This window comes from Mastigoproctus giganteus, chromosome 3 (assembly GCF_048544385.1).
Source record: "Mastigoproctus giganteus isolate SK-2022 chromosome 3, ASM4854438v1, whole genome shotgun sequence".
Taxonomy (NCBI): Eukaryota; Metazoa; Arthropoda; class Arachnida; order Uropygi; family Thelyphonidae; genus Mastigoproctus; species Mastigoproctus giganteus.
Genome location: NC_143577.1, coordinates 160,207,623 through 160,351,801, shown reverse-complemented (window position 1 = coordinate 160,351,801; position 144,179 = coordinate 160,207,623). Strand labels below are relative to the sequence as shown.

General features: G+C 38.5%; 1 protein-coding gene across 1 annotated transcript; it reads left to right on the top strand.

Moving 5' to 3' along the window:
* The first annotated feature begins 33,603 nt into the window (after positions 1–33,603).
* LOC150088365 (uncharacterized) lies at positions 33,604–120,900 on the top strand. Its single transcript, XM_090370744.1, has 5 exons — positions 33,604–33,939; positions 40,778–40,925; positions 72,943–73,115; positions 95,075–95,540; positions 119,987–120,900. Exons 1-5 carry the CDS (start codon positions 33,724–33,726, stop codon positions 120,046–120,048), a joined length of 1,065 nt encoding a protein of 354 aa, XP_090226870.1. The 5' UTR covers positions 33,604–33,723; the 3' UTR covers positions 120,049–120,900.
* Positions 120,901–144,179: the final 23,279 nt, after the last annotated feature.

Here is a 144,179-nt window from a genome sequence, read left to right as displayed (position 1 = left end):
ACGATTTCAAATTTGAAATTTTTGTATCCAAGCATAGAGTTTCTGTGAGACGATCAACTGAAAAAAAAAAAAAAAAAAATGATGCCGAATTGTTCAATGCCTGCAATCTAACACGGTGGTGGTTCCATGATGTATGGGATTACTTACTTCTGTTTTTCAGGAATGGGTGACAAGGTCTGAAATGAGAGAATTTTAAGAAAAGAAGGCTATAAACATTATTGAACATAACATAATATCCTCTGGAGTTCGACTTTAGAGAGGAAATTTTATATTACAACAAGACAATGACTATTAGCTGTGTAGGGGCTTTCTAGCAACTAAACAACAGGAGGGGGACATTGCAAAATTTGGTGTGGCCACCCCAGTCGCCTGACTTAAACCCAATAGAGCTTTTATGGAACATGTAGACTGTCATATCCATGCGGTCTGCCCATCTTCACAAACTTTATGGGACACCTTCAAGATCGCTTGAAATAATGTTAGATTAAGCCACAATATATCATTAATTGCCTGAATTCCATGCCTGTGTAAGACAGTGATAAAATCTCGTGGAGGATTTAATGAAAAATGAGTATAGTTGTTAAAATTAATAATTTCAATAATTTTGCTATAAATTTACAAGTTCTTAAAAAAATATATATTAAAAAAATTGTAGTATGTCATGGTTAATTAAAAAAAAATTAAAGAAAACTGTTTTGCTTACTCTGAGATCCCAAACTTTTAGCTGAGAGTATATTAGCATTAGTTGAGGTATATGATGCAAGAAAGCAAGCTTATGCAGCATCAGCCAAAAAAAAAAAAACTTCCCATTTCGCCCATCCGGTCACTCCAAATGTTTATCTGGTTCACCCTTAGATTTATTTAAGCTATCAACTTCCACGACAACAGATGGAAGTCTGTTGTTGTGAAAGTTCCAGCAATCAACTACCCACTGGCTAAAGGTAAACTTCCGCACATTTATTCTACAACTGCCTTTCCTCAGATTCTTAGTCTGAGCAAGCGGAAGTAACCCCTCAGCATTGAGCCTGCTGAAACCATTCAAGGCCTTATACACCTCAAACAAATCACCGCGCAGGTGCCTAATGTCAAGATGCTGCAACTTGCAGAACTTAAACCTTTCTTCCTCCCACCAGTCTTGTTGCCCTTCTCTGTACTCGTTCTAGCAACTCGACATCCTTCCTAATATTAGGCCTCCAGACCTGTACCCAGTACTCAAGGTGTGGCCTGACCATTGCCTTATACAAAGGGATAATCACCTCCTTGTCTCTGCTAGCAAAATTCCTATATATCATTGAAAAAACTCTATGACCTGCTCTGGCAGCAAGTCTGCCCTGTCAGAAGACTTCATATCTGACTGCACAATTATCCCCAGGTCTCAAAATTCCTGATATACAGGAATTTTGCTAGCAGAGAAAAGGGAGGTGATTATCCCTTTGTATAAGGCAATGGTCAGGCCGCGCCGTGAGTACTGTGTACAGGTCTGGAGGACGTAGCCCAGTGGTCAGGAGCGAGAGTGCGTAGAACGCATTCCTTGATTGGACCGGGGTTCAAGCCCGTGACTACTAAATACGATAAATAATTGTATTGGCGATTTATTGTAAACTCTAATGACTTGGCTGTCGTGCCGGAGTATAAACAGAAAATTAAATTAAAAAATTAAATTAAAAAATTAAATTTTAGGAAGGATGTAGATTTGCTTGAGCGTGTACAGAGAAGGGCAACTAAGATTGGTGAGTGGAATTAAGGGATCATCTTACCAAAAGAGGCTTATGTTCTGCAAATTGCAGCGTCTGGAGACTAGGCACCTGCGAGGTGATCTGATTGAGATGTATAAGGCCTTGAATGGGTTGAGCACGCTGAATTCTGATGGGATTTTTTTGCTTGCTGAGATTACGAACCTGAGGAGGCATTAATTCAAAATGAGGAAGGCAAGGCAGTTATACAATAGATGTGCGGAAATTTTCTATTAGCCAGTGGGTGGTTAATTGCTGGAACAAACTTCCATCTGTCGTTATGGAAGTTGATAGCTTAAATAAATTCAAGGAGGAACCGGATAAACTTTTAGATGGAATGGTTGTGTGAAATTGCTTTTTTTTTTGGTTGATGCTACATAAGCTCATAAGCTTGCTATCTTGCATCACGTGCCTCTATTGCTATTATGTTGTTGCTAAAAAAAGTAAAAATTCCTTACCTAATACACAAAAATGATATATGCTTAACAAGTGATTAGAACCTTACAGCTACTTATTTGTCACAATTAAACGAGGAGCTGTGCGTTAGTTTCTCTTGGAATGAATGTTGCTTGGATTTTAATGTTTCCTGTTCTTAATCTCGTTTTTATATCGTTTTTATATTTATTTTTATTTTTGTTTTAATTTTGGCATAGTAACATTTGTCGTAGCTCATATTAATACTTACTAATTGTTTTCTACAGCAAGATGTTAGAGAGAGTAATACTCTCGATCTGGTTATCAGCAATGTTTATTCGTGCATTAAGCATTTGCAGAAAAAGGAACCACTAGGTGGTAGTGATCACATTAGTAGCAGTAATGAAACGTGTGATGCAAGAAAGCAAGCGTATGCGCTTATGAAGGATCAGCCAGTTCTTTCTTGAATTTATTTAAGCTATCAACTATGACTACGACTGATAGAAGATTCTTCGAGCGAATAACCACTCGCTGGCTAAAGGAAAATTTCCGAACATCTATTCTACAACTGTCTTTTCTCAATTTGAATTTATGCCCCCTCAGGTTCATAATTTGAGCAAACGGAAGAATCCCATCAGAATTCAGCATGATCAACCCATTCAAGGCGATGTACACCTCAATCAGACCACCTTGCAGGTGCCTATTCTCCAGACGCCACAATTTGCAGGACTTAACCTTTCTTGGTAAGACCAAACCTTCGTTCCCCTCACCAATCTTGTCGCCCTTCTCTGTACTTGCTCAAGGAACTCTACATCCTTCCTAAAATGAAGCTTCCAGATCTGTAAGAATTACTCAAGGCGTGGTCTGACCATTGCCTTATACAAAGGGATAATCAGATCTTTTTCCCTACTAGAAAAATTCCTGTATATCATCGACAATACCCCAAGACCAGCTCTGTAAGTCTATCTGCATTGCTCAGAAAACTTCATATCGAACTGCACAATTACTCGCAGGTCTTTTTCATTTTCTATCAACCGAAGTATAGTACCACACAGTTGCGACGTTCCTCTGGGATTACTTCTACCCTTATGCAGTAATTTGCATTTGTCAATGTTAAACTTTAGTTGCCATTTCTTAGCCCATCTGCCGAAATTTTCAAAATCTTGCTGCAGTAGCACACTGCCATTGCTGTCATTAACAACCCTGCCAAACTTTGTATCATCTGCAATCTTCGACAGTAAGCCTCCATCCATGTTATACCTCCATCAATATCATTGATAAATATAAAAAACAACTGTCGGCCAAACACCAAACCTGGGGGAATCCAATAACAACGTTATTCCTGGAAGAGAAGCGTCCATTGATTACCACTCTCTGTCTTCTCCCACTCAACCAGAAACTTTCTGGTTGAGTGGGAGAAGAAACTCTTTTCCAGAAACTTTTTGTAGAAACTTTCTCTTAATTCCACACTGCTCCAATTTGTACAATAGTCTTCCATGCGCAACAATGTCAAAAGATTTTCTGAAATCCAAGTATGTGATATAGAAATTATTTTTTGCATCCAATTCCTTTGTAACCACAATATAGTATACAATTAAATTTGTCAGACAAGATTTTCCGTTAACAAACTCACGTTCTTTCTGAATTATTGCCACAGTCTTGTCTTGATGATCTTGCATTTTTAACCAGCTTCCCTGGACTCAGGGGAGGTACCCATGGACTGAAGTTGTGCAAATGTGACCCCAATCCACAAAGGAGGATCAAATAGCGACACAAGTAATTATAGACCTGTTAGTTTAACTTCCGTTCCAGGGAAATTAATGGAGGCACTGGTTAAAGAAGAATTGAATGATAATCTAGACAAGACTTCAGTTATAGCTCAGAGACAGCATGTGTTTGTTAAGGGAAAGTCTTGTCTCACTAATTTGATTGGATACTATGATGTAGTATCCAATCAAAGGAACTGGATGCAAAGAATAACTTTGATATCATATATTTGGATCTTAAAAAAGCCTTTGATACTTTTGCACGTGGAAGACTGCTGCACAAATTGGAGCAGTGTGGTATTGGAGGCAAATTGCTGCTATGAATAAAGGGATGGTTGAGTGGGAGAAGACAGAGAGTGGTAATCAATGTACACTGCTCTTTGTGGACTAATGTTATTAGTGGAGTCTCTCAGAGTTCAGGGTTGGGTCCATTGTTGTTGTCTCTATTTATAAATGACATTGATGATGCTTAATGATATTAGGCTTAATGTCCAAGTTTGCAGACGATACAAAGGTTGGCAGGGTTGTTAATGACACTAATGACAGTACACTGTTGCAACAGGACAAGAAAATTTGAGCAGTTGGGCTGAGAGGTGACAAATGAAGTTTAACATTGACAAATGTAAAGTACAGTACTACATATGGGAAGCAGTAATCGCAGAGTAACGTATCAACTCTGTGGTACCACATTGACAGTGGTACAAAATTAAAAGGACCTGGGGGTAATTGTGCAGGCAGATATGAAGTTTTCTGAGAAGTGCAGACGGCCGCAAGAGTAGCTCATGGTGTCTTGTCAATGATATACAGGAATTTTTCTAGAGTGGATAAGGAGGTGATTATCCCCTTATATAAGGCAATGGTCAGGCCACACCTTGAGTACTGTATATAGGTCTGGAGGCCTCATTTTAAGAAGGATATAGGGCTTTTGGAACGAGTACAGAGAAGGGCAAAAAGATTAATGAATGGAACAAAGGGTTGCTCCTACGACGTTGTTGCTTACGTTTTGCAAATTACAGTGTCTGGAGACTAGGCACCTGCGAGGTGATCTGATTGAGGTGTATAAAGCCTTGAATGGTTTGAGCATGCTCAATGCGGATGGGATTCTTCCTTTTGCTCAGAATAATCGCCTGAAAGGGCGTAAATTCAAATTGAGGAAAGACGGTTGTAGGATTGATAGTGCGGAAGTTTTCCCTTAGCCAGCGGGTGGTTGATTGCTGGAACAAACTTCCATCTGTCGTTGTAGAAGTTTATAGCTTAAATAGATTCAAGGCAGAACTTGACAAACATTCGGATCGAGTGGATGGGTGAAATAAGGGTGTTTTTTTTTTTTTTTTTTTTTTTGTCTGATGCTGCATAAGCTTGCTTTCTTGCATCATGTGCCTTTGCTAATGCTAATTAGCAGCATAACCCTCTCTTCCTTTCTGTATATATTGTACTTCCCAAATACCAATTCTGCACTGCTTATATCTGTGGGACACCACGTTTCTGATATCCCAACAATATCTGCCTTTGATGTCTTTAATAGCACTTTATATTCATCAAATTTCTTTAATATCGTTCTAGTATTGATGTACATTCGAGCATACGTACAACTATTCTTATTCTTAGTTACCCTAACACATCCCATATACCCATCTGTTTCACGATGACTGCCATCAGTCGCTAAAACCCTCAGTACCACTCACTCCAGGCCGCTGCTTATTCTAATGGAAGGAGAGCAAGAATCACCTTCCCCTCTGCCTGCGGCTAATTTTAACCTTTCAGTCTGTGAATCACCCCAAGCTAGCAGTTTTCCGACCCACCTAACGCTGCTTCGATAGCATCAGCAACTCTTGAATGCCTTTTTATTTAAGTCTATCCCATCTTTGTAGAAACAGTCACAGTCTCTCTTATTAACAAAGTAATACGCACATACTCCCACCTGTCTATCCGTGACAACAAATGTCCGATATATTTAAAGGCGAAGAGTTTACACCAATCAAAAAATATGGTCCAACGTCTTAAACCGTACAACACCAGCGTCCTGAAGATACTCCAAATAAATGCACAACGGGCAAAAGCAGTAGCTGAACAACTAAGAATAAAAGCAGATGAAGACAACTTTGATATTCTGATCTTACAGGAACCATACTCCCATGCAAATAAGGTCAGGGGGTACCCACCTATAAAATTACTCAATTTGATGAAGAGGCCCCATGGGTTGCAATAGCAACTAGGAATCCTGACATAACTGTCGCCAAAATCCGCCATTTATGCACAGCCTGGGTGGCATGTGCCCACATCATTAGCTCCCTTGGAGATTTTTATATAGTCTCATTATACTGCATGCCGGGGGTTGATATACTTCCATACACGAGGTATCTGGAGATCGTCCTCACAACTCTCCCAAATGAGAAGATCATTATCGGTGCTGACGTCAACTGCAGGTCCCCTGTCTGGTTCAGCGCTACTGCTGACAGGCATGACTGTAGGAACAGCCAAAAACTTGAAGATCTTGTGGCAAATTCACAGCTTACTTTCTAAACAGGCCGAACAACCTTCCCACCTTTTGTAATACCCTGTGGGGATCCACAACTGATGTCACCCTGGCTACGAGAAATAAATCAAACTTCATCGTAGGTTGGGCTGTTCAGGACTCCTGGACCACCTCAGACCACAGGTCCATAGCATACAAGATAACAAGATCCTTGGAAAGAATCCCAACTCCAAGATGTACCCTTCAAAGGTATGCCATCTCCAGAGCAAAATGGGACATTTTCGCGGAGAAGCTACGCTCCTTAGCCCAGCAGCTTCAGGTTAGTAATTACCATCCCACTGATCCTGATGCCTACCAGAGAAAAGTCACAAATATAATTATAGAAGCTAGCAACTGCGCCATTCCTGGTGCTGTCCCGTGGTGGTGCCCAGAACTCCAGCGCCTCCGGCGGGAGGTTAACTTCAGAAGAAGAGCCTTCCAACGAGCGCGACGGTCCTGGCCAGCTGCAGAGATAGAGGCTCTCCGCCAGCAATACAGAGAGATCAGAAATATATACACGGCTACTATCAGGAAACGAAAGCAAACATCATGGGAACAACCTGTTTCCACAACTGGAAATACTGATCCCTGGGGTGTAGTCTATAAAATCACAACCAATAAACTCCCAAGAGGGGAGGTAATGACAGCAACAATAACCCCTCAAGGTAACATAACAACCTCATGGGACAGATCCATCAAGAACATATTAGATACAATTATCCAACCAGCAATGGATCCTTGTACAAAGTCAACAACAAAAACTCTGCCAGGACAACAGTGTATACAGTCCGGAACATCAAGAGCCGCCCTTCACTATTGAGGAGCTGCACACTGCAACTCATAGACTCCGCAATAATAAATGTCCAGGACCAGACCTACTCGAACCAGAGATTATAAGGAAGACTGTGGAGCTTTCCCCATACCTCATCCTCGACCTGTTCAATCACTGCCTGCTGACTGGAGTCTTCCCATCTGATTGGAAGATAGCTAACATATGCCTTATTCTGAAAACCCAACCAAGCCTCCAGAAATCCCATCCTCTTATACACCAATTGCTCTGTTATCTGTGCCAAGCAAGCTTTTTGAATACCTACTACACAGTAGAATCAAAGTACATTATAATGCAGCAAATTTATCTTCTACAAGCCCGTATGGTTTCAAACAAGGATGCTCAACAGTTGATGCACTCCAGAATATCCTTACAACTGCCACAAACTCCAATAGAAAATATTTCCTGATTATTGTGATAGACTTTACTGGGGCGTTCGACTCACTCTGGTGGCCGAGCGTCCTCAGACGACTAAGACGTGCCTATCTTCCTGGAAACCTTTATAACACCATAAGAAGCTACCTCACAGCCAGAGAAATAAATATCAATGCACCATATTGCAGAGTCAAACGCCAGGTTTACAGGGGCTGTCCCCAAGGCTCGGTACTGGGGCCGCTCCTTTGGAATGTTGTACTTGATGACTTCCTCAACACTAACCTTAATGACGTTATCTCTCAGGCCTATGCAGATGATTTGGTCCTGGCCGTGTCTGCAGACAGAGCGCAGAAATTCTGCGAATCAGGCTCTCTTGATATTACAAAACTGGGCAAGGGATCATAATCTTCAAATCTCTTTAATGAAGACTAATTCCACCTTACTGAAAGAGTCCCTCAGAAGACGTCCACAAATTAAGATAAACGAGACCACAATACGTTTGACTACTGAATTGAAATATCTAGGAATAATCCTGGACTCAGGACTTACATTCCTCCCACATTTGAAACACTTGCAGACAAAATTAAGGAACTACACTGCCATGGTCGCCAGAGTTACGCGACGGCATTGGGGCCTCAACCGCCGCACTCTCTCGCTGTTCTACAAAGCAATATTCCTACCGGCGATTACATACGCTGCAGGGATATGGTATCCGAGAGCAAAAATAGTAATAAACAGAAGGAAGCTTGAAACTATTCAAAGATTTATCCTCCTTACCATTACCAGCGCCTGCCGTACTGTCAGTACCCATGCCCTTCAGGTGTTGGCTGGCGCCCTTCCTTTGGACCTGGAGGTGATACGTTGCGGGCTCCTCTACCAACTATCAAAAGGCACAACGGTGACGTTCATGGACTATGGACCATGGAACCCCCACTCTCCCAAACCGAGTACACAGATATGAGACAACCTTGACCCCAGCATGCTTGAGGGGACAGTTATCCAACAATCGCTACAACTGAAAGTAGCACTGGAGAACGTTCTCAAAGAGCCAACTAACAGAGTTACAACACTTCTTAGGGCAGAAATCGTCACCCTATGGAATAAGCTAGAATCGCTGCTTATCCAGACTCACCTGGCAAGCGAAAAGGCAACTGCAAAATTGGAAGCCTACACTGACTGTGGAGTAAAACAAATGCGACAGCGCGACTCCACATATGCCCAAGCGCTGAGGAAGTCACCACCGGACTTTATTCCCGAATCTCAGGAACTGAGCTACCAGACAAACAATTCAGGTGCCAACCTACGGACTACACTGAAGAAAACGCTATCACCCAGACCTAACTTTGTGGTACTTAAACCCCTTACCAATGAAGGTCGTATGTCCAGTGAGGAGGTCAAGAAGACCATCATGGATTCCTTGACAGATGACTTAAAGAACACTAAAATCAAGTCAATTCGCAAAACGCGAAATACAGGAGTAATTATAGAAACAGCCACAAAAGAGGATGCTGAACTGATTGTTAAGAATCCTAAATTACCATCTCTGGGACTCCTGGCCGAGCCCCCTAGACAAAAGGGCCCTTGCGTACTGGTACTAGATGTGGACAAGGATCTCCTTCCAGAGGAATTGCAAAGCGAAATTTTCCACAGAAACTTGAAACAGGAACTCCCAGATGAAGAACCAACTTCTCACATAATCCCTAAATTCCAAACAAAACCCAGAGCTGGGCACACCATTAACTGGGTCTTTGAGCTATCACCCAAGGCCTGGAAGATCCTCTCCCAACAAACAAGAATTTACATCAACTGGGGCAGCCACCGCTTTAGGGAGCATGTAGCCGTCCCCAAATGTTTCAGGTGCTGCCGTTTCGGCCACACCACGCACAAGTGCAGGCAAACTCTGCCCATCTGTGGCCACTGTGCCGAAATGGGGCATGAATACGCTACATGTCCCAAAAAGTCTCAACCTCCCACATGTGCCAATTGCAAGGCCCTAAAGGTGCCAGCCAACCATTCGCTCCATGACAGCAGTTGCCCAGTTTATCTCAAAGCCAGAAGTGCTCAACAATCAAGAATAGAATATGGGGAGTAATAGACCAAACCTAAATACCCACATCGTGAAAATAGCACAACATAACGTTCAGAGAGCCAAGGCTGTTGCTGCACAACTGGTCAAAAAGGCAGATGACGAGAACTTAGATGTGCTGCTGCTTCAGGAGCCATACACTCATAACAAGGAGATAAAAGGCTACCCCTTGAGATTTAAAGTGGTCCAGGTTGATGGTGACACACCCTGGGCCGCGATCGTCGTTCGCAATCCCGAACTGACTGTCACCAAAATCACTGATCTGTGTACTAGCTGGGCTGTGTGCGCCCATGTAATTTCACCACTGGGGCAATTCTACTTAGTTTCGATATACTGTCGACCGGGGGAAGATATTCTTCCTGCAACCCGATATCTACAGACCATCCAGCTACAAATGCCAAATGCAAAACTCATTATAGGGGCTGATGTTAACTGCAGGTCCCCAGCCTGGCACAGCCGAACTCAAAATCACAGAGGAAATAGAAATGGCCAACGTCTTGAGGACTACTTGTCTAACAGCAACCTGGTCATTCTAAACAAACCTAACTGCCTGCCAACTTTCTCCAGTACCCTGTGGGAAGCTACAATAGATATCACCTTAGCCTCAAGCTCCATTGCTCAGCACCTTGCTTCCTGGACAGTCCGTGAGGACTGGACCACCTCTGACCACAGGGTACTAACCTTCCAACTACACCGTTCACTAGTCACTCAACCAACCAACCGAACTCAACAAAGAAGATATGCCCTGAATAGGGCTGACTGGAACCTTTTTAAGGAGGAATTGACCAGTGCAGCCAGCCGCTTCAATCCTAGCGGCCTCAGCCCAGACCAGCATCAATGCGCAATTACACAGCTCGTTAGTAATGCTGCAAACAAGGCTATCAAAAAGAAGAGATTCACACCTGGTGCTGTCCCCTGGTGGTCACCTGAACTCCTGGCTCTTAGACACGAAGTCATTTACCGACGAAAACGCTATCAACGTGCAAGAAGAACATGGCCTCCAGAAGAAACAGAGGCTTTACTGCAGCAATATCGAGTGACCAGGAACCAGTATACCACAACAATAAAACAGCGCAAAAGGCGCTCATGGGAAGCCCTGGTAAGCATTGAAGGGAACGCCGATCCCTGGGGGATTGTGTACAAAGTGACCACTAACAAGCTCCCCAGAAGTCAGGTCGTATCAACCACAAAATTACCGAACGGACTGTACACCACATCGTGGCAAGATACTATCAATAATATTCTAGACGCTACATTCCAGCAGCCTGCTGACCCACACACACCGGAACAGCTACAGCTCTGCACAGAAAATGAAACATATCACACAACTGCAATTGAAGAACCCTTCACCACAACCGAGCTCAACTTAGCTGCATCTAGAATCAGAAACAAGAAGGCTCCGGGCAGAGACATGCTCGATCCAGAAATCGTCCAGAAGGCCATTGTCTTATTCCCACTACAATACTCAACCTTTTAAACCACTGTCTCCACCAAGGATTCTTCCCCACACAATGGAGGACTGCAATCCTTAGACTTATATTGAAGAATGCAACCAAACCACATGATCTGCCACAATCTTACCGGCCCATTGCACTGCTGCCAGTCTTCAGCAAACTTCTCGAACGGATGATCTCCCATAGAATAGAAGCCCACTACAATGACGCTGGTCTCTCCTCACCTAAGCAGTACGGTTTCCGGAAAGGACGCTCCACGATTGATGCACTGGAAACAATCATTGAAGCTGCTACCAACTGCAACTCTAAATACTTTCTACTAATCTCCTTTGACTTTGCTGGTGCCTTCGATTCCCTCTGGTGGCCCAGCGTCCTGGGCAGGCTCCGAAGAGCGCATGTCCCAGAAAACTTATATAGATGCATCAAGCCCTACCTCCAGGACCGGCGAGTTGAGTTGTCGTGTCTGCTCCCCACTGCAGTGTCTCCAGACCAGTCTTCAGGGGATGCCCTCAGGGATCTGTCCTGGGGCCTCTCCTCTGGAATCTTGTGCTGGATGATTTCCTGAACACCAAACTCAACAATGTACAAACCCAGGCCTATGCAGATGACCTGGTCATGCTCTTTTCTGCCAATAACAGAACCCAACTAGAAGCAACTGCCAACCAGGCCATCTCCACCCTTCAAGCTTGGGCAGAGCATAACAACCTAAAGATCTCCCCAGAGAAAACCAATTCGATCCTACTAAAAGGCACCCTTGATTTGAGAAGACCACCCCAAATCAATGTCAATGGTGTTACAGTAAAACTAAAAACAGAGCTTAAATATCTAGGTTTGATCTTAGACAAAAACCTTTCCTTCACTCCTCATCTAGACCAACTCAAGATTAAGATCAGGAAGTATGCTGCCCAAGTCTCAAGAGTTGCCTGGAAGGACTGGGGCTTAAAGAAGAGAACGCTGTCACTCTTCTATAAGGCAGTTTTCATCCCGGTTATCACCTATGCTTCTGGAGTCTGGTACAAGAAGGCCAATACCGTAGTAAACAGATCGCGCCTAGGAACTGTCCAGCGCTCTCTTCTCCTTCTGTCCTCGCGTGCCTGTCGCACTGTCAGCACCCATGCGCTCCAGGTCCTCACTGGACCTGGAGATTGTTCGTCATGGGTTACTCTACCAAATAGCCAAAGGAAGAGCAGTTACTTGTGCAGGTTTCACCACTGACCCAGCAAATAATAGAAACGCTGAAAAGAAGAGACTTAATGAACATCTAACAGACACCTGGCAAGAAAGATGGCAGACATCAACTAAAGGCGCTGTCACCAAAAGATTCCTCCCTGATGTCAGGGCCTCCTACCCCTCACACCTGTCTGGTTTTCACCAGGACTCTATGCTACCTACCTCCTCACTGGACATGGCTCCTTCCAGAAAAAACTACATGACTTCAGAATTTCAGACTCACCCCGCTGCCACTGTGGAAAGGATCAGACGTGGGAGCACCTTGCCCACAGCTGTGAAATCTACGAGGACTTCAGGAGGATCCTAATAACAAAACTACGCTTCAACTACCAAAATCAAGAACACCTCACCCTACAGAATGAAGAAACTTACTGAGCTCTGACTCAATTTACAATGGACTTATTTACCAGGCAGAAAGCGCTACCACCACCACCACCTTAGTATCCGAATCAATAGGTCATAACAACCATGACTGCCAATTGTTGCTACGCATCATTGAGCCATGGATGCTAACGCCTTGGAGCAACTTGCACAAGACTTGACTAGCAGTGCAATCAAAGAAAGGGTCCACACATACCTTGACAAATTCCTCATCATTGATTCCTGGACAAACTTTTCTCGACCAGAATGTGACACATCTCATCAAGAAGAGGCCTAGCATCGATCCCTGGACTTGACCATCAACCTTGGACTCCCGGTTTTGACCACCCCCACTGTTCGTTCTGATGGACTACTGGACCAGCCTTCAGTCCCAATGACGGCACCTGAACTAGACCTTACTGAACATGACCCATCCACCATAGCAGCACTCACACTGCTGGACTTCCAGCAAGTTGTCGGCTCCAACTGACTGGCCGTGCTAGCTGTACCTACCCTGAACTTGCGGGGTATATCTCTCTCTCATTTTTTTTTTTTTTTTTTTCGGCTTCTTTCTTCTGTTTCCTGCCATCCGTTCTTTTACTCCCCCCCCCTATTTTTCTCTTACAGAATGATTTTTTTATTTATTATTTTTATTTTTTTTATTTTTATTATTTTTTTTTTTGTGGGGTGGTGGTTTTCGTCCACCCGCCACCCCACTCCTCTCTCTGGTGAGGCACTGGGCATACCACACTGTCATCAGGGGCCATCTTCCCTATTGGCCCCTTTCTTCTGTTTCCTACCCTCCAGTCTTCTGCCTTCCTCCCTTACTTTTCTCTTTCACTACTTTTTTTTTTTTTTTTTTATTTAGTTTATATATATATATATATATATATATATATATGTGTGTGCGTGTGTGTGTGTATGTATATATATTTATATATAGGTAAATGAATTAGGTGGTAGTATAATAATATAATATAAATAATATATTGGCTTGTCAGTTAAACCAATAACCAAGATAGGTACCTAACGTGACCAGGAAAAAATACATGCTATGCATTAAGCAATATATTACAAAATATATAAAAATCGATACATTAGAAAGTTAATTATGGCAATAGGTTACATTGAAGAGGACTTTTTCTAGGGCTAACCCTTTCAATGTAACTACCGTAATTAACGAGCTATCCGTTTCTGTAGTCATCGTCCAGCTAGGCAAAGTCCAAAAAGCAAAAAGTAAATTAGGCCAAAACAGATAAATAACTAAATTTCTAAATTTAGTAGCAAGCTAGTGCGATGACTGTTAGCCCGACGGATAGCCAAAATTAAATTTACATAAGCAAAAAAGAGCATATAAAATATTTTTAGGCATCAGTGTGTAGTAAAAAGATAGAGCAGCAGCCAGTGCTAACAAAAGGCGAACGGAAAAGTTAGAAGGATAGTTATAGTATCTCACTCCCCCTCGAATACTCTAATAGATCATGAGATATGAAAATTAGGAATAAGAAAGAGAAAGGTAAACAGAAAAGAAAAAGTAAAATCAATGACTAGGATGCAACCTTATAGAAAGGTATCCCATTTTGTGGCAGGCAATGTAAAGAAAACATTACGCTTAAAATTTTAACATTTTAACAAGCTTACCAACGCGAATCTAAGGCAGGAAAAAAAGACTCGGGAAATAGCACGTGCTGAATATATACTACTGTGCGCAGCCCCCCCTGGTAGGTGTAGTAGATAAGTAAAGCGATAAATTAGGCATATTTACAAGTAGCGCCCTCTGCATTGTCAATATGCCAAAGAACATAACTAAATAATAATGCCGTCAAATAATTATATCTTGAAATTAAATTAGAAGTTAACAGAATATGTTCCTGCCCATAGAGCAAATATAGGTACGACGTTTTCAATGCGTGTAAGCTATATGTGACTTACTTCATGAGCAGTACCTACTATATACATATATACATGCCCAAAATTTTTTATACCATCATGAGTTTCTACACAAATAAGAATAATTTGATACTACGTCGGTCGCGTAGGATAAACTGTACCGCGGAAATCACTGGGGCTCAGGGTGTTCCGACAAGTTATTCTACTAGCCATTCAGCATCCAATGCTGTTGTCCAACAAAATTTATGCAGGGCTAATATTGAGGCTCCCACTAATATGGACTGTGAGATAGCTACCAATAATAATTTTGACATTTCTAAAATAACCCGGGATGCTTCTACAGTTGAAACGACTTCTGCTGTTACTACTCCTGTTACTACTGATTTTTCTTGCAATAAACATAATGGCAGATATCTTAAATTTAATAGTTGTAGCAATACACTTTGTCAGACCTGTCCATACATGAGCAAGCATCATAGTACCAATAACATCGAAGCTCCAGTTTTTTGCCACGCTAGTGGGGTTGTATACCTCATACATTGCAACCTGTGTGAAGCAAAATATATTGGGCAAACAGGAGGGGAGTTGCATATTAGGATTAATGTGCATAGATCGCACATTAAAAATTTCGTTAATATAAAAGACATCGAACTACAGCACTTTCAAGTACACAGCTTTAGTAATACTACTATTTCTATATTAGACATTAAAAGTAACCCCTATGACAGGTTAGAATCCGAAAATATCAATATATTAAAATATAAAACTCTGTATCCTTATGGACTTAATAATAAGTTTAATGGGCATTGCTACACCAGCAGTACTATAGATGATACATGTATATATAAGCTGTTTCAATTAGTAAAAAGTCCCAAAAATAATAGAATGGCATATACTAGCCATAGTAAAAAAGCACACACACCAAATAGAACTGACAATTTCTATGACATGTTAATGGATTGGGACAATACCATTATACATGTCAAACAGATTCACGATTTTATATTCGGGTTGAAGCATAGTAAAATCCGAGCTCTGGCCACCATTAACTCTACATATAGGCATAACAACCTACACCTTAAACACCTGATTATAGACATAATTAAATTTATGTTTAGTAATAAAAAAACTAAGGTCACAAAAGAATATATAAACATTAAATTCAGCCATGTAGTGTTTGATAATATCTGCTTAGATAAATTTATTAACATATATAAAAATGATTTGCCTATTACCAATACACAGATATGCACCAGATTCAGTTATAACAAACCGTTTGGACTTTCTGTCTGCAATTATAAAAAAGCAGCCACTAACCTCATCAATAACGATATTGAGGCGGAATGTTTTTGCCATTTACCGCAATATCAGGCTTTTGTGGACGCACACCATAAACACATTATCACAGGAGATTTAAGCATTATAGACAGTCCTGAGCTACGTGAGTTTCTCTCATTTGGTTTCAAATTTCGACCATATACCGATATTAACACCAACGCTATTATTAAACAGCTTCACTCAGATATTATGAAGTTCTGCCTTAAATTATCGTACAAACATAATGTATCCTTGGAAGCCTTCCAAAAGTGGATTACACTCACATTTCTGGCTATCAAGAAGCAGATACGGTCTAAATGCAAGACAATAATACCTACTAAGGTTTTTAATATGGACACAATTAAACAGAAGCTTAAACTTATACAAAATAAGTTTGTTATAACAACTATTGATAAAGCCTCCAATAATTACAGTATTATTTGTAAAAAATTTTACACTACTACTTTGCTAAATGAGCTTGACAATAGCATCACTTACCATAAAGTAACGGACAAGCTAAACACTATTACTAAGAAAATACGTGCTTGGCATAAAAAATTAAAGCTTACTAACCATAGTACAATATACCCATACATATACTGTATACCTAAATTTCATAAAAAACCTACTGGTTTTAGATTCATAACTTCGTGTAGGGATAGCTACGCCAAGATTCCACATCGCAAACTGGTTAATCTACTTCAAATTATTTTTGATAACATAGGCCATTCTAAGATCATTCTTAATAATAGACCGGTATTAAGTTATATAAAAAACAACACAGTCAGTAATACTATAGAACAGATTAATACTTTCGATTTTAATAACCTGTTTACCAGCATCCCTCATAACAGCCTAAAAACGGTGTTCTGCGACTATTATGATAAATACAAAAATATCTTACCTTGTGACAAAAGCCACTGGGATGACCTGTTTAATCTTTGTATATTCAATAACTATATATTTAATGGCAGCAATCTTTATAGACAATACACAGGCATACCTATGGGTGCTTGTAGTTCTTGTTTAGTGGCTAATTTATATCTACACCACTTCGAGTATAACTTTAAAAGCAATATGGTTGTATACAGATATATTGACGATTTGATAGTTTTCAATATGCCAGACTTCCTTACAGAAGCTATTAAATATTATCCGCCTGAATTAACTTTAGAAAGCACAAATGCTAATTCCAATTCTGCTACTTTCTTGGACTTGGATATAAGAATAGATGATAATAATACCGTACACACCAAGTTGTATGATAAACGCAAAGATTATAATTTTAATGCTATCGACCTCACAAACTGGAACTCAAATATATCAAAAAGAATTCATCGCAATATAATTATCGCACAAAGTTTAAGAAGATTAAGTATATGTAATCAGATGGATTATATGATAGATACACTGATTGATTTCAGAACTAAGTTATTAAATAATGGCTTCCCACACCACATAATAGCACGATTTATTTATAAAGCCTTAATTATAGCATGTAGCAAAGAAAATTATAACCTTAGCGCACAGAGGATTATAGAATTAGTAATGTACAGGCACTAATATAACATACTTGGTTTAAAAAATTGTTGTGGGAGTTTCGTTGGCTAATATGAATGACGTTGGGCATGTATATATGTATATAGTAGGTACTGCTCATGAAGTAAGTCACATATAGCTTACACGCATTGAAAACGTCGTACCTATATTTGCTCTATGGGCAGGAACATATTCTGTTAACTTCTAATTTAATTTCAAGATATAATTATTTGACGGCATTATTATTTAGTTATGTTCTTTGGCATATTGACAATGCAGAGGGCGCTACTTGTAAATATGCCTAATTTATCGCTTTACTTATCTACTACACCTACCAGGGGGGGCTGCGCACAGTAGTATATATTCAGCACGTGCTATTTCCCGAGTCTTTTTTTTTTCCTGCCTTGGATTCGCGTTGGTAAGCTTGTTAAAATGTTAAAATTTTAAGCGTAATGTTTTCTTTACATTGCCTGCCACAAAATGGGATACCTTTCTATAAGGTTGCATCCTAGTCATTGATTTTACTTTTTCTTTTCTGTTTACCTTTCTCTTTCTTATTCCTAATTTTCATATCTCATGATCTATTAGAGTATTCGAGGGGGAGTGAGATACTATAACTATCCTTCTAACTTTTCCGTTCGCCTTTTGTTAGCACTGGCTGCTGCTCTATCTTTTTACTACACACTGATGCCTAAAAATATTTTATATGCTCTTTTTTGCTTATGTAAATTTAATTTTGGCTATCCGTCGGGCTAACAGTCATCGCACTGGCTTGCTACTAAATTTAGAAATTTAGTTATTTATCTGTTTTGGCCTAATTTACTTTTTGCTTTTTGGACTTTGCCTAGCTGGACGATGACTACAGAAACGGATAGCTCGTTAATTACGGTAGTTACATTGAAAGGGTTAGCCCTAGAAAAAGTCCTCTTCAATGTAACCTATTGCCATAATTAACTTTCTAATGTATCGATTTTTATATATTTTGTAATATATTGCTTAATGCATAGCATGTATTTTTTCCTGGTCACGTTAGGTACCTATCTTGGTTATTGGTTTAACTGACAAGCCAATATATTATTTATATTATATTATTATACTACCACCTAATTCATTTACCTATATATACAGACCGATGTAATGTTTAATCGTCTTAGATGGCATTAATTGGTTATGGGAATAAAACAAAATAAAACAAAATAATTTAATTTTACAATTTATATTTATTATAATATTTATATTTCACTTTCACATACTAGGATATATTTATATATATATATATATATTTATATATATACATACACATATGTATATATTTATATATACATACACACACACGCATGCCCCACAGGTCTAAATCTAAAAACATCAAAATTACTGCCCGACATATTTGGCCCTAGAACAAGTTATCAGCGAACAACCCTACGCTCTGTTAAAATTACAACCGTTGCTCAAGAAACAGCGATCATCTCATTCTCAAATCTGGTCGTAGCCACTGAAATCCCAGGAAAGTAGGTGGCAGGACCCGCCAGAGTACTCTAGCTACAGTGGTACACCCGGTCAGCCTCCCCGTGGCATGGTGTGGTAAAGTCGGGTCCCACTAGGGGCTCGGCGGCTAATAGACCAGAGGAACAAAGGGCACAAACAATATACAGCACATGACCCCCACACACTTCAAATCTCTGGCCCCGATACAATGTACACCCGCGGAGATGGGAGAAATCCCAGGAGCCGTTAGACACTAACATACCTTATACCTTATACCTCATATATATATATACCCTTGATCCCACTAACAACTTGAATGCTGAAAAGAAGCGCCTTAGCCTCCATTTACAACAGACATGGCAAGATATGATTGCCATGTCTGTTATTTGGTTTTTAGGAGCATTAGCAACTAAGGCCATATTGCTCCGGGATATGTGGTGGTTATTCCCTGACCTTTCCGCATCCTCCATATTTGGTGGTGACGGGCTCGAACCCCGGTCTAATCAAGAAACGTGTGCTACGCACTACTGCTCCTTCCCACCTGACTACGGAGGCGCCATGGCAAGATAGATGGGCTAATTCTACTAAAGGAGATATCACTAGAAATTTATTCCACATATCAACAAGGTATATCCCAAGTCTCCTTCATGGTTCTCCCCCGGCCTGTACGCAACTTTCTTGCTAACAGATCACGGATCCATCAGAGCCAAACTCTCAAGTCTTGGAATTATTGATAATCCCCTCTGCCACTGTGGAGAGCTGGAGAGTTGGACTCACCTAATGTATGACTGCCCTTTGTATGAGGACCTTCGCTGCATTCTGATTACCAGAATTAACTTCAATCCAAAATTCCAGGAGCATTACTTGTTGGACAGCGACAAAGAGTACAAGGCCTTCTCGCAATACTGCCAGGAGCTCTTCACAAGAAGAAGATCCCTACCGCTGGTATGAATATACACCTGATCAACTCGTCTTGTCTGCGTGGGTAGCACAGTGGTATCGTCACCATCCTCCCCACACCGGGTGGAAAAGGAACTTTAGTGGGCTTTTTTCACTCCGTGGCTGAGTTAGTCGGTCTCAGGCGTAGATAGCAAGGTTTTTTTCCCTCAGAAACTGAGGTTTTTACGTCCAGCAAAACAGGCATATCGACCAGAGAACACACGCAATTTACAGATACGAATACGGGTTAATGTAATCATTTACGGGTAACCCTAATATAGTAATTTGATCAACTCGTCTTGCCCAAATTCAAGCTAAACTGTCAACGACTACCATCGCTAATGGGATGGGACCTCTGTCCCATGGATGACAACACTGCTTTGGATCTTCTTGACTTAGACTCTTCACAAACTATGATATTATGCAGTCAGCAAATGGACAGAAGCCCTGATGCTGCTGCCCTTAAGCTTTCCTTGCCACACTCCCTTGCGTGGTTCTTTTCCTCCACCACCCTGGTAGGGGGGAGGTTACCCGGTCGCCTGCCACCTCGCCACCCCTCTTTTCCTCTGGTGGGACATGGGCCTGCTCCACTGTTTCTGGGGGTTATCTTCCCTATGGACCCCTTTTCTCTGTCTTTCCCCCAATCTTCAGTCTCTCTCCCCCTTCTCTAACTTATAACCAGCGTCTGAATCATCTCTAAATTGCCTGAGCCGTACACCCAAAAAACTTAAAAACATCAATTGCATAATTCTTTTGGCTGACCCCTATTTGTAACAGTTTTTTTTTTTTTTAGATCCTAGCCACTGAAACCTCAGGAAATTAGGTGGCAGGACCTGCCAGATTAAATAACTACAACACTAGTGTACCTGGTCTGCCTCCACGAGGCAGAGTGTGGACAACGTTGGAACCCTTTAGGGGCCCAGTGGCTAAATGACCAGAGGAACAACGGTACACGACACTACACATATACAAAATCCATACACTTTAAACCTCTGGTTTTGACAGTGTTCTGTTTCACACTCACAATGTACACTACGCAGAGATGGGGGAAACCCCTGGTGCCGTTTGACACTAAACACACTCTACACTCCCTATCGTGTCTGGGCAGAATTGCAGACACGTTCAAATTTAACCCTAAACCCCTTTTTTTTTCAACATTGACTTGAAATCGTTAAGTAAATCTACAGATCTCCTACTTTTAATAAAATTTTGTGCCAACGTGTACAACAATATCACCCTTTGTGCCCTTAAAAGATAATATCTGTTCTTCAGCATCATCATCAACTTTTGCCCCTGGTATACATACGCTGGTCCTATTCCACATATCTGTTTTACACAGTATGTTACCCGTCACACTGACAATAAAATCATCGACAATAACACATTGACAATAAAATCATCGACAATAACACATTGACAATAAAATCATCGACAATGACTAATCCCTGTGGACCAGCACCTCTTGGCTTTCGAGATTGCCGCTGTGTTGCCTGATGCACAAGAGTGTGCTCTGGCGTTGAGTCGTGTAGCTGAAAGCTTAATGCGTCCCGCATTTTAATACATTCAAGGGCAACTACCCGACTCATAATTGCCGATCAGTAAGCTGAATTGGCTCCTGATTTCTTGAAACTCACTGCCTTGCACATACACAAAAAGACATCCTCTTTCGAGGATGTCTTTGTGTGTCTCTCCGCTCTCGAATCTTCACCCTCGGTTCTCTCCCCGGTCACAGCACTTCTCCCACTTTTTGTCCGATGCTTTACTGGTTTACTGTGGGGCATCATCTGGAGCATACCACATCAGTATACTTAAAGGGATGTATACGTAAAGATGTAACTACCATCAAGGGTAAAGGGAAGGGTTTTTGCTTTTGTAAAGAAGACTACAGTGGTCTCAGACAGCTTTTAAGTGCTAAATAGGAGGACCAACTGATAATGTTACTAACAGCAAATTCTACCTCCTTCAATGACATTCTTCAATGGGAATGGCATTGAAGAAGGTAATCGTGGAGCTACTAGCTTCTCATACCAATAAAGAAATATTGTTCAAAGTTTAGGTCTAAATGGCTATAAGATGAACTATTGAGACTCCTGGTAGAGAAGTAAAATGCATGGGATGCATATAAATTTTAAGGCGACACAGACGCGTTTGATAGATATCAGATAGTCTGTAATCAGGTTACAAAGAAAGTTAGGCAAGCGAAGGCAGGTTACGAGAAAACTTTGGCAAAGAATGCTAAGAAAAACAGCAAGGATTTCTTTACTTATATAAATACTGGAAGGAGGGGGATGAATCAGTTTGGACCACTTGATATCGAGGGTTCGACTTTTGGTGATCCTGCTCAAATAGTTGATAACCTGAATGAGTATTTTTCATCTACATACACACATGAGGAGTTATTAAGGGAAGAGAATGCAAACAGTTTGTCAAACTGTAACAGGGTGCTTAACGCTTTTTTTTAATAACTGACAGAAAATTGGAGAAGAAATTGTTGAAATTAAACATAGAAAGTCAGCGGGCATGGATGGGATCTATACAGATATATTAAATGAGGCGGCAAAGGAAGTAAGCAAATCATTGGCCATAACTATGAGAGCAACCTTGGATTCCGGGGAGCAGCCAACGGACTGAATGTGCAAATCTATCCCTAATTCACCCAATGTCACTAACGGTGACACGAATAATTAGAGACCAGTTAGTTTAACTTCTGTTGGTGGAAAATAAAGAGGTCACTGGTTCAAGATGCATAGCAGGATCATTTAGACAAGACTGCAGTAATAATTCAGAAAGAGCATGGGCTTGTTAAGGGAAAGTCTTGTCTGACAAATTTGATTGTATACTATGATGTGGTTACAGAGGAACTGGATGCAAAAAATAATTTCGCTATCATATACTTGGATTTCAGAAAGCTTTTGACATTGTTTCGCACGGAAGACTACTGTATATATTGGAGCAGTACAGTTTTAAGAGCAAGTTGCGACTAATGGGTGGTTGAATGGTAGAAGATAGAGGGTGGTAATCAATGGACGATGCTCTACCTGGATTAATTATTAGTGGAGTGCCCAGAGTTCGGTGTTGGGCCGACTGTCGTTTTTTATATTTATCAATGATATTGATGAAGGTATATCAGGCTTAATGTCGAAGTTTGCAGTTGATATAAAGGTTGGTAGGGTTGTTAAAGACAGTAATGGCAGCGTGCTACTGAAACAAGATCTAGAAAATTTGTGAGTTTAACATTGACAAATACAAAGTCCTGCATATGGGTAGAATGGGCAGAAATAATAATAAGTGTAGTACTACACTTAGGGTGGGAGAAAATGAAAAAGACCTGGGAGTAATTGTGCAGTCAATATGAAATAATCAGTGCAGTTCAGATAGGCTGCCAGAGCAGGTCATGGGGTATTGTCAATGATATAACGGAATTTTGCTAGTAGGAAAAAGGAGATGATTAACCCTTTGTATAAGGTAATGTCCAAGCCATGCCTTGATTATTGTGTAGAGGTCCGGAGGCCTCATTTTAGGAAGGATGTACAGTTGTGTGAACGTGTACAGAAAAGGGCAACAAAATTGGTGAGGGGAATGAGGCAGTTCTCTTACCAAGAAAGTCTTAAGTTCTGCAAATTTCAGCGGCTGGAGACTACCCACGTGCGAGGTATCTGATCGATGTGTATAAAGCTTTTTCTGGGTTGAGCACGCTCAATTCTGAAAGGATTCTCCCACTTGCTGAGATTACCGATCTGAAGGGGCATAAATTGAAATTGAGATCAGACTGTTGTAGAATAGATCTGCGGAAATTTGCCCTTTGCCAGCGGGTGGTTAATTGCTGGAACAAACTTCCACGTGCAGTTGTGGAAGTTGATAGATTAAATAAATTCATAGAGGAACTGGACAGTCGTTTAGAGGAAATGGCTGTGTGAAATGTTTTTTTTTCATTGGCTGATGCTACCTAAGCTTGCTTTCTTGCAACATATGCCTCTGCTACTAATGCTACTACTAGTACTCTTTGGGCGTGCTTCATCTAGTGGAGTTTTCTTCATTATTTTGTTTCTGTTACGGTTTTGTGTTATACGTTATTGCTTTCATTTTATGATATTTGGTCAAAAGTGATTTTTTTTTTTTTTTTAATAATGAGAAAAGGGATCTGCCCGAACCACATTGCTCTCAAAAAGTCTGGATGGAATATAAGAACTACTGTATATGGAAAAAATAGGAATGCATATGGCACTAGCTTCAATCAAATGCTAGGCCATACTATTATTATTATTATTATTATTAGTTATATGGTGCAAGGAAGCCTGAGGCTTATTTGCACTAGCCAAAAAAATATTTCTGAGATACCCAGAGAGAGAGAAAACAAGACTCAGAAGTAGAGGAGAATCATAAAGAAAGAGAAGAATGATGATATCCAGCTCAGGACCCTGGATATCCAAAGTCTATACTCACCTGACGACTTCGTGGGTTGCACAGTTTGTACAATCTCTGTATTCCCTACACACACTGGAAGAGATCGGATTTCGAATCCCGTCTATAACAATAGGAATTTTTTAAGGTTTTTCTTTCGCAACGCGGTTGAGTTAGTTAGCCCCGTACGAGGTTACCATGGTTTTTTTCTCCAGGAAACCTTCGCGTTTCATTCAAAAACAAGAAGTATACCTCAGAACATGTAGTTCACAGATATATTATTAAAGGTGCAATATGCTATGTTCCTGATGCGGCCGAAACACAACATTAACAACGACTATTAGGGAGAATGGAGCTGTGAATTGTATGAAACGTACAGTAAGTTAATTTACTCTATAATAATAATAATAATAATAATAATAATAATAATAATACCTAGGGGGCTTCCCCTCCTGCTCGCTGCGCTAGCTTCTTTTGATAATGTAAAATAAAATACTTACAGAAGCTTTTTCGACACTGTGTGCGTCTCCTTCTCTGCTATGATTACATGCACTGTGGTGGCACTTTATTAGGTTCACCTACCTAATAGGGTGTTGAGACTCCTTCAAAACAGCCTGAATTTGACTAGGCATGGATTGAACAAGATGCTGAAAATGTTCTTCAGGAATGGAGTACCATGCAGACATATGTATGTCACGCAGTTCCTTGAGTTTCGACTGAGGTGTAGGCCTGCAGAGAACAGCCCTTTCCAGCTCATCCCAAAGATGTTCAATAGGATTGAGATCAGGGGACTGAGAGGGACACTGCAGCAAAGAAAAGTCATAGTCATGTTCCTGGAACCATTCCATAGTGATTCGGGCTTTTTGCACCGGCGCAATTATCCTTCTGGAAATAACCATCTGACTGAGAATAAACTGTCAACATGAACGGATGCACTTGGTCAGCAACGAAGTTTAGGTACGATGTGGTATTCACACATGAATCTATGGGTATCAATGGACCCAACGTGTGGCAGAAAACATTCCCTCACCACCACCTTGCACAGTAGTCATCAGACATGATGGGTTCATGGATTAATGTTGTCTTTGCCAAATTCTGAGCCTTCCATTAACATAATGATGAACTTCGACTCGTCAGAATAAGCAACTGTTTTCGAATCCTCGATAGTCCAGTACTGGTGTTTCTGTGCCCATAGGCGGCGTACTGCCTTGTTCTTCATTGATTCGCGACAAATTGAGACTAGTGGTACGTTGCGATATTTTGTTCAGTACACTAAGGTTGTATTCTGACGTGATGTGTGTCATTGTGGCCCGTCTGTTTGCTTCCACGATTCTAGCCATCCTCCTCTGATCTCGCTCTCACCAACAAGCGATTTTCTTCTACAGGTGTGCCTTTGAGAGGATGTTTTCTGTTCGTTGCACCGTTCTGGATACACCCTTGAAAGTGTAGTGCGTGAAAAGTTCAGGAGAACTGACGTTTCAGAGATGCTTTGTCCAGCACATCTTGCACCTACTACCATGACACGTTCGAAGTCCGTTAGATCACTCCTTTCCCCATTCTTGCTGCGGTTTGTACACTTAACTGATACTATAAAGGTTGTTCTGCTGCATTTATATCCACAACTGTGGTCATGTGACTTGCAACGATGTGGGACAAACCATTTGTGTGCACAACATTATTAGGTGTACCTAATAATGCGGCAGCACAGTGTAAATAAGTTACATATATAAATCAAGCTACTGTTTAAACGTGACCACGCTTAAACAGTAGCTTGTGTTACCGCAGTAAAACACGCTTCTCTTACCTATTTTATCGTTTGTTACTTATTTCATGTAATCAGATTCTCTTCTCCCTTTGGCTGAATAGATATCACTAGAAGGAAAATTTTTTAATGTATAGAAAGATAATAGCAATAAAAATAATTATTATTTTATATATAAATATGGATATAACCTTAAAGCAGGAAGAAAGAACCTATACACCCTCACCCACCTGATGTACATGGATGATATCAAGCTCTACGCGGCAACCGAGAAGCAAATCCTGCACCTACTCAGTATCACCAAAGAATTCAGCAAGGATATCAGGATCGAATATGGTCTAGACAAATGCCAGACCCACAGAGTGCACCAGGCCAAAATTAGTCGGCTGAAACCGCCAGCTGCTGACTGGTAAAGAGGTCGAAGCTTTGACAGAAGGAGAGACCTACAAATACCAAGAGATGATGCAGGCTCAGCAGTTAGAGCACAAGGAAACCAAGAAGTGCCTGGCCGAAAAATATCACCAGAGACTCAGAAACCTGCTAAAAGCAAAATTGAATGGAAGGAATATAGTTAAAGTTATAAACACCTATTGAGCTCCAGTACTAACATACTCCTTTCGGGTCATAGATTGGACTGATACCGAGCTAGAGGATATCATGTGAAAGACAAGGACAATGATGACCAAGAGCCGCCAAGACACACGAAGTCAGTAGTGGAGAGAATAACAATACCTTGGAAAGAGGGAGGAAGGGGCCTGATAGACTTGATGGAGCAAGAGAAAACAGCGATGGTGAACCTGAAGGATTACTTCTAGTACAACACAGCACCACTCCTCCAGGCCATAAGGAAGATAGATAAGTGGTATATCCCGCTCAACCTAAGCGAGGAACCCCCCCACCCAGACGGCACAAGAAACGAAGTTAGAAAGATGGACAAAGAAGACACTCCATGGCAGACACTACAATGACCTCCATCAAGATCATATGGATAACATTGCTTCCAATGCTTGGCTCACAAGCGGGACGCTCTTCACAGAGACAGATGGATTCATGCTTGCCATCCAAGCCCAGGTAATCAACACCAGAAACTATAGAAAATACATCGCAAAGAAGCCTGGAATGTCAGATGACACATGTCGACGATGCAACCTGCCCTCAGAAACAATCCAACATATCACCGCGTGTTGCAAGGTGATCATCCAGACTGAGTACACTCATAGACCAGGTAGCTAGGATAATACATCAGAAGCTAGCGAGGAAATACAGTTATAGGAAATACATATGGATTCATGCTTGCCATCCAAGACCAGGTAATCAACACCAGAAACTATAGAAAATACATCGCAAAGAAGCCCGGAATGTCAGATGACACATGTCGACGATGCAACCTGCCCTCAGAAACAATCCAACATATCACCGCGTGTTGCAAGGTGATCATCCAGACTGAGTACACTCATAGACAGGACCAAGTAGCTAGGATAATACATCAGAAGCTAGCGAGGAAATACAGTTTACCAAAGAAAGTGTACCCTACTACAAGTACGTATCCCAGGCAGTAATAGAGACCCGAACCGACAAGCTGTACTGGGTCTGCGCCATAATAACGGATAAGACAATCCAGCACAACAGACCGGATATAACCCTTGTGGACAAGACGGAAAAGGCTACCTACCTGATTGACATAGCGGTGCCGAACACTAGCAATGTCCAGAAAACCCATGAGGAAAAAATTAGGAAGTACAGTACACGAACCTGAGACATGAAGTAGTAGTAGTAGTAGTAGTAGTGGCATGTGATGCAAGAAAGCAAGTGTATGAGCTTATGCAGCATCAGCCAAAAAAAAACTCACACCATTCCCTCCAAATGCCTGTCCAGTTCCTCCTTAAATTTATTCAACCTATCAACTTCTAAAACGACAGATGGAAGTTTGTTCCAGCAATTAACCACCCGCTGGCTAAAGGCAAATTTCCGCACATCTATTCTACATCTGTCCTTTCTTAATTTGAATTTATGCTCCCTTAGGTTCGTAATCTGAAAAAGTGGAAGGATCCCATCAGAATTCAGCGTGCTCAACCCATTCAAGGCCTTATACACCTCAATCAGATCACCGCGCAGGTGCCTAGTCTCCAGCCACTGCAATTTGCAGAATTTAAGCCTCTCTTGGTAAGAGGATCCTTCATTCCCCTCACCAATCTTGTTGCCCTTCTCTGTACACGCTCAAGTAAATCTACATCCTTCCTAAAATGAGGCCTCCAGACCTGTACGCAGTACTCAAGGCGTGGCCTGACCATTGCCTTATACAGAGGGATAATCACCTCCTTTTCCCTGCTAGCAAAATTCCTATATATCCTTGACAAAACCCCATGACCTGCCCTGGCAGCCTGTCTGACTTGCTCAGAAAACTTCATATCTGACTGCACAATTACTCCCAGGTCTTTTTCATTTTCTACCACTGTCAGTGTAGTACCACACAGTTGGTACATTTCTCTGGGGTTACTTCTACCCATATGCAGTACTTTGCATTTGTCAAGGTTAAACTTCAGTTGCCATTTCTTAGCCCATCTGCCCAAATTATCTAGATCCTGTTGCAGTAGCACACTGCCATTACTGTCATTAACAACCCTGCCAACCTTTGTATCATCTGCAAACTTCGACATTAAGCCTGATTTATACCTTCATCAATATCATTGATAAATATACAAAGCAACAGTGGACCCAACACCGAACCCCGTGGGACTCCACTAATTACATTAGTCCACGAAGAGAAGCACCCATTGATTACCACCCTCTGTCTTCTCCCACTTAACCATCCTTTTATCCATTGTAGCAACTTACCCTTAATACCATTCTTATCCAATTTGTACAATAGTCTTTCATGCGCAACAGTGTCAAAAGCTTCCCTGAAATGCAAACATATGATATCAAAATTATTTTTTGCATCCAGTTCCTTTGTAACCACATCATAATATCCTATCAAATTTGTCAGACAAGACTTTCCCTTAACAAACCCATGCTGTGTCTGAATTATTGCTGCAGTCTTGTCTAGATGACCCTGCAATGCATCTTTAACCAGTGACTCCATTAATTTACCCGGAATAGAAGTTAAACTAACTGGTCTGTAATTACTAGTGTCACCCTTCGATCCCCCTTTGTGAATTGGTGATACATTTGCACATCTCCAGTCCGTGGGAACCTCCCCTGAGTCCAAGGATGCTCTCATAATTATGGCTAAGGGTTTGCTTAGTTGCTTTGCCGCCTCCTTTAATATAACTGGATAGATCCCATCAACCCCAGTTGCGTTTCTTATGTTTATTTTCAACAATTTTCTCCTCCACTTTGCTCTCAGTTATTACAAAATTATTAAGTATCCTGGTACAATTTGATAACCTTCTGCCATTTTCAAACGTTAATAATTCCTCTTGTGTGAATGTAGGTGCAAAATACTCATTGAGTTTGTCAAGGATATGTAGCATATGCAAGAAGTATCGACAATCCCGATCATCGTGTCAACCACTGGTATGGTTCCAAAGACTGTACATAGCAGCCAACAGCAATTCTCCCAGAGAACACCTACAAGGAACTCCAGAGAGTCGCAATCCTGAACACCTGTAGGATAGTGAGAGATTTCCTCCACCAACAGTAACACTAGACTTTATATACCGATTAAGAAATATCGTTCAAGGTTTAGGCCTAAATGGTTATCAAATGAACTAATGAGACTCGTGACAGAGAAGAAAAATGCATGGGATGCATATAAATTATCAGGTGACGCAGAAGCCTGTGGCAGATATAAGCTAGTCTGTAATCATGTCACAAAGGAGGTTCGGCAGGCGAAGGCGGATTACGAGAAATCTTTGGCAAAAGATGCTAAGAAAAACAGCAAGGATTTCTTTACTTATATAAACTCTAAAAGGAAGGGGATGAATCTGATTGGTCCACTTGACATCGATGGTTCGACTGTTGATGATCCTGCTCAGATAGCAAACAAACTGAATGAGTATTTTGCATCTACATTCACACGTGAGGAATTATTACAATTTGAAAATGGAAGAAGGTTATCAAATTGTAGCAGTGTGCTTAATGATTTTGTAATAACTGAGAGCAAAGTGGAGGAGAAATTGTTGAAGTTAAACATAAGAAAGGCACCTGGGGTGGATGGGATCTATCCAGTTATTTTAAAGGAGGCGGCAAAGCAATTAAGCAAACCCTTAGCCATAATTATGAGAGCATCCTTGGACTCAGGGGAGGTTCCCACGGACTGGAGATGTGCAAATGTGTCCCCAATTCACAAAGGTGGATCGAAGGGTGACACGAGTAATTACAGACCAGTTAGTTTAACTTCTGTTCCGGGTAAAATAATGGAGTCGCTGGTTAAAGTTGCACTGCAGGATCATCTAGACAAGACTGCAGCAATAATTCAAACACAGCATGGGTTTGTTAAGGGAAAGTCTTGTCTGACAAATTTGATTGGTTATTATGATGTGGTCACAAAGGAACTGGATGCAAAAAATAATTTTGATATCATATACTTGGATTTCAGGAAAGCTTTTGACACTGTTGCGCATGGAAGACTACTGTACAAATTGGAGCAGAATGGTATTAAGGGTAAGTTGCTACAATGGATAAAAGGATGGTTAAGTGGGAGAAGACAGAGGGTGGTAATCAATGGGTGGTAATCAATGTGGGTGGTAATCAATGTGGGACTCCACTAATAACTAATGTTATTAGTGGAGTCCCACAGGGTTCGGTGTTGGGTCCACTGTTGTTTTGTGTATTTATCAATGATATTGATGAAGGTATATCAGGCTTAATGTCGAAGTTTGCAGATGACACAAAGGTTGGCAGGGTTGTTAATGACAGTAATGGCAGTGTGCTACTGCAACAGGATCTAGATAATTTGGGCAGATGGGCTAAGAAGTGGCAACTGAAGTTCAACCTTGACAAATGCAAAGTACTGCATATGGGTAGAAGTAACCCCAGAGAAACGTGCCAACTGTGTGGTACTACACTGACAGTGGTAGAAAATGAAAAAGACCTGGGAGTAATTGTGCAGTCAGATATGAAGTTTTCTGAGCAGTGCAGACAGGCTGCTAGGGCGGGTCATGGGGTTTTGTCAATGATATATAGGAATTTTGCTAGCAGGGAAAAGGAGGTGATTGTCCCTCTGTATAAGGCAATGGTCAGGCCACGGCTTGAGTACTGCGTACAGGTCTGGAGGCCTCATTTTAGGAAGGATGTAGATTTGCTTGAGCGTGTACAGAGAAGAGCAACACGATTGGTGAGGGGAATGAAGGGATTCTCTTAACAAGAGAGGCTTAAGTTCTGCAAATTGCAGTGGCTGGAGACTAGGCACCTGCGCGGTGATCTGATTGAGGTCTATAAGGCCTTGAATGGGTTGAGCACGCTGAATTCTGATGGGATCCTTCCACTTGTTTAGATTACCAACCTACGGGGCATAAGTTCAAATTAAGAAAGGACAGGTGTAGAATAGATGTGCGGAAATTTGCCTTTAGCCAGCGGGTGGTTAATTGCTGGAACAAACTTCCATCTGTCGTTGTAGAAGTTGATAGGTTAAATAAATTTAAGGAGGAACTGGACAGGCATTTGGAGGGAATGGTGTCATTTTTTTTTTTTTTTTTTTTCGGCTGATGCTGCATAAGCTCCTACACTTGCTTTCTTGCATCATGTGCCACTACTACTACTACTACTACTACTACATTACAACCACCCTGTGTACTTGGTAGCAGTACCCGTCACGGAGTGGAATCCCCCAATTAGGGAGAAATAATAATAATAATAATAATAATAATATTGTAGTTCATTGCACAGATTAATAATTACTAATCTGTGTGCTGCTCTATCTAGTGGAAATTCATTTTGTACATTATTGTGTTCAGTGCTGCCAATTTAGCGGAATTGCTTTCGGTTTGGCGGATTAAAATATGTAATAGTGGATAGCGGTTTTTTTAGCGGAATGAGTTTAAATCTAAAAATTTAAAATATGTTTAGCATTTTATATATTTTGACAATGTAACATTTAAATTAAGAAATATTTTATTGATATACATCGTAAACATAGTAGGGATATCTTATTTAAATTTTTTTTTTTATAAAGCGAAGAATCGGTTTTATATATTTCAGGGATCCCCTGAGGGGAATCACAACAATTTCAATACGTAGTTACACTCGCGGTCAAACGATATGACCGTTGGTTCATAGCTTTAAATTGTTGAATCAAATCTAAAAATGGGGAGAAAATTCTAATGAATTAGCCCCACCTTTTTTTGAAACCGCGAAGGAATGCCATTGGATTATTTTTCTTCGTCGTAATTGAATCATCTGGAGAAACAAAATTATAGCGATGAATAACCTCATCATGGGTATAATTAATGTCTCGGTAGAGATCTTTATATGCAGGCCATCCACCACTTATGATTATTGTACCTGACAATATTCTCTTTCTTATAATTGATAATAGAGTTGTTTTATCTCTATTTTCTACCGGAACTAAAAAAAAAACATCGTTTGGTAATTCTTTTGAATGCACCAAAAACCCATTATGTTCGTATTAGTCGTGCTCTATTATTTTATTATTAGCTATACGGTGCAAGGAAGCCTGAGGCTTATGCTGCACCAGCCGAAAAAAAAAAAAATTCTGAATTATTGAGAGAGAGAGAAAGAGAAGTAGAAGGGAATCACCAAGAAAGAGAAGAACGATGATGATATCCAGCTCAGGACCCTGCGTATCCCAATCCCAAACGCACCAGGTGTGAGTCCCTGGGTTATTATATATTTTCTTTTGAAAAATGCTGATTCATCAATTTCAACTTCGATAGGTTTTCCATTTTCTGAAATCCCCCTAGTTAACTATCTTAATCAATTACTGATATCATGCAGATCTCCCTGAGATCTTTGCATTTTCCAATAACAATGGAAAATGCAAATGAATTTTTTTTTATTGATATTTAAATGAAAAGCAATGCGATCTTGAGACCAATCTTACGACCAAAAGTATAGAAATAATAAATTTTGAGATAACGCTAATGTACTATCATTAAAAAGTGATTTATGTCTAATACTCTTTGTTTTACGGCAAAGTTTCTTACTGCCCCATCTAAACATATCAATTTTACATTTACTTTTTGTTAGCCGCATTTCAAGTTTGCAAACTTCAACAAAAGCTGTACTTTGCAAAATGTGATTTTTCGCCAACCAAGAAATCAAGTGATTAATATTGCCACTGCATAAATTCATCAACTCCGTTAAACGGTAGTTGTTATTTTTGACTTCTTCAGAATAAACTGCATTTGATATGCAATTTGGAGGTTTTTGTCTGGACATAATGTAGGGTTTTAAAATTTTTTATGGCGCCCTTTAATAGGATTTAACCCAAATGAAAATTTAAAAAGTTGGCGGGTTAAGTGTTAAAAATAGCGGATTTTGAGCATGCGGCTAGCGGGAAGTATTATTAAGAGTTGGCAACACTGTAAAATTGTGTTTCTGCTACCGTTTCGTTTGTTTAGGTAGTGTGCTTTAATTTTAAGATGTTTGGTAGGAAGTAATCTTTAATTTAATTTTTTTTTCTTGCTTTATTATTATTATTTTTTTTTTTTTCTGATTAATCAGAAATGGCACCAGGCCCAAAGCGACGTAGCTATCAACGAGTCGGGAAAGAAAATCAGAAGCAGGAAAAAGACACTGGCGTTACACCTGATTTCTATCAAAGATCAGATGGTTCTGTTAAAGCACAGTATGGGAAAAATAAGGGTGGTTGTACCGCTGGAATCAATCAAGTGCAAGATCGGATTAGTGATAATGGAGATGCGAATTATATGAAAAATCCAGTAAGATGTTTCTCTCTATATGTCAAAAAAAAAAAAAAAAATTGCAGAATGGCTAGGATCATTTTTGCAACCTAGCCCATTTTTTTCATTAGCAGCAAGTTAGTTAATTATTGTGAATCGTTTTAAAAAGCATGTGCCTTTTTATTAAGATTAACTGTGGAGTTTAGTACATAACCATCGAAGTCGGCAAGGGCCTGTGCTATTTATTTATTTATTATTTTTTTTATATTGGTACTAACTAGAATGGATAGCGCCAAGAATCGGCTACAGCTAAAGAGCCGTGTAGTCTACTGAGTTGCATCTCGTCACGTTTAAAGCTTATAATTAGAGGTGGACTGGAAATCTGGTTGAAATTTAGCCAAAATTAGAAAATCAGACTTGATATTGAAAAATTTGTAAACCTGCTACAAGTTAATATGTGATTATTAATAAGACAAACAAATGGATAAACCTATTCTTAACTATTGGGTAGATGCATTATGATTTATGATATACACTGAGTTATCATTGAATTTTGACCACCTCCATAGGGCCTCCTTTTGCCCTCCGTACAGCAGCTATCCGACGTGGCACTGATTCAACATGATGTCGGAAGTGTTCGGGAGGTATAGCCAACCAAGCTATTACTATTATTATCCAATTGGTACAAGGAAACCTGAGGCTTATGCTGCACCAGCCAAAAAAAATTTTTTTTGAATTATCCAGAGAGAAGGGAATCACCAAGAAAAAAAAGAATGATGATATCCACCTCAGGACCCTGAGTGTGCCAAGCCCATACTCACCAGATGTGAGCCCCTGTGTGTAATGTGGGTGGCAATGCAGGTATGGAGGTGATTGGTGTATCCAGACACCTGATATGCCTTTCCATAGTGACCCACAAGTGCTCTATGGGATTGTTATCAGGTGAGTTCGGAGGCCAATCGATATGCTGGAAGTCAGAACTGTGTTTCTGAAATCATTTCTCCACATCAAGTGCCTGATGGCTCAGCGCATTGTCATCTTGGAAGACACCATCGCCATTTGGGAAAAAGTGTAACATAACGGGGTGTATACAGGCAGGAATCAGTTGATGATAGTGGAGAATACTGATACGTTGTTCCACATGCACTAGGGGTCCAAGTTCCTGCCAGTGAAACATGCCCCACACCATACAACCGCCTCCACCGGCCTGTACTTTCGATACCATGTGTGATGGATGGAGAGCTTGACATTGTTGATGCCAAAACCGTACACGACCATCCACTGTGTGGAGTAAATAATGTGATTCATCCAACCAGCGCACCTTCTTCCAGTCTTCTAACGTCCAACTTGCATGCTCTTTGCACCAGGTGAGTCTTTTACACCGATGAACCTTGGTTAGGAGAGGATGCCGTGGGGGTCGTCTGCTGGTATAGCCCATATGTGTGAGTGTGCGATGCATGGTCATGCCAGATATTGTTCCAGGTTGTCCCATGTTGTATTGGATAGTCAACTCTTCAACAGTGCTGTGCCTGTTCATCTGTACAAGTTGTCGGACCTGGCGCTTGCCTGTAACGTCAACCTTTCGTTGACCTTTGCAGTTTTGCCATCGAGTCGTTGTTTGACCATTTTGATGCCAGTCCAGGTACACTTTAACAACGGCAGCTCTTAAACACCCCACCAGTTCAGCAGTTCAGGAAATCAAGGTACCAGCTCGTTGAGCTCCCACAATATGTCCTTTATCAAAGTCTGATAAATCCTTCCTTTTACCCATCATGCTCTGCATTTTACTACCTACTGAACCACTGACACCTTATCTATGCTACATAAGTCGACTAGCTGTGCACTCTCATACAGGCGCATTATAGCCAAAGTAGCTTATGCGCCATGAAACCCCCACAACAACAACAAGCACTCTCATACCTGACGTGATCGACAGGTTGCAATCAGTTTGATAAGGATGGTCATAATTCAGTGATCACTCAGTGTACGTTCTCCAAATGCAGCATTAATTTTTTGAATTAGAGAAGTACAATTTCTCCTCCACTTTCCTCTCAGTTATTACAAAATCATCTAGCTCACTGTCAGAGTTTAACTCACCTCTGGCATTCCCCTCCCTGAATAATTCCTCATGAGTGAATGTAGATGCAAAATACTCATTTAGTTTGTTAGCCACTTGAGCAGGATCATCAACAGTTGAACAATTGATATCCAGTGGACCAATCTGATTCATCCTCTTCCTTCTAGAGTTTACATAATGAAAGAACTCTTTGCTATTTTTCTTTTCATCCTTTGCCAAATATTTCTCATAATTTGCCTTTGCTTGCCTAACCTCTTTTGTGACTTGCTTACAGACCAGCTTATATCTATCGTAGACTTCCATATCACCCATTAATTTATATGTATCCCATGCATTTTTCTTCTCCTGACATGTCTCATTAGTTCATCTGACATCCATTTAGGCCTAAACCTTGAACAATATTTCTTAGTTGGTATGTAGAGCCTTGTAGCTTCTAAGATTAATTCTCTGAATGCTTCCCATTTTGAATTTGCTGTTGGTAACATCATCAGTTGGTCCCACTGTATAGAATTTAAATACTGTCTCTGACCTCCGTAGTCGCCTTTACGAAAGCAAAAACCCTTCCCTTTAACCTTGATGGTAGTTACCCCTTTGAGTAAATCCCACTTCAGCACACTGTGATCACTGCCACCTAGTGGTTCCTTTATCTGCAAATTCTTAATGCATGAAGAATCACTACTGATAATCAGATCAAGAGTATTACTCCCTCTAGTTGCCTCCCAAACATGCTGATGTAGAAAACAATCATCCAATAAATCCACAAAAGCCTTGCTAGTGTGTGAGTGGCCAACTCACAAATTCCAGTCAATATCTGGGAAACTAAAATCCCCCATTATAAGACCCTCTGATTTACTGGCCAAATCTATTTCCCTGTACAGTTTTTTATTATACTTATCAGAGTCATTAGGCCTATAACACACTCCTACTCTCAATTTTGATTTCCCAGTGCTTATGTTACACCAAACTGACTCGACACTGTACTGTCCAGCGATGTCGACTGGCTGCACTTCCTTGGATTTTGTGTGTTTCTTAACTAATAGCATAACTCCTCCTCCCTTCTTACCCTGCCTATCCTTTCTGTACACATTGTACTCCCCAAATTCCATTTCTGCCTTCCTTATATCTGTGTGATACCACGTCGCTGATATCCCAACAATATCGGCGCCTCCGTAGCCAGGTGGGCAGTAGCAGCAGTGCGTAGCATACGCTTCTTGATTGGACTGGGGTTCGAGCCCGTGAGCCACCAAATACGAAGGATGTGGAAAGGTCAGGGAATGACCACCGCATATCCCCGGAGCAATATGGCCTTTGTTGCTAATGCCCCTAAAACCCAAATAACAACATCCCAACAATATCTGCCTTTGATGTTTTGAGCAATACCTGAAATTCATCAAATTTATTTACCAAACTCCTAGCATTGGTGTATACGCAAGTATACATGCACATGTTCCTATTCTTAGCTACCCTAACACAACCCATGTGTTTACTTGTACCACAATGACTCCCAGCAGTCTCTGAAATCCCCTGCATCTTGTTTTCCAGGCTGCTGCTCATTCCAATAGAAGCAGTACAAGAATCACTTTCACCTCTGCCAGCGTTGCTGTTAATCTATTAGTTCGTGTATCCTTCCAATCTAGCAGTTTTTCGACCCACCTAACACTGCCTCGATAACATCAGTAAATATTCTTGCACCATTTCTATTTAAGTGTATCCTTGTAGAAACAGTGTCTCCTGTTAACAAGCACAGATCGGGCTGAGAAAAATTCTACCCCTTGAGCCTTGCACAATCTCTCCAGGGCCGATCGACAATGCTCTCATCATATACTCCTTCCTATCATGTCTGGGCAGAATTGGAGACGCTTTCAAATTCATCCCTAACTCATGGCTTTTTTTCAACAGTGACCTGTACTTGTTTAGTAATTCTGCCTGTCTCCTACTCTTAATATCATTAGTGCCAACGTGTACAACAATATCACCTTTTGTGCCCTTGAAAGATGATATCTGCTGTACAATGTCATTAACCTTTGTCCCTGGCAGACATACTCTGGTCCTGTTCCACCTATCCATTTTACACAATATGTTCCCTGTTTCCCTAACAATAGAGTCACCGACAACTACTGGTTCCTGTGGACCAGTAGTTGGACCAGTGCATTCTGCCTTGGGGGTTGCGGCTGTGTTGCGTGATGTTGAAGTGTAAGCTCTGCCGTTGATGTGGGCAGCCGAGTGCTTGATGGGCCCTCAATTTAGATCCTTCTAGGGCATCCACCCTGTCCTTCAAGCTCTCATATAGGCCCATAACAACGCTGAGTTGTCACCTGATTTCCCCACACTCCTTACGTCGCGCGCACACAAAGACATTCCACTTGGCAATATCATGTTCCATACCTGATTGCTCCACAAACATCAAGCAAGCAGTGCATTTTAAAAGGCTGTGATTCAGGGGGCAACTATCAGATGTGGGCACTGTCAGTCATGAAATGGTGAGAGATTTCATCCAGAGATGTCTGTTATGGAAAATTACACTAAAGAAGGCAGAGCTAGTGTCAGCACTTGAGGTGCTAAATCTCACTGATATTATTGCTGAGGAATTCCTATAAATAGCTCTCTAGCAAGTTTGCACTCCTGACAATTCACTATTGGCTCTATTAGTGGCTTACTCAGAATATTTTTTCATTTTAAATCTAGTACATGAATTTTGGAGATGTGACTTATATATGGAAGAGTTTGACCTGATGGGTTCCAAGATTTTTGAAACTTTGTCAAAAACTCTACAGGAAGGAGTGTTCCACACAATTGTTATAGCTTTATAGAGAGAATGTAGATGATTTTTTAACCAAATTGTGACAATGCTGGGTATATCACCATGACCCAGAATTTTTCATTCATCTTCACCAACCCTCCTCAAAAAAAGCAGTGGTTTAGTTTGTCAGTCTTCTGAGACTCTAAAGGTATCATCCTTACAGATTACCACCCAAAAGGCAACAGCATCCCTACAAATACTACAGAAACCTGGGTAATTTAAGAGGAGCTGTCAAGTTGAAGAGGTGTGGTTCTAAGGTGTCCACCTCCCAGTTCACAATGCTTCTGCTTACAAGGCTGCTCTTGCAGTAGATTTTGCATGCAGATGTAGCTTTGAAAATCTGCAGCATCTACCTGATTCTTCATACTTCTACCTCTTCCCTAAAATGATGTTATTGTTATTTGGTTTTTAGGAGCATTAGCAACTAAGGCCATATTGCTCCGGGGATATGCGGTGGTCATTCCCTGACCTTTCCGCATCCTCCGTATTTGGTGGTCACGGGCTCGAACCCCGGTCTAATCAAGAAGCGTGTGCTACGCACTGCTGCTCCTACCCACCTGGCTATGGAGGCGCCCCCTAAAATGAAGAAACCATCACAGGGTCTTAGATTTCAGATTGGCAAGTAGGTGATTAATGAAATGGAAGCCTGATTTTCTGCTTAAGTGAGGGCTTCTATTCAAGAGGCCTGAAAGAGCTTATCCACAAATGAAAAAAATATGTAGTTCTAGAAGGTAGCTACATAAAGAAGAATGAAATTGCCTGCCAATTTTCAAATCCATAACTCAAATATTTCTAGGTGAGGGTAATTACTTATTGACCACCCCTCATACCAGAAGTATAGCATTAGCAGAGGCATATGATGCAAGAAAGCAAGCTTATGCAGCATCAGCCAAAAAAAAAAAAAAAACCCACTTCCACTTCACCCCTCCGTTCATTCGAAATACCTGTCCAGCTGAGCCTTAAATTTATTTAGGCTATCAACTTCCACGACAAGGGATGAAAGTCTGTTCCACTAACCAACTACCCGCTGGCTAAAGGCAAATTTCCGCACGTCTATCCTAGATCTGTCTTCCTCAATTTGAATTTATGCCCTCTCAGGTGATTATTCTGAGCAAGAGTAAGAATCCCATCAGCATTGAGCATGCTCAAACCATTCAAGGCTTTATACACCTCTATCAGATCACCTCGCTGGTGCCTAGTCTCCAGACACTGTAATTTGCAAAACTTAAGCCTTTCTTCGTAAGAGTACCCCTTTGTTCCATTCACTAATCTTGTTACCCTTCTCTGTACTCGTTCCAGCAGCTCTACATCCTTCTTGAAATGAGGCCTCCAGACCTGTATACAGTACTCAAGGTGTGGCTTGACCATTGCCTTATACAAGGGAATAATCACCTCCTTATCCCTGCTAGAAAAATTCCTGTATATCATTGACAAGACACCATGAGCTACTCTTGCAGCCCATCTGCACTGCTCAGAGAACTTCATATCTGCCTGCACAATTACCCCCAGGTCCTTTTCATTCTCTACCACTGTCAGTGTAGTACCACAGAGTTGATATGTTGCTCTGTAGTTGCTGTTTCCCATATGTAGTACTTTACATTTGTCAATGTTAAATTTCATTTGCCAGCTCTCAGCCCATCTGCTCAATCTTTCCAGATCCTGTTGCAGCAGCATAGTCTCAGTAGTGTCCTTGACAACCCTGCCAACCTTTGTATCATCTGAAAACTTGGACATTACACTTGATATACCATCATCAATATCATTTATAAATACAGAAAACAATAATGTACCCAACATTGAACCCTGAGGGACTGCACTAATAACATTAGTCCACGATGAGCACTGTCCCTTGATTACCACTCTCTGTCTTCGCCCCCTCAACCACCCCTATTATATAATTAAGATCTCGGAAACACCTCCTAGTTTTAATATCCAATCAAGGCTATACTTTTTCTCACTTATTTTGTAAAATATCATTAAATGACATTTTTCTCTTCCAGGTTAACACAGAAAGAGAAAAATATACTAGAGGTCAGCACAACAGACATTCTGTTAGCAGCAACTGGGACAGGTATGATTCCTCCTTTGAAGGTGATTATCAGGAAAATTCTGGACCAGCTAATTTTGAAGTTCTTCTGAGTTATTCAGGTATATTGACTATATTTGTATTAAAAGATAAGCTGAATGTTTTTCGATGAAGGCAGCATCATTAACAGTATGCAACTTCCAAAACTTAGATTTGTGTAACGTTTATTTCTAGAAAAGAAAGGGATATATATCTATAATAGATAACAAATGCTTATTAACATTTTGTTTTTAAATTAAAAAGAGGGGAAAGTTTAATCACATGGAAAAATATCCATTGCATAATCATGTGAGGGTTATTGAAAAAGTAGTAGTAGCAACACTGTTGTGCACGTGTTCAAGAATCACGTGGTGTAAGCTACTTATAAAGGGAATTAGTTATACTGTAGTTTCGTAAGTTTATATGCATGAGAAAGTTGTTTTTCTGGATGGAGAAATGTAAATATGTTGCACATATGTTCCAAGCTACATTTACAAATCAAGATCTGTACTGTTGTATAAAGATTGAAGTTGCATACTGCTGTGAAATGCATGTTTTCATGCTCTGCAGGAAACATAGCGACATGATGAATTGTCGTATCATGAAAAATTCAGATAAAAGCTAACATACAAAGGGTACTAGGAAAGTTTTGCAATACAGCTTTGTTTATTTAATTTTTTCAAAGTAATTTCCTCTACATTCAATACACCTCTCCATCCTCCGAAACCAATCTTTAAACCAGTTCTGCCAAGTTTCACTAGGGAGTAAAGCACACTCGTTGTCCCAAGCCCGTAGAAGGTCCTCATCACTGGAAAACCGCCTCCCTTTTAGCTTCATTTTCACATGCGGGAACAGTGCAAAGTCGCAGGGAGCAAGGTCTGGACTGTAGGGAGGGTGCTCGAGAAGTTTCAGTCCTGTCGTGGTCAAATATTCGGTGCAGGCTGTGGTGCGGTAAGCTGGGGCATTTTCGTGATGGAGGTACCAGGTATCCATTCTTGACTTTGGCCGCAGGTTCTTCATAGATCCAATGACTTTAGGCAGGCATTGTTCAGTATACCACTTAGCTGTGACTGTCTTCTGTGTGTCCAAAACGACACGTTCCACAATTCCACTCGATTTGAAAAATACAGCTATCATTTTCTTCTTTACAGATCGGGATTTTCTGACAATTATGGGTGTGTCGTCATCATCAAAGACCCAAACTTTGTTTTGAGCCTTGGTCGGCAGATCGTAATAGTACAGCCAAGTCTCGTCACCTGTCACGATGTTGTTCACATACCGAGATTGTCCCTTATCAAACTTGTTTAACATCTCCCGGCACCAAGTCACACGTCGTGTCATCTGCTCTTCGGTCAGTTGATGCGGCACCCAGAGAGAACAAAGTTTCTTCACGTGCAAATGATCTTGCAGAATCGAACGAATTGCTGGTGCATTTAGGCCCAAAGTATCCTCTATCTATTCACTCGCCTGTTTTCGTCAAGCATTTTCCTCACAGCAGTAACGTTTTCCTCCGTAACTGACGTTCGTGGCCTTCCCGGCCTCTCAGAATCCTCCAGAGTGAAATTTCCCCTTTGGAATTCTCTATACCTCCTGAATATCGTTGTACGACGTGGACAATCATCATCTAGTGCAAGAGTAATTTCTTCTAAGCACTGGTCTATGGTTAAACCACGCACGAAATTATACCGCAAAACTGTCCTTATCTCATTTCGTGACCACGATGCCATCGCAAGCACTTTACACTCTCACTACTAATGAATAACTGAGCCCATCGACTTGGCGCGGCGGCTGCTATGCATGTATGAACATGTCTGAACATGCAGCAACAAGCAGCTTCCTGTGATTCATTGTTGCGTCATATTGCAAAACTTTCCTAGTACCCTTTGTATAGGAAAGTGATGCTCATTATTGTATATGATTGGGATTGTATTTTGCATCATGCTATACTGCAGGTGAGCATTGTAAATGCTGCATTCTGCCATTTGTTTTTGAGGAAGAATTGCACCCAGAAATATAACAAAAACACCTTAAATTTCTGGAGTCAGTGTCATCTTGCACAGCAGTGTGAGAGATGTCAGATGTCTGATCCATTGAAGGTATTAATGCAGTGATAATGGTGGGATACCTTTGAGTCCACTCTTCAGACATGAACTCATGGCTTTAATTTCTTTCCCCATTTCTTCCATCATGCAGTATGACTGACTTTTGAGGTTATGATGGACATCATGGCGAGATCCAATCTTCCTTACATTTCGAGGGTAAGCACTAAATCGGTGTTCACAGGCCGGCCGTTAGTTAGTACTCCGGGTCAGCTAGTGTATAATCTTAGTATACCTATACTCTGCCAGCTAGTGACCATAGGGAGTCCGAGATATGGGGGGAGGCATTGTTGAGGCTACGTTATGTCAAGGATCTGAGTATATTCTTGCCATGTGTACACCCTACCCAAAAATTTCATTACTTCATACAGCATGTCCCCCCCCCCCACTTTTTTACTATTAATTATTGGGATTGAATACACCATGAATTGTCAATTTAATAGAGTAAGATTATCTAAACCTTCCAAACACTTCCTTGTTCATTTCACAAATATACATGGCCTCAATTCTAATCTCAACAATATCCATTTCCACTTGCAGTCTACCAAACCCCATGTACTTTTTCTGACAATATCTCAGTTATCTGTTGATTCAACTACTGCCCATCTGAGTTGCCCAAATTATTCGCTGTATGATTCCTTTTGCTGTATGATTCCTTTGTGCATATGTCCATTCCGATATTCCCTGTCAGAGACTTGGTAATTTGGAATCTCCTCTTTACTTTCGAGAGAGTAATTTTCCTTCTCTGGCTTAAAATCTCTCTACCTCATTGTGTTAAATTCATCTGTTGTCTCTACCGTTCTCCCAACTCCACTAATCACTTGAAGCTCTTTGACTTCCTCTCTTTGCAAATTGACTTTCCCCAGTCCAACTTTCCTAACTGTGAGGTAATTTTCCTTGGCGATATTAATGTTCACAACTCCAGCTGGCTTCCGTTTTCTAGTCACACTGACCCAGCAGGTCAAGATGCTGAGGCTTTTGCAATTACTAATGACCTTGTAGAGATTGTTCATTTACCTACAAGAATACCGGACAGTCCTAACCATACTGCCAACACACCTGATCTTTTTCTCACGAACAACCCATCTAATTACACGGTTGAAGTGAGTGGTCCTTTAGGCACCTCAGATAACAACTTGGTGATTGTCTCTTCTCCAATGGAGCCTTTATCTCACGGCTATTCCCAACCTCGTGTCGTTTGGCATTACAAGAGTGCAAAATGGGATGACCTGCGAGATTTCTTTTCTTCTTTTCTTTGGATGGACTACTGTTTCAAAATTTTTGATGTCAATGTTTGCTCAGATTATGTCAGTGAAATTATTCTTGTAAGAATGGAATCCTTTATCCCACACTCCACTTTAAAATCTCATCCTTTATCTCATCCTAAACCTTGGTTTTCCATTAAATATGCTAAGACCATTCAAGAGAAAAATGTTGCTTATCTTAATTGCCTCATTTCCAATTCTTCAGTTTCATTTTTTGCCTACACCAAAGCTCGCAACAATTGTAAAGCAGTTATTAATCAGTCCAAATTAGTTTTGAACAGGCTAAGAGTAGAAAACTTGCTTCTTGCACTAATGGTAGCTGAGCATTCTGGTCTCTTGCCAAAGCTGTTTTGCCCATCTCTGCTCCCACCTCTGTCAAAACCAGATGATTCTGTTGTCACTTTGACCAAGGATAAAGCTGACTTGTTAGCATCCCATTTTTCTTCCAACTCATGTGTTAATGATCTTGGTAAAACACCTCCCACCATTCCCAACATGCTCCATTCAATGCCTTCTGAGGTCTTCCGTCAAAAGAATGTCAGAAGGATTTTGATGAATCTTGATACTAAGAAAGCTCCAAGTCCTGATGGTATTTCTCCACTTGTTCTCAAAACCTGTACTCCTGAACTTACTCCTGTTCTTTGCCTTTTTTCACTTATTCCTGTTTTCCCTTCTTCTTGGAAATTTGCTCGTATCCAGCCAGTTCCTAAAAAAAGGGTGGCAAATCCCTCCCATCCAATTATCGTCCCATTGCAATTACTTCTACTCTTTCTAAAGTAATGGTGAAATCAATTAACCGCCAACTCTTAATCTACCTAGAAACCTTCCATCTGATCAACGATCGCCAGTATGGATTCCGTCAGTGTCGATCCACTGTGATATTCTGCCTTATGTTACCCATTTATGGACAAATTCTATGGAAAAGTTTGGTGAAACACAAGCAGTTGCTCTTGACATCTCAAAGGTTTTCGACTGTGTTTGGCCTAAGGGTCTTCTAAACAAGCTTCTATCTTATGGTTTTCCAACTGTTTTGTGTAATTGGTTATCCAGTTTTCTCTCAGATTGCTCACTGAGAGTGATGATAGATGGCTCCCTGTCTTCTAACTTCTCCACTAATGCTGGTCAATGGCAGACTAGGAAAAATTGGGTCCAAGGCAAGATTTTCATTTCGGGGACCCACCTAGGATTGCCACCTTTCAGAAATTGTAATGGAGGACACAGTTAAATTGGTTAAAAAAGGTCTTCTATTACTAAATATAAAAATACATTTGAACTATTATTGAAGTTGCCAACTTAAATCAAATAGTTCATACCAACGTACAATAGTAGCATTGATTAAGTAACTAAATCTACCTAATCAATGCGTGACTAGTGCCATCTGGTGAATCATTATGTATACCGTGCCTGGTGCGGTATACATGATGATTCACCAGATAGCACAGCATGCAAAGATGCTTTGATTGATTGGCGCAAAACAAGTGGAACTTTATAAATTTATTTCAAATAAAATAATGAAGAAATGTATAATAAAACCGTTTTACTGGCCCTAAGCAGTTGCCTAGGCCAAAGTCACCCCTGATACTGGTGTCCCCCAAGGTTAGTTCTTTTCCGCCGCTCTTTTCCTCTTGTATATTAATGACCTTCTTCCATTGACCCAGAAATCCTATCTATAGTTTTGCTGATGTTAGCACATTGCATTCCACTTTCCATTTTGAGAAACCTTGCTCTGCTCAATCAGCTTCAACTTCTCGAATACGGTTAACCATATTCGGACGGGAATATGGTTAAATGCCGATCTCCAGGTAATTCTCCAGTGGGGCAAAGATAACTTAGTTGATTTCAATTCTTCTAAAACTCAGTCTTGTCTTATATCTCGCAAAAAGGATTCTTCTACTCCTATGCTTATCTTTGGTGACACTCCGATTTCTAGGAAAGTTGATATATCTCTTTTGGGGATTACCCTGACTTCTAAACTCTCTTGGCACATTACAAATAATGCTTCCTCTGCATCTAAAAAACTTGGTTTTCTCTTTCGCTCTCGGTGTTACTTTTCTTCCAAATAGCTGTTCACTCTGTATAAATCGCAAATCCGCCCTACCATGTAATATTGTTCCCACATCTGTGGCAATGCCCCCCCCCTCTCTCTCTTTTAGATTCCATTCAGAAGAGGACAATTAGGTTAATTAATGACTCATCTCTAACAGAGTCTCTTCACTCGCTGTCTCACAGATGTACTGTTTCTGCTGCATGCCTCTTCTACAGATACTTCCATGGGCAGTGTTTCTTCTGAATTGGCTTCTATAATTCCCGCTCTCTCTTTCAAAAGAGTCTGAACCCGTGCTGTCACCAGCCAACATCCATTTACTATCCAACTTCAAACTCACAGAACCAACTTTTCATCTTCCTTGTCTATTCATTCAACTGCTGTTTTCTGGAACAACCTTACTTCATACATATTTCCTGAAAATTACAGTCTACAGAAGTTCAAGTCTAATGTCAACAAATATCTTCTCAACCTCCAACCCAAGCATGTTACTAAGTACTGTAGGTTCTAATACCTCTTGTGTTTAGGGTTTTCATAAAAAAAAAAAAAAAAATTTGAGAGCGGCTCTCCTCTCAGAAGTGAATGCTTTTGGATAGCACCAGGCTATTCAAAAGCAACCATTCACTGCTATGCAATTGTAGCAGTGGATTTTGCAGTGTTATCTTGAAAGTGCTCCTGTTTGTAGGTGCAAACTTGCAGTATTTTGGGTACTCAATCTGCATCATAATACCGGAGCATATCTGCATGATATTCTCTGGCAATTCACAGTGTCCACTGATATAATGGCAACCAGGAATATGCCACAAATACATGCCTCTCTTCATTACACCTCCTCAAGCAGCCTGTACTGTTGGTGCAGAATAGGATTGTTCCATTGCCTCATGGTTTTCACCATATATTTTGAAAAACATAAATCTGGACTCATTGAATATATGACTTGCTTGCTGTCCATCCTTTGCACATTTTCTGTTTAGTGTCCCAGGTCACAGCAGAAAGTCTCTCCTATTCCTGTAGTGCTTAGGGTTCTTTGCATAGTGCCAGTATTGATGTTTCTGAATTAAATGCAGTTGTGATGTTTCCTCATTAAATGCAGAGGTTAATTGTTCCATCATTTAGTGACAACAACTTTGATAATCTATCTTAAATGTTGAACACTTTCTCATTTTTTAAAGACTTGAACAATACTAGTCTTAGAACATTCAACAAAATGCAGCTGTACTTTGTGCTGTAACACCTGCTGATTGAAAACAACAATTATTTGCCTCTAGAAGTCCTTTATTGTGTGTTCTCCATTTCCAGTGAAATGGAAAACACACAGGATCTGTAGTAGATGGGTAATATATCTTTTTACACACACACACACACACACACACACACACACACACACACACACACACACACACACACACACACACACACACACACACAATATACAAGTGACCTCTTTGATTTATAGATTGTGCATATAGTCCAACAGAGAGAGAGTGAATAGCATGGATGGTAGGAAAGAGATATGCAAGTCCAACTTGATGTGCTATGAAAGTCTACTGCTGCCAAAATTTTTGTTGTTATGAAGAAATATCTTTAATGTCACGTTCTCCTGCATCCCCATTGGCAGCTGTCTGTTGGTCATTTTGACATCCATGTTTTTGGCTATTTTGGACTCAAAAATCATTCTGCTCACACAGAAGTAACTCTCCATGCCTTTCAAAGTAATTTTTTACTTCTGTTTTTTTATTTTTTTATTAATTTTTTTTTATTGAAAATTGAAGAAATGTCTGTTGAATAGGACCAAGGATCTTCCAAGTGGCAGTATCTTTGTATGTATATTCTAGAGTTTTACCAAATATCAAAGAATTTTGTAACAGAAATTATCTAGTAAAGTTGAAGCAGACAAATAATGACTTTTCAAGAGTTATATTTTCACTTTTCTATTCACTGTTTAGTATTTTTCTGGCCATGAACCTGGCTTATAATCAGGGTTTTTTTTCTGCCAGAAATGTCAGAATGGTTTTCTGGAAGTTAAAAAGAATTAAAAATAAAAATTCATATACCGTATTTAAAATAAAAAAATATATATATATTTATTTTAAAATAAAAATTATTTATTAATACTAATGTCACTGCAGCATTGTGCATCAGCAGAGAGTTAAGCTAGATGCACAGTTTGACTTTGTGACTCGCCTATTGTAGCATTGCCAATCACAGTACTTAATTCGTTGCACTTCAACACGTGGTAGACAAAGTCAAGCTGCGAATTCGAATTGGTATGGCATAGAATGCTTTGATGCTTAGTTCATTTGTTTACTATCTAGTGTTGTTGCAGGTGCAGTTGTGAAAGTAAAATATAGCCATTAACTTCTGTTTTGATTTTGAAAGAACTACTGACTGGGGTTATTTAAAAGAAAGCTGTTAGTCTCGTATCAGCACGTGGCTTTTTTGCTGAATTTTTAATTATGAAATAAAAAGAATAACCAGTTATTTTAGTTCTGTACAGAAAAAAGTTCAACTAGATGATCAAACTAACGAATCTAGTGAAGATTCTACTAAGTCTCTTTCTAATGTTAATGCTTGTGCACAATCAACAGACAATGCAAATCAATCAATTAATTATCCAGCTTGCTAGAATCTGAAATGTAAAAATGAATTTTGCATGAAAAATAAATGGTTGATTACACAAAACAAGAACTTGGGCTGTTCAATCTGTAAGAATATTGGAATACTGAGAGTTGAAAAGTATATTTTACTGAGAATTTCAAAAGAATGGATAAATATACAAGTTGCTTATAATGGGATAACAAGGAAACAGCAATTAACATCTTAGAAAAAAATATTCAAACAAAGTGCTTCTCACAAAGCTGCATTAAAACTTACAGAAGAATCTAAAAAGAAGAGCATAGAAAATATTTGTTTTAAGGGCAGTATTTCATAATAGTGGAATTATAGAAAAATCTTTTGAACTACTTATCAAGTAGCTAAAAACGGTCAAGCATTTTATGACTTTGAAAAGAGACTGATTTGCAGAAACTAAATGGCATTGAAATGGGTCACATATTTCATTCTAGTCACATGCTTAAATATAATAAGCCACATTAATAAAGAAATGTAAAGCATGATAACTGCTAACATTACAGACAAAGACCTAAAAGTTTCTTTGATAATCAATGACAGCACCACACTGTCGAGTGTCATCTTTAATTATTTTTGTACGCATTTTTCCTCCATTTAATGAAAATAATAAAGTAATAAGAAATCTTGTGAATCTGTTTATCAATTTAAGTGAACTCAGTGATGTCACTGCTAAAACAGTTTTCAGTTCATTGATGGATAATCTCCAAATATTAGAATTTACACAAGATTGTTTAAGCAAAAACTTTGTAGTGTTCGCTTATGATGGTGCAGCATTGCTACCTTATTAAAAAAAACCCATCCTGATTTGGCTGTGTTAATCATTGCTTAGAACTTTCTGTTGCAGATGTAGTTGAATTTGTTGCAAATTTTAATGTTTCAGTCATTTGTTGATGGTGCAATATATATACTTTACATTATATACAGGGTGTTTCAGTTAAACGTTTCAGAACTTCTAAGAGGGGTAGGGTACATCCTGACAACTCGAAATCATATAGCAATGTGGGGTCGGAAATGCTTTCCTGAAGCGGTGTTGTACACAGAAGCACCATAAAGAAAAGAGACCGTAAGTGAGAAATCGTTTTAATAATACATGAAAAGAAGCAAAAGGTACATGGATTAAAGTAAGTGTTCGAAGTTTCTTCCACGGGCTACAATGCACGCCTCACATCTCCGACGCATGGACATCCGAACATTCTGGAATACTCCAGGCGAATTTCGAATTTCTTCGGCAGCTACTGCGATTCTTGCAACCAGCTCCTCAGCATTGTCAACAGGGGTGTCATAAACTAGCGATTTCATATGACCCCAGAAATAAAAATCAAGACATGATAGGTCGGGTGACCGAGCAGGCCAACGCACGGGACCACCACGTCCGATCCACTGTTGACCAAATGTGACATCCAGGTAGTTACGAACATCTCCGCTATAATGGGCAGGGGCTCCATCGTGTTGGAACCACATTGTCTGTTGCGTTGATGCAGAAATCTGTTCGTCTCTCAAAAGTTGTGGCAATACTTGCTGCAGAAAGATCAAGTAGATAGGTCCGGTTAGACGACACGGTAGCAGGTAAGGTCCGATGAGGTGATCTCCCATAATACCAGCCCATTCATTGACCGAAAATCGAATCTGTGCTGCACGACGTCGCACGACGACTTCTGTGTACAATACCGCTTCAGGAAAGCATTTCCGACCCCACATTGCTATATGATTTCGAGTTGTCAGGATGTACCCTACCCCTCTTAGAAGTTTTGAAACGTTTAACTGAAACACCCTGTATATTGCATCATCAAAAAATTTAAGAGAATTGAGTATTTGTGCAAGTCTTTTAGAAGTGAGATTTTAAAATTGGTTGAGTTTTGAGTGCAAGGTGGGTCGCTTCAAGCTTTAGCTGTAGCTAAAGCTTGAAGTTATGGGAAAATTATGAAGTGCTGCTCAGGTACTTTACAGAGGTATAAGGTGACAATAGTTACAGAGATGCAAAAAAAGGCCCTCGTGGGTAGCACAATTGGTAGAATCACTGTCCTTCTCACACTGGGTGGAAAAGACGAGTTAAAATCCTGTCAATGGTGCAAGGAATTTTTATGGGTCTTTTTTCACATCTGAGTTAGTTGGTCTCAGACAACAGTATGAGTTTTTCTCAGGTTTTTTATCCAGCAAAAGAGCAAATTGCCCACAGAATACATGCAGTTTACAGACATAATATATATGGCCTAAGTTCTTTTGCTGTTTTTTAGTTGCTGATGCACCTAAAAATTCCTACAACAACAACAGCAAAAAAAAGAAGTATGTACTCTGGGCTTCTTAAGAATATTACTTTGGCTAAATTTGTTTTGAATCTTGCATTGATGTGTGATGCATTGCAAAAATTAACTGAACTTTCTCTTGAACTGGAATCTTGTGAAATCATTTTTTTATAAAAAGCACATCAGAAAATCACATTGGAATTAAAAATTTTTGAAGAAAGAATTATTACACTTGGAACTTATTACAAATATGCTGTTAATGCAGTTTACAGTTTGAAGTTTAAAAATGTACCTCTTCAAAAAATTGGAAGTATTGGTAATGAACATATGGACTCGGGTGCATTTTATAAACATTTAAAAGTGTATTGAAAAAAGATTACTATCAGTTTAGGATAAAGAATTATCTCAATGGACCAAAGTGGTATATCCAGAAAATTTGTCAGATAACCTTGAACAATACAATACTCAACAAAATTAACAGAACAAAATGTTTTTCATGAATATTTTATTGTGAACAGTGTCGCAGAAGGCAAATATTTGATATCATAGGCAACCTGTAATGCAAATTCTAAGTATCCAATAGAAATTTATCTACTGCCTTACAGAGCTACACATTATGCAAATTATTGATGCCTATAAAAAACACATTGCAACCCCATCACTTCATTTCCATTTTTTAGTTTGCTCAGTGGGATACCACATCTCCAGTAAGTCTGGAAAGTCATTGTCATTTAGACGATTCTTGAGATGGCAGGCCATTTGATAACTTGAAGCCAGGCAGTCGTGGGCTGAGGTGGTATATTGGCTTAATATGTCACACAGTGTCATCTCGGCACTATGGAAGCAGTTTCAGGAGACAGGAACCATTACAAGAAGAGCTGGCCAAGGTCACCTAAGGGCTACGTCAACCAGAACAGACTGCTATCTGACTCTAACAGCAAGACGGAGCCATATCCTGTCATCAGTTGTCTCTTGAGGTTGTTGCGATCACAAGTGAAAACATTTCCAACTGGACTGTGTTAAGAAGGTTCAATTCAAGTGGACTCTACACAAGGAAACCAGTGGTTTGTATCCCATTAACCTGGAATCATCGCAGAGCTCGTCACAACTGGTGCCACAAACATGTGACTTGGAGCCCAAGCAAATGGGATACAGTTTGTTCTTTATGAGTCCCATTTTAGCCCACAAACAGATTCTAGATGTTATTTCATCTGGAGACAACGAGGAGTGCAATGCCATCCCTCCAACATCAGAGAAAGGGATGCTTACAGTGGAGGCGGTGTTCTTGAATGAGGTGGAATAATGATAAATGGCCTCATCCCTCTTCATGTTTTTGATGGGAGTACAGTAACTGTGCAGAGGTACTGAGAACAGATCCTCAAATTCTGTGTGATTTTTTAGGGGTGCAATTGGCCCAGCTTTCATGCACGATAACACCACTGCACATAGAGCTCAAGTGGTGGAGGAATATTTCGAAACTGAAGATATCCAACGACTGCCATGGCCAGCAAGGCTTAATGTGTGAGACACCTCTGGGCATCGCATTGCACGCCAACAGCAACTCCTTGGTCACTTGGTGAGCTAAGGTCTGTGCTGGTGGAAGGATGGGATTTGTTGTCACAAAATCTTATAGACACCCTTACATCGAGCATGGTTCACCACTGTCTGGCCTGTTTAGCCATTGGAGGGGATCATATGGCATACTGATATCATGTGATCATATTTTCGAGCATCTTGTATCAACTTCTGTAATGTTACCTTTTTGGTAATTCTTATACAACACCTATAAATGTCCCTTATACTTGTCTGAAGTTTCTCGCTATCTCCTCATTTCATCATTATTCAATGATACCACCATATCAAATTTTGTCCCGTTTTCTATATTTCTATTTTTCCCATTTACGCCATGTTTTCTATGTGTTCTGATAATTTTTTTGAGCATTGCGTTTAACATACAAACAAAAATAAACAAAGGAATTACCTTTATTCTGTCTGCAGGACTTATTCTTATCCAACTCTTCTAGAAAGCCAATAAATCACGAATGATAATTGTAAAACTAATTTTAAAACTCAGTGTTCCTCACCATCAGCCCACGAGTAATTCAATACCCCAGGATCGCAGTCATAGCTCCAACCCGACCCCAAAAATATCAAACCCCATGTAAACATTATGTCAGAAAAAATGTGGGTTAAAAAGTATAAGTTAGAATATGATTACAATACGATGAAAAATTTAAAATATATAAAATCCACTAAAAATTTCCTTCCTGAAGTGGACCAAAACTTTTTGACATGTCGTCGTCCTCACAGGTTGGAATAAAACTGACGAATATTGTGCATGTGTGTTACATTATTAATAGGAGATTAATCTTTAGCATGCATGCGTTCAAACGACCACGGATCAGATATGAGAAATGGTCATTGGATGTTTATAGAATCACTTTGTTGTTTCATCTCTAAAGTTTCAGCAATTAACAACTTAGTATAATTATGCTGAATATTCAGATTTTTAGCTTCATTAAAAAGAAATGTGTGATTTTCATTTATCACATGAAATGCTAGTTCCAAAGCATTGCCATGCGATGCACGAACAGATGCTTCATGCTGTTTAACCCTAAGATTTAAATGCATCTGGTTGAACCAATGTAAGCAGAGTCACAATCCTTAATAAAAATGTAAACTGTGACTGTTGAGGAGAAGATAATACTGAGTGATTCCTTAATATCGAATGTAATTTGTGTCAGTTTAGCCAATATTTTCATTTCAGTGCCTCTAAAAAGATTGTTAAGTTGTCTATACCAGTGTTCAATATCTGTATATTGAACACTGGTACAGACAACGTCATTGCTAAATGTTTTAGAGATAGTGCCAATTCTACAATGTGAGAGGATTTTCACAGATGAATCTAATTATTACTCCAACAAGGTCATTGCTATTGACATGTACTATGTCAGCATTATTGTTTATAACAATGGTAGACCCTCCTATAAGGTTTACATGACCTATTCAGCGCTATCATGCAGTCATAGACATAAACAGTAAAAAATGAAATTGCAATAGGAAATATGATGATAACATGCTTTTCCTTTGGAAATCTTTATAAAAACATTTGAAATTCGAATAATAAATAAATAATACCTATTAAATTAGTTTTGTTGATTTGCCGTAAGATTATTACTATACACTTGGTCGTCGACTTACGACCTATGCGACTTACGACCGGCCGCACTTACGACCACAAAAAATTTGATTTTGTAAATTTCATTTGTATTAATTTTTACATTAATTTTAGATTGTATTTTTGTGTTTACAGTACATTATGTACAGTATTATTTTTCAAATTATGACAATACTGTATATGTAATTATAGATCGTAGTTTTGTATTTTTTATAAACAGTATGAATAATAAACCAATTAAAATGTACAGAGCGTTTGAATTTAACCTCCTAGAGAGAGATAGCCTAGGCGTAGAAACGAAGTAAAAGATAAAAGCATTACTGTATTTAAAATGAAAAATAAAAGATGATAAAAATTTAAAAGATTATAAAAATAAATTATAAAGATAATAAAAAGATTAGAAAGGTTAAAAAATACTGTTAATAAATATATGGCCGACATACGACCAGATCGACTTACGACCTGTCAGTCAGAACATAAGTCGGTCGTAAGTCGACGACCAACTGTATTTAATACCACTCTTATACCACGTGAAATTAATAATATAGTTTATTAAGCTATTTGCCTAAACTACTATACATTAAGGTAGCATTTCAGGTATCTTACCGATACCCATCATCAGACCATTCTGTTGGGGAACAAAAATAGAAAGGGTTACAAATTTGAATACAATTACCAATATTACAATTACAATTACGATTTGCAAATAAACAATTCTAAGTTTGGATTATTGTTACAATAGAACCAGATATTAAATTAGGGAAATACAAAGAGATTAAATTTTTACCTGCTGACAGCCTCCTCTTGCTGTTGCTCCCAGAAACCTAATCTGCCTAAAGGCAAGAGGCACTGCCAAGCAGTTAATTTATAGGTGAGGGATTAATTCCAATAGCATTGTGCCGTGTTTTTTATCCTAGATCCGGGGTTCTTGTGCAGTGGACTCCTGAGGTGACCTTTGCTCTCCTACTCTGGTTTTCTATTCTTGATCTGAGGCTCTTGTGCAGTGGAATCCTGAGGTGACCTTGGCTTTCCTACTCTGGACATCAGGGTTTGGTGTTCAGGCTGATTTTGGTGGTCTGAAAGGGGTTGTATGTGGACTACTCCTCTGGACAACTGGCCTACTTTCTTTTCCTGATTTCTCGTTTCTTCTATTTTCTTATTAAAAAGATGAAAATATTGCTGGTTGAACTTGACTCCCTGTTTTCTATTGATAGCTAAGGCTATGAACATTTTAATGAGAAAGGCTTCTTTGAACTTCCTTCTGTTGTATTTATTGCCTATCTGTAGAAAGGATTCTCGTGTTCTTTAAATCCCAAGTGTTACCACATTGGAAAGCATGGTGGGCTGTGTCGGACTTTAGAACTAACCATATTGTACATCTTTTTTGTGCTTGTTGATTCTGCATTATAGACATCTGTACGATTCTCCTATATACGTACCCCCCCCCCCCCCTACAGTCTATTTTATAGATAGGACTGATAGGATTGTTTGGGTTTTTGGACTATTGTTTTATGATCTGCTTGATGGAGGCTGAACTTTTGAAAAAGGTGAAGATACCAAATTTCTTGGGTTCTTTAGCTATTTTAGTGCTGACTGATTGTGTGTACAGTATACATCTGGAGGTTCTTCTATCCTTGCTGGGTTGTGTGATGATCTTGGAGGTGTCTTTTATGGCCTTGTTGATAATGTTACAGGAAATCTGTTCTTCATGGCAAACGTGGTTGATGTTTTTAGTTCCTGTAGTAGAACTCCTACACGAAATTTCTGCTGGTCGAGTAATCTCAAAACATCTATAGCTCCCCTTCATTCACCAGACTTAAATCCAACTGATTTTTATCTGTGGGGTGCAGCAAAAAAATAAAATTTATGAAGAAAACCCACTTCAGGAACTCCAAACTGCCGTAACTTCTTACAGCAGCTAAAAAGATGAAAATATTGCTGGTTAAACTCGATTCCCTGTTTTGTATTGCTAGCTAAGGCTACGAACATTTTTCTGAAAAAGGCTTCTTTGAATTTCCTTCTGTTGTTTTGCCTGTCTGTAGAAAGGATTCTCGTGTTCTTGAAATCCCAAGTGTCACCACGTTGGAAAGCATGGAGGGCTGTGTCGGACTTCAGAGGCATCGCACAAGAGGAACTAAAGAAGATATTTGAAAATAAAATTAACATGTTCAGGCCTGTTTGGATTTTTGTGGAGGTCAATTTCAACATGTTGTTAAGGACTGCTTATGTAAGTAAAACTGGGCAATAACAAACGATTGGTAATATTAACAATAAAAACTTGATTTCCTTTGAGATAGGTGTATAGTGACTTTCTGATCATCCTGTATATATGTACATACATGCGCAGTGTGTTTCAGTAGTAGGTACAGAAAATGGGATTCTAGGGTCCTTATAATTAAAAGTCATTAGCATTAGTAGAGGCAGTTGATGCAAGAAAGCAAGCTTATGCAGCATCAGCCAAAAAAAAAAAAAAACCCACTTCCACTTCACCCCTCTGTTCGTTCAAAATACCTGTCCAGCTGAGCCTTAAACTTATTTAGGCTATCAACCTCCACTACAAGGGATGGAAGTCTGTTCCACCAACCAACCACCCGCTGGCTAAAGGCAAATTTCCGCACGTCTATCCTACATCTGTCTTTCCTCAATTTGAATTTATGCCCTCTCAGGTGATTATTCTGAGCTAGAGGAAAAATCCCATCAGCATTGAGCATGCTCAAACCATTCAAGGCTTTATACACCTCTATCAGATCACCTCGCTGGTGCCTAGTCTCCAGACACTGTAATTTGCAAAACTTAAGCCTTTCTTCGTAAGAGCACCCCTTTGTTCCATTCACTAATCTTGTTGCCCTTCTCTGTACTCGTTCCAGCAGCTCTACATCCTTCTTGAAATGAGGCCTCCAGACCTGTATACAGTACTCTAGGTGTGGCCTGACCATTGCCTTATACAAGGGAATAATCACCTCCTTATCCCTGCTGGAAAAATTCCTGTATATCATTGACAATACTCCATGAGCTACTCTTGCAGCCCGTCTGCACTGCTCAGAGAACTTCATATCTGCCTGCACAACCACCCCCAGGTCCCTTTCATTCTCTACCACTGTCAGTGTAGTACCACAGAGGTGATACGTTGCTCTGGGGTTGCTGTTTCCCATGTGTAGTACTTTACATTTGTCAATGTTAAACTTCATTTGCCACCTCTCAGCCCATCTGCTCAACCTTTCCAGATCCTGTTGCAGCAGCATAGTGTCAGTAGTGTCCTTGACAACCCTGCCAACCTTTGTATCGTCTGCAAACTTGGACATTAAGCTTGATATACCATCATCAATATCATTTATAAATACAGAAAACAATAATGGACCCAACACTGAGCCCTGAGGGACTCCACTAATAACATTAGTCCACGATGAGCAGTGTCCATTGATTACCACTCTCTGTCTTCTCCCCCTCAACCACCCCTTTATCCATAGCAGCAGTTTGCCACCAATGTCACACTGCTCCAATTTGTGTAGCAGTCTTCCATGTGCAACAGTATCAAAAGCCTTTTTAAGATCCAAGTATATAATATCAAAGCTATTCCCTGCATCCAGTTCTTTTGTGACTGCATCATAGTATCCAATCAAATTGGTCAGGCAAGACTTCCCCTTAACAAAACCATGCTGTGTCCGAGCTATAACTGAAGTCTTGTCTAAATGATCCTGTAGTGCTTCTTTAACCAATGCCTCCATTAATTTTCTTGGAACAGAAGTTAAGCTCACAGGTCTATAATTACTTGTGTCGGCCTTTGATCCTCCTTTGTGAATTGGGGTCACATTTGCACATTTCCAGTCTATGGGTACCTCCCCTGAGTCCAAGGAAGCTCTCATAATTATGGCTAAGGGTTTGCTTACTTCCTTTGCTGCCTCCTTTAATATAACTGGATAGATCCCATCCACCCCGGGTGCCTTTCTTGTGTTTATCTTCAACAGTTTCTCCTCCAATTTACTCCCAGTTATTTCAAGATTCTGTAGCTTACTGCTAGAGTTGAATACACCTCTGGCATTCCCCTCGCTGAATAACTCCTCATGTGTGAATGTCGATGCAAAATATTCATTTAGTTTGTTAGCTACCTGAGCAGGATCATCAACAGTTGACCCATCAATATCAAGTGGACCAATCTGATTCATCCCCTTCCTTCTAGAGTTTACATAAGTAAAGAACTCTTTGCTGTTTTTCTTTGCATCCCTTGCCAAGGATTTCTCGTAATCTGCCTTCGCCTGCCTAACCTCCTTTGTAACTTGGTTGCATATCAACTTGTATCTATCATAGGCTTCTGTGTCATGTGTTAATTTGTAAGTATCCCATGCATTTTTCTTCTCTGCCATATGCCTCATTAGTTCATCTGACATCCATTTTGGCCTGAACCTTGAACAATATTTCTTAGTTGGTATGTAAAGCCTAGTAGCTTCCAAGATAAGTTCTTTGAATGCTTCCCATTTTGAATTTGCTGTTGGTAACATCATCAGTTGGTCCCACTGTATAGAATTTAAATACTGTCTCAGTCCATCGTAGTTGCCTTTATGGAAGCAATAACCCTTCCCTTTACCCCTAATGGTAGTTACCTCTTTGAGTAAATCCCACTTCAGCACACTGTGATCACTGCCACCTAGTGGTTCATTTATCTGCAGATTCTTAATGCATGAAGAATCACTGCTGATAATCAAATCAAGAGTATTGCTTCCTCTAGTTGCCTCCCGAACATGCTGATGTAGAAAACAATCATTCAATAAATCCACAAAAGCCCTGCTAGTGTGTGAGTGACCAGCCCCCAAATTCCAGTCAATATCTGGGAAATTAAAATCTCCCATTATAAGACTCTCTGATTTACTGGCCCACTCTATTTCCCTGTACAGTTTCTTATTATACTCATCAGAGTCATTAGGCCTATAGCACACTCCTACTCAATTTTGAACTCCCAATGCTTATGTCACACCAAACTGACTCAACACTGCACTGTCCAGCGATGTCGACTGGCTTCACTTTCTTGGTTTTTATGTGTTTCTTAACTAATAGCATAACCCCTCCCCCCTTCCTATCCTGTCTATCCTTTCTGTAGACGTTGTACTCCCCAAATTCCAGTTCTGCATCCCTTATATCTGTGTGACACCACGTCTCTGATATCCCAACAATATCTGCCTTTGATGTTTTGAGCAATACCTCAAATTCATCAAATTTATTTACTAAACTCGTAGCATTGGTGTACACGCAAGTATACCTGCACCTGTTTCTATTCTTAGCTACTCTAACACAACCCATGTGTTTACTTGTACCACAATGGCTCCCAACAGTCTCTGAAATATCATGCATCTTGTTTTTCAGGCTTCTGCTCATTCTAATAGAAGCAGTGCAAGAATCTCTTTCACCTCTGCCAGTGGCTACTGTCAATCTATTGGTCTTTGTCTCCCCCCAAGCTAGCAGTTTTCCGACCCACCTAACACTGCCTCGATAGCATCAGCAAATATTCTTGCACCCTTTCTATTTAAGTGTATCCCATCCCTGTAGAAGCAATCTCTCCTGTTCACAAGTACAGTCCAGGCTGAAAAAAATTCTACCCCTAAACATATGTTGTCCCTGAACATATGTTGTCATAAACATATGTTGTCCCTGAACTGTTTCAGAACTATGGTTGTAGAGTTCTGAATAGTAAAAAAAAAAAAAAAAAAAGGAATAAGCAGACAAATACCTAGTATCTTGAAACATTTCACTATGTATTTGTCTGCTTGTTATTTTTTACCATTCAAAACTTCATAGCTTTTTTTTTTTATGTGAAAATATCTTTGCTGGCACCTACTAAATTTCGGACTGTAGTAGAACCAATTTGTCATGATTTTGTGATACAGAAACAACGTTATTTGACATAATTTCCGTGTCGTCGTTTACAGAAATGACATAATTTCAGATATGACGTACCGAACCAAAGTTAGTATGTTAGCATTATTAGCCAATATATGTACAGTGGAAATTATGCCTTTGATGTCATATTCAGAACATCATTAGCCGATATATGTATAGTGGAAATTGTCATTTGACGTCATTTTCGTAAATTACGTACCAAATCAAGGTTAGTGAGTTTGCATCATTATCCGGTTTCATTGGCACTCTTAGTCAAGAACATTTTAGGTTTACCGAGCTGTCTAATCATGGCGAATAGATCGCGCTTATGTTGAGCCCAGTAGTAGGTCGAGTTATGAATTGTCCTTAGGAAGGCCTAAGAACAATTCATTGTTTTCGATACAGCTATTAATGTATTCTTTGGATTGAACTTGCTCACAGGTCAGTTTTGTATCTTTACCTATGTATTTGAAAGTCACCATCAAAGAGTCTCTCATTCTCAAGCTCATTATCTTCATTGCTACATAAAGGAGATCATGTGGAGTAACACCGCATCAGTCAGATCGTTTGAGATTGTTCGTTGCCATCATGAATGGAGTCACTTGTAAATTCTCTCTGAACATTCTGAATTCTCCAAGATAAATCCTGGGAAAGGACAGTTCCTCTGTGTGCTCATCAAACAGTAGGCTTTGCAGTACTTTAGTTTCTCCTGGGGCAATTCTAAGATATTTAGCCTCACTCCATAACAACATTTGCTGTTGAGTGATCAGACTTTCCTCGATTGGAACCACTTCTCTTATGTCGTCTTTAGCCAAATTAATTTCCATGTGACTGTCATCAAAGAATGGCTGATCTATTGTGATTTGATACATTCGATAGGGAAGCATGTTGACCAAATATAGAAGCCATGCTTTAACCACTCACTTTCTTACTAACCCAATCAAATAGCTTGGCTTGTGTATTTTCTTGGATTTTACATGCATATTTATATAATGATCGTCGTCAATCTCCCTTGGCAAGTGATGGACCATCATGTTGACTGAAACAGGCACATTGATCACTTGGCCCAGAATGCCATATTGTTTGTATGCGTGTCTCAGGCGTCTTATTTGCATGAATGATAAGCGAGTAAAAATAAGCCTCTGTCACTAAATTCAACTTCAGTAAATGCAGTGGAATTTCGGGTACACAAAGTCGTTTGACAATTAGATAGCGCTGGAATGGTGTTGTTCTTAAGTGATTCTCTGCAGCTATTACACACAAGGATCCTGTCGATGTTGACATCTGGAAATGCAGTGTGTATCAATGATCAGATGTGTCTTTAGCAGCTGGTTTCTTTGTATCATTTTCGAACCATAGACAATCGCAAATGTAGCATACAGAACAGAAAACATTTTTCATAAATCTCCTTTCGAACTCTCGATGCGCGTTTTTATGTAAATAGTAGTTGGTGTAAGGAAAAGAAGCATGATCATTTAAACTCATCTGCTCCGCAATTGGAGAAATGCCCCGTTGTACCTAATTAATACTCACATTGGGTACATCATTGTTAGATGGAGTGGCATTGCTGGTTGAAAGCACTGCTAAATCCAACACTTGATTTTCTGTTTGTCCTTTACACAATCTCGATAGTCTTTGTCATTCTCGTGCACTCACTGTTACCTCCATCTTTATTTTCTTAGGTTGGCTTGCTCGATACTCTCGACAACACTCTGCCTTTGATTTCGCCATTGTTGAACACTCAGCTATAGCAGTGTGGCATTCAGTCCCTTTCACTAATCAGAAAATTATTGATGTGAAAACATCTATGGTGGAATGTAACGAATCTATAGCCTAACAATGGAATGCAATGAAAATGCGGATTGTAACGATACAAATACTTGTATGGATTGCAACAATACAAATACTTGTATTGTTGCAATCATGATTGTGACATTATACTATTAAACAAATGGGTAATTAGGCTATTGACTTGAATTTCGCTAACCTCTTCCAAACGTTTATTTGGTAGAATAAGTAGCGAGCGTGAGCATAAAATGTTACATCATTCATAACTTCAGTTCTGGCAGTTAGATTTTAAAAAGGTTCTGATTTTCATCAAAGATGTTTTCACATAAAACATCTCTCGTGTGTACCGGGTAGGTACACATGCGATTTTTTATTATTTTTTTTAAAATCTAAACAGCTACAGTTCACGGGTATTCAGATTTGGAACCTGTTTATATGACACTTTTTTTTTGTGTTCTAGAATATAACCTAGAATATTTTCGTTGTACTTTTGAACACTGTGTGCACATGCATGCACACAAAATAACCTTTATTAGTGTGATAAAGAAAAGAAAAAAGAACAGACTGATTCTAGCACAACACATATCAGTGGGGTTTGCAATTAGCATTTAAAAATAGGGATTTAGGATTGGTTTTACAGTACTGGTTTAAATGTTCAAATTTTTTGAGCATTTGCTTATCTGATATTTAAACTTATGTGATTTTAATACATATTTAAATTCATAATGTGGCTACCACTAAATCAAGTACTAGACAGAGAATTTTCAACTCCAGGAACCGAATAAGTTTTTGAATAATTTTGCTGTTTTATTGATATTATTGTCATTGTAAATTATTTTATTTTTAATTTAGCTAGAGATTTAGATTTATACTTAATACACGTCGAATGTTTCTATCAATCCAAATCTTACAGTCATTGTTATAGTTGTTATATTGAGTTGTTAGATATGGCAAGTCTAGTTAAGTTGTGACTCGCTACTCGTACTGCTATTTTTTCAGTGTTTGGCATGAATAGTAGGGTTTTAATTGTGATAAATAAGTAGCTTGTTGGGTTTTTTGTGTTTAGCTATGGATATAACTAATTTAACATTTTGATTGTTATGATATAGTGTGATATAAAATTAGATAGCATATTATGTATCACTACATTTAGGCATCTATTAGCTTAGTAATCAATTAAATTTATTAATCTTATTAATTTTCATTGTAATCAATTAAATTAATTTAAAGGAAATCATGTCCCAGACTAGAACAGCAAAGCAATGGACAAAAAGTAGCAGGAGTGCTGTGTCTTGGGGAGAACTAAAGAGAGAGCAATTCTCCGGTGCATTATAGCCTAAAAAATGTGCAACTTGTGAAATATTTGCAGACCTTTCTGGAACAGGACATGATATAGCCTAGGAGGAAGTCTTTGTTTGTGCTAAGTGCAAAGAGTGTGAAGAAATTAGGCACCAACTCAGCGTTCTGTTGGGCATCTATGAGAGCATGAAGAGTAAGGTAGATGCCCTTGAAGGAATAAAAAAGGGGCCCATCAAGCTCTCAGCTGCCCAACTCAAAACCAGATCTCACTCCTGTGCATCAGGGAATGCAGGGCAATCTCAAAGGCAGACTGCACTGGTCCCACAGGAGCTAATTATTGTCAGTGACTCTTTTGTCAGGGAAATAGGAAATATATAGTGTAAGAAGGATAGGTGGAACAGGACCAGGGTGTGTCTTTCAGGGAGAAAATTTATGATGTTGCTGACATTGTTGAGCAGATATCATCTCTTAAGGGCACAAAAGGTGGTATTGTTGTACACAATTGGCACTAGACTGAACCAAAACATTATGACCAGCGAGTCATTATGCAAATCGAAGCACTTGCAGGTGAACTACGGTGCATGCGTGGGTCGAGACATGGTATAAAAAACACCTGATACTGAGCTCCGTTAATCAGTGTTACTCTTGTTCTTCAGATGGTAAAGGCAGCGGACTTAAGCGAGTTTGACAAAGAACAAATTGTAATGGCCAGATGACTGGGTCAGAGCATATCCGAAATGACACGGCTGGTGGGATGCTCATGGTTAGTTGTGGTTAGTATCTACGGCTAACGGGAGTAATGTGTCACAACACACAGTACATCGAACCCTGCTGAAAATGGGGCTGCATAGCTGGAGACTGCTCCGAGTGTCCATGTTACCATAGTTCACCAGCGACAGCACCTACAATCAGCATGTGAGCATCACAACTGGACCTTGAGCGATTGGAAGAAGGTCGTCGGATCCAATGAATCACGTTTCCTGTTGCAACGTGTGGATGGCCGGGTACGTGTGCGTCTTTTACCTGGGGAAGTGAGTGCCTGGATGCACCATGGGACGAAAACAAGCCGGTGGCAGCGGTGTCATGCTTTCGGCGATGTTCTGCTGAGATACCCCTGGGTCCAGTCATCCATGTGCAGGGCACCCTGATGTCTACCACCTATCTAAAAGGTCAGAGGAACAACAACGTGACACTACACAACACAAACATGTACCTTACACTTTTTAAAATCTCTGGCCTTCACAGTGTTCTGTGTTTCACAAACAGAGTACACAACAAGGAGATAGGGGAAACCCCTGGGGCCGTTAGACAATGAACACTTTACACTTTACCTAAACATCATTGCTGACCATATACACCCTTTCGTGGCAATGGTCTTCCCCTCTGGCCATGCCATCTTTCAGCAGGATAATGCGCCATGCCACACCACTCAGATTGTTCAAGACTGGTTCGTGGAACATGAGGAAGCCTTCTGGGTATTGCCCTGTCCTCCAAATTCCCCAGACATCAATCCAATCGAGCATCTGTGGTTTGGGTTGGAACATGGACCTTACAGGAGTTAAAGGATCTGCTGGTTATGTGTTGGTACCAGATACCACAAGACACATTTAGAAATCTTGTAGCATCCATGCCTCGCCGGGTACAAACTGTTTTGGCTGCACGTGGAGGACCAACATCATATCAAGTAAGTGGTCATAAAGTTTTGGCTCATCGATGTAAAGGAACCACTAGATGACAGTGATCACAGTGTACTGATTGGGATTTACTTAAAGATGTACCTACCATCAAGGGTAAAGGGATGGGTTTTTACTTTCATATAGGTGACTAGAGTGGTCTCTCTCTCTCAGACAGTTTTTAAATTCTATACAGTGGGACCAATTGATGATGTTACCCACTGCAAATTCTAAATGGGAAGCATTCAAGGAATTAACCTTGGAGGTTACTATTCTTTTTGTTCCAACAAAGAAGTAATATTCAAGCTTTAGCCCTAAATGGATGTCAGATGAACCCTGAGGGATTCTACGAATAACATTAGTCCACAAAGAGCAATGTCAATTGATTACCATTACTACTCTCTGTCTTCTTCTTCCACACAATCATCCCTTTATCCATAGAAGCAACTTGCCCTTAATGCCACATTGCTCCAGTTTGTACAGCAGTCTTTTATGTGCAGCAATATCAAAAGTTTTCCTGAAATCCATGGATATGATATCAAAATTATTTTTTTGCATCCAGTTCCCCCTTGTGGTATTCATTCAAATTGGTCAGACAAAACTTCTTCTTAACGAACCTATGCTTTATCTGAACTATAACTATAGTCTTGTCTAGATGATCCTGCATTACTTCTTTAACCAGTGACTTCATTATTTTCCTTGGAACAGAAGTTAATCTAACAGATCTGTAATTACTCTTGTCACCCATTGATCCTCTTTGTGAATTGGGGGATACATTCGCACATCTATTGCTGTGTGATTTCGAGTTGTCGGGATGTGCCCTACCCCTCTTAGAAGTTCTGAAACGTTTAACTGAAACACCCTGTAGAGTGTTTGTAATCAGTCGACACTGAGTAGATTTCCAAATCTACAGTCCGTGGGGACCTCTCCTGAGTCCAAGGATGCTCTCATAATTATGGCTAAGATTTTGCTTACTTCCTTTGCCGCCTCCTTTAATATAACTGGGTAGATCCCATCTACCCCAGGTGCCTTTCTTATGTTTAACTTCAACAATTTCTCCACTTTGCTCTCAGTTATTAAAAAATTATTTAGCTCTTTGTTAGAGTTTAATGAACTTCTTGCCTCCACTTCCCCACAGAATTTCTCATGTGTGAATGTAGATGCAAAATACATATTCAGTTTGTCAGCTACCTGAGCAGTATCATCAACAGTCAAACCATTGATATCAAGTGGACCAATCAGATTCATCCCCTTCCTTTTAGATTGTATGTAAGTAAATAAGTCTTTACTGTTTTTCTTGCATCTTCAGCCAAAGATTTCTTGTAATCTGCTTTTGATTGCCTAATCTCCTTTGTAACTTGATTACAGACCTTCTTATATCTACCATAGGCTTCTGTGGCATCCCATGCATTTTTCTTTTCACAACTTTTTTGTGAATCCTTTGCTAAGGGTGCAAATGCCACTGACTATGGGAGCAGTAAAAACTACTGCTCCCACAGTCAGTGGCGGATCTTAACAGAAAATGTGCATTATCTCAAAAACGGTTCTCAAAATTTTAGAATTTTGCCGCCATGCAGCCCTCTAGAGACAATGCTGTGTTCTACATACAAGTGCTTCAAAGACTAATAAAGTGCATTTCCCAGACCACAATTGAACATTATCTTTTATACGCCTCTGCTGACTCTTTTCAGAAAATTTTAGAATTGTGTAATAAGTGCATTCAATGAGGTGGTGATTACTTTGAAAAGAAATAAAACCGTTTTTCAGCTCCTTCACTTTGTGTTCTATTTATTGCACTAGTCTGGGAGTTTAATTGCCACACCATGTATATATAGGGTGTTTCAAAAATGATGGTGAATAATTTAAAGGTGAAAAAGTACAAACCAAAATAAGCAAAAAAGTCCCAGTGAACATCAGGCCGCAAATGAACCATTTCTGAGATAATGCACATTTTCTGTTAAGATCCGCCACTGACTGTGGGAGCAGTAGTTTTTACTGCTCCTATAGTCAGTGGCATTTGCACCCTTAGCAAAGGATTCACAAAAAAGTTGTGAATCCTTTGCTAAGGGTGGTTTTATTAAACATAAGATAATACATTTTTAATTTTTCGTTTCAACACCACAGGATTTTACAGATGTTACAGGATATTCTTTCTAACACCCTTTCCTCAACATCAGGTGTTATGCTTCTGGGCCTATCTGCTCGTACTCCGTGTGCGAAGCACCCATGTTCTCTAAGGCATTGATATACCCTGATGAATGTGCACCTGTTGGGTTGCCTTTGGTGGGGAAATGCTTCTTGGTACAAATGTGCAGCCTTGAGTGTGCTGCCGTTGGCTTTACTATACATGAAGTGCATGTCTGTATACTCTTTGTTGCTGTAATCGCTTTCCATGTTAACTATCCTTTGACATGTATGCTGCTACGTCACAGAGCATTAAGAGAGGGGAAATGATGAAGAGAATGAGCATAACCTAACAAACAAACAAGTCAGTGGTGGATCCCAATTCTGTACAGTTCACCTTGTCAGTGGTAGATCCCAACTAGAAATGTGCAATATCTCGAAAACAGTTCACTTAAGAACCCCTGTTTACTAGGCTTTTTTTGCATATTGTAGTCTGTACAGTTCACCTTTAAATTATTGACCATCACTTTTGAAACACCCTGTAGCCCCTGGAATCATGATAAGATAATCCTAGTGCATGTGAAAGATGGTGATGTACGGAGCATATCACAACAAATGAAGTGCAGTACCAAGGCATATCACCACTGCTGAACATAGCCCCTCCGTGGAAGAACACACACACCTCAAATACAACTTTGGAGACAGTTGAATAAGTGGTAATATTAATTTTTATCAAATATTTTGGATCTGATTAAGTGACATAAATATTAATAATCCTTAATTTTACAACAACATTGCTTAAGAAGGAAAACACCATTACTGAAGTATGCTGTTAAGATAAAAAGTTGCCTAACATCCCATTCAGCCATACTAATTCAGTCTGCCATTAGAAATTCTCTAGAGAAATAAACCTAGCATAGTAAAACCAGCTGCTCTTCGCCTTCTTGAACTGATGCAGGTTTGCAATGTTTCCATCTGTTCCATACAGCAGGTAGCAACCTGCACTCAACCACCATGGATTCCTCCTCCTATACCAACCTGTGACACTTACCTCTGCCAATGGGGAAAGAATATTTTGCAAACATCAAATGTCAAACAATTTTGTGCAGTTCACACTCCAAAAAAAATATTGATTTTTTCCCAATTTATACAGATGGTTCTAAATCTAATTCAAAAGTTGGAGCAGCTGCAGTGTTTCTGAATACCACTATTTCAGTATCCCTTCGATCTGAATTAAACTAGCTTTAGAATCCTTGTTCTGATTGTTGTTTAAAATCTGTTATTTACACTGATTACCTCAGCTCAATCTTGGCATTATGTAATTTCTCAGACAAGTTTCACTCTGTTCTTGATGAAATTAGAAACTTATTACTGCAAATTGAAGAATGCCATCAATTGGTTACCTTCTGAAGGATTCCAGCACATTCTGGTATTTTGGGTGATGAAGTAGCTAATAGAGCTGCAAAAAATCTAATGTCAGGGGCTCTCTCTTTCTCTTTGTCTTTCTCTCTTTCTGTGTTTATTCCCCTCGACCTATGGCCGTATTACTTTTCTTATGACAATTGTTCTAAATGAGATGATTGTCAGGCTAGGACAAAATCCGTGCTCTCGGCTATTAAATGCTATTCTAGCACCCAATCGCTGCAGCATCGAATTCGCGTTGTGTTTGAAAGATCGAGTGACCACAGGAAGTCAACTCGATCCCCCCGCAATGACCCCTCTTGGGTTCGAACTGGTTTGAACTGGTGTATTTGATTACCGGCAGAGAGAATGAGACATTGTGTAACACATAACAATATTTATTATCACAAAAGAAAACATGCATACAGATTTACATTCCATCTAATGGGTTTGTGTAGAAGTTAAAATTATGTGTATATATAAGCTTCTAGGTTTCTGTTCAGAACAAGGATATGGTATTTGCTTACAACATACTGGATTCTGGTATCACTGGAACTATTCCTTCAATAGACTTATTATTTGGTTCTAGATTTACAAGCTACAACAATTCAATTCACAAAACACTTCAACATAGAACAAAAACGGTTGGAACGGGAGAACCTTGGGCAAAGTACTTTTGATGTGCTCATCACCTTTAGGCCGTCTTACTTCAGTTCTAATGTGAACAGGTTCATCCCCTCTTGGTTCTTATCTCCCCAGCACTTTTCTGTAAGATTCTGTGTACCAACTACTCTGGGAGAAATTCCCATTTTATTATCAAATTCACAAAGGTTAAATATTTAGGAAGGAAGCATTGAAATGGTATCTGTGTGTGTCATATTCTAAGCTTACATTCGCACAAATGAGATAAGGGCTTACCAGTTAAATCTCTTGCTTCAGGACAGCCGGTGGGACCTCCTCTCCTCCGGTAGAAACTAGGGTGTGGTCTTCTGAGCCATGCTTCCTTTTTGTCTTGATTTCTCCTCGGCCGTTCTTTAGGCTGGAGCGATACACGACTGCAGAACCTTCCCTTCACATCGTTTTGACCCTGGACTTTCGACGGCTAGACGTTCCACTCTCCTGCCAGTCTCTCTGTTGGAAAAGCTAAAAGGTCTCTCCTCCTCTCCTTTCTTGGTGCCTCCCATCTCTTATATACTAACATTATCTCGTTCTACGTCACAGTGATAGAATCATCGTGGAATGTCCATTTCGCAGGGACAACTGAACGTCCCCCCCACGCTGTAGCAATAAATCCCCTTCTAGTACCATCGTGGGCGTGAAAGCGGAGATGTTCTGGCTTTGTTGAACTAGGGCGATGGGGAAAAGCATTATTGGTCTGTACACTCACTCTCCTTTGAAAATAAGTTTCTGCTCTCTTATTGTATTAAAACATAGGTTTCAAATGAATATAGTTTTATGATCTTATCCCACAGATTCCCGAGATATAATTTGCAACAATTGAATGGTTTATTTTGGGTAGACCAAAGAGTTTTAAAGAGGCATCGTTTTTAATAAAGTTTAAAATATCCCAAGACACTGCATTAGCTATTTATCAGAGAATAGATTCCGCCTGATTATTGAGAGATCCTGAAACTCTCGGTCTGACACTAACCACCTTAGATTTAACAAATATCCCTGCTCCAGAATCAGACTATGCACCAATCATAAATGCTGCATGCCTATCAAAATGGACAGAACTATGGCACTCAAACTAATAATGAACTCTTTCAATTTAAACAGGATCCGAAAATTTAGTGCTCCAGTGTCCGCTAATCAAGACGAGAAGAAGTAGTCCTTTCACTGCAAGAATAGGTCATACCCACCTGACCCACCTTCATTTACTCACAGGAAATAAACCACCACAGTGCCCACATTGTTCTTTAAATCTGACTGTTAAATATATTCTCATTGACTACCCTTACCATAAACAAAACAGAATTTCAACCCTGCTATCACTGGTTAATCTTAAACCAATAACGCTTGTATTACTAGCTTGAATGAGTCTCTTTTTTATTTTTTCTTGGTGATCAAGCTGTTTTTCAAAATCACATTCATCAAATTCTGAACTAGAAGAAGAAGGTGATGTGTCAAGCTCAGGGGAGGCCACATAATCTTCGTGCTTTAATCCTGTTATTTTTTCACTTAAATCAAGTAGTGCAGCTTTTCCTTGGTCCACTTGACATCGATGGTTCGACTGTTGATGATCCTGCTCAGATAGCAAACAAACTGAATGAGTATTTTGCATCTACATTCACACGTGAGGAATTATTACAATTTGAAAATGGAAGAAGGTTATCAAATTGTAGCAGTGTGCTTAATGATTTTGTAATAACTGAGAGCAAAGTGGAGGAGAAATTGTTGAAGTTAAACATAAGAAAGGCACCTGGGGTGGATGGGATCTATCCAGTTATTTTAAAGGAGGCGGCAAAGCAACTAAGCAAACCCTTAGCCATAATTATGAGAGCATCCTTGGACTCAGGGGAGGTTCCCATGGACTGGAGATGTGCAAATGTATCCCCAATTCACAAAGGGGGATTGAAGGGTGACATGAGTAATTACAGACCAGTTAGTTTAACTTCTGTTCCAGGTAAAATGATGGAATCACTGGTTAAAGATGCATTACAGGATTATCTAGACAAGACTGCAACAATAATTCAGACACAGCATGGGTTTATTAAAGGAAAGTCTTGTCTGACAAATTTGATTGGTTATTATGTGGTTACAAAGGAACTGGAAAATCTAAAAGAAAATCTAAGTAAATGATATCAAAATAATTTTGATATCATTTACTTAGATTTCAGGAAAGCTTTTGACACTGTTGCGCCTGGAAGACTACTGTACAAATTGGAGCAGAATGGTGTTAAGGGTAAATTGCTACAATGGATAAAAGGATGGTTGAGTGAGAGAAGACAGAGGGTGGTAATCAATGGGTGCTGCTCTTTGATGAATAATGTTATTAGCGGAGTCCCACAGGGTTTGGTGTTGGGTCCACTCTTGTACACTTGCTTTCTTGCATCACATGCCACTACTACTACTACAAATCCAATCATATTATGAAAATGTAAAATTGGTTATTTTATTGATTTCATGATTTTTTTAATATTTAGTTGCCTCTTTGAATATACACCGATGAGCCAAAACATTATGACCAGCAAGTCATTATGCAAATTGAAGCAACTGCAGGTGAACTACGGCACGTGTGCGGGTCAAGACATGGCATAAAAAACACCTGATACTGAGCTCCATTAATCAGTGTTACTCTTGTCCTTCAGATGGGAAAGGCAGCAGACTTAAGCGAGTTTGACAAAGGCCAAATTGTAATGGCCAGATGACTGGGTCAGAGCATATCCGAAATGGCAAGGCTGGTGGGATGCTCACGGTCAGCCATGGTTAGTACCTACTGAAAGTGGTCTGAGGAGGGAAACCCATGAACTGCTGGTGAGGTGTTGGACGACCACAGCTCATCGATGTTCGAGGTGAGCGAAGGCTCTCCCTGATGGTATGTGGCAACAGGAGGGCGACTGTGGGGGTAACTCGCCGGTAATTGGAATGCTGGTGACGGGAGTAATGTGTCACAACACACACAGTACATCAAACCCTGCTGAAAATGGGGCTGCGTAGCCGCAGCCCCATTTTCAGCAGGTGCCCATTCTCCAAGTGCCCATGCTAACCACGGTTCACTGGCGACAGCACCTACAGTGGGCACACGAGTATTTAAACTGTACCTTGAGTGATTGGAAGAAGGTCGTCTTATCCGATGAATCACTGTTGCACCACGTGGATGGCCGAGTATGTGTGTGTCGTTTAACTGGGGTGATGGTGCCTGGATGCAACATGGGACAAAAACAAGCTGGTGGTGGTGGTGTCATGCTTTGGGCGACGTTCTGCTGGGATACCCTGGGTCAAGTCATCCATATGCCAGGTACTCTGATGTCTACCACCAACCTAAACATCATTGCTGATCAGGTACACGCTTTCATGGCAGCAGTCTTCCTCTCTGGCGGTGCCGTCTTTCAGCAGGATAATGCACCATGCCACACGCCTGGATTGTTTGAGACTGGTTTGCAGAACATGAGGAAGACTTCTAGGTATTGCACTGGCCTCCAAAATCCCCCAGACATCAATCCCATCAGCATCTGTGTTTGTGTTGGAACAGCAATGCCGATATGTGGTGTCTCAACCATGGACCTTAGAGGAGTTAAAGGATCTGCTGGTTATGTGTTGATACCACAAGACACATTTAGAAATCTTGTAGCTTCCATGCCTCGCCGGGTACGAGTTGTTTTGGCTGCTCGTGGAGGACCAACATAATATTAGGTAGGTGGTCATAATGTTTTGGCTCATCGGTGTATTTATATATGTACATAAATATATATTTATATGAATAATTTACAATCATTAACAAATAGCTTAGGTGTTGCACTCCATTGCTTTCTCTCTTGCTTCAGGTGGTGTTGCTACTCAGATTAGGCTTGCTGATGAAAAGGAATGGGATGATACCACTGATGATGATGATGCAGGAAAAAATGAATATATTTCTATCGATTGCGAGGCATTAGCATCTGCTATGCAGTGCATTCCTTTCCATAAGAGGTTGGAAATTTCTGATGATGTATTTATGGTAAATAGATTATTTTCTTTTATGTTAGAAAGAAATTCATAAATTAATGTTATTAAACTGAAATTGTTTATTATTTGTGGCCACAATTCTATATTGAAATAAAAAACCTAAGCAATGAATGTAATACAAGTGGACTTAGTTATCAGAGATTAATGGGACCACGACTTTCTTGGATAATAGAAACTCAACACACAGGACAGGAGGTTGCCTGTACAAAATATGGTGTTGTACAGGCAACCTCTGTATAACATGGTATTTCTACGACATGGTTTTGCTCTAACATGATTGATAAATTGTGGCAAATCCTCTCACAACACGGTACTTATATAACACGGTTTCGCTCTAACATGGTTAGAGAATTGTGGCAAACCTCATATAACACAGTATTTTCGAACTTTTGTGCCGGGAAAATCCTGCTATTATGTTTGATGTAATTTTTCAACATTTCCATCCTCTTTTGTGAATACCTGCTGTCGTTATGCAAAAAAATTATTGGGAAATTCCCGTGTTAGGTTCTGTGCTATTGAACTTGTGCTTGTTTGAGATCATAAAAAATTGACTTCAAAGCATGCACTTCGTGATTTTTAAGGTTTTCATAAGGTTATTTTGATTTTTATTTGATTGTTTATAAATTTTTCTGGGTATGTGTTACTAAACTTTGTTGTTAAGAACCTTATTGGAATAATTTCTTTGTTGTGAATTAAATTCCAGCCCTAAATTATGCCTAAAGAAAGTAAAAAAAGCACTGCTCAAAAGAAACTTTATTTCTCTAGAATCAAAGTTACAAATTTTGGATTGTCTTAAAAAAAGGAGAAAGGTATCATACGTTACAAAAAAGTTTAAATTTAAATGAAGCAACAATCTGGATCATAAAGAAAATTAACAGAAAATTAGAACTGCTGTTGCTGCAGGACCTTTCCACAAATATGACAGCTCGTCCTTGAGTGCCAATAATTTAGAAAATGCAAAAAGCACTCAGTATTTGGATTGATGATAGCAGTTAAAAATGGATCCCATCAGACAGCAATGTTGTAATTAAACAAAATGCACTAAAATTTATAACCATTTAAAAGAAAATGGAGAATATTCTGTTAACTCGAAGTTTGTTGCCAATAAAGATTGGTTTGAGTGATTTAAAAACCACTTATTACATAAGAATTCAAGGGGAAAATGCATTGGCTGATAATGAAGCTGCCAAGAAGTATGCAGAGGAATTTCAAAAAATTATTGAAAAGCAACGATACACATCACATCAAGTTTTCAATGTCGATGAGACAGGTCTTTGGTGGGAAAAAAATGCCCAACAGAATGTTTATTTCAAAAAAAGAAAAAAACTGCGCCAGGTTTTAAGACACCAATGGATCGTGTAATGTTACTTATGTGCAATAACACATCAGGAGCTTACATGATAAAACCTATAGTTTATAGATCCTCTAATCCTCGTTCAATGAAAGGTGTAAATTAAAACATGTTATCAGTATACTGGAAAGCAAATAAAAAAGCTTGGATAACTGCCGATTTGTTTAAAGAATGGTTTCTAAATTGTTTTGTGCCAGCTGTTGAAAACTATTTAAAGTGGACAAATCTAGATTTTAACGTTTTACTACTATTTTATAACGTGCCGTGCCAGCCAAAAGATTTAAGTCATCCAAACTTTGAAGTAATGTTCTTACCTAATACAACTTCTTTAATTCAGCCATTAGATCAAGGCTACCTTTAAAACTCATTACATCAGAAAATTGTTACAATGGAATTTGGAAAAAATTGATTCTGAATCTATTGAAGTGATAGAGGCATGGAAACATTTTTCAATTGTGGACTGTATTGGAATCATAGCTTTATCACTCAAAGAAGTAAAACCGTCAACGTTAAATGCGTGTTGATAAAATATATGGCCAGAGTTAGGTCGTTCAGGAAATACGATCGAACCAGTAGAAAATGGAATCAGTGCGATAATAAAACTTAAGTCAGTAGGAGGGGAAGGTTTTGATGATATGACTACTGAAGATGCTCAAGAATTACTGGTAGAAAAAGAGGCTGGCAAAGCGGATTTGGTGGAAATGACATTGGCAGTAAACCAAATCAGTTCAGAGGATCATAGCGCAGATAAATTCTGATGCTCCAAATTTTACACTAAAAAGCATAAGGGAAGGCATAAATTTTTCCAAGAAATTCGAATCTTATTTTTTAATGCAGATCCTTCAACTGTGAAATGAGCACAAAGTTCAAAGGGAGCTTCAAACATACTTACCATGAAATTTACAAAGATCTATCTAGCAAAAGCAAACAAACCCAGATTACTAATTTTTTAAAGAGAGCAAAAGATACACAAAATCTAGATGCTGCAGAAGAAAGTTCAGAAGGCGAAGATATTCTGCAACAGAGAAAACGTTCTCATTTGATTGTGTTTAGCACTGATGAAGATGAAGAAAATTAATGGACATACATTGAGTATGTGTTGGAACCCGAAAGATGGTGAACTATGCCTGGTCGGGCCGAAGCCAGAGGAAACTCTGGTGGAGGTCCGCAGCGGTTCTGATGTGCAAATTGATTGTCAGACCCGGTATAGGAGTGAAGACTAATCGAACCATCTAGTAGCTGGTTTCCCTCAGGATAGCTTCCACTCAAGGGAATCAGTCTCATCGGGTAAAGCAAATGATTAGAGGCCTTGGGGCTGAAACAACCTCAACCCATTCTCAAACTTTAAATGGGTGAGAAGTCCGGCTTGCTTGACTCGAAACCTGGACGAAAGGATGTGAGTGCCCAGTGGGCCACTTTTGGTAAGCAGAACTGGTGCTGTGGGATGAACCAAAAGCCACGTTATGGCACCTGATGCTTAACAAATGTCTTACAAATGGTATCACAGTTTGTAAGACATTTGTTAAGTTATTACTATTTTTAATAAAAACTTAGTTTCTGGTAATTATAAATAAAAATGGTGTAATTTTGTTAGCTTTTGGAATGTAACCCTCCCTTTATGTACTGGTTTAGTCCCATACAACATGGTTTCGCACTATACGAGATTTTACAGGAACCTAACTACCATGTTATATAAGGGTTACCTGTATTTATTTATTATGTGCAGCAATTGCAATAAGATGTATGCACATACAAATAGCTTTGGCAAGAGACCAGAATTGTGATTAGTGGAGTTGGGAGAACGGTAGAGACAACAGATGAATTTGACACAATGAGGTAGAGAGAGTTTAAGCCAGAGAAGATCAAAGAGAGGAGATTCCAAATTGCCAAGTCTCTGACAGGGAATATCAGAACGGACATATGCATAATTAATGATTCATCTCTAACAGAGTCTCTCCACTCGCTTTCTCATAGACTTACTGTTTCTGCTGCATGCCTCTTCTACAGATACTCCATGGGCACTGTTCATCTGAATTGGCTTCTATAATTCCTGCTCTCTCTTTCAAAACAGTCCGAACACGTGCCGCCACCAGCCAACATCCATTTACTGTCCAACTTCAAACCCACAGAACCAACTTTTCATCTTCCTCATTTATTCATTCAACTGCCGTTTTCTGGAACAACCTTCCTTCATACATATTTCCTGAAAATTACAATCTACAGAAGTTCAAGTCCAATGTCAACAAATATCTTCTTTTGTCTTCTCAACCTCCAACCCAAGCACGGTACTAAGTACTATAGGTTCTAATACCTCTCGTGTTTGGGGTTCTCATAAAAAAAAAAAAAAAAAATACGAAGAAATTTTTAGCCTTTTATTTTATTTTATTTATGTACAATATAGGTACTAAACTATATATTAAAATAGCAAATTTGTAACTTTACTTTTTTTTGCAATATTTAATAAAACTGTTTAATAGGTTTACATATTTGAGGGAATGCATTCTGTGTGCTGTAATTTTGGGAATGTTGAGAAGCAGTCCCAGAATTAATTTTTAGCCAACATAAAATTTGGTTAAAAATTAAAATTCCAATTTTTAATTAAAAATTTGGAATTCATACCTAAAAGTAAACACTTTTGGGCCAGACTGTAAATCAGAACAAACCTTAAAAGTTTATCATTCCATATACATAAACTAACCTCCAAAGCCAAAAAGAACAATTAAAACTGTATAGTAGGTATATGGCTTTACACTACCCTTTACTTTGTGCAGTTAACAATAAACAAAAAATATTGTTGCATTAATAAGTGTGCCAATATTGAGCATTTGCTAATTTCATATGCTATTATTTTTACAGCACTCATTCATTGATTGCTTAACACGTTTGCTGCTGCTCACATTTGAGAGAGTGCATTCCATGCACCATTAGTTAAATTTATAATATCCTAGATTTTCAATATTACAAAAGGAATTTTCTCTGTTCCTTTCAGTTTCGTTTGTAATGTCCCAGACTGGATCACAGCTATCTTTAGGGAAAAACTGTTATACAGCCCTAATGGTAGCAAAATTTTATCATGATGAAATTTTATCAATAGAGAATTCAATGTGCATGGGGTTTCATTTGTCATATTCTAGATATTTGATTATTTAAGATTTTATTATTATTATCATTAGTAGTAGTATTAATAGTAATACAAGTAATGGCATAAATAAGCTTATAAAGCATCAGCCAAAAAAAAAAAAAAAAAAAGCTGACAAGCTGACACATATGTCCATCCACTTCAGTAACTTACTAGTTCTTCTTTGAATTTATTTGAGCTGCTCATTTCCACAACAACAGATGGGAGTTTGCTCCAAATCAATCATCTGCTGGTTAAAGTCGAACCTCCACACATCTATCCTGCAACCATCCTTCCTCATTTTGAATTTATGCTCACTTGTGTATTCTCAGCAAGAGGAAGGGTGCCATCAGCATTCAGCTAGCACATTCCATTCCATTTAAAGCCTTAAACACCTCAATTAGATTACCTTGCATGTGTGATGCTGCAATTTGCAAAATTGAAGACTAGGTCAGTAAGACCACTGTTTCATTCCCTTCCAGTCTTGTTGCCCTTCTTTGCCCTTGTTCCAGCAGATCTACACCCTCCCTAAAATGAGGCCTCAATGTACTACCCAAGATGCAGCCTAACCACTTCCCCCATACAATGGGATAATCACCTCCTTATCCCTGCTAGCAAAGTTCCTGTAAATCATAGATAAAATCCCCATAAGTTTTTATCTGCACAATTGCCCCAATGTCTTTTTCATTTTCTACTAAGCTGAATTGTACTAGACAGTTCAGCAGTTGGTACATTCATTTGGGATTACTTCTGCCCATATGCAGTACTTTACATTTGTTAATGTTAAACTTAAACTGCCAATTTCTCAGCCCATTTGCCTAATTATTTTAGATCTTGTTGCAGTAGCTTAAACTGATTACTGTCATTAAATTAACCACTCTGCCAACCTTTGTATCATCTGCAAACTTAGACATTAAGCCCGATGTACCTATAACATTATCATTAATAAATATAGAAAACAACAATGGGCCAAACATTGAACCTTGGGGGACTACACTGATAACATTTCTTCACAAAAAGCAGTGTCCATTAATAACCAGTCTCTGCCTTTTTAAAACAAAAAAATATACATATTGAAACTGCAAATTTGGTTTTGTCTAAGCATCCACACTCCTGTCCAAATAAAGTGAGCTCTTAAGAAACATAAGCAATCAATGGTGTTATTGTTTAAACTGGATCTAATTTTGGTACATATTTAATTAGTGGCAGAAAACGTCCTTTTGGATTCTGTGCTGGTTGGAGCTATTGTACTGAGATAGTCGTAGACGAGTTGCAGTTTACCCTTCTCCCATTCCCTCATCTTCAAAAAATCTTTTTCCTTTTTGCCTTTTTATGGCACTATATCCGTATTAACGAAAGAAAGGGATTGACGTTTAAGCTATATATTTATTAATTTTTATTTCCCTGTACCTTAGTATTGCCATCAGTGGCCATCTTTATGATTTTTGTACAGCAAAAATCATAATGATTTTTGTGTTCCCCTCAAGCACTAAGGCCCACAAGCTACCTGACTGCATTAAAAAATCAGAATTTGCAGGAGCTGAAGGATTTTCCCATTTAAATAAATAGACTATCCTACTTCTATTGCTATTTTTCATCTTTATTTATTTAAATACTCCTTTTTCCCTTCCCTATCCTCAATTTAACACCTCACCCTATACCATGTGCTTGTTCCAAATTATTGAATTCCAATCTCACCTTAGTTATAATTTAAACTAAGGTGTTAAACTTAAATTAGTGGGTAACTGGCTGATATATGTGAAATGTATTATAGTATATGTGAAACGGTATTTCTAAAGAGATACCGTTTCACATATACTATAATACATAACAGTTATATATACAGTAGACTCTCGATTTCCCAGTTAATCCAAAAATATAAAACTCCCCGACATACGTAAGGATACGTTCCAGGACTTCTTATTTCGTCTAGTTTTACGTAACTCGGGAATGACTAATAACGTATTGCCACTATTATTATTGACAAATCTGAATTCCGCGTGATACTTGTTAATGTTTGGCCACTTTGATACATCCTTATTATAATGATTCCTTAGAGATTTAACAGATGCACCGTTTTCAAACTTTTGAATAATTTCAAGTTTCTGTTTAACTGAAAATGCAACTCTTTTGCGTTTACCCATCATTTTTGCGATTTCTAAGCGAAAAAAAAAAAAATTTACTATAAAAAAAATTCCGACATCCCTGACATAAATAACGAAACAAAATTTATCCTTTTGCGCTGCAATGGAACACAACAAATCGACGCGACCCAATAAAACAAACTAAACATTTGGTCTCTCTGTCTCTGTTTTTTTTTTTTTTTTTTTTGAGCGGTGGGTGTGAAGACAGCGGTGATTGCAAGATCTCCCAATGATGACTTATAATTTATAATGCTGCTTGTCACTTATTTACGACTTGCAAAATATCTGTTTATACCTATTCTAGTTATTACTTGAATTTTTTGATTTCTGGTTGGTTTTTTTTTTTTTTTTTAATTTGGAGTCTTGACGTGTCCTGGTTAATCGAAAGTCTGCTATATATATATATAAGTTAGTAGTCGTGAAGGGCAATGTGTTATGTTAATGGTACTAGTAATGCTAATTATGGAGAACAATTTGTTCTCCATAATTTACATTATCCACATCACTTGAGTTCCATTTGATGCATTTATGTGTCAAACAACAGCAAAAGTGTTAGAAATTTCAAAGTTTTGTTGTACCAGTTGGTACCGGTTGTGATTAGTGTAATTTTTTAAAATTAATAAGAAAACATTCTGGTTTCAGCTGGATACCTCTTGTTGTGTGAACACTTAGGCTTAGGTTCTGGCCATAAGTATTTGAAATTACATGTTAAGCGACCTCTCCAAAGTAGACACGCTCTAGTACGGACACTCTAATAGCTGTTCATTTTTATTTTTCAACTTCCCTGCAGTGGACACTTAGATTTTTTTCAATGGTAACATTTTGAATGAACATGTTCATTGCTGATGACACACACACACACACATGTGTTTTCATTTAGCCACGAAGGCAAGTGAACATCAAGCCATAAATTACTTACAGAATAAATTGCAGAATATGTTGTTATATGATTACCACTGCTGATATAGAATTTAAAAATATTTTGACTTCTGATGCAGTTCCACTGGCATGCCCATGACTTAGCAATGCAATATAATTGTAAACCTGAGAGAAAGGGGAGCGTTTTAGTGTGAATGTGAGAACACAGTTTAATACTGTGGAATAAATTTCTTTAAAAAAAATGTTTGAACACTCTACAAATGGACTCTAATGCATTTGCATTAGAATCCATTTGTAGAGTGTTAATCAGACATGTTTATTGAAACTGCTCCATAGTCTATCACCACTAAACATATAGCATGCCTAGATCTTCCGAGTGTTAAAAAAAAACAATCTGCATATCTGGTACTACCATCTAGCTATTCTGTGGAACTCTGCTTTGTTCCTCAGAGTGTGTGGTTGTTACAGTACAATAGTAAATTTCAAGAGAACAGGTTCTGGATGATTGCGAAAGTTTGTGCAGTGTTCCAGGCACAGGTAAGGATTTACCTTTCTAGTACTGTACTATAGTATACCTGGAAAGCAGTCAACTTTGAAATAAAAAGTAGAAATGATAGAATATTCCAGAAAAGAAAAGTGGTTTGTAAGTTAGCTGATCATTTCAAAATTTCAAAGACTTCAGCAGCAATCATTAAAAATCAAGAAGGAGTGTTAATAGAGTGGCAGGAAAATGGAAATGGAAAACAGTACTATACATTTTCTCATGTCAACAGTGCTTTTGTGGATAAATTTACATTAGAGTTGGTTTAATCAGGTATGCAGTCAAAGGCGCCTCCGTAGCCAGGTGGGAAGGAGCAGCGTGTGCGTAGCACACGCTTCTTGATTAGACTGGGGTTCGAGCCCGTCACCACCAAATACGGAGGATACGGAAAGGTCAGGGAATGACCACCGCATACCGGAGCAATATGGCCTTAGTTGCTAATGCTCCTAAGGAAAAAATAACAGTATGCAGTCAAAAAATTCCCAACTCTGGGCCTGTGTTTCAAACCAGAGCTTTAAAAATTGCTAAATGAATTGGCACCATTGACTTTAAAGCATCTGATGGCTAGTTAGGTAAGTTCCATAGACATCATATTTCCTTAAAAACAATTTGTGGAGAATCTACTGATGTTAATCTGGGAACTGTTGCTGAGTGGAAAAAATGGCTGTCATCAATGCTTGTTGCATACTCACTAGAAAATATATTGAATGCTGATGAAAGATTTTTTTTTTTTTTTTTTGCAGTTAAAGATAAAATAATGTGCCTTAGAGGAGAAACATGGAAGTAAAATGGCAAAGTAGCATCATTTGTGTTCATGGGCACTCATATGATATCGCTTGTTATACGCAAATCTCTGAAACCAAGGTGTTTTAAAGGTTTGAATTTAAAAAACCTCAGTGTACATTGGAAATCAAACAATAAGGCTTGGATGACTAGGGAGATTATGACAGATTGGCTGATCATTTGGATAAAAGAATGATTTGTCAGAATAGAAAAGTTATTTTATTTTTTGACAGTGCTGTATCTCACCCACATATTAAACTGAATAGTGTTGAAACAGTGCTGTATCTCACCCACATATTAAACTGAATAGTGTTGAAACAGTGCTTTTTACTTCCAACATCACATCCGCTTCTCAACCACTATACCAAATAACAATTGCAAATTTTAAGGTAAAATTTCAAAACATGGTTCTTAAACACCAGATTTCAAAACTTGATGAAGAAAAAGTTGTTCAAAACTTTGCAAAAGTATAGATGTACTACAAGCCATAAAGCTATAATCTGGATTAGTGCAATGAATCCCTCTGCAATTAAAAACTGCTTCCACAAATCAGGATTTGATTTGTGTTAGTCAGTGTGATGGTGACTTCGTAGATGCACCTGTACTTAAGGGTTTGCTATGGACACTAGGAAATTTTTCACTGATTGGTGATGAATGTGTTCCTGGCGACTCTAATTTAGTGGTAGAAGGCATAAACACTGAAGTAAAGGACATTGTAAGTGAATTTATGGAAGAAGAAGATGAAGAACCTGAAAAGAATGAACGGCAGCAGCATGATCCCGAAATTTAAAAAAAATATGTGTGTATATATATATGCTAATTACCTAAACATATTAAAAGAATTCTATGTGATCAAAAATGATGAATATGAAATAAAACTTGTGCAATCTAATTATCCACAATGAAAATGAAATTGTCAAGATGAAAAATATGAAAGAAGCAATTTGTGTTAATTTTTTTACTAAGCATTAATGATGTTTGATAATAAATAACACAAAAGTTTTATTTATTAAAAATTAATTATGCATTATTTATTAAAAGTTAATTTAAACACAAATGTACAGCAATACCTCACACAGTGCGGCTTCAATCAGTACAGGATTCACTATAGTGCCGTTTATAATCTGTGACTGATGATTTGGTTTATAATCTGCGACTGCGATTGATAATGTGGTCATATATGGCTGACATTTTCCTAAAATTTTAGCATTAGCATTAGTAGAGGCATTTGATGCAAGAAAGCAAGCTTATGCAGCATCAGCCAAAAAAAAAAAAAAAAAGTAACATAAATAAATAAAAAATAACCACTTCCACTTCACCCCTCTGTTCGTTCAAAATACCTGTCCAGCTGAGCCTTAAACTTATTTAGGCTATCAACTTCCACGACAAGGGATGGAAGTCTGTTCCACCTACCAACCACCCGCTGGCTAAAAGCAAATTTCCGCACATCTATCCTACATCTGTCTTTCCTCAATTTGAATTTATGCCCTCTCAGGTGATTATTCTGAGCAAGAGGAAGAATCCCATCAGCATTGAGCATGCTCAAACCATTCAAGGCTTTGTACACCTCTATCAGATCACCTCGCTGGTGCCTAGTTTTCAGACACTGTAATTCGCAAAACTTAAGCCTTTCTTCGTAAGAGCACCCTTATCCCATTCACCAATCTTGTTGCATTTTCTAGAATGATCTCCACAAATTTGCATCACTCGCTTATTCTAGATCTTTCTGAAAGCTTATACAATGCACATGCTCATATGTACTGTATATAGGCACTCCCTGGCTTACATAATACTCAACTTCAGAAATTTGACTTTACATTAGTTTTTGCTGGCCGGTGAAAACTTTAAAAAATCATGGAAGCATATTTTGCATCCCATAGGAATAAATGGAGGAGGTATCGTGAAAATATCGTAATGTGAACTAAAACAGCATCGCTCTCCACTGCTTGTACAGGCATGCAAGCGTCCAGCTCAACTGTATTAAACATGTGTGGTTCAGTGCAGTCATATGTATGCTAAATACAGTTATATATTTTGATATAGCTTGTTCATTGCATTGAATTAATTATTAATTTGTATTGAATTTAAAAAAATCATTCTTAAAAATGTTCCTAAAGGGGAAATCGATTTGATTTGGAGTGTTGTGTTTTTGATCCAAGGTGGACTGAAGACTATTTCTTCATTGATTACCACGAAAAAGCAGTGTGTTTGGTGTGTCAGAAGACTGTGTGAGTTTTTAAAGAATATAACACTGATTCCAATCATAAATCTTATGATCAACATAAAGGAGTGCTGTGAAAAGAAAAGTGTTCAAAGTTATGAAATGAATTAAGAAAACAACAAAACATACTGAAAACATATCGGTCAAGAAATTTATCTGCTGTGCGTGCCAGTTATCAAGTTGCACATTTGATTGCTTTAGAAAGTAAACCATTCAATGATGGTTAATTTGTTAAGCATTGTTTGTTACAAGTTGTGGAAGAAATTTGTCCGGAGAAACAAAAAATGATACAAGACATTAGTTCATCTCGACAAACAATTATGCGAAGAGTAGAAGATATTAGAAAGAATTTATTTGAACAACTTTTGGAAAACATAAAACAAATGAAATATTTTAGTGTGGCACTGGATGACAATACTGATGTAAATGACACAGCCCAACTTCTCATCTTTATGTGTGGAATTAATGATAATTTTGTACCACTTGAAGATTTAGCTGATCTACAGAGTATGCACTTAACAACTACAGGTGAAAATCTTTGCCAATCTATCGAAAAGTTAGGATTAAATATTAAAAACCTGGTAGGAGTCACAACTGGCAGTGCAAAAAATATGATTGATAAAAACTTTGGGCTTATGGGTAGAATAACCAAGAAAATGATAGATTTCGGAGCCGAAACTCCGATTGGAATTCACTGCATTGTGCATCAAAAAGCTCTTTATGGGAAAGTATTGGATCTCCAACACGTTATGAATGTGGTTATTTCAACTGTAAATTTTACAAGATCACATGGCCTTAATATGGCTGTTGAAACATCACCGAATGTTTCAACACAGAAAAAGGGAAACCGATAAAACAACTATCAGATATGGAGTGGCTGTTTGATCTTGCAATTCATACGTACATTTCTAGTCATTTAAATGCTCTTAATTTAAAACTACAGGGGAAAGGAAAATTGGTCTGATTGTTTTGGTGACATCAAAATCATTTCAGAATAAGTTGCTATTATTTCAATTCCAGTTGAGCAAGACAATTTAGTTCACTTTGAACGTTGTACTGGGCTAAAGGAGAAACACATTTCCAAAGAATCGTTGCCTTTCGTTATTACAATTACTTTTTGACAAGTTTGAAAGTCGATTTTCTGATATAAAATCCCATGAAAACGTTTTTGTTTGAGAACCCATTTACTTCTATGGCTGAAAACTACAATCCCAGATTGGAACTTGAAATTATTGATCTTCAAGCCAAAATATGCTTCAAAAATCATATTATATAGACTGCAAAAATAAACTATTTGAATTCTACAAGGCTTTCCCATCTGAAGATTTTCTGCTAATAAAAGAAAATGCCATGAAAATGGCTACTCAGATTTTTTTCACTCTTAAAATCAAATATTTAAAAAGAAACAATAACAGATGAGCATTTTTTTTTTTTAGGAAAACCACAAACACGAGAGGTATTAGAACCTATAGTATCATGCTTGGGTTGGAGTTTGAGAAGACGAAAGAAAATATTTACTGACATTAGACTTGAATCTGTAGACTGTAATTTTCAGGAAATACGTATGAAGGAAGGTTGTTCCAGAAAACAGCAGTTGAATGAATAAACGAGGAAGATGAAAAGTTAGTTCTGTGAGTTTGAAGTTGGACAGTAAATGGATGTAGGCTGGTGGTGGCACGTGTTTGGACTGTTTTCAAAGAGAGAGAGAGAGCAGGAATTATAGAAGCAAATTTCAGAAAAACAGTGCCCATGGAAGTATCTGTAGAAAAGGCGTGCAGCAGAAACAGGACATCTATGAGACAGCGAGTGGAGAAACTGCTAGAGATGAGTCATTAATTAACCTAACTGCCCTCTTCTGAATGCGATCTAGAAACCTGAGAGAGAGGTTTTGTGGGCACAGCCCCAGATGTGGGAACAATATTCCATGGCAGGGCGGATTTGCAATTTATACAGAGTGAGCAGCTGTTTGGAAGAAAAGTAACGCCGAGAGCAAAAGAGAAAACCAAGTTTTTTAGATGCAGAGGAAGCAATATTTGTAATGTGCTTGTGCCAAGAGAGATTAGAAGTCAGGGTAATCCCCAAAAGAGATATATCATTTTGCCTAGAAATTGGAGTGTCACTAAAGATAAGCATAGGAGCAGAAGAATCCTTTTTGCGAGATATAAGACAAGACTGAGTTTTAGAAGGGTTGAAATCAACTAAGTTGTCTTTGCCCCACTGGAGAATTACCTGAAGATCGGTATTTAAGGAATTGGTAGCAGAATTTTGAGAAGTTGAAGCTGATTGAGCAGGACAAGGTTTCTCAAAATGGAAAGTTGAATGCAATGTGCTATCATCGGCAAAACTATGGATAGGATTTCCAGTCAATGGAAGAAGGTCATTGATATACAAGAGGAAAAGAGTGGGGGAAAGAACTGAACCTTGGGGGACACCGGCATTAGTGGAGAAGTTAGAAGACAGAGAGCCATCTACCATCACCCTAAGTGAGCGATCAGAGAGAAAACTGGATAACCAATTACTAAAAACAGTTGGCAAACCATAAGATGGAAGCTTGTTTAGGAAGACCTTTATGCCAAACATGATCAAAAGCCTTTGAGATGTCAAGAGCAACTACTTGTGTTTCACCGAACCTTTCCATTGAATTAGTCCATAAATGGGTAACATAAGCCAGAATATCACCAGTGGATCGACACTCGACATAATGCCTAGAGGGAAAGAGAAAACCAAGTTTTTTAGATGCAGAGGAGGCAATATTTGTAATGTGCTTGTGCCAAGAGAGAGATTAGAAGTTAGGGTAATCCCCAAAAGAGATATATCATCTTGCTTAGAAATCGGAGTGTCACCAAAGATAAACATAGGAGCAGAAGAATCCTTTTTTTGCGAGATATAAGAGAGGACTGAAATCAACTAAGTTGTCTTTGCCCCACTGGACAATTACCCGGAGATCGGCATTTAAGGAATTGATTGCGTATATTCGAGAAGTTGAATCTGATTGAGCAAGGTAAGGTTTCTCAAACTGGAAAGTGGAATGCAATGTGCTATCATCAGCAAAACTATGGTCAATGTTGCAAAAAAGTTGAGTCAGGGTTAAATTTGAAAGTATTTGCAATTCTGCCCAGACACGATAGGAGGGAGTACATGAAGAGAGCCTTGTCAATCAATTCGGCCCTGGAGGGAATGTGCAAGGCTCAAGGGGTAGAATTTTTTTCAGCGTGGTCTGTGCTTGTTAACAGGAGAGACCACTTCTACAGGGATGGGTTACACTTAAATAGAAAGGGTGCAAGAATATTTGCTAATGCTATCGAGGCAGTGTTAGGTGTGTCGGAAAACTGCTAGCTTGGGGAGATTTACAGACTAAAAGGTTAAAAGTAGCCGCGGGCAGAGGTGAAGGTGATTCTTGCACAACTGCTATTAGAATAAGTAGCGACCTGGAGCTAGGGGTGCTGGGGGTTTCAGGGACTGATAGCAGTCATTGTGAAACAGGTGGGTATATAGGATGTGTCAGGGTGAATAGGAATAGGTGCATGTATGCTTGCATGTATACCAGTGCTAGAAGTATAGTAAATAAATTTGATGAAGTTGAAGTGTTGGTCAAAACATCAAAGGTGGATATTGTTGGGATATCAGAGACGTGGTGTCACACTGATATTAGGAATGCAGAATTGGAATTTGGGGAGTACAATGTGTTCAGAAAGGATAGACAGGATAGGAAGGGAGGAGGTGTCATGCTGTTCATTAAGAAAAACATAAAATCAAAAGAAGTGCATCCAGTTGATATAGATGAACAGTGCACTGTTGAATCAGTTTGGTGTGATATAAGCACTGCGAAAATAAGAGTAGGAGTGTGTTATAGGCTAATGACTCGAATGAGTACAATGAACAATTGTACAGAGAAATAGAGTGGGCTAGTAAATCAGAATGTCTTATAATGGGGGATTTTATAACTTCCCAGATATTGGGGCTCCGTAGCCAGGTGGGAAGGAGCAGCGTGATCACGCTTCTTGATTAGACCGGGGTTCGAGCCCGTCACCACCAAATACAGAGGATGCGGAAGGGTCAGGAAATGAACACCGCATATGCCGGAGCAATATGGCCTTAGTTGCTAATGCTCCTAAAAACCAAATAACAACAACAACATCCCAGATACTGACTGGAACTTGTGGGTTGGTCACTCACACACTAGTAAGACTTTTGTGGATTTATTGGTTGATTGTTTTCTGCAGCAGCATGTTTGAGAGGCAACCAGAGAGGGTAATACTCTTGATCTGGTTATTAGCAGTGATCATTCGTGTATTAAGAATTTGCAGATAAACGAACCACTAGGTGGCAGTGATCACATTGTACTGATGTGGGATTTACTTAAAGATATAATTACCATCAGGGTTAAAGGAAAGGGTTTTTGCTTCCATAAAGGTGAGTACTGTGGTCTCAGACAGTTTTTAAATTCTGTACAGTGGGATCAACTGACGATGTTACCAACAGTAAATTCTAAGTGGGAAACATTCAAGGAATTAATCGTGGAAGATACTAAAAGTTTCATAACTATTAAGAAATATTGTTCAAGGTTTAGGCCTAAATGGTTATCAAATGAACTAATGAGACCTGTGACAGAGAAGAAAAATGCATGGGATGCATATAAATTATCAAGCGACTCAGAAGCCTATGGTAGATATAAGCTAGTTTGTAATCAGGTCACAAAGGAGGTTAGGCAGGCGAAGGCAGATTGCGAGAAATCTTTGGAAAAAAATGCTAAGAAAAACAGCAATGATTTCTTTACTTATATAAACTCTAAAAGGAAGGGGGTGAATCTCATTGGTCCACTTGATATCGATGGTTCCACTGTTGATGATCCTGCTCAGATAGCAAACAAACTGAATGAGTATTTTGCATCTACATTCTCGTCATGAGGAGTTATTAAGGTTTGAAAATGGCAGAAGGTTATCAAATTGTAGAAGGGTGCTTAATGATTTTGTAATAACTGAGAGCAAAGTGGAGGAGAAATTGTTGAAGTTAAACGTAAGAAAAGCACCTGGGGTGGATGGGATCTATCCAGTTATATTAAAGGAGGCGGCAAAGCAACTAAGCAAACCCTTAGCCATAATTATGAGAGCATCCTTGGACTCAGGGGAGGTTCCCACGGACTGGAGATGTGCAAATGTATCCCCAATTCACAAAGGGGGATCGAAGGGTGACAAGAGTAATTACAGACCAGTTAGTTTAACTTCTGTTCCAGGTAAAATAATGGAATCGCTGGTTAAAGATGCATTGCAGGATCATCTAGACAGGACTGCAGCAATAATTCAGACACAGCATGGGTTTGTTAAGGGAAAGTCTTGTCTGACAAATTTGATAGGATATTATGATGTGGTTACAAAGGAACTGGATGCAAAAAATAATTTTGATATCATATATTTGGATTTCAGGAAAGCTTTTGACACTGTTGCGCATGGAAGACTATTGTACAAATTGGAGCAGAATGGTATTAAGGGTAAGTTGCTAAAATGGATAAAAGGATGGTTAAGTGCGAGAAGACAGAGGGTGGTAATCAATGGGTGCTGCTCTTCGTGGACTAATGTTATTATTGCAGTCCCACAGGGTTTGATGTTAGTTCCTCATTTGTTTTGTATATTTATCAATGATATTGATGAAGGTATATCAGGCTTAGTGTCGAAGTTTGCAGATGATACAAAGGTTGGCAGGGTTCTTAATGACACAAATGGCAGTGTGCTACTGCAACAGGATCTAGAAAATTTGGGCAGATGGGCTAAGATGTTGCAATCGAAGTTTAACTGTGACAAATGCAAAGTACTGCATATGGATAGAAGTAACCCCACAGAAACGTACCAACTGTGTGGTACTAGACTTAAGGTGGTAGAAAATGAAAAATATCTGGGACTAATTGTGTAGTCAGATATGAAGTTTTCTGAGCAATGCAGACAGGCTGCCAGGGCAGATCATGGGATTTTATCAATGATATATAGGAATTTTGCTAGCAGGGAAAAGGACGTGATTGTACCTCTGTATAAGGCAATGGTCAGGCCACGCCTTGAGTACTGCGTACAGGTCTGGAGGCCTCATGTTAGGAAGGATGTGATTTGCTTGAGCATGTACAGAGAAGGGCAACAAGATTTGTGAGGGGAATGAAGGGATCCTCTTACCAAGAGAGACTTAAGTTCTACAAATTACAGTGGCTGGAGACGAGGCACCTGCGCGGTGATCTGATTGAGGTTGTATAAGGCCTTGAATGGGTTGAGCACGCTAAATTCTGATGGGATCCTTCCACTTTTTCAGATTACGAACCTAAGGGGGCATAAATTCAAATTAAGAAAAGATAGATGTAAAATAGATGTGTGGAAATTTGCCTTTAGCCAGCGGGTGGCTAATTGCTGGAACAAACTTCCATCCGTCGTGGAAGTTGATAGGCTAAATAAACTTAAGGAGGAATTGGACAGTCATTTGGAGGGAATGGTGTGTTTTTTTTTTTTTTGGCTGATGCTGCATAAGCTCATACACTTGCTTTCTTGCATCACATGCCACTACTACTATGGATAGGATTTCCGATCAATGAAAGAAGGTCATTAATATACAAGAGGAAAAGAATGGAGGGAAAGAACTGACCCTTGGGGGACACCATCATTAGTAGTGAAGTTAGAAGGCAGAGTGCCATCTACCATCTTCGATTCCCGCCTCGGGCTTGGATCAAAGTACTGCAAAAACCTTGGGAGGTGCAATATGGCCACAGATACTGATGCGCCAACAACTACCAAATCAAAAAAAAAAAAAAAAAAAAAATCAACCATCTACCATCACCCACCATGAGCGGTCAGAGAGAAAACTGTATAACCAGTTACAAAAAACAGTTGGCAAACCATAAGATGGAAGCTTGTTTAGAAGACCTTTATGCCAAACACGATCGAAAGCCTTTAAGATGTCAAGAGCAACTGCTTGTGCTTCACCAAACTTTTCCTTTGAATTTGTCCACGAATGGGTAACATAAGCCAGAATATCACCAGTGTATCGACACTGATGGAATCCATACTGGTGATCGTTGATCAGATGGAAGGTTTCTAGATAGTTTAAGAGTTGACGGTTAAGTGATTTCTCCATTACTTTAGAAAGAGTAGAAGTAATTGGATGGGAGGGATTTGTCACCCTTTTTAGAAACTGGCTGGATACGAGCAAATAACAACTTTGGAATAAGAAAGTGAATAAAGGTGGCATAGAACAGGAGTAAGTTCAGGAGTGCAGGTTTTGAGAACAAGTGTAGAAATACTAACGAATGGGCCTGGTGTACTGGGGTCCATGGTTGAGAGAAAAAATAGATATATATAATGATAACCCAGAGAAATACTAATAAGACCTGGAGCTCCATCGAGAAATACCATCAGGACATAATCTTCATATGTATTGAGATTGGCGTCACAAATTTGCAACGAAATTTTGAACAATTGTTTAAAAATATCCAGCCTCAATCATCTCATTAAATGTTGTCTTGGCCAGTAAATATTATTTTGTATTGTACTTAATAAAATTTTCGAATATTTCAATTTAAGGTTTATTATTATATTTATTTATTCACCTTAATATTGAAAAGCAGTGATCCTTTTCAGGTAGTAAATTTTCTAAAATGAGCATTTAAAAGAAAAGTAAAGTATTTTTTTTAAAAACAGAAGTGAAGTATTTCAAATGGAAACAAAAGTAAATACAGTCGATTCTGGTTATTTGGGACACATCGGGACTAGTGCATTTTGGCCCGATTAAGCGGCTGCCCCAATTATCCGAAGTTTCACGTGAAAAAAGTTAAAAATACAATGGACCTCTGCTTTACAATTAATTGGTTTACTGTACAATCAAATCACGTTACGATGGACTCACCATAGTAAAGTACCATTTACTATACAATGTGTAGTAAGTGCCGGTCATTGTGATCACGTTTGTGAATTGAATTTTAATTTTATTAAACAGCGATTCTAATTAACGAAAATAGGAGGAATATTGTCTGCAGGCTATAAAAGTAAAGATATATTAAGCACAAATTTACCCTTTATTACCTTACCAATTTAAAAATTAAATGATACTTGAAAATCACAAGAATATACATGATAATCGGAATAATTAATACGTACTGTAATAAAAAAAAAAAAAAACTGTAATATGTACATACTAACTAGTTGACATTTCTGTTCACCGAACATTTGTGGGTGGGGGTTAAAATTTAAAACAGTAAAAAGATAAGCAATCGATAACAAAGAACACAGCACACAAAAATTGCAAGTAACAAGTTACGAAACTTTAAAAATAGGAATGAAGAGAAGATTCTGAAAATTAATTTTTTTATATGTTTGAAGATTTCATGGAAGTGTAAATGCATTTCACCATAATAACCCATTGAATTCCAGCTGTTGGTATTATCACAAATTCAATAAGATTGAGTTTACTATCCATTTATGATAGATTGCACTAACAGAAAAGCCCAATAAACAGGTGATAATAAAATCTAAAAAATAAATCACTGACAGTGGCATAGCTACCATGTAGGCAGGCAAGGCAATTGCCTCTGGGCCCGGTGTCTTTGGCTGTCTCCTGTTTTTGCAATTTTCATTAAGTAGGGGCCCTGAACTTGTTCTTTGCCCCCGGGTCCGAAAAAGGGTAACTACGCTAGTGATCACTCACATAGATTTGTTACACATAAAAGTGCTGGGAATTTGCATTTTTTTATATGTAGTTTGAAAAGAAAAAATGGTAACATGAAAATAGAAACTTCCTTTTACAAGTAACAAGATATAGAAAATGTGACACACCACACAATTTTTTCTCAAATCACTCTGTGCGGCCAGCAAAATAAATCTAACTTTGAATACCGCCCCCGTACAGGAAAAGGTTGGACACCACTAGTGTATGGGATCTGCTGCTGGGAAGTGTAGCATGTACACTGCAGAGTTGCACACCATAGAGTTAGTCTTGGATCACGTAATTTACTAGTCTTTATCAGTGATGAGATACACTACTCATCCAACTCTGTCCTGGATTCAGCAGATGATCTGCTCTCTCTGTGAAGGTGTATTTAATATCTGCTTCTGTTGGATCATCAGTCTCACTGGGATTAGTAGAAATGATTTGGCTGATATTGCAGCCAAATCATTTCTACTAATCCTGGTGTGACTGATCATTTCCCCATGAATAATCTTGGCCTGTCAGTCCGAGTCCCCTATACAGACTAGAGGCAAATAATCTGTAGTATGATATATTCTCTATCCTGTCCTAATATATTTCATGACAAAGGGTTTCTCAGTTTTCCTGTTATCTTTTTATTTTCGCAAAAAATAATAAAAGATTAGTGGCATTGGGCAGGTAACAGAAACTATCCGATTAAGCCTCTGATTGAAACACTGCAATCTAGCAGGAATTGTGAAGAGGAAGTTGTTCTTTTTTGGCTCGACGTAGAACGCAGTCATCGGACACAACCTTTCTGTTGAAGGGTGATGACCCTCCTGTGTACAAGCAGTGTGACACCATTTTATCTCTTAAGCATGTTTTAACTGACTGTACAAATTTTAAAAATGCACATTTTACTGCTTTTAACCATCTTACTGAGCCATGTACACTCAGTCAGATTTTATCTGACACTGACGTGTCAGAAGTTTTTAAATTTTTACAAATTATTAATCTGTGTAGATTAATAATTGACTTCTTCCACCATTCAGTTATAGAGGGTGATTCATTACATGGAATTACTACTAAGTAGGTTTAGTAAAGATACTTTACTACATGAAGTATTTAATTAGTTTATTGGAAGTGCAGTATTTCCATGGGTTGTTGTTAAAACTTTTCAAGCAATACATGAATTTCAATCAGAAACTATATTGCCAGTGCTTTATACTTGCAATCAGAGCTGCTTCTCCTTCCATGTGTTATGTCTGTGTTTCATGGCAAATCTTTTTCAGTCCACCATGCTCGTCGGCAGTAGAAAAGCAATAGTACACACTGAATACTGTCAATTTTTACTATTAAGATACCAATACAGCATAAGATGCCTAGCTTTTGACTTTTGTTCCTCTATGCAGAGTGCCCTTGGGCTATTGTTTAAAAATTTCCAAGTGGTACATGACTTTCTAATTTAAATCATATGAAAGTCAGGCATGTTTTTCATTGGGCAATATAACCATATTGTCACCATTTCACGTGGCAAGTTCTGCTTACCAGTAGCATAAGAGGATATCTAGCTTTTAACTTTTGGTTCCTTTGTCAAAGAGTGTACCCATGGCCTGTTGGATTAATTTTCATGTGATAAGTAAGACTTCTAATAGAGGTGCTTTTCATCCAAAAGTCAGCCATGTTTCCCACTGGTTGATACGATGACAGTGTCATAATGACCAACAACCTATGAGTATTTGTAGCTTAATAAATTTAGCCTTTTTCATTCAAAACTGGCATTTTATTTCTCAATGAAAATTGTCCAACAAACTGTGAATGAAATTTCTTTGCCACTGAAATCTGTGAACGGTGAAAAAAAGAAAAAATTCCAACCAGTAAAAGTGATGGTCAGGTGAACATGTTACAATGAAAGTCTCTCTCTCTCTCTCTCTCGAGCACATAGTGGGAAAGTAAGTTTGTTGTAGCATGTACTGGCATCACATTTTCAGTATTATTAACAGATTTTAAGCCCTTCTGAATTTTGGAATTCTGAATACAGGATCCTATACCATATGTTTTAAGTGTTTGTCTATTTTAAAAAACATTTTTGCAACTTTTCTGTGGGAAATATGTAATGGTTATGTCTGTTGTCTCTCTACTTGGTAATGATACAAGTTGCAGGCATTTGACAGTGGATTAGAAATGGGGGGAGGGAAGGAGTTTTATGCATGTCTTAAATGTTCAGTGTAATAGTTAATATCTATTTCCATTTAATTTCAGCCTTATATGATCCAGAATTTTACTGAATTGGCAGATTATCACAAACAAGGATATGTTAAATCAGAAAAACAACAAATGTCTAAAGAAGCAGAAAACTTCTTAGCTTTCAGAAAAGAAGTAAAACAAATCTCTATAGTTTCCAGTCAACAAAGTGAAAATTTACGGAATCTTCTGATACCTGAGAAGAGGGCAGAACAGGAAAATGCCAATGTTGTTGAGGATAGGAAACCTTCACAAACAAGTTTTGTAACGGAAAATTTACTTCACTCATTAACATCATCATTAAGGGATAAGAGTGAACTGTCTTTAGAGAAAGATACAACTCATCTATTTAGAAAAGATAAATTAGAAGAAAAATTCAAATCATCAGAAATTCAAATTATGGAAGAAGAAGCTGACTTAGAATTTCTGCTGTCTCTTACTGTTCCTAAAGAAATTTCTGTACCTATAACAAAGGAGGAGTCAGGTATGTAAAAATTTAAGTTGTCCTCATAGGTTAAGATAATCTGTACACAGAGATTTTATGTAAATCTTGTCAGAAAGTTATTTACATATATGGTGTAGCATGATATTAATCCTTATTGTAACTTAAATATTTTGGATATGCCTTTGTACTTTTTTGCTTTTCATATCTAAAATTTAAAGAAAAAATTCTCTCTAAGGTCTATATTTAAAAATCAATAGATGTAATGTCACAGTTTGCCCACAACCACTTATTAATATTAAAATATCTGTTAGAATTATATCAATGTGAATTTTAATATGACTGGTATGATCTTCAATTTCAATCCACATCATTGGTTTTTTTTTTTTTTGAAGTATGGAGAATCTGCAAAAAATCTGTAAATTTTTTATTGTGTACAAAATTCACTTTGCATCCACTGTTTTTCATAGAGGTGTGGTTTCAGCTTTGATTTCTCTTGCTCTGCATTGGAAGAAAGGTTTGGGAAATATATATATATATATATATATATATATATATATATATATATTGGATAATAAGATTGCTCTTACTAAAGATATTATCTGATCTTATTATTCAGTATAAATTTTAAAAGTTTATTTTTTTTTCTATCCTTAGTATTTACTCATAGAAACCACAGGCTCTGATAAAATTTACAAAAGCAAAGTTATCAGTAAACATACAAACTATTTAACAACTTAATAAGGTCATTTTCACTAGATGGTTTGCATAACAGTCGAGCAGTCAAAAACTGAAATCAAAAAACTTACCAGGTCAGTTGTAAATAAAAGTGAAATCCAAACTGAATAGTACTGTCTCGAAGCACACATTGTTTAGCAGAGAAGAAGAAATATTTTTCCACTTGGATGGAAACACAAACCATTTACTTGTTCAACAGACAGAACGTAATTTCTTTTATTCTTAATTTTCCATGTTCATTTGAATATCACAAGCTATCACAAAACCACCTTTATATGGCTGCTCTCCCAGTTGACTAATTTCCGCTCTTAGTTTGTATAATTTTTCTAGCTGTCTCATTGGCTAGGACCTTGATCATTTTGTTTCTAAGCTTCTCATTGGAGTTTTACAATTTTTACTTGACAAAGTTCCTCTCTGCTGTTGGAACTACCTGAAAATAAAAAATTGTGTTGTGAGGGATGAACAACTTCGGAGGGTGAAAAACCTTAAACTTAGAATTCTGTCCAAACAATTAAAGTGTTGGCATTAAACTTAGTAAAATTTTACTTCACAAAGTTCCTCTCTGTTGATGGCAATACCTGAAAAATAAAAATTGTGTGTTTCAAGTATGGTTGTATCCGCAAATGTTATTTATTTGTTATTTGGTTTTTAGGAACATTATCAACTAAGGCCATATTGCTCCGGGGATATGCGGTGGTCATTCCCTGACCTTTCCACATCCTCCGTATTTGGTGGTCACGGGCTCGAACCCCGGTCTAATCAAGAAGCGTATGCTACGCACTGCTGCTCCTGCCCACGTGGCTACTGGGGAGCCATCTGCAAATGAATATTTTTTTTCAACAAAGCTCATCGCTACTGTTGAAAGCTAAATAAAAGTTGTGTGTTTGTTTGTGACTTTGAAACCTTATCAAGTCTACCTACACTGAGTGTGTTTTCTGAAATCTCTGAATCTACTTAATGTGTAAAAATTTCCAAAGTAAAAAGGTTAAGATTTAAAACTAAGCAGTTGACTTGTTATTGTCAATAGTTAGCAAGACCCCCAGGGGCTCACATCTGGTGAGTTTGGGCTTGGCACACCTAGGCTGGATATCATCATTCTTTCTTGGTGATTCCTTTATACTTCTCTCTCTCTCTCTCAGAGTAACTTGGAAATATTTTTTTTGGCTAGTGCAGCCAGGGCCGTTTTAAGAACTCTCTGGCCCCCCCCGGCAAATTTCCAAATGTGGCAGTTTAAATTCAGTTTTAATCAATTTTGTTTTAATTTTTTTCTGGGTCTCTCTTAGTTGCATTCCTAACCTTATGTATTAAAAGAGATACTAGAAACTATGTTCCATCACCATGTCAAGGTGGAAACCCGTCGATAGAGTTTTTTTTTTTTTTTTTTTAATTTTTTCTTGTCCCCTCACGCACACACATCTGAATGGAACGTGGTTCAAATGAATGTGGCAATAGTAGCAATCGAGGCATGTGATGCAAAAAAGCAAGCTTATGCAGCATCAGCCAAAAAAAAAAAGCCATTTCACACATCATTCGCTCTAAACTTTTGTCCAATTCCTTGAGTATATTTAAGCTATCAACTTCCACAAAGACAGATGGACTGCTTCCTGATAGCAAAGTGTTCAGAAACAACTAAACACACAACAAGACATACATTACTATCAGGAAGCAGTGATCACCAGGATGGCCACTTCCCAGTACCCATCCATGTCATTAGGAGGCAGGCTGCAACTATTCATGTACTATCCTTAAGTGGACTAAATTCAACATCAACAGTAGTAGTGCAAGTCCTGTGGGGACCAACAAAGTAGAATAAAAATAAATCATGCCCGAAAGAAGGAACCAGAAAGGCCTATATTAAGTAAAAGTCCAAGACATTCAATTACTTTCCAAATAGTCGTTCAATATTGAAGATGAACATATAGTTTGGAGTACGTTCCAAATTCATTCAAACACAATAGTCTCATATTTCAGGTAAAATCCAAATAGAAATGTGCAGCTTTAAAAGAGCAAAACAGGTTTGAATTTAAGTACTGGTTTAAATTAAACCCAGGACAAAAATATAGATTGCATCAGATTACGTCTTGACGATAGATGAAAAGGAAAGACCTGGAAAAGAATTCATTGCAAGATAAGAGGTTGATAAAGGTTTTTCATCTTGTAAAAGCAGATTTGGCAGAATTCTGCATTTGTTGAGAGTTGTTTGATTGGCAAGGAAATTTTTTCATATTCAGGAGCAATTACACCAAAGACAGAGAATACACATAATCTATAGTCATCATGAATAGGATAGTTGAATATAAAAAATGACAGCAATCTTCCCAAGTACCATGAACATTGATCAGAAGTTAAATTTGCCCAACTTATAATTTAGGGATCTGTGTCCAAGTAGTTTGTGTATAAGTTTGGAGTAAATCATGTAGCAGTTCAGTTGGTTAATAACAAAATTAACACTCAGAAATAAGAGTTTGTAGAAACACCTGAGGGACAATTCTCTCACCGAGACTGCCACTTGCTCATAAGAATTTGTAGTCATCTGATTTTCTCTAGTTTAGGGGTAGCTGAGATGTTCATGACAATTCCATAATGTTGGAAGCTACTAGGCTTTTCATACTAACAAAGAAATGTTGTTCAAGATTTAGGCCTAAATGGATGTCAGATGAACTAATTAGACATGTGACAGAGAAGAAAAATGCATGGGATACATATAAATTAACATGTGACACAGAAGTCTGTGATAGATATAAGCTGGTCTGTAACCAAGTTACAAAGGAGGCTAGCCAGGCCAAGGCAGATCACGAGAAATATTTGGCAAAGGATGCAAAGAAAAACAGCAAAGAGTTCTTTACTTATGTAAACTCTAGAAGGAAGGGGATGAATCAGATTGGTCCACTTGATATCGATGGTTCAACTGTTGATGATCCTGCTCAGGTAGCTAACAAACTAAATGAATATTTTGCATCAATAGTCACACATGAGGAGTTATTGAGGGAGGGGAATGCCAGAGGTGTATTCAACTCTGGCAGTAAGCTAGATAATCTTGTAATAACTGAGAGTAAAGTGGAGGAGAAATTGTTGAAGATAAACCCAAGAAAGGCACCTGGGGTGGATGCAATCTATCCAGTTATATTAAAGGAGGTGGCAAAGGAAGTAAGCAAACCCTTAGCCATAATTATGAGAGCTTCCCTGGACTCAGGGGAGGTACCCATGGACTAGAGATGTGCAAATGTGTCCCCAATCCACAAAGGAGGATCAAAGGGGGGGGACAGGTAATTACAGACCTGTTAGTTTAACTTCTGTTCCAGGGAAATAATGGAGGCACTGGTTAAAGAAGCATTGCAGGATCATCTAGAGAAGACTTCAGTTATAGCTCAGACACAGCATGGGTTTGTTAAGGGGAAGTCTTATCTGACTAATTTGATTGGATACTATGATGTAGTCACAATGGAACTGGATGCGAAGAATAACTTTGATATCATATATTTGGATCTTAGAAAAGCCTTTGATACTGTTGCACATGGAAGAGTGCTGCACAAATTGGAGCAGTGTGGCATTGGAGGCAAATTGCTGCTATGGATAAAGGGATGGTTGAGTGGGAGAAGACAGAGAGTGGTAATCAATGGACACTGCTCTTCTTGGACTAATGTTATTAGTGGAGTCCCTCAGGGTTCGGTGTTGGATCCATTGTTGTTTTCTGTATTTATAAATGATATTGATGATGGTATATCAGGCTTAATGTCCAAGTTTGCAGACGATACGAAGGTTGGCAGGATTGTTAATGACACTAATGACAGTACACTGCTGCAACAGAATCTAGAAAAGTTGAGTAGATGGGCTGATAGGTGGCAAATGAAGTTTAACATTGACAAATGAAAAGTACTACATATGGGAAGCAGTAATCCCAGAGTAACGTATCAACTCTGTGGTACCACACTGACAGTGGTAGAGAATGAAAAGGACCTGGCAGTAATTGTGCAGGCAGATATGAAGTTTTCTGAGCAGTGCAGACGGTCTGCAAGAATAGCTCATGGTGTCTTGTCAATGATATATAGGAATTTTCTAGCGGGGATAAGGTGATTATCCCCTTGTATAAGGCAATGGCCAGGTCACATCTTGAATAATGTATACAGGTCTGGAGGCCTCATTTTAAGAAGGATGTAGAGCTGTTGGAACGAGTACAGAGAAGGGCAAAAAGATTAATGAATGGAACAAAGGGTTGTTCCTACGAAGTTGTTGCTTACGTTTTGCAAATTACAGTGTCTGGAGACTAGGCACCTGCGACTTGATGTGATTGAGGTGTATAAAGCCTTGAATGGTTTGAGCATGCTCAATGCGGATGGGATTCTTCCTCTTGCTCAGAATAATCGCCTGAGAGGGCATAAATTCAAATTGAGGAAAGACAGATGTAGGATAGATGTGTAGAAGTTTGCCTTTAGCCAGCAGGTGGTTGATTGGTGGAACAAACTTCCATCTGTCATAGAAGTTGATAGCTTAAATAGATTCAAGGCAGAACATGACAAACATTTGAAGCGAGTGGATGGGTGAAATAAGGGTGTTTTTTTTTTTTTTTTTTTTTTGGCTGATGCTATATAAGCTTGCTTTCTTGCATCATGTGCCTTTGCTAATGCTAATGTTTTTAACAGGATAGGATTATTCATAGGATGATTTTTCCTAATAAAGTAATTGGTAAACCAGTAGTAAGTCTAGGGAAAAGGCAACTGTAGACTACTTGTAAAGCTAATATACATACTTGCTACACGCTCTGGTTAGAACAAGGAGAAAACAGTGTTGTGGTTGTACAGAAAACAATGTTGAATGGTAATTGGCTTGGCCCTGTGGAACCAAGTTCTAGCTGTTGGTTGCAATTCTTTATAAAGTGTGGCAATGTGGCAGCTTTATATAGAATTGTTTTCTACATCAGCATGTTCGGGAGGCAACTAGAGGGAGTAATACTCTTGATTTGATTATCAGTAGTGATTCTTCATGCATTAAGAATCTGCAGATAAATGAACCACTTGGTGGCAGTGATCACAGTGTGCTGAAGTGGGGAGTTACTCAAAAAGGTAACTACCATTAGGGGTAAAGGGAAGGGGTATTGCTTTCGTAAAGGCGACTACAATGGACTGAGACAGTATTTAAATTCTATACAGTGGGATCAACTGATGATATTGCCAACAGCAAATTCAAAATGGGAAGCATTCAAAGAACTTATCGTGGAAGCTACTAGGCTTTACATACCAACTAAGAAATATTGTTCAAGGTTTAGGCCTAAATGGTTGTCAGATGAACTAATGAGGCATATGGTAGAGAAGAAAAATGCATGGGATACATACAAATTAACACGTGACACGGACGCCTATGATAGATACAAGTTGATCTGTAACCAAGTTACAAAGGAGGTTAGGCAGGCGAAGGCAGATTACGAGAGATCCTTGGCAAGGGATGCGAAGAAAAACAGCAAAGAGTTCTTTACTTATGTAAACTCTAGAAGGAAGGGGATGAATCAGATTGGTCCACTTGAGATCGATGGGTCAACTGTTGATGACCCTGCTCGGGTAGCTAACAAACTAAATGAATATTTTGCATCGACATTCACACATGAGGAGATATTCAGCGAGGGGAATGCCAGAGGTGTATTCAACTCTAGCAGTAAGCTAGAGAATCTTGTAATAACTGAGAGCAAAGTGGAGGAGAAATTGTTGAAGATAAACACAAGAAAGGCACCTGGGGTGGATGGGATCTATCCAGTTATATTAAAGGAGGCAGCAAAGGAGGTAAGCAAACCCTTAGCCATAATTATGAGAGCTTCCTTGGACTCAGGGGAGGTACCCATTGACTGGAGATGTGCAAATGTGACCCCAATTCACAAAGGGGGATCAAAGGCTGACACAAGTAATTATAGACCTGTGAGTTTAACTTCTGTTCCCGGAAAATTAATGGAGGCACTGGTGAAAGAAGCACTGCAGGATCATCTAGACAAGACTTCAGTTATAGCTAGGACACAGCATGGTTTTGTTAAGAGGAAGTCTTGCCTGACCAATTTGATTGGATACTATGATGCAGTCACAAAAGAACTGGATGCAGGGAATAACTTTGATATTATATACTTGGATCTTAGAAAGGCTTTTGATACTGTTGCACATGGAAGACTGCTGCACAAATTGGAGCAGTGTGGCATTGGAGGCAAGTTGCTGCTATGGATAAAGGGGTGGTTGAGGGGGAGAAGACAGAGAGTGGTAATCAATGGACACTGCTCATCGTGGACTAATGTTATTAGTGGAGTCCCTCAGGGTTCAGTATTGGGGCCTTTATTGTTTTCTGTATTTATAAATGATATTGATGATGGTATATCAGGCTTAATGTCCAAGTTTGCAGACGATACGAAGGTTGGCAGGGTTGTCAAGGACACTACTGACACTATGCTGCTGCAACAGGATTTGGAAAGGTTGAGCAGATGGGCTTCGAGGTGGCAAATGAAGTTTAACATTGACAAATGTAAAGTACTACATATGGGAAACAGCAACCCCAGAGCAACGTATCAACTCTGTGGTACTACACTGACAGTGGTAGAGAATGAAAGGGACCTGGGGGTGGTGGTGCAGGCAGATATGAAGTTCTCTGAGCAGTGCAGACGAGCTGCAAGAGTAGCTCATGGTGTATTGTCAATGATATATAGGAATTTTACTAGCAGGGATAAGGAGGTGATTATTCCCTTGTATAAGGCAATGGTCAGGCCACACCTAGAGTACTGTATACAGGCCTGGAGGCCTCATTTCAAGAAGGATGTAGAGCTGCTGGAACGAGTACAGAGAAGGGCAACTAGATTGGTGAATGGGACAAAGGGGTTCTCTTACGAAGAAAGGCTTAAGTTTTGCAAATTACAGTGTCTGGAAACTAGGCACCAGCGGGGTGATCTGATAGAGGTGTACAAAGCCTTGAATGGTTTGAGCATGCTCAATGCTGATGGGATTCTTCCTCTAGCTCAGAAAAATCACCTGAGAGGGCATAAATTCAAATTGAGGAAAGACAGATGTAGGATAGATGTGCGGAAATTTGCCTTTAGCCAGCGGGTGGTTGGTGGGTGGAACAGACTTCCATCCCTTGTCGTGGAAGTTGATAGCCTAAATAAGTTTAAGGCTCAGCTGGACAGGTATTTCGAACGAACAGAGGGGTGAAGTGGAAGTGGTTATTTTTATTTATTTATGTTACTTTTTTTTTTTTTTTTGGCTGATGCTGCATAAGCTTGCTTTCTTGCATCAAATGCCTCTACTAATGCTAATGCTAATGCTAATTCCAAGAGTACAGTGCTGGAAAATGATTTAAGCTTCTTAAATTTTTCATTTATTTAAATTTTTCTTAAATTTTTAATTTATTTAAAGGTTAATCTGTTGTCAATTGTTAGCCTCGAGTACTTGATTGTTGCAATGCAAATCACAGAGAAATCATTAGTTTTAATCAGAGTAGGCCCAGTGGCTGAAAGCTGACCCTTAATACAGTGTTGGTCATGTGAAATTCCTCTGTGGTCTCAAAAATTTGAAATATCAGCAAAAATAATTGTTCAAAAAATAATTCAGAATTGTTCATTTTATTGATTCCACTGATTTCAATCTTTTATGAACACAACCTGTGAAAAATCAGTGTTCTATATTAAAAACATATTTTTTATTAATTTTTGGAAATTAAAACTCATGTCACACCCTGAAAACCTGTGCTTTGATTTGAGGCTTGTTTCACTAACAGCAGCATTCACTGCATGAAACATGAAGTGCACCCTTAAACATTTTGATTCCAGACAATGCGTCAATGTCACAAGCCAGCGAGCATTGCTTATTGGAGGAAAGCACATGGCAGTAAAGCGAAATTACCATCAAAATCTCTTCATCACATGTTAATTATATTATACCTAATTATATGCATGTTAGTCAACACATGCATATAATTAGGTTTAACTTAAAATTATGACTTTTTTCTAATTGCGATTTTTTACTAATTGTGAATTTTTACTAAATGTGTGATAATTAACAAACATTTTTAGAATTTTCTGCAAACATTCAAAGAAACCATTTTCAACAAATATTAGGAGTTTCAGCTGTGTAGACAGAGTAGATGAAGCACAAATCATTATTTGCATGGGTTCGAATCAACCCCATGTGATAAATGCAGGATTAAGGACCCTAGTTGTTGATATTTTTAATTTATTTGTTTTTGATCAGTTTTGAAAGCTCTTGTAGAGGAGCTTTCAAAAATAAATTTGATAAATAAATAAATTTGATGAATTTGAAGTGTTGGTCAAGACATCAAAGGTGGATATTGTTGGGATAGCAGAGATGTGGTGTCACACAGATATAAGGAATGCTGAACTGGAATTTGGGGAGTACAATGTGTACAGAAAGGATAGACAGGATAGAAAGGGAGGAGGTGTTATGCTGTTAATTAAGAAAAACATAAAATCAAAAGAAGTGCATCCAGTTGATAAAGATGAACAGTGCACTGTTGAGTCAGTTTGGTGTGACATTAGCACTGCGAAAGCAAAAATAAGAGTAGGAGTGTGTTATAGGCCTAATGACTCGAATGAGTACAATGAACAGTTGTACAGAGAAATAGAGTGGGCTAGTAAATCGGAATGTCTTATAATGGGGGATTTTAACTTCCCAGATATTGACTGGAACTTGTGGGTTGGTCACTCACACACTAGTCAGACTTTTGTGGATTTATTGGATGATTGTTTTCTGCAGCAGCATGTTCGAGAGGCAACCAGAGAAAGTAATACTCTTGATCTGGTTATCAGCAGTGATCATTCATGTATTAAGAATTTGCAGATAAAGGAACTACTAGGTGGCAGTGATCACATTGTACTGATGTGGGATTTACTTAAAGATTTAATTACCATAAGGGGTAAAGGAAAGGGTTTTTGCTTCCGTAAAGGTGAGTACAGTGGTCTCCGACAGTTTTTAAATTCTGTACAGTGGGATCAACTGACGATGTTACCAACAGTAAATTCTAAGTGGGAAGCATTCAAGGAATTAATTGTGGATGCTACTAAAAGTTTCATACCTATTAAGAAATATTGTTCAAGGTTTAGGCCTAAATGGTTATCAAATGAACTAATGAGACTCGTAACAGAGAAGAAAAATGCATGGGATGCATATAAATTATCAAGCGACTCAGAAGCCTATGTCAGATATAAGCTAGTCTGTAATCAGGTCACAAAGGAGGTTAGGCAGACGAAGGCAGATTATGAGAAATCCTTGGCAAAAGATGCTAAGAAAGACAGCAAGGATTTCTTTACTTATATAAACTCTAAAAGGAAGGGGATGAATCTGATTGGTCCACTTGACATCGATGGTTCGACTGTTGATGATCCTGCTCAGATAGCAAACAAACTGAATGAGTATTTTGCATCTACATTCACACATGAGGAATTATTAAGGTTTGAAAATGGCAGAAGGTTATCAAATTGTAGCAGGATACTTAATGATTTTGTAATAACTGAAAGCAAAGTGGAGGAGAAATTGTTGAAGTTAAACATAAGAAAAGCACCTGGGGTGGATGGGATCTATGCAGTTATATTAAAGGAGGCGGCAAAGCAACTAAGCAAACCCTTAGCCATGATTATGAGATCATCCTTGGATTCAGGGTAGGTCCCCATGGACTGGAGATGTGCAAATGTATTCCCAATTCACAAAGGGGGATCGAAGGGTGACACGAGTAATTACAGACCAGTTAGTTTAACTTCTGTTCCGGGTAAAATAATGGAGTCACTGGTTAAAGATGCATTGCAGGGTCATCTAGACAAGAATGCAGCAATAATTCAGACACAGCATGGGTTTGTTAAGGGAAAGTCTTGTCTGACAAATTTGATAGGATATTATGATGTGGTTACAAAGGAACTGGATGCAAAAAATAATTTTGATATCATATATTTGGATTTCAGGAAAGCTTTTGACACTGTTGCGCATGGAAGACTATTGTTCAAATTGGAGCAGAATGGTATTAAGGGTAAGTTGCTACAATGGATAAAAGGATGGTTGAGTGGGAGAAGACAGAGGGTGGTAATAAATGGGTGCTGCTCTTCGTGGACTAATGTTATTAGTGGAGTTCCACAGGGTTCGGTGTTAGGTCCACTGTTGTTTTGTATATTTATCAATGATATTGATGAAGGTATATCAGGCGTAATGTTGAAGTTTGCAGATGATACAAAGGTTGGCAGGGTTGTTAATGACAGTAATGTCAGTGTACTACTGCAACAGGATCTTGATAATTTGGGCAGATGGCTAAGAAGGGGCAACTGAAGTTTAACCTTGACAAATGCAAAGTACTGCATATGGATAGAAGTAACCCCAGAGAAATGTACCAACTGTGTGGTACTACACTTAAGGTGGTAGAAAATGAAAAAGACCTGGAAGTAATTGTGCAGTCAGATATGAAGTTTTCTGAGCAATGCAGACAGGCTGCCAGGGCAGGTCATGGGGTTTTGTCAATGATATATAGGAATTTTGCTAGCAGGGAGAAGGAGGTGATTGTCCCTCTGTATAAGGCAATGGTCAGGCCACGCCTTGAGTACTGCGTACAGGTCTGGAGGCCTCATTTTAGGAAGGAAGAATTTTAGGAAGGTTTAAGTTCTGCAAATTGCAGTGGCTGGAGACTAGGCACCTGCGCGGTGATCTGATTGAGGTATATAAGGCCTTGAATGGGTTGAGCACGCTGAATTCTGATGGGATCCTTCCACTTGTTCAGATTACGAACCTAAGAGAGCATAAATTCAAATTAAGAAAAGACAGATGTAGAATAGATGTGCAGAAATTTGCCTTTAGCCAGCGGGTGGTTAATTGCTGGAACAAACTTCCATCTGTCGTTGTGGAAGTTGATAGGTTGAATAAATTTAAGGAGGAGCTGGACAGGCATTTGGAGGCAATGGTGTGATTTTTTTTTTTTTTTTTTTTTTTTGCTGATGCTGCATAAGCTCATACACTTGCTTTCTTGCATCACATGCCACTACTACTACTACTACATCCTTCCTAAAATGAGGCCTCCAGACCTGTACACAGTACTCAAGGTGTGATTGCCTTATACAAGGGAACAATCACCTCCTTATCCCTGCTAGTAAAATTTCTGTATATCGTTGACAAGACACCATGAGCTATTCTTGCAGCTTGTCTGCACTACTCAAACTTCATATCTGACTTCACAATTACCCCCAGGTCCTTTTCATTCTTCACTACCCTGAGTATAGTACCACCCAGTTGGTACATTACTTTGGGGTTACTGCTACCCATATGCAGTACTTTTCATTTGTCAATGTTAAACTTCAGTTCCAACCTCTCAGCCGATCTGCTCAACCTTTCTAAATCCTGTTGCAGTAGTGTACTATCATTACTGTCATTAACAACCCTATCAACCTTTGTATCATCTGAAAACTTAGACAATAATCCTGATATACCTTCATCGATATCATTGATGGATTCGAATAATAACATTAGTCCTTGAAGAGCAGTGTTCATTGATTACCACTCTGTCTTCTCCCACTCAACCATCCCTTTACTAATAGCAGCAATTTGCCATTAATGCCATACTGCTGCAATTTGTACAGTAGTCTTCCATGTGCAACAGTATCAAGTGTACAACTTCCACAAGGAAACAATTTCAAAATATATAAGGGATTTAACTCATACCTTTTTATAGGAAGTTCTTCAGCTTGACACTCACATCAAATTAATCCAATTAATACATTATATGAAACTAAATTTATGACATGATATTATGATTTAAAATTGCTAATATATACGGGTTTCTTAAAAATAATCCTGTATTCAGTTTCCATAATCTACTCGCTGCCAAAAGGAAGAGCAAAGCGAAGTCAATGTACATCAACCCACCACAAACTAAACCACCCAGCAGGGTCTATTCTTTTTATATTGCTCGCCCATTTTATCTTTCTCGCTGTTTGGTAAATACATATTGGCTGCAGAAATTGACATACTTTCAGACATTTTTACAAGAATTAATGAGCTAAATCTTTCACGCCAAGGAAAGAACATGTTGATATTCATAACAAGGGACAGAATTGCATCTTTTCAACATAAACGTGAATTTTGGAAGAGGTGTGTAGAAAAAGGCAGTATAAATGCTTTCCAACTCTGCATGATTTTTTGATAGAAACAGAATCTAGCTTGGAAGAAACTATTTATAGTAGCATTGTCCAACATTTAAATGGTTTTCAACAGGTATTTCAGAAATACTTCCAATCTTCTACCGATGCTTTTACCTGGGTCCAAAATCCATTGTGTTTCAGAGAAACCAGATGATATGTCTGTGCAAAATTACGAGTGTTTGATAGATATTACATCTGATACTAGCTTAAAACAGAAATTCAGTGAGCTTTCATTGGTTGAATTCTGGTGGAGGAGTCTTCAAGAATATTGACAAGTGTCTAAATGTGCAGTGCTCATACTTCTTCTGAGGTCTGCTGACGAGGCTAGTGGGAGCCAGACGTGTTCAAAGCCGCTAAGTGGATTTTCTTATTTATTGATTTGAAATGATTGTTTTTCTAAAACTTTTGATTTAAATTTAGTAGTATAGCATTATTTTGTGATTTTCTGATTAATCTGGTGTATTTATTCTTTACTCGGCCTTGTAATTGCATAAAAGTATCAAATACGGTAAGGGTATCAAATCCACATGTTACAAGTTGCAGCTCTGCTGAACGAGAAGTTTTTTAGCCATATTTAGCCGCTTTATTGACCAATTGTTACATCAAATTATTTTCTATAAGTAGCTTATGGACCTAGTCAAGATCGTTAGTTTATTCTGAATTGAGACAGCGAGAGTTGGAAGTTAATTAATACCTAAGTGTCCGTAGATTTACCGTTCATAACTTGCCGCCTTTGTTATACGATACAATGTATATCCCGAACTAGATAGCGTTAGTATAGTATATAATATAATATTGTCAATTCATCAGTAAAATCTATTAATTTTGTTAAACTTCATTGTCAATTAAATTGTACTTTAACTAAATACATATAATGACTTAGATTACAAACATAACATAATTAATTAATACATAACTTGATACGCAAGTTATATAAAGGGAACTCGTAGATAATACTTGATACTGAAAAATATATATAGCGTTATAACTGTGTTGGGATACAAGTTTAGGGTTATAATTTTGTACTGAAATTGAAATTTTATTGAAATTAAATCGAAATCATGACTCAGACCTGAGCAGCAAAGCAAAAGGCTCAAGCTAATGGGAGTGCTGTGGCTCAGAGGAGAACTGAGGGGGGCAGTTGCCCTCTGAATCACAGCCTTTTAAAATGCACTGCTTGCATGATGTTTGTGGAGCAATCGGGTACGGGACATGATATTGCCATAGGGTATGTCTTTGTATGTGCGCGATGCAAGGAGTGTAACGAAATCAGGCGACAACTCAGCGTTGTTATGGGCCTATACAAGAGCTTGAAGGACAGGGTGGATGCCCTCGAAGGATCTAAATTGAGGGGCCCATCAAGCTCTCAGCTGCCCACATCAATGCCAGAGCTTGCACTTGGTCATCATGCAACACAGCAGCAACCCCCAAGGCAGAATGCGCTGCCTGAATATGGCAGCGCATTCAGGCTAAATATGGCTAAAAGTGGAACAAGACAGGGTATGTCTGCCAGGGCAAAGGTTGATGATGTTGTAGAGCGGATATCATCTTTTAAGGGCACAAAAGGTGATATAGTTGTACACGTTGGCACTAATGATATTAAGAGAAGGAGACCAGCAGAATTACTTAACAAGTACAGGTCACTGTTGAAAAAAACCGTGAATTATGGTTGAATTTGAAAGGTCTGCAATTCTTCGACCTGTCTTCGTCTTGTCGAAGCAGGGGACCACCCCCTGCTTCGACAAGACGGGTGGTCCCGGACCGGCCCGACTGAGATCAATTGGCAGGTGGTTCTTACTGCTTGGGTCAACTGTGTTCCAGTAAGTCTCCCTCCCTTTGGTCCTGGGACGGGATCAAGGCTTATTGGTTACGTGGGTATGGTGCTCTTATGCGAGCTTGGCGTTCCATTTGTGTACGTGGGCGCCTCCGTAGCCAGGTGGGAAGGAGCAGCAGTGCGTAGCACACGCTTCTTGATTAGACCGGGGTTCGAGCCCGTCACCACCAAATACGGAGGATGCGGAAAGGTCATTCAGGGAATGACCACCGCATATCCCGGAGCAATATGGCCTTAGTTGCTAATGCTCCTAAAAACCAAATAACAACAACCATTTGTGTACGCAGTAACTGCTCGTTCACGAGTGGGCATCCCCTCGTAGGGCTCTGTGGTGAGGTACTTAGGACATCTGAAATTTTTATCTTACTCATATGAGTAATTTAAATTCTATTTCTTCTGGGGCCCCAACAAGGCCCCTACCTAATCGAGATGATGACGCAGAAAACACCTCTGTAAAAAGAGCCAGAACTGAAGATACACCACCATCAGTGACACTGCTCTTCCTCGTTCGACCGGAGAGCAGTCAGTTGGGAAGATGCCGCCCTTCTTTATCCAGAATGGATTAAAAGGGTTGGCAGGATCACCCAAATCTGTAAAACGACTGCGTTCTGCCGACCTTTTGATTGAAGCTATAAATATAAAACAGGCGGAAAAAATCCTGAAAGCCACATCAATAGGGGAAATACCTATCACCGTAACCCCCCACAAAACGTTGAACTCTTCACGAGGTGTCATTTCAGAGTGGGACCTTCTTCATGTCTCTGAAGAAGAGATCTGCTCTGAATTGAAAGAACAAGGAGTGATGGCTGTCAAAAGAATATCCATGCGAAAGGATGGGAATCTCGTCCCTACCCGAGTTCTCATCCTAACATTTAACACCCCACGGCCTCCAAGTTCCATCAAGGCAAGGTACTTAAACTGCCCAGTGAGGATTTATATTCCAAACCCACTGAGGTGTTTCAAATGCCAAAAATATGGCCACTCACAAACAGCTGGTTGTGGTAACCCTGCCTGTGCTCGATGTGGTGCAAAAGACCACGAGAGCAAGGAATGTTCAGCTTCCAAACCGATCTGTGTAAATTGCCAACTAGAGCATCCTGCCTATTCCAGAGCATGCCAGCGGTGGAAGGATGAAAAAGAGATCTAAAAACTGAAAACAGAGCTGAATATCTCCTACCCAGAGGCTAGAAAACACATACAACCAATAAATAGCGGGAAGTCTTCATATGCTCAGAAGGTTTCTGCGAAGTGCACTATCGGTACTCAAACAGAGATGACTGTACCACCAAGAGAGTCATTCACTCCAATTGCACGCTATTTATTGAGTTCACAAAAGCCCACCAAAAAAACACAGTCAGCTCCCACTCCTGTATCCGTACCTCCTAGTGCTCCACCACTACCAAAACCAAGTGGTAAAAAAGAGCAACCAATAACAACAGAAATAATGGATGTAGAGGACAAGGAGGTACTGGACGAATCAGTCTTGGAACTCTTTGTGGAGGAAGAAATGGACACCGGACAGCATCCATACTTCCCCAAAAGAGATAAACCCAAGACTGATAAAAGTAAGCCCTCAGCAACTTGGAAGCCGCCTGATGGACCCACCAAGTCAAAATAATGGCTAAATTCCTGCAATGGAATTGTCATGGATTCCGGCGAAATACTGATGACATCAAGGCCCTCCTGCAAAAGCACGAGCCAGTTTGCTTTTGCTTGCAGGAGACTTACCTAAAGGCAAATGATGATCAAGGCCCTCCTGCAAAAGCACGAGCCAGTTTGCTTTTGCTTGCAGGAGACTTACCTAAAGGCAAATGATGATCCCACCATGCATAACATCTCAATTTTTCATAAGGATAGAATTGCAGATGGTCCTACTCGTGTAGGAGTTGCTATCCTTGTGGGCAACCAGACCCCAGTTCAGCCCTTGCTAACTACAACCAGCATAGAGGCTGTTGCAATTCGCCTTACAGTGGGATTTTTATTAACCGTGTGCTCTATTTATTTGCCACCTGGGACTGACATCTCCCAGGAAGACCTTGATGATCTTGTAATGCAGTTGCCTTCCCGTTTCTTACTTCTCAGGGATTTCAATGGACATAATACCCTGTGGGGTAGTGCTAGCATCAGTGGAAGGGGTCGAGTCATAGAGTATATGCTAAATGACAATGACCTTTCCCTTCTAAATATTGGAACAAACCCTTCTTCCACATGCCTACCCGTACGTTTTCTGCCATTGATCTCTCTGTCTGCTCCCCTTCTCTACTCCCTTCACTCACTTGGGAAGTGGAGGAGAACCCATATGGAAGTGTTTACTTCCCTGTGATAACCTCGTTACACAGTGGGAGACTGTCTTCCTTTCAGGTTACCATGGTGGAAGACTGATCAGGCTGACTGGACTACCTTCCAACATCAGGCAAATTTTGACCTCAGTACCATTAGTCAGGAGCCTATCAATGATGCAGTAACGTACATCAGAAATTATTGTCCAAGCAGCTGCGAATGCTGTCCCAAAAACATCTGCCCGGTTTCCACCATTTCCCAAACCATGGTGGAATTCACAATTCACAGCAGCAAAAAAGGCTCAAAACAAAGCATGGGGGATATTCCACCGATATCCTACCACGACCAACCTTATAGCCTTTAAACGCGCACGAGCCAAAGCACGCTACATCCGCCATCAGAGTCAAAAGGAATCGTGGATCCGTTTTACTTTGTCAATTACTCAGTCCACTAGTACTAAGTTGGTCTGGGATAAAATCCGGAAAATGAAGGGAAAATATACATCCCATACTTCTTCAATCTTAGATTATAATGGATGCACTATTCCAGATCCAACTGCAATAGCCAATTCTCTTGGGGAAACATTCTCTAACATCTCTGCGACATCTTCGTATTCCCCAGAGTTCCTGGTCCTGAAACAGAAAATCGAATAAAGTCTAAGAGCGTCTGTTCCTACAATGGGTCATTCAGTATACAGGAACTGAAAAGAGCTCTCATTCTTTCCAAGGCCAGATAGCATCCATTATGAAATGATTAAGCATCTTTCACCAAAATCTGTGGATCATCTTCTCCTTCTATATAACAGAATCTTTATTGAAGGGCAGTTTCCGGATTCTTGGTGCAAGGCAATCGTTCTTGCCTTTGGTAAGCCAGGAAAGGATCCAAAAGTTACAACTAATTATCGTCCAATTGCTCTGACTAGCTGTCTGTGAAAAATTCTGGAGAGAATGGTAATTTTCATTTAATATGGTATTTAGAATCAAATCACCTCTCCAATATCCAGTGTGGCTTCCGAAGGATCCGCTCCACTCTGAACCATCTTATTAGACTGGAAACATCCATCCGGGATGTTTTCCTAAAACGTGAACATTTGGTGTCTGTATTCTTTGACATGGAGAAAGCGTATGACACAACTTGGAGATTTGGCATCTTAAAAGATTTGCATAGCCTTGGTCTTAGAGGGCATCTCCCCATTTTTATTAAAAACTTTTTAGCCAATCGATCTTTCCAAGTTCATGTGGGATCCTCACTCTCTCGTTCCTTCAGCCAAGAGGAGGGAGTACCACAAGGATCAGTATTAAGTGTCACGCTTTTTGCCATCAAAGTAAATTCCATCACAGAACAACTTCCTCCAACTGTAAACAGTGCCCTCTATGTTGATGACTTTAGCATATTTTGTCAGTCATGCAACATGAGGGTTATTGAAAGACAACTGCAAAAAGCCATTGATCACCTAAATCCGTGGGCACTGTCTAATGGATTCAGGTTCTCACTGCAGAAGACTGTTTATGTACACTTTTGTTGTAAGCGTAATCTTCATCCTGAACCTGTTTTTTTTTTTTTTTTTTTTGGTAGTTGTTGGCGCATAGGCTTCTGTGGCCATAATGCACCTCCCAAGGTTTTTTTTGCAGTACTTTGATCCAAGCCCGAGGCGGGAATGAAACCCGCGACCTTTGGGTTGCCAGGTAGGCACTTTACCCACCTGGCTAGCCCGGTCGGCTCCTGAACCTGAATTAAGGCTTGGACAAAATGCTATTCCAGTAGTGGTGGACACAAAATCCTTGGGACTCGTACTTGATAAAAAGCTGACCTTTCTGGATCACATCTGTCAACTCTGTACAAAATGCACAAGAGGCTTGAATATTCTCCGCTCTCTCTCTCCTCTACATCTTGGGGTGCGGACCGATGCACCCTTCTGCGGCTTTACCGTGCGCTTGTACGATCCAGACTAGATTACGGGTCCCTGGTATACAATTCAGCCAGAGACAGTGTACTTCGATGGCTGGATCCTGTCCATCATCAGGCTCTCCGCATCGCTATTGGAGCATATCGAACATCTCCTGTCCAGAGCTTATACATCAAAGCAAACGAACCACCGTTATCACTCCAACGCAAGCAGTTCTCTCTAAAGTATGCTTTAAAACTGAAATCCCTGCCAGACCATCCTACGTGGCCATTTGTTTTTGAGCCACAATGGGGAAATTTTTACAACACCTGTAAGACTGCCAATCGTCCTTTTGGTATTCATCTCCAAGAGCTACTCGAAGAACTTAATATCAAGGTAGACAAGGTTGCCCAAACACCAAAGCAACCCCTTCCACCCTGGCATGCTCATGTTCTAGCATGTGACTTGTCCCTTAAAAATTGGGGAAAGTCGGACACTCCATCATCTGTCTACCTGCAGCTCTATTCAGCACACTGAACTGAACATTCTGACTTCGCGCCAGTTTACACAGACTGCTTGAAGTCGGAATCATATGTAGGATCTGCTGCTGTCTTTCCGGACACAACCATATCACAGCAGATTCTCCCCGAATGCAGCATACTGCAGAGCTGCACGCTATAGAGTTAGCCTTGGATCACATTAGTAAATACTAGGGCTTGCTTAAAACCAAGAAATTTCAAAACTGAGTTTAACCGAAGTTTACTCTTAAAACCGGTTTTAAAACCGATTTTCTCAGACTTAGGGAAAATAATTAAAAGCTTATAACACAGGTATTTATTTTATCTTGGGTAGATTGTACAAATCGTAATCAAATCTTTTAAACAAAATCTATCACCTCTTATAGTAAAAAAAATAAAAAAATTAAAATGCTCCAAAAAAGTAACCAGCTTGAGATTATACAAAATTACAAATTGTATTCAAATCCTTTGAATAAAAACTATCTTCTCGTATAGTAAACAAAAATAATAAGCCCTATAATAATAAATAAATAAAAATAATGTGAAAAAAAACAGCTTGGGGAAATTACTTTACTATTTATTGCTCAGCTTTTTTCTGAAAATGATCCTTTAAAAAACACAGTATATTAAGTTTTCCTGATAGACTTGACCTTATTTTTGTGTTAAAGAGACCAGTGATCGAAAACACTCTCTCAGATTGGACACTTGTTGGTTTAATGGTCAGCAGGGCTCTATAAACTCTCTCTCCAGCTTTTCACTTCTACTGCTAGTTGCCTCCATAATTTTAAATTCTTTGCTGATTTCCAATTCACTCGGATATTTTGAAGGCTCTTCAGTTAATCTCTTTATTACACTATCATACTCTCGCATGAGTGTATCTCCAACATTGGAACTAGACAAGTCTTTGTTTTCTTCTAAAAGAACAGTTCGTTTATTTTCAGTTTCTTCATTCAACGCTAAGACTCCTTCGGAATGTTTTGCAAATAATCTCTGTTAAATCTCTTCAGCATGCATTTTCAAAACTTGCTTACTTGGAAAATCAAAAGTTCTTGAACATGAATCTTCTTTCCTAAACTTTTTGGGGTTGTGTAGATAGCTCAGCAAAGCCACAGTTTGGCAATTTCGTCTTGCATTGTAACGCTGCAAAAGGCTTTGGTGAAACTTTAAAGCAAATGGGTTTTCTGTGTATCAAGCTTAGCAAGCAGAAATTCTATTGAAGACTCCTGCTTTAACTTTAAGTAGGTCTGTATCTTCTGAGGTTATAGCCAAGGGAGGTTTCAATTCATCACGTTTCAGAACATCTTTAACAGCCAACTACAGAGAATGTGCAGCACAACGAACAGATATCATAATACCCTGAACACGTAGATCATGGAAGATTTCTTTACACACATTTGTATCACTAGAGTCTGTAGTCTCAGATTCTTCGATATCTTTAGTATCATTATCTTCCATATCGAGTTTTCCAGATTGTTCCTGAGCAAGTAATTTAAATGACCTTATCATATTAGCCCTGTTGTCCGTTGTTAAAGAATACACTTGTTCTAATTTAATTTTGGTAATTCATTCCAAGACCTCTGAAGTTGAAATTTTCGCTATATAACTAAGCAATTTATCTCTCTAAAAGGTCATTTTTATAATGGAAATTTCACTGTGCTTTCATCGTTATCATATGTTCCATTATAAGAATCAATTTTGTGAACATCTCTGTGATATTTTTCTGAAACACATTTCTGGAGGTCACTGCCATAAAACAATAAAAACAATTTGCACTTTCCAACTTATTGGGCTTTTTTGTTAGCACAATCTATTATAAACGGATAGTAAACTGAATCTTATTGCATTTGTGATAATCACGATAACTGGAATTGTGTGGGTTTTTATGTTATGGTGAAATGTGTTCCCATTCACTGAAATCTTCAATCATATAAGAAACATAAATAAATTTTCAGGATCTTCTCTTCATTCCTATTTACTTATTACAATGTTGAAGGAAAAAGGACCAACAGAAAGTGCAAGTGCTGGCAGTGCTAGGAAACGAAACAAAATTGATTTAGAAATGAAGATGATTAATTAAGAAGTACGAAACAGGATAAAGTTTTTCATCTATTGCATGGAATTAGGTCTCGCTGCTTCAACAGTGAATACTATTTTAAGGGACAGTGCACATATAAAAGAACATGTTAAAGGATCAACGCATTTAAGATCAAGAGTGATCACAAAACAGCGTTTAGGTGCTATATCAAAGATGAAAAAGCTATTAATAATATGGATGGAAAATCAGATTCAGAAACAAGTGCCCCTGAGTTCAATGGCCATTCAAGCAAAAGCAAAACGTATTTATGAAGATATTAAGGATAAGTATGGTGAACCCCATGCCAAGTTCGTGGCAAACAACAGGTGGTTTAATAGGTTCAAGCATCGCACTGCTTTCCAAAACATTAAATATATGCAATGAAGTGGCCAGTGTCCATTCTGCAGCTGCAGAGAAATTTTGTTCGAAAAATCCCCTTCTAAATTTCCAGAGCTCTCAACTTCTACAGTGGCGTGCTTATCAGTTGGTGAGTTAATTCTGGCAACGATGCTTGAAAGGTAAAACTTGCTGGCGTTATGTCTGTCTCCTCTCTCTTGTAATTTTATAATTTTGAAATTTTTGTAATTTTGTGCACTTTTGTAATTTTTCATGCGCATGAGATAAAAAAATTTAATAAATGATTCTATTTACGTGTTTGTTGAATATTTCTTTTTTGCTTCAATCAAATTCACTATGCATAGTTGTGAGTGCTGCATAAGCATTTAGGGAAATTCCGACTTACGTAAAATTCTGACATGTAGAGTTCTGCAGAACACAACCCTTATGTAAGTCAGGGAGTGGCTGTACAAGTTTTCAAGAGACGACGAGTTCTGCTGCAAATGGAGCAAGAAGAATGCTGATAAAATTAGCTGAGTACCTCCATGGCACATCAAAGTTTCTTGAGTGAAATGGATGTAGCACATTCAAGTTTTTCGTGACTCAAAATGATACATGTAGAATGTTTCTGTCAGCTGCGGCAATCAAACTGGAAAAGGTAATTTAACCACAGGTGACACTCATATAAAACTCGCATCTTTTATTGTATCCTATTGTATCAACACCATATTGAAAACAATTTCAACCATGCCGTGAAAGCTCCTATAACATTTTCTTGAATGATCTTTGCTGCTTGAGTTGATCCTCCTGCTAAACTATACGGAAATTGTAATTCCAAGGTGTCACCAGTTCCTACAACATGATGTCCTAAGGAGAGCTGTTTCATTTGTCGATCATTAGATTACATCACACAGCTGTCTCCTTGTGCCACGGAGACAGCTGTGTGATGTGGTTCCTGATACTGCAGGCACAAGATTTGGCAACTGCTAAATAATCACTATTGATTCAAGAGGACTAGCGGACTAGTACAAATAGACCAGACAAACATCCATAGTTAGCTCTCATGTCATCACTGAGTGCTCTTTCAAGGTGGAATACTAATCATGCAGAAATACTACATGATTAGTAGTATTTCTGCATATAAATATCAATTTTTGGCAATGGCTAAGGATCTCAAAGAAAAAAAAAAATTCTACCATTTTGTAAATATGCAAAGATCATTTGCAAAAATATCCTGTTTTTGAATTTAATAGTGAGAAATATGTTTCTGAAATTGAGAATGTTGTGGTCGATTTTGAAACCAGATTCAGTGATTTTAAAACAATTGAAGACATTGTTCAATATATTTCTTATCCATTTAATATCGACTTGGATACAAAACAAATTTCAGAAAAAATCGCTGCGATTTTTCACATGGAAAAAATATTACTTGAAAATGAAATTATTACATTGCGAAATGATATCTTCCTAAAAGCAAGGTCATCAGAAAACGAGTTTTGGAAATATGTTTGCCGAGAAAAGTACCCAAATGTTAAAAAATGCAGTGAACTTTTAAATTCCTGTTTTGACTCCACATATCTATGGGAATCTTTTTTTTTTTTTTTTTTTGTAGTTGTTGGCGCATAGGCTTCTGTGGCCATAATGCACCCCCCAAGGTTTTTGCAGTACTTTGATCCAAGCCCGAGGCGGGAATCGAACCCGTGACCTTTGGGTTGCCAGGCAGGCACTTTACCCACCCGGCTAGCCCGGTCGGCCCTATGTGAATCGGCCTTTTCGTATTTGAAACAAACAAAGACGAAGAATCGCTCTACTCTTACGGACTTGCATACAGAAGATTCTTTACAGTTGGCCTTATCGCAGTATATTCCCGATTTTGAAAGCTTGGCAGATGACATGAAGGCAAAAACTTTGCATAAATTAAAATTTTAAATACGTATGAATTTAAAATAAGAATTCTGAATTGTATTGAATTTTAATATTTATAAACAACATTTTTCAATATGTGTTGATTAACTTTTTTAACCTTGTGCAATGAGATGGTAGATTCTGGCATATTTTGAAAGAAAAAAGTAGATCATATCACAAATTAAGTTGACCACCCCTGCTGTACACGAATACTTAAATAATGAATTTCTTCATTATATTAACACCATTTTAATTATAAAAATTTATTTTTTTACAGCTATATTTTTTGAATTATTAACAAATAACGATACAGCTTGGAATTTAAAATGATTATCACTAAAGTAAACATTGATTATCATTTCAGTAGATTTTTTTGTTGTTGATGAACTTCATTGTGTTCATATTGTGGTTAATATAATCATTCAGCTGAACGCAGCAAGCACATGATACATATTGAAACATTTAGCTTGGTCATGCTAAAGCAAACATGGTGAACTACATTGATAAGTGTCTTCAGAAATGAATTTAAAAATGCACTTGTTAGAAATGTACTTATTTAAATGAAATTACAGTATGTGATTTTGTATTGATTTTTGTTAAAAGTAGATTTGAATGCAGATTACTTTTTTATAGAAAACTGCACGTGTAATTAAAAAAGTCATAAAAAGGAATCAACCAAAAGTACTTTATTTTTCATTTTTAATTATTATTGTATTTGAGAGAATTAAATGAGTAAGATTTTTTTTTTTTTTTTTTTTTTTTTTTTCCAGACATAGAAACCAAAACTAGTGCAAGCTTGGATGAATGGCTTGACAGCATATCGAAGGATTAATTGTAAATGTTTCCTTATATCATGTTACACATTGTTTTATGATAGAAAAACGATATATTTATTTAATAATCCAGAAAAACCTACACACTATGGGTATATAGGTCATGTAATAAAACATTAATATCTGCTTTCTTCTTGCATACTGATAAAAATAAATAATGTATATTGCAGTGAAATAAACATTAGACTACAACACTAATTCAGTTAAGAGTTCACAAAATTTGAGGTTTGTGAAATGAACAATGTAAGAAAATGACAGTTGTGGTTAATCAAGTATTCAAACACAATTAGCCATAACAAAATAAATTTCTGCTGATAGTCTAGAATTGCCTTATAAGGTCAGAGTTCACAAGAGAGAGGGGTATTACAAGAATATCACTGTATTCGTGTGGGTTTGAACCACAGTTGCTCGCATGTACTTCTGTATCCTTACATTTGACCACTCAGCTATAAGTATGATCTTTAAAAAATAAACTGACATCACTGTTTGGAAGTCTTATTATTCCTTTGAGAAATAAATCATTGAGCCTCAACAGTCTAAGATCTTACCAAAACAAATTTATTTTAGCAAGAGGCATAAATACATGTCAATAGACTATAATATATTTGTTTTTTGACCTAGAAGAGAGAAAAACAAATTTAGCATTTATCCAATTGTGTTGTCCCAGTATTTTAACAGCCAGCTCATTTCAGTTATTTTTTTAGAGACAGAAAAGCACAAGGTGTTAATAAATTTACTGTGCTCCTTTATAAATAACATGTACCCAGGCATGGATAGTCATGAATTTGAAAGTTGTTAGGAGTAATTATTTTTAGCAACTTTTAATCTAACTCATTTTTATTTTATTTCTCCCCCCCCCCAAATAAATTAGTAATGTAATAAGTTGTAAAAATCATGTTACACCCATGGAGTTCACATATCAATTTATTTCAGAACTAAACACCTATCTTGTTTGTTTTTTTTTGTGTAATTTTTTTCCTTCAAGAAAAAAAAATTAAACAAAAATTTAATCAAAAAAATGAAATTCATTCTCAGGGGAATAGCTTAGATTTCCTGTGCAATACTAATTCCCAGAATTTTCAGCAGAAGTACTGTAATTGTGAATTGAAGCATTTTTGAAATAAAAATTCACTTGATTTTGAGTTTTTAATTTTGCAGTAGAATTGATACAGTGTAGTTACATTCTCCTTCAAATCATATTTTCTGTTTATTTATGCATGGGTAATGCACATACATTTCTACTAGCAAAGTAGTTTTAATGTGTTTGTTTGTTTATATCTCATATTGAGAATACCTTCACGAGTTGCCATTGGTATTGGACTGCGTTGAATAAGTAATAATGCTTCACCTATGGAGAAGACTAATGGTTTTTATTCTTGGTGGATACCACCACCCAGACGGCACCGTTTCAAAGCTTATTGGCTTCTCATCAGTTGGTGGGGAGGTGCCCTGTTGATGCAATAGTGACAGCCCAGTTATGAAGTATAACTCCACAATATGAGCATTACCCATGCATAAATAAATTCCTTCATACTCTTAGGCATTTATCCAAGAAATATATTTTAGATTAAACCACACACACCATCAGGCATCTCTCTTATTGTGAAGTTATACTTCATAACTGGGTTGTCACTATTGCAACAACAAGGGTACCTGTCCTCCCACCGATGAGAAGCCAATAAGCTTTGAAACGGTGCCGTCTAGGTGGTGGTATCTGCCAAGAATAAGTAACATTAGTCTTCTCCTTAACTGAAGAATTACTTATTCGAGGTAGTGCAATACTGTGGCAACTCGTTGTGAAGGTATTCGCAACATGAAATATAATCAAACAATGCATTAAAACTACCTTGGTAGTAGAACTGATGTGTGTGCATTACCCATGCATAAATAAATTCCTTCATACTCTTAGGCATTTAGCCAAGAAATATCTTTTATATTTTCCATTGTTGAATGATCTTTATTTTCCTGAAATACGTGATCAGTGGTACATATGGAGAATTTTTAACAGCTACCTGACAGTGAAAGTAAGGGGAAAAAATTTTATATTCTGAAAAACAGATTCCATCAATATAAACTAATACTGTGTTGAACTAGATGATGTCAGGAAATCCAAAAACTCTCAGTTTTTGAATTTCCTGACAAATGCTAACTTATACTAACAAACACTTATTAATACTAACTTATTTTTCATTTTAAAATAAGTAAATTTTACAATGTACTTTTACATAAGGACATATAGAATAAAATTAATTTAAAAAATTATTTTAGTGTTCCTCGTGCCACTCCTTCAATGGAAAAGTATAGATTTAAATTAATATATTTAATCTGTATAATATTAATCTTAATAGATTTAATGTCAAATTTAAATCTGGTAACTATGGGACCTTACCCTTGATATATCTTGACATTTCCCAGATTTCAGCTGGTCATATCAGAGGAAATTAAAAAAAATCCATGAAAAACCTGCATTTCTATATTGCAACTTACTGTTAATACTACTGCACAAGTGTAGCCCATTTTTTGAGAGAAAGTAATGTACAGCATATGGACAGTAGAGTAAATATACAATACTATTTAATAGTACATTGAAAATAAAAGTATGTACCGTTTTAAAAATAAGCTGTATATAGTATAATATATTTTGAAAGGGGCAAAACATTTCACACTATCTCTTCATCCAAGTCCCATGTCAAGCATCCTTAACAATCCAACCCTTTCCATAATGGACAAGGGCATGTGTATGAATTTTAAAAGGCTACACGCATCTCTGGACTACTCAGTTATCTTTAAGGCAACATATGGACAAATACATTATTACCAACACCCATTGGCATCTCTCATATTGTGGATATAACTTCACAACTGTGATGGCATGTTGCATTACCATGGTACCTGCCCGCCCACTGATGATGAAGCCCACTAGCTTCGAAACGATCGTTTGGGTGGTGGTATCCTCTGAAAATAAATAACAGTAGTCTTCTCTACTAGAGAAGTGTTATTTATTTGAAGTAGTGCAATACCAGCTATCCCGTTGTGAAGGCACCCACAATATGAGATACTATTAAAACGATGCCTTTTACACTACATACGTAGTCAAATTTATGGGTTAACTATGGTATATCTACACCGATGTTATATAGTTAATTACCAAACCTATAAGGATTATGCCTTGTGCATTTCGTTTTCAAATACATTATTACCAACACCCTTTGGCATCTCTCATATTGTGGATATAACTTCACAACTGTGATGGCATGTTGCATTACCTGGGTACCTGCCCGCCCACTGATGATAGACCAATAGTCTTGAAACGGTCGCCAGGGGAACCAGATAATCACGGAGTTTCAGAGAATAGGTAACGACAGTCTTCTCTACTGGAGAAGCGTTGCCTATTCGAGGAATTTATGAGTTTTTGAGTGGTGTGAGTTGAAGGAGTTACTGTCCCTTTCATTCTTCTGAATCGTTTCGTTTCCTCTTCCCCTCCTACTATAACTTTCCCTCTACTTTTTGCTTTTCTAAGTCTAATAGGGACAAGTGGATAATCGAGTAGATATTCACATACATACATACACTAGCTTCGAAACGATCGTCTGGGTGGTGGTATCCTCTGAAAATAAATAACAGTAGTCTTCTCTACTAGAGAAGCGTTATTTATTTGAAGTAGTGCAATACCAGCTATCTCGGGAAGGCATCCACAATATGAGATACTATTAAAACGATGCCCTTTACACTACATACGTAGTTCAAATTTATGGGTTAACTATGGTGTATCTATACCGATATTGTATTGAGAAATATGTGTAGAGGTAATGACATATATGTAAAAGTAGCAATATAGTGATCTAATATGCTCTTCGTATGTGATTTAGCCTGGAGTATGTGGGTTGAGGCAGGCCTCCGTAGCCGAGTGGTCAGGAGTGGGAGTGCAGTGGCACATGCCCTTTGAATAGACTGGGGTTCAAGCCCCTGACTGCTAAATATAGTCGATCTGCCAACCCACACTGAACCAGCGTGGCAGATTATGGTCCATTTCCCTCAACATGAATTGTTGAAGAGGCTTCCATCATCTATTGATAATGGCTGCAGTTTACCTTTTTTACATTTTACACAGGTTGAGGGAGAGGGGGAAGCAAACCGAGATCATGCATCGTTCGGGTGGATGAAACAAAATAGCCTTCCACTGACACCTGTTTACACAGTGCTGGTGGTGCGGACTGTCTTCGCAATTAAAAGATTTGTTCTGTAGTAGTGCGGAAAACTAAGCATAACTAAACTCACTTCCTTGTATAAATATTTTTTTGATAATTATTAGTATTTTGAAATATCATTAAAATAAATGATCATGGATTTGTATTTTAAAATGGAACTTTAAAACAAGAAGCTAGTACTTCTAGTATTGCTACTGTGGTTGATGAAAATGAACACACTTCAAAGTTAGGATGAACAATCGCCACCTTTTGTTCTCCAGAAATCTGAAGTGAAAAAACAGGAACCAACTAATCATCATCATCAGCCATTTTCAATCCACTGCAGGATGAAGGTCTCTCTAGCAACTTTCCAGTTCCTTCTGTTTTGAGCACTGGCCATCCATTTACTACCCAAAAACTCATGAATTTCATCTATCCAACTCCGCCTTTGTCTTCCAGGTTTTCTTCTAGCTCCTCTTGGGTACCATTCTGTTATTTTCTTAGTCCATCTGTCATCATGTCTTCGAGCTATGTGTCCTGCCCAAGACCATTTTAGTTTTGATAAGAATGTCCTTTACTTGAGTTTGCTGCCTAATCCATGTGTTTCTCTTCTTATCTAACAGTCTGATTCCCAATATAATTCGTTCCATTCTGCGCTGTGTAGTTCTCAGCTTCTTTTCCATTCTTTTGGTGAGTGCCCAAGTTTCACTTCCATAAGTCATGGTGGGGAGTATACATTGATTCATTATTTTACGTTTCAGACAAACTGGGATATTGCTCTTCAGTATGTGACTATATTTCCTGAATGCTATCCATCCAAAATTTATTCTTCTCTTGACTTCCAGCCATTTATCATTATTACAGCTAATAACTTGTCCCAGATAAGTATATGACTCCACCTTTTCAATTACTGCTCATTCAATCATTATTTCCCTTTCCGTGGCATACTTGTTCATCATTACTTTTGTTTTAGCCATATTCATCTTTAGTCCAAAATCCTTACTAACTGTGCATAACTGATTAAGATTTTCCTCTAATTCTTTGGGATCTTGGCTTATAACCACAATGTCATCTGCAAATCGTAAATGGTTTAGGTACTCTCTGTTCACATTGACTCCTTTCTGCGACCAGTCTAATCTTCTGAAAGCTTCCTCAAGGGCAGCAGTAAACAGCTTCGGAGATATTGTGTCTCCTTGTCGAACTCCTTTCTCGATTTTAAATTTGCTACTGTCTTTGTCTAGTCTAATAAAGGAGGTAGCACTCTCATATATTTTCTTCAAAATCATAATATATGGGGTATCTATGCCTTGTCTTTCCAGTACCCGAAACATTGCCTTATGCTGTATGGAGTCAAATGCCTTTTCATAATCCACAAATGCCAGGCATAATGGTGTTTTATATTCATTTGCTTTCTCCATTAGCTGTGATATTACGTGAAGGTGATCCATAGTTGAGAATCCTGTCCTAAAGCCAGCTTGCTCTTTCGGTTGATTCTCATCAAGTATTCTTTCTAATCTGTTAGTAATGACCCTTGTGAACAACTTGTAGATGTGGGATAACAAGCTAATTGGTCTATAATTTCCAATTTCTGATTTATCTCCTTTCTTATGCAGCAACTATGATTACATTATTCCGCTGCTTAGGCGTCACACCTTTTCTAATGCACTTTGTGAAGAGCCTTGCCAGTTTTTGTGTTATGTCTCTTCCTCCCAATTTTAACAACTCTACAGTAACTTCATCTTTCCCTGGATCTTTCCGATTCTTCATTTTCTTCAATGCATATTCTACCTCATCAGGAAGAATATCGGGTATGTCGTATGTGTTGCTACTTTGCAATCCATCTTCCCCACTGCTGGTATCATTCCCTCTCTCCTTGTATAATTCTCTATAGTAGTCTTCTGCTATTTGAATTATGCCTTCTCTGTTGTTTATAAGTACACCATTGCTATTCTTCAGTTTCAGTATCATTTGTCTTTCTGTATTACTGCTCATGGCTGCTGATTTAAATCCTTTGTTTTCCCTTAATGCTTGTTCTACTTTTCTTGTGTTAAATCTTCTTATGTCCTCTCTGAGTCTCTTTCTAATGGCTTTGCATAATTCAGTATACTCAATTTTCTCCCTGTCAGTGTTTTTCTTGCTCTTCATTTGTCGTCTTCGGTTCATCATGACAAGTGTTTCTTGACTAATTTTTTCTTCTTTGGATTTCTGTTTCCCTATAGGTTTCTCGGGCTTTATCACTTTCAGAAAGTTGTAATATTCCTCGTCGATATCTTGGTCCTGAGCAGTCTGCAGAAGCTCAAACTTGTTCTTAAGTTCCAGTACATACTGCTTTTTCTCCTCCTCTGTTATCTCAAAGACCTTTGTATTATTTACTCAAGTCAGTTTTTTCCTTTCCTTTCCTACATCTATATCAAGTGTACATCTTACCATTCTGTGATCACTTCCAACATTTACCTTATTCAGGACGGTAACATCATTCACAATATATCTTCTGTTAGTGAGGATGAAGTCGATTTCATTGGTTGTTAATCCATTTGGACTCTTCCATGTCCACTTTCTGTTCACCCTTTTCTTGAAAAAAGTGTTCATTACTGACAGTCCTTGAGATTCTGCAAATTCCACAAGTCTTTCACCTCTTTTATTTCTTTCACCAATTCCAAAATTTCCTATAGTTCCTCTTTCTGTGCTGTTTTGCCTTTTTCCAACCTTAGCATTGAAGTCCCCCATAATAATAGTGTAGTGGGTTTTCTGCTCATCTAGAAGACTCTCAATTTCAGTGTACATTTCTTCAACCTCTTCATCATCATGGCTCAATGTTGGTGCATAAATCATTATAATCTTTAGCTTGTACCTCTTAGAAATCTTGAGTATTAGTCTTGACACCCTTGGTGATGTACTTTTGAATTCCAAAATGTTGTTTTTAAAATCTTTATGGACCAGAAACCCAACTCCACCTTCACTCCTTTCACTGTTTCCATTGGTGTACAGCAGATTTCCACTTGATAAACTTATAAGTGATTCATTTCTTCTTCTTGTTTCAGCCAAACCGATGATATTCCAATTCACATTTTCTAATTCCTTTTCCAGCTCTAATATCCTGTCTTCACCGATGAGTGATCGTACGTTATAACAGGCCAAGTTCAGTTTCCGGAAGTATGATGACAGTTATTTGAATTTCGGCTTTACATGTGTTGGAAATGAAGGTGCTCCTGATGCACAGTGCTTCGTATGTAATAAAATACTAGCACACAGTTCTTTGGCTCCCGCTAAACTTCTGTTCCATAAATATGTGTTCTGCAATTTATTGTGAGATAAAAAGTGTTCCGTGACTAAAAAAGGTTGGGAAATGCTGCCCTAACAAATTTACTGATGTCATTGCAGAATGGCAAAAAAAAAAATTATTTCTTTGAGGAAAAATTTCTTATAGTAAGAACTTATCTTATTTCTTATCTCTAAACTGTACAAACAACTTTGATACTGCTTTGGTAAAAGCAAATAGCCATTCTCAGGACAAAATTTTCTGATTCTGAAATTGTTTGCTAGGTTCACCTTTTTCCCGTATGTTGAAATATTATAGAGAACAGGTGGAAACTGGACAAGATATCCTTTCTCTGGTGTTATCTTAATCTGAAATAGTAGTTTTGCCCCGAACATGTCAGTTCTCATATTGTGGAATCACTTCACCACCATGAGTAACCTCTATATTTCAAAAAAAAAAAAAAAAAAAAAATTTGTACTAGCACTGCTACAAAAACAATACCTTGCTGTATTTTAAAATATAATTTTAAGTCTCATACTATGAAAACCAGGATTTGCCTCAGTAAAGTACAAATAGAAAGCATCATCTCCATAGGAAGAAGTCTATTGCACTTTATTTGAGTAAGTATGCCATAGTTATGTTCTATAGGTTTATTGTACAAACCTTTACAAAATATCCCACGTGCACATCAGAATCTACATTTCTCCTTCATGCTTGCAAAGGGACAAATCAAGTGCATCTCACTTTTATTGGTAATTACACTCCTTCATAATAGATTCACCCACCTCTTAAAAGTGATGGGGATTATCTCTGAACAGCGATTTTCATTGCTTCCCAGAATTGGGGGGGGGGGGAGTTCAGTGGTGTGAGATGAGCGGAATTCAGGGATCATCTTTGAAATGAGTCTACCTCCAAATCCACTGGAGCAGTTGCATGAAGATATCAGCACTACCTTGTTAGAAATAGGCCCTGCTAATTTTATTTTCCTTGAACTATCTCATGAAGGGGAAACTGAATCGTAATAGGTGACTGCATTTATTGTCATTCAATAAAATATAGGACGGATTATTTACCTATCTGAATAGTATACTACATACCAGTTTTATGATTGTGCAATGAAATCACTACATTTGTGTAGATTTTTTGCTGACCACATACAGGTGTTCTGGCAATTAATACAGCTGAATAAATGAAACCATGCTTTTTCACTACAAAAAAAAAAGTATAACATCTCCATTATCAATAATAAAATTTTAGAATCACTTGCAGTAATGCATACGCTTGTTATGGTCTGACTACTTGAGTTCCTATACAGCTCTCACTTTGTACGGATACAGGCAGATGTGTACATGAAACACCAATCTGCTTGGATAACCTCGGAATTGATTTGCAAGAACTCTTTAATACACTGGCTGGAACCTTAAGTTTTTTTCTACGGTTAACTGCCTTACACAATTACGATGTGGAATATCACTGTTGTTCGGTAAACTCCTGCCCAGAGCCGGCCCCAAAATCTGTGGGGCTCTGTTCAAGAATTACTTGCAGGGCCTTAGGGTTCTGTGCAAAACTTATGTGGTGTGTTTTGTAATAGTGATTTTTTTTTTTTTAATTTTATGGTAACTAAGACATGATTAAATAATTTTATATTATACTGAATAAAAATTTTAAATACGAATAATATTTAATACATTAATCAACAATATTGTTTTGTGACCATTTGAGTGCGGGACCCTGTTCGACAGAACCGGTTGAACGTGCTTGTGGCTGGCACTGCTCCTTCCATGCCTTTTCAGTGTGTTCCCTACCATTATTAAACACTTTCTCTACCAGAAGTACAGATTCTTCATCTGACAAAATAATGGCCATGCAATTTGAATCATTTCAATAACAAATCCTGGGAGGTAAGAGGATTGGAGTAAGGGAAGGTTACTGCTCATCGATATGAACATAATTTATTTTTATTATTATTAGCCATATGGTGCAAGGAAGCCTGAGGCTTATGATGCACCAGCCAAAAAAAATTCCCTAGTTACCCTGAGAAAGAGCAAGAGAGAGAGAGAGACTGACAGACAGATAGTCAGAAGTAGAAAGGAATCACCAAGAAAGAGAAGAATGATGATATCCATCTCAGGACCCTGGGTGTGCCAAGTTCATACTCACCAGATGTGAGCCCCTGGGGTTTCTATGTTGAATCAGCAGCTGATCTACCTTTTTCAGCATGCATGCCATTTAGAGGTGCCCAGTGACTTTAAAGATACCCTTTATAATAAGGAAATCGCATTTAAAAAAAATTAAATTAAAACCTGCCAAACCAGCAATGTAGCACAGAAGACTGTACTGTGCATGCAAATCGTGAATGATACATGACTGTCACATAAGTTCTCATAAGCATAGTGTCTGCCACTTTGATTTATTTTGCTGTTATGCGTTATAACCACATCTATTGGGAACATGGGTGACCCAGTAAACACTATTTCATTAAGACTTAATTTGAAATATCCATATAATACATCTTATCAAACTTATTGCTACAGATATAATTAATTACAGTGACACCTCTAAAACAGACACTGTTGTGTTGGAAAAACATGTTTACACAATAAAACTTTGCATAGGATACAACCCTCCCTTCATTGTGGTAAAACCCCCTTCCTTTTTTAACTTTCTGCATATGATCCTGCTGCAAACAACAAGAAATTTTTTTCTCAAAAAATTACACAAAATCAGTGTGTAGGAAAATTCTGATCAGTATTTCAGAGGGGGGGGGGTGGAAACCTGTATACACAAACTTCGATAAAATAGAGCTACATAACCACTAATTCTCACTACCTTGCAGAATCAAGTCAAAGAGGGTTAGATAAGCTAAGGCAGTTTACGAGAAATCTCATAGTATGGCAAACAAAAGTAGCAAAGACTTCTTTACTTATGAAAACACTAGAAGGAAGGAAGAGGAAGCATATCGGTCCACTAGATATAGTTTTAATTGTTGATGATTTTGCTCAGGTTGCTGACAAACTGAATTTTGCACCTATATTCACACAAGGAATTTTTTTATGGAGGGGATGCCAGAAATGTGCCAAATTCTAACAGGGAGCTAAATGATTTTGTGATAACTGAGAGGAAGTGAAAAGAAATTGTTGAAGCTAAATGTAAAAAGGCATCTGGGTGGAATCTATTGGAATTGATCTATCCAATTACATAAATGAAGGCAGCAAAAGGGGTAAGCCATGATTATGAGAGCATGTTTGGATTCAGGGGAGGGGGTTTTAAGGTATTCACAAAGTGACATGAGTATTTAAATTATCTGAACCAATTAATGATTAAATGCACTTAAAACTGCATCTTGTATAATGGGTGGCCAACGAGTCGATTGCAGATTTAATTTCGGTCAATCACCACGAATTTTAAATATACAGTCATCCCTCGATTTGTGCAATGAAATTTTTGAGATGGTAGATCGTGGCAAATTTTGAAGGAAAAAAAGTAGATCGCATCACAAATTTAGTTGGCCACTCCTGTTGTATAACATGCTTTGTGATACTATTACCCTTGGGTCCTCGGATTTAATGTTCAGTAACCCATGCTTTTCTGTTCGGCATTTGATTTTTATTCTTGCCTCTTAGTGCATGGGGTTTTGTGGAGTAATGGAATTACTATACAGTCCCCGGAAGGTACACGATAGGGTACACAATCCTTTGCTACCCTAAAACCAACTCTTTTAATTTTTGTAAGAAAAGTTCTGTTTGACATTTTTTTCCCAGAAGAGTGACGTCTCATCAGCACTGAAGACATGTTGTGGCAGATATCTTTTCTTCTTAATAAGCTGATGTAGTTCATCAGGAAACTTTTGAAATATTTCATGATCTGTTGATGCCGACTCACCAATGGGCTTTATGTTGTGCAAACTGTGCCTATTTTTAAATCTATTGAACCATCCTTTACTTGTTTTAAAATCAGAAATGTAGCCGGGTGGTCAGCAGCAAGAGTGCTAGTAGAACATGCTCTTTAAGTGGACTGGGGTCTAATCCCGTGACTGCTAAATACAATCAACGTTTATATTGATGATTTATTGTAACCTCCACTGACCTTGGTGGTCATGGGAGTATAAACAAGAGCATTTTTGGCCTGATGTAGCCGAGTGATCAGAGAAAGAGTGCAATAGCGTGCGCTCTTTGAGTGGACCGAGGTTCAGCCGGTGACTGTTAAATACAATTAATGTTTTTACTGTTGATTTATTGTAAGCTCCACTAACCTGGTGGTCGTGCTGGAGTACAAACAAGACCATGCCCCTAATTACCCTCTTCCATGTTGAAATGGTGAAACTGCTTTACTTTCTTGCAAATACTAAGAGGAATTTTCTTCTCCTCTTGATCCTCTATCCACGAATTACGAGCTTTTTTCAATTGATTTTTCTTGCACTTATCAGGGAACTACTCATGACACTAACTCTTATTGCCTTCTCATTTTTCTTTCTGGAACCCATCATTAACTCTCTGTCTCCACCGTGTCAACTATCCCTTTATCCATAGCAGCAATTTGCCTTAAATGCCGCACTGCTCTAATTTGTGCAGCAATCTTCCATGTGCAACAGTATAAAAAGCCTTTCTAAAATCCAAATATATGATATCAAAATTATTCTTTGCATCCAGTTCCTTTGTGACCACATCATAGTATCCAAACAAATTGGTCAGACAAGACCTTTAACAAACCCATGCTGTGTCTTAACTATTACTGCAGTCTTGTCTAGACAATCCTTCAATGCTTCTTTAACCAGTGCCTCCATTAATTTCCCTGGAACAGAAGTTAAACTAACAGGTCTGTAATTACCTATGTCTCCCTTTGAACCTCCTTTGTGGATTGGGGTCACATTTGCACATTTCCAGTCCATGGGTACCTCCCCTGCATCCAAGGAAGCTCTCATAATTATGGCAAAGGGTTTGCTTGCTTCCTTTGCTGCCTCCTTTAATATAACTGGATAGATTCCATCCACCCCAGGTGCCTTTCTTATGTTTATCTTCAAAAATTTCTCCTCCACTTTACTCTCAGTTATTACAGGATTATCTAGCTTACTGCCAGAGTTTAATACACCTCTGGCAGTCCCCTCCCTGAATGCCTTGTGTGATTGTAGATGCAAAATATTCATTTAGTTTGTTTGCTACCTGAGCAGGATCATCAACAGTTGAACCATTGATATCAAATGGACCAATCTGATTCATCCCCTCCTTCTAGAGTTTACATAAGTAAAGGACTCTTTGCTGTTTTTCTTTGCACCCTTTGCCAAATATTTCTCGTAATCTGCTTTTGCCTGCCTAACCTCCTTTGTGACTTGGTTACAGACCAGCTTATATCTATCATAGGCTTCTGTGTCACCTGTTAATTTATATGTATCCCATGCATTTTTCTTCTCTGCCACATGTCCAATTAGTTTATCTGATATCCATTTAGGCCTAAATCTTGATCAATATTTCTTAGTTGGTGTGAAAAACCAAGTAGCTTCCAAGATTATTTCTTTGGATGCTTCCCATTTTGAATTTGCTGTTGGTAACATCATCAGTTGGTCCCACCATATAGAATTTAAATACTCTCCCAAACCACCGTAGTCACCTTTACGAAAGCAAATACCCTTCCCTTTACCCTTGATGGTAGTTACCTCTTTGAGTAAATCCCACTTGAGCACACTGTGATTACTGCCACCTAGTGGTTCCTCTATCTGCCGATTCTTAATGCATGAAGAATCACTACTGATAATCCGATCAAGAGTATTACTCCCTCTGGTTGACTCCCAAATGCTGCTGTAGAAAACAATCATCCAATAAATCCACAAAAGCCTTGGTGTGTGTGTGTGTGTGTGTGTGTGTGTGTGTGTGTGTGTGTGTGTGTGTGTGTGTGTGTGTGTGTGTGTGTGTGTGTGTGTGTGTGTGTGTGTGTGTGTGTGTGTGACCAACCCACAAATTCCAGTCAATCTCTGGGAAATTAAAATCCCCCATTATGAGATACTCTGATTTCCTGGCTCATTCTATTTCTCTGCACAATTGCTCGTTATACTCATCAGATTCATTAGGCCCTATAACACACTCACCTACTCATTTTTCCTTTCCCAGTGCTTATGTCACACCAAACAGACTCAACATTCCATTGTCTACCAATATCAATTGGATGCACTTAGATTTTATGTGTCTCTTAGGTAACAGCATAACCCCTCCTCCCTTTCTGTCCTGTTTATCCTTTCTGTACACATTGTACTCCCCAAATTCCAGTTCTGCACTGCTTATGTCTATGTGACACCACATTTCTGATATCCCAACAATATCTGCCTTTGATGTCTTGACCAGCACTTTCAGCTCATCAAATTTATTAACTATACTCCTAACATTGGTATACATGCAAGTATACATGCACCTGTTTCTACTTCTAGTTACCCTAACACAGCCCATGTATTTACTTGTTCCACTATGACTTCCAGCAGTTCCGGAAATCCCCATTGCCTTGCTTTCCAGGCTGCTGCTCAATTCCATTTCAATAGCAATGCAAGAATCATTTTCACCTCTGCCAGCGGCTACTGTTAATCTATTAATCTGTGTATCCCCCAAGCTAGCAGTTGTTCGACCCACCTAACTCTGCCTTGATAGCAACAGCAAATATTCTTGCACCCTTTCTATTTAAGTGAATCCCATCCCTGTAAAAGCAATCTCTCCTGTTAACAAGGACAGACCAGGCTGAGAAAAATTCCATCCCTCGAGCCTTGCACAATGTCTCCATGGCCGAATTGATCGACAAGGCTCTCATCATATACTCCCTCCCATCGTGTCTGGTCAGAATTGCAGACACTTTCAAATTCAACCCTAACTCGGCTTTTTTTCAACAGTGACCTGTACTTGTTAAGTAATTCTGCCAGTCTCCTACTCTCAATATCATTAGTGCCAACATGTACAACAATATCACCCTTTGTGCCCTTAAAAAATGATATCTGCTCTACAACGTCATCAACCTTTGCCCCTGGCAGACATACACTAGTCCTGTTCCATCTATTCTTTTTGCACAATATGTTCTCCGTTTCCCTGACAATAGAGTCACTGACAACTAGTTTCTTTGAGACCAGCGCATTCTGCCTTGGGGGTTGCTACTGTGTTGTGTGATGTTGAAGTGCAAGCTCTGGCATTGATGTGGGCAGCTGAGAGCTTGATGGGCCCCTCAATTTAAATCCGTCGAGGGCATCCACCCTGTCCTTTAAGCTCTCATATAGGCCTACAACAACGCTGAGTTGTTATGGGCCTATATGAGACCTGATTTCCTCATATTCCTTATATCGTGCGCACACAAGCATTCCCCTTGGCAACATCATGTCCCGTTCCTGATAACTCCACTAACGTCAAACAAGCAGTGCATTTCAAAAGGCTGTGATTCAGAGGACAACTGACCCCCTCAGTTCTCCCCTGAGCCACAGAACTCCCATTAGTTTGAGCCTTTTGCTTTGTTGCTCTGGTCTGAATCATGATTTCTATTCAATTTCAAAAAAAATTCCAATACAAAATATAACCCTAATGCAGCTATAACACTATATACAGTGAAACGTCTCCTAACGGACACCTCTCGTTAACAGACACCTCTCGTTAACGGACATCTCTCTACAACGGACATTTTCAAATTCCCCAACTCACCTCCATTGGTTTTAACGTGTTTGCAGCTTCTGTCTAGCGGACATTCTCTGTAACGGACGCGGACAGGCAATCTGCACTGTTTCATTTAGATTAGCACTTAATTTGATCCCCCCATAACGGACAGCGGGCGAGCTCACGGCCCTTTTTCTAGGAACGTTTCTTCCACGTATTGCCTCAATCGTGTGTTTAATTTCTATTTCCGATTCTCTGAATTTTATCAAGGTTTACGTCGCGGTTCTAAACCCTTTTTCAAGAATTTTAAGGCACGTGCAAAACTTCTGATGAATTCGGTGTGTGCAGGGAGGGGGGAATATGGTCGGCCTTTCGTCTTTTCAGTTTCAGTTTTCAGTTTTGTTCAGTGTCGTGTGAAGTGTACAATGTCTTCTCGTAAACATTTAACTTTAAAAGATAGTCGAACTCATTAATGCGTATGATCGGCAAAAAAATAGTGTTCGCAATCTCGCTGTAAAATTCAAAATCGGGAAGACGCAGGTAAGCGACATCCTAAAGAAAAAAAAATGAACTGCTCAAACAATTTTGGCAACACGTAAATGATCAGGGTCAAAAATCATTCCCGAAAACTGTTGGACTTCAAATTTGTCGCGCACGTGCTAAAAAAATTCCCATTAATGGGCCTATTATTAGGAAAAAGGCTTTGGAGGTTGCGAAATCTATGGGAGTAAATGAGTTCAAAGCTTCTGTGGGATGACTAGACAAGTTCAAAACTCGGCATAAAATTTCTTGGAAAACCGTAAGTGGTGAAGGTGGATCTGTTGATATTGGGATTGTAACAGAGTGAACCGTCAAATTGGAAGATTTATGTCATGATTTTGAAGCTAAGGATATTTACAACTGTGACGAAACAGGGTTGTTTTTTTAAAGCTCTTCCTGAAAACACGAGTCTAAAAAACGAAAAGTGCCAGGGCGGAAAAATTTCTAAGGAACGCTTGACTGTACTATTGTGTACAAATATGCTGGGAGACTTTGAACAACCTCTTGTTATAGGAAACCCACAAAATCCTCGTTGTTTCAAGGGCATAAAGTTGACTCTTTTGGATGTTGACTGGAAGTCTAATAAAAAAGCGTGGATGACACGAGATATCATGAGCGAATGGATAAGTCACCTTAACCAAAACATGATTCGTCAAAACAGAAAAATTATTCTTTTCATGGATAATGCTGCATCTCACCCGCACATTGAATTGTCCAACATTCAAATCATTTTTCTGCCACCAAACACATCTGCAGAGTGTCAGCCCTTGGATCAAGGGATAATAAAAAATTTTAAACTTCACTACAGAAAACGTGTTTTAAGACATCTCATTGCAAACATGAACGATGTAACATGTGCGAGTGACCTTGCAAAGAAAATCAGCATCCTAGATGCGATTCAATGGATTTCCTCTTCAGTAAGCGCAATTAGAAAACAAACTGTGGTGAACTGTTTTGTAAAGTCTGGCTTCCCAAACGCAAAAATTGAAGTTGTGAACAGCAATGTGGAGCACCAAGAAGAACAAGAACTTCAACATCCATTGATAATGTACGATACTTCCGCTACAAGTGACCCTGGCTACAAAGACTCAAACCTCACTACAGAAGATGGTGCTCTAGATATCAACGACATTATCATCGATATTTTTCAAGAAGTTCCTCATGAGGATGAAGAAATGGAAGGAGGTCATTCTGTCGAAGAACATATTAACGACGAACCACCGATGAAAAATAGAAGAAGCGCTCATACAAATCAATCGTTTAAAAATGTTTTTCGCCGCTGAAGAAGATACTGAAGGACTTTCGATGGTTTCTTCACCCCAAACAAATGTTGAAAACAAAATTATCAGCCGGAAGAAGGTGCAGAAGAAAATAAGTGATTACTGTATGCATTTTTCTTAAGATAAAGTCATAATATGCATAGCACAATTGTATGTATATTATTTACAAAAATATTGTGCAAAATCTGAATATAATTTAATTTAATTTTACATTAAACGTTTAACGATTTTTCTTTATCTCTTGTGTATGTAATTGTATATTATTTACAAAAACATTGTCCAAAATCTGTATATATTTTAATTTAATTTTACATTAAACGTTTAACGATTTTTCTTTCTTTTTTTTTTTTTTTTTTTCTCCCTCAGACTTCTTGTTAGCGGACACTTCTCTCTAACGGACACATTTTCGTTCCCCATGGCTGTCCGTTAAAGGGAAGTTTCACTGAGTTACATTATCTCTGAGTTACATTATATGACTCTTATCTACTGTCAAGTTATGTGTATTAATTTATGTTATGTTTGTAAAAACTAGGTTTTTATATGTATTTAGTTAAAAAAGTACAATTTAATTGACAATGAAATTTAATAAGATTAGTAAATTTCACTTATTAAGTGATACTACTATACTCGCTATCTAGTTTTCTGTTAAACCTTACGCTGTCTAGTTCGTGGTACACGTATAACAATGGCGGAAAGTTACGAACAGTAAATCTACAGACACAAGGTATTAATTACTTTCAAAATCGCGCTATCTAAATTCAAAATAAACCACGGAGCTTGAGTAGGTCTATAAGCTACTTAGAGAAAATAATTTAATCTAACAATTAAGTCAATTTTTGACTCATTCCAAAATATCTTCCAACTGCTGATGCACTTTTGCCTCAAGAGTCTATTGAGTACTTTTATTTTTCATTTAAGTGCATTATGTTCTTCCACTAGATTCTTTTCTTTCGCCATTTTTAAGGGTAATGCGTTACACACACACAACGTTACACTTAAACAGCACCTGCTATTACTAGGGAAAGTGCACGTTTGCAGTGGCATGGCTAAGCAGAGTTGGATGTGTTTGCTCCAGTGAAGCAGCATGTGTACATACCGGGGTTGGCTGATCAATGGCCAATAATAGTTTTAGTGCTATTATTATTATTATTTTTTTAATTTTTCACAAATAAACAGATTGGTGAATTTGCAGCTGTGGAGGGATTACTGTAGTCTGACACATGATGTTTTGGTAGGACACACAACTTTGCCTTGGCGAGGAAGAGGGCATTCTGCAATGGTGCCTCCTTGCAATAATCATAACTGCCTGCTATTGTCAAACAGAAATGTACACACAGAAAAATCCTAGGTATGCTAATGTATTAAAATATACTATACTGCAACAGAATCCTATGGCTTTATCTTAATATAAAATTCACAGTGTAATCAGAGAAATTGAATTTGATGTTCCAAAGTCTAGTAAAAAAAAATTATTTCTCCTGTTTTTTTTTTGTTTTTTTTTTTTTTTTTTTGCAGTGTACTGCTGCTTTCTGAAAGTCAAAGGCATTTATGGAACTAGGTGTCCCACACAATTCTGTGTGCCCTACACTGGCAATTTTATGAAGGCAAACCCTTCCGTAAAATTGCCATAAAACAACTCTTTCTTTCCATGTCACCAATAAAGAATTAATGAAACATAGTTACAACAGAACACTGCAGAACACTGAATAGTGTACAGAGGTCTGACCTGAACCCAATTGAAGAACTTAATGATGAATTGGAACACACAATTAGAGAGCAAGGCTGTTTGTTCTCCTTATTAGTTGAGCCGAAAAATGTAACACAATACCACTTTCTGAGATAATCATCTCAGTAATGAGACAGTCATTACAGAGGTGATGCAACACACTATCAATTGCTTTAAATATTTATTCATAACTACAAGTGTCCCAACTTTTGATAGGGTAGTATATATCACATGGAAACACTTTACATCACTACCACAGAAAGTTACCTTGATATTGTAGTGCTTTAAATAAACACCTTCCCAAATTAAATAAATCTGCTGTTGTTCACTGTCACTGGATTATGTATGATTTCTGCATTCAAAATAAATTGTCTTAGTACTGAACTATTTCAAAGGTAGCAGTGCTGGAATGGAAGACAAGACCATGGCATTTACAGGGAAAAAAATCTCATTTTATTTTCTAATAGAAACCTTTGTTCATTCCAAATAACGCAATGTCAAGTCCTGGTCTGTATAGGAAATCTATGCCACTTATAGTTAAAAAAAAAAAAAAAAGAATTAATTTAAAAAATAGTTTAATGCTATTCCTCCAATCTTCTTCTTCTGACATATCACTTCCCATCTGAGCCATGCAGGTTGAATTTCGATTTGTCAGAAAAGATGCTATTTTGTCCATGAAATATGCGTTTTAGTCCAAGCTAGTCACTTCCTCATTTGTTGGGTCAACAAAGACTTCTTGAGCTGATAGGCATGCAGACCACATTCCGAAAGCCACCTTTGGATAGTTTGTGCACTTGTTTCAACACCAGAGGCCATCTCAAAGTCCAATTTTATATCAGGAGCACTAGCATCGCAATTACGAAGGCATAGCCGTTTCAAGTATCAATCTTGGGAACGCGTACTCACTCTTATGGCCTGATCCAGGTCTTCTCTTCACATCACCGGTTTCACACTTTGATTTTAGCACCCGGGATACTGTTGACTGGTTGCAGCCTATTTTATCAGCGATAGCTCGCATAGAAAGCCCTTCCTGGAACAGAGCAAGAGCTACACTTTTTTTTTCTTGGTGTCAACTGAACATATGGAGCCATGCTTGCACCTGTGTAAATCAGAATACTAATGAACGTGTACACCCTTCCAACGCCATATTTATAGAAACGGCTAGTGCAAACCCTTGCAATTACTGTCTGATGTAACAGAAGCATTATATGATGCAATACCTTTGCTTTACGACAAACAAAATGACTGTAATCAAACAATATCTTATACGTTTCACTACAAATGTCACTTTTTTTAAGGTAATGCAGTTTTTTTGTCCACCACTGTATGCCTGAATGACACCAGGTCGCTCCTACAATGTCTGCATTCAACGACTTAATCAGTACATCTAAGTTCATCAAATTTATTTAAAATGCTCCTAGCATTAGTGTACATGCAAGTATACTTGCACATGTTCTTACTCTTAGTTAAGTTAACACAGCCCATGTATTCATTTGTTCCATTGATGACCAACAGCAGTGCCAAAATCTCTGACACTTTGCTTTCAAGGCTGCTGCATGTGCCAATAGTAGCAGTGAAAGAATCATTTTCACCTCTGCCTGTGGCTCTAGTTAACTATTACTTCCTCTCTAACATGCTGCTGCCCCCCCCCCTCAACCCAATGAAGCAGCCGCCGTCATTCTGCACAGTGTTCAGTTCAGTGTGTAGAGGGTCAAACGGTACCAGGGGTTTCTCACATCACTGCGAGTTTACATTGTCGTGTGATACAGTACACTGTGAATTCCAGAGATTTAAAAGTGTTTGGATATTGTACAGTGTAGTGTTTATCTGGCCATTTAGTTGCTCACACTTTGCCCCGTGGAGGCAGACCAGGTATACCAGCACATAATTTGAACTTTGGCAGTCCTTGCCATCTAATTTCCTCAGATTTTAGTGACAGGGGCCTAAAAAAAAAAAGATGACTACTCTATAGGGGTTATACACAAAAAGGTGTATAAGGCAAAAAATTGGGCAGACAGAATTTTAGTGCTTTTAAGTTTCGATTGTGTGGGGCATAAGCAAAAATAAGAGTAGGGGTGTGTTATAGGCCTAATGACTCGTATGAGTACAATGAACAATTGTACAGAGAAATAGAGTGGGCTAGTAAATCACAATGTCTTATAATGTGGAATTTTAACTTCCCAGATATTGACTGGAACTTGTGGGTTGGTCACTCACACACTAGTAAGACCTTTTTGGATTTATTGGATGATTGTTTTCTGCAGCAGCATGTTCGAGAGGCAACCAGAGAGGGTAATACTCTTGATCTGGTTATCAGCAGCAATCATTCATGTATTAAGAATTTGCAGATAAAGGAACCACTAGGTGGCAGTGATCACATTGTACTGATGTGGGATTTACTTAAAGATTTAATTACCATAAGGGGTAAAGGAAAGGGTTTTTGCTTCCGTAAAGGTGAGTACAGTGGTCTCCGACAGTTTTTAAATTCTGCACAGTGGGATGAACTGACGATGTTAGTAGATCCCACTAATTCTAATTGGGAAGCATTCAAGGAATTAATCGTGAATGCTAAACTGATGCGTTTGCACTATATTTATACATCGTGGATGCTACTAAAAGTTTCATACCTATTAAAAAATATTGTTCAAGGTTTAGGCATAAACGGTTATCAAATAAACTAATGAGACTTGTGACAGAGAAGAAAAATGCATGGGATGCATATAAATTATCAAGCGACTCAGAAGCCTATGGCAGATATAAGCTAGTCTGTAATCAGGTCACAAAGGAGGTTAGGCAAGCGAAGGCAGATTACGAAAAATCTTTTGCAAAAGATGCTAAGAAAAACAGCAAGGATTTCTTTACTTATATAAACTCTAAAAGGAAGGGTATGAATCTGATCGGTCCACTTGATATCGATGGTTCCAGTGTTGCCAACTCTTAATAATACTTCCCGCTAGCCGCATGCTCAAAATCCGCTATTTTTAACACTTAACCCGCCAGCTTTTTAAATTTTAATTTGAGTTAAATCCTATTAATGGGCGCCATAAAAATTTTAAGACCCTACATTATGTCCAGGCAAAAACCTCCAAATTGCATATCAAATGCAGTTTATTCTGAAGAAGTCAAAAATAACAACTACCGTTTAACGGAGTTGATGAATTTATGCAGTGGCAATATTAATCACTTGATTTCTTGGTTGGCGAAAAATCACATTTTGCAAAGTACAGCTTTTGGTGAAGTTTGCAAACTTGAAATGCAGCTAACAAAAAGTAAATGTAAAACTGATATGTTTAGATGGGGTTGTAAGAAACCTTGCCGTTAAAACAAAGAGTATTAGACATAAATCATTTTTTAATGATAGTACATTAGCGTTATCTCAAAATTTATTATTTCTATACATCTGGTCGTGAGATTGGTCTGAGGATCGCATTGCTCTTCATTTAAATATCAATAAAAAAAAATTCATTTGCATTTTCCATTGTTATTGGAAAATGCAAAGATCTGAGAGAGAGAGAGATCTGCATGATATCAGTAATTGATTAAGATAGTTAACTAGGGGGATTTCAGAAAATGGAATACCTATCGAAGTTGAAATTGATGAATCAGCATTTTTCAAAAGAAAATATATAATAACCCCAGGGACTCACACCTGGTGAGTTTGAGATTGGGATACACAGGGTCTTGAGCTGGATATCATCATCGTTCTTCTTTTTCTTGGTGATTCCCTTCTACTTCTCTCTCTCCCCCCCCCCCCCTCTCTCTCTCTCTCTCTCAATAATTCAGAATTTTTTTTTTTTTTTCGGCTGGTGCAGCATAAGCCTCAGGCTTCCTTGCACCGTATAGCTAATAATAAAATAATAGAGGACAACTAATACGAACACAATGGGTTTTTGGTGCATTCGACAGAATTACCAAACGATGTTTTTTTTTTAGTTTCCATAGAAAATAGAGATAAAACAACTCTATTATCAATTATAAGAAAGAGAATATTGTCAGGTACAAGAATCATAAGTGGGGGATGGCCTGCATATAAAGATCTCTACCGAGACATTAATTATACCCATGATGAGGTTATTCATCGCTATAATTTTGTTTCTCCAGATGATTCAATTACGACGAAGAAAAATAATCCAATGGCATTCCTTCGCGGTTTCAAAAAAAGGTGGGGCTAATTCATTAGAATTTTCTCCCCATTTTTAGATTTGATTCAACAATTTAAAGCTATGAACCAACGGTCATATCGTTTGACCGCGAGTGTAACTACGTATTGAAATTGTTGTGGTTCCCCTCAGGGGATCCCTGAAATGTATAAAACCGATTCTTCGCTTTATAAAAAAAAACTATTAAATAAGATATCCCTACTATGTTTACGATGTATATCAATAAAATATTTCTTAATTTAAATATTACATTGTCAAAATATATAAAATGCTAAACATATTTTAAATTTTTACATTTAAACTCATTCCGCTAAAAAAACCGCTATCCACTATTACATAATTTAATCCACCAAACCTGAAGCAATTCCGCTAAATCTAGCGGGAAAACCGCTAAATTTGCAACACTGGATGGTTCCACTGTTGACGATCCTTCTCAGATAGCAAACAAATTGAATGAGTATTTTGCATCTACATTCTCATCATGAGGAGTTATTAAGGTTTGAAAATGGCAGAAGGTTATCAAATTGTAGAAGGGTGTTTAATGATTTTGTAATAACTGAGAGCAAAGTGGAGAAGAAATTGTTGAAGTTAAACATAAGAAAAGCACCTGGGGTGGATGGGATCTATCCAGTTATATTAAAGGAGGCGGCAAAGCAACTAAGCAAACCCTTAGCCATGATTATGAGAGCATCCTTGGACTCAGGGGAGGTCCCCACGGACCGGAGATGTGCAAGTGTATCCCCAATTCACAAAGGGGGATCGAAGGGTGACACGAGTAATTACAGACCAGTTAGTTTAACTTCTGTTCCGGGTAAAATAATGGAGTCACTGGTTAAAGATGCATTGCAGGATCATCTAGACAAGACTGCAGCAATAATTCAGACACAGCATGGGTTTATTAAGGGAAAGTCTTGTCTGACAAATTTGATAGGATATTATGATGTGGTTACTAACGAACTGGATGCAAAAAATAATTTTGATATCATATATTTGGATTGCAGGAAAGCTTTTGACACTGTTGCACATGGAAGACTATTGTTCAAATTGGAGCAGAATGGTATCAAGGGTAAGTTGCTACAATGGATAAAAGGATGGTTGAGTGGGAGAAGGTAGAGAGTGGTAACTAATGGATGCTGCTCTTCGTGGACTAATGTTATTAATGGAGTCCCACAGGGTTTGATGTTGGTTCCTCATTTGTTTTGTATATTTATCAATGATATTGATGAAGGTATATCAGGCTTAGTGTCGAAGTTTGCAGATGATACAAAGGTTGGCAGGGTTGTTAATGACAATAATGGCAGTGTGCTACTGCAACAGGATCTAGATAATTTGGGCAGATGGGCTAAGAAGTGGCAAACGAAGTTTAAC

What these genes read in the sequence shown, in the direction of transcription:
- LOC150088365 (XM_090370744.1), top strand. Translation starts at nt 33,724, where the DNA reads ATGGCACCAGGCCCAAAGCGACGTAGCTATCAACGAGTCGGGAAAGAA. An exon ending in AGTTCTTCTGAGTTATTCAG is followed by an intron (nt 40,926 to 72,942) that starts GTATATTGACTA and finishes CTCTTGCTTCAG; the next exon opens with GTGGTGTTGCTACTCAGATT. An exon ending in TTTCTGATGATGTATTTATG is followed by an intron (nt 73,116 to 95,074) that starts GTAAATAGATTA and finishes ATTTAATTTCAG; the next exon opens with CCTTATATGATCCAGAATTT.